This window comes from Podarcis cretensis (assembly GCF_951804945.1).
Source record: "Podarcis cretensis genome assembly, chromosome: 12".
Taxonomy (NCBI): domain Eukaryota; kingdom Metazoa; phylum Chordata; class Lepidosauria; order Squamata; family Lacertidae; genus Podarcis; species Podarcis cretensis.
Window position 1 is genome coordinate 51,562,567 of NC_137181.1, and position 144,179 is coordinate 51,706,745.

A 144,179-nucleotide genomic window follows, 5' to 3' on the forward strand; every position below is an offset into this window, starting at 1 on the left:
ATAGTCATGGCGGGGCCATTTTGTTGATGTTATTTTTTGGTGTTTTTATATCCCAAGCCGCCCTCTGATTGTAGAAATAAATAACAAAAAAGGGTTTTCTTATTTTGAAGGGAGGTCAAAGACCAGACAGAAAAAGGACGGAACAGCAGAACAGACACCAGGCAGACGAGGCAGCCATGAGGTCCCTCAAAAGCGGGCATTTCTGAGGAAAACCGACCCTTGTAACAACAACCAAGGGACACATAACATGGGTCCCTTTCGGGATTATTTGACGTTCGAGCTCGTCCTTCCGCAAAATGAAGCAATCCGCCCCCAAGCGGAGTATGAACGACAGAAGCGCCAACAGCGCATGCGCGCGGAAAGCAGGCCCTGGGAAAAATGGGGTGGAGCCAGGAAAGTAAGTCTAAAAGGCTCCTGGGCGGAGCTAAGAGCGGGGGGGGGGGGAGACTCGTTTTGGGGGGGCGGCGGTCGTGGGCGGGGCCTAGCCGCGTGACGATGACGCAGCCGGGCGTGAGGAGACCATAGAGACTCGGAACTTTTGCGCGGAGGCCGGAAGTGAGTTGGGAGTGCGGGCTCGGCGCTGAAGCCGCTGAGTTAGGGCCGAGGAAGTGAGGAGCCGACCGGCGGGGGCGGCGAAGATGGCGTCGTTCGTTACCGTGCAGCTGAAGAAGGCCTCGGAGGTGGACTTGGCCAAGCCGCTGTGCAAGTTCATCCAGCAGACCTACCCCGGCGGGGAGTCTCAGGCCGAGCACGTCCGCGCCGCCGAGGAGCTCCACAAGCTGCGCAAGAGCGCGCTCGGGCGCGCGCTCGACAAGCACGAGAGCTCGCTCGAGACCCTCCTGAGGTGAGCGGGCGGGGGAGGGGAGCGCGCGCGTTGGCGGCGGCCGTTGGCGTCCGTTGGCGGGGGAGGAGGGGGGGGGAGAGGACAGGTGAGGTGACGGCGAGAGTGACGCTGCGCTCCGGCCGCGCCCTCAACCGGCCAGCCGGAGCCGTCGGGCCTCTGCTCCAGGCGGAGGCGCCGGGCGGGGAAGCCGCGGACTCGCAAACGTCCCGAGCGCTTCGTTTTTCTCAGACACGGTACCAAAAAAAAAAAAAAGTTGCTGCCGCCGGTTCAAAGTTAACAAGACAACCTCTCGGCGCAGGGTTTGCACTCCTCCCCACCCGCCGTCTGAGAATGTGCTTTTAAACGAATTTAAACCGATACTCTTCCTCGTACTTTACCTTCCGCTCTCTTACACAACCCAGAGAGGGAGGCGCCTTCTCCTTCCTTCTCTTCGCCTTCGGTTTATTATTATTATTACTACTATTATCATCGTACAACTCCCGAGATCTTGCTCCTTTAAAGTAGTTTTTATTCGGGAGTGGCTGCTCCGAAATAGGTGCCGCTCCGCGTCTGTGCTTGTCATCGATAACCCCCCCCCACATGCTCTGTTCTTGCTTTGCTCCTTCTCAGAGCCTTCCTCTTCCCAAAGTGCATCGTTTCGGACAGAGGGCAAACGCGTCAACAAGGGGATCCGATGCAAGTTTCCTTGGAAATGAATCGCTGTGTCCAGGGGGAGCTTATCCTCCAGCAAATGTATTCAGAAAATGGAGCCCAAGGCTTTCCATAAAGGGCGTGGGGGGGGGCAAGCATCTGTCTTTTCTCATGGACTCCGGTGCCCTTTCGGTTGGGCCTGGATTATATGGGGATCTGTTAACTTTTCGGCAGGGAACAAAACGATTACAGGTGGGAAATGTGTAGGGAGAAGAAGGTGAAGCATTGAAGGTGAGAGGAATGCTGTCGGTGGTAAAGCAGGAACTTCCAGTTGTCGTACAGAAGTTTATACTGCGGGAGAAATTGATCTCAAAGGTCCTGCACAAAGCAGCAGATTTAGGTGTGTCCCTACTGCCCAGACTTTGACATAGGGTAACACAGCCTGGCATATGAAACTCTGGACTGCTGTTAACAATGCCCTGTTTTGTAAACGCTACAGTAAAGCCATATTTTCCCATTTCCTGCTGCTTGGCATTCTGAATTTGAATGCTGCACAGTATGAGTGAAATAATGCAGATTAATTATGCTCCATTTTGCAAACAGGGCGGCAACCTAAGAGAAGTCCTTTTAAACTTTTTTGATAGTCACTTCATTCTCTAGGTAGGAGAACCTGTTTTTCTGCTTTATGATTTTTTTATAAATGGGCCAAGAACTCCAGCTGTCCCAATTCCCATAAGATAATTTTAAAAGGATATTTTCAGAATGAAAGAAGAGTTTATAAATGATAATACCATTAAAAATTAGGGTGGATTGACTTACATAAAGTTTCCCATTTTGAAACTTCATATAGTTTTTGAGCAAGCATGTATTCTAAATGGTTGCTCTTAACAATTCAAACACTTTGTTTAGCAATATTCTCCCCTCCCCCCCCCGGCCATCCCTTAATACGCATGAGGGGGGTCAGGAGAACCCCCAGAACAGCACCTGGAGAGAGTAGAAGGGGAATTGTTCCACTAGGTAAGCAGAAATGCTTGTGATCGCCTTAGTGCTATGTTGAATTCCTCTCCTAGACTTTAGCTACCTAGTAGTCTGTCAAACTGAGCTCGCAGAGGTGTTTTTTGGTATGGTGTTGAATAATCCCAGGATTTTGGTTTTTGGTGATTTCAACATTTACACTGAGATCACCCTGGGTAGACAATCTTTAGATATCTGTGTCATGATGTTCATCAGCAACCCAACATATGAAACAGGACCTGATCCCCCCTCATCCCACCCTCGAGGCGAGCATCGGGTTCATGGTTGACTGGATGGGATAACGGTTACCCCGTTGCCATAGTCTGACCTGGGAAGATTTGGGCTGATGGGAGCCCTTATTATCAGAACAGGGAACTGGTATTGACTGGATGGGTCCAGGAAGTAGCTAATGCCTTGCTTCAGGAAGTGGTGCTACCAGCTACATTGAACATGCCTGGATCCAGAAGATGAACTTCGTTGCAAACATCCCCCCCTGCTCCTTGAACAAAGTGACTGCAACTTCAAGGGTGCTTCTAGGAAGCTTATTTCACTACATTTCAAACTGGCCTAATTGCCTGGTTTTAGCACCAAAACTGCTTTAGTCACTCTTAGTGTTGGGGGAGAGACAGAAGGAGTACTGTCAGCCATGAGGGGGCTGGAGACTCAATTTTTCTGTGGTTTGGCTTCAGCATACGGGGCCAAATTCAAAGAGTGGCAGTGAGGAGGTGCATTTGTTTACTTGCCCTATGACCATTCTGTATGGGGTCCTATGCTCTTCTGACTTGTGTATGAAGCCATCAGGAGTAGGCACCTGGAGAGTTGCAGCAAAGTGCCACCAATAATTGAGCAACACTAAGCTGTGTTTCTTGCATAATCTACATTTGGTGAATGCGCTGTGCCTTTTTTTAGTGCATGGATGTAGTAATGGCTTTAATTGAAACCAATAAGCTGAAAATGAATCCTGACAAGTCAGAAATTCTGTGGCATGGTATTATTCAAATATGGGAAATGGGAAGATACTCTATTCTTAATGGGGTGCACTCCCTCTAAAGGGCAAGGTATGTAGATTGGACTTTCTGACTCTGTTTCTGTGCACTCTGTCACTTGAGGCCCAAGTAGTCTTGATGATATGGATTGTCTTTCTCCACGTCCAGCTGGTTCACCAGCACCAGCTGTTGCTAGACAGGGGTTGCCTGGCTATGTCTCTGTCACCTGATGCCTAAATGATAGCAATGAGGTCTCTAGGGGAAGTGCCACCACAGGAAACAAAAAAATCCAGCCACAGTACTGTTGGTGGTGGTGTCACCCAGAAAAAATCCTCAGTGGGTGGGTTGAGACAGTTAGCCATTACAAGAAATATCTGGGTCCTAAGCTGTTTAGGGCTTCAAATGTCATGACCAGCAATTTTACTTTAATTAGGAGTTGGTGGAGTTGTTTCAATACAGGCAAGCTGTGATCTGTTCGGATGATCCCTGTTAGCAATGTTGCCACACTGTTCTGGACAAGCTGCAGTTTCCAAGCAGTCCTGAAAGACAGCTGCACATAAAATGCATTTCAGTGGCCCAGCCTGAAAGTTTTCAGGGTGTGAATAACTGGCTAGGCACATACAAACTTGTTTTCCAGAAGTAACTCTGGAAAATGCTCTTTTTTTGTTATTAATTGGGAAAAGAAACTGCCTAGGTAAAAAATAAAGCAAAGGTTTTCCTGTTTTAAAATAAACAAAAAAGTGAGCACATGATTTAAAAAAAAATATAGTACTGCTTTATTTCAAATGCTTGATTTGAAACTAATGCTGCTGTAAAATAAAAATTCATAAAAAGAAGAGCCATAGTCCACAACCTGTTGCTCATTCACTAAGTAATTTAAGTGTTTTTAGTGGTTATAGTAAAAGCATTTTTACCTAAATAAGGATCAATATATTGATATAATGTTGCTAAAATTGCAATCTGTAAACGTCTGCAGAATGCAAACTGGTTATCTCTGAAGTGTTCACATCTAACTTGGATCATGTATGATCTAGTTGAAATTCTGGCATTGTTGTTTTCTTGGTATGTTTATAGTCACTTTATGACTTTTTATAAAGCAAACATCCCTGTTAATCTTATGCATATTTACTTATTTATTTCAGATACTATGATCAGCTGTGTTCCATAGAGCCAAAATTTCCATTTTCTGAGAATCAGGTAATGCATTATGTCTTGTTAAACATTGTTTTGATAGGCATTGAAATGCACCAAGAGTGGCATGAAACTGAGTGGATGGCAGTTTCTGTTCGTGTGTATGAGTCTGAAGTCTTATCCTTGAAGAACAATAGCAACCATTTTATAGCTGTTGTATGTGTGGAAAGAGGGACCGATGCTTTGAAGCAAACTGGCTTCACAAGCGATTTGCATGTGTATACTTAATTGACTCCCATTAAAATTAACGACAGTTCAAATAATTTTACTGTGTTCAACATGCTTGTAGTTATTAATTTGGAGTGGAGGCTGCAAGTCCAGATGCGCATTTGCTTGATAGAAGAGATTGACAAAGATTGCTGTGAATGTGTTCAGAGCCCCCATTTTCATCAAACCATTGCTGTTTTCCTGACAATTTGTTCTGCATTTTGCTTAATAATGTAATTCTTACTTTGAGCTTAAAAACTTTTGTCTGCATTTTGGCATGTATATTTCTGCTTAGATTTTCTTGGAAAGCCTGCATCAATTTAACCCCCCCCCCAAAAAACAAAACAAAACAAAACAAAACCTGGTAGCCTCCATGAATTGTTGGACTTCAGTTCTTATCATCCCTGACCATTGGCTTTGCTGGATGGGGTTGAGGAGCCTTGGAGTCCAGCAAGATATGTAGGGCAAGAGGATGCGGAAGACTGATCCATATCTTTCTTAAAACTGGAAATTAACTTTCTGTTCTCATACTTACAGATCTGTGTAACCTTTACTTGGAAAGATGCTTTTGACAAAGGGTCGCTCTTTGGAGGATCTGTCAAACTTGGTAAGCTTCTCTTATGAAAATGAAATCTGAGTTAAATTGTATAGTATTGAAAACAAAATAAAAAAATTCCTTCCAGTAGCACCTTAAAGACCAACTAAATTAGTTCTTGGTATGAACTTTCGTGTGCATGCACACTTCTTCAGATACAGAAGAAGTGTGCATGCACACGAAAGCTCATACCAAGAACTAACTTAGTTGGTCTTTAAGGTGCTACTGGAAGGAATTTTTTTATTTTGTTTTGACTATGGCAGACCAACACGGCTACCTATCTGTAACTGTATAGTATTGAGATACAGAAAAATAAGTGAAATTTGTACAGCCTTTCAATTCATGTTTTCAGTCATCTTTTTAAAAGATCAATATTTCAAAGAAGCCATATATTTATATTTACCAGCTGGCTGAGTGCAAGCAGGGGATTCCTGAAAATGTAATTCTATACAGTGGTGCCCCGCAAGACGAACGCCTCGCAAGATGGGAAACCCGCTAGACGAAAGGGTTTTCCGTTTTGGAGGCGCTTCGCAAAACGAATTTCCCTATGGGCTTGCTTCGCAAGACGAAAATGTCTTGCGAGTTCCTGCGGGTTTTTTCCCCTTTCCCCCCCCTTTTCCTAAGCCGCTAAGCCGCTTATCAGCTGATCCGCTGATAAGCCGCTTAACAGCTGATCGCTAAAAGCCGCTAAACCGCTAATAGCGCTAATCCGCTAAGCTGTCAATGGGCTTGCTTCGCAAGACGAAAAAACCGCTATACGAAGAGCCTCACGGAACGGATTAATTTCGTCTTGCGAGGCACCACTGTACACAGAATGCAGGCATATGTTCTCTAGCTCAAGGTTGAGGTAGGTTTTTTTTTAAAAAAAAATGTGCTTTAAGGCATTTTTTTAATTAATTAGAATATTTATACTTGCAAAACACATACTTTCCATGCATATTTTCTTTCAGCTTTGGCAAGTTTGGGCTATGAGAAGACTTGTGTGTTGTTCAATTGTGGAGCATTGGCTAGCCAGATAGCAGCAGAACAGAATCTTGACAGTGATGAAGGGTTGAAAGCTGCTGCTAAACATTATCAGGTATTTCTTTTTCTCTCTAACATACGATTGAAATTGCTATTAGTTGTCTTGAAATTTGGCCATGTATGATTGATTCTATGTTCAAAAAGCTACACCTTGGTTGTGGGACAATGACCGTTCATTGTTGGACAAGGTGGTGAGAAACATGCAATGGGTTTATTCACTTTGAAACACAGTTGTAACTTCGTTAAGTTGTAGCTTTGCCTAATAAGAATAAGAATAAGAATAATTTATTTATAACCCACCCATCTGGCTGGGTTTCCCCAGCCGCTCTGGGTGGCTTCCAACAGAACACTAAAATACAATAACCTATTAAACATTAAAAGCTTCCCTAAACAGGGCTGCCTTCAGATGTCTTCTAAAAGTCTGGTAGTTGTTTTTTTCTTTGACATCTGGTGGATATATAAATTGGATGCCCTAGAGCAGTGTTTCCCAACCTTGGGTCTCCAGCTGCTTTTGGACTACAACTCCCATCATCCCTAGCTAGCAGTACCAGTGGTCAGGGATGGTGGGTAATGTAGTCCGAAAACAGCTAGAGACCAAAGGTTGGGAAACACTGCCCTAGGGCATCATGCTACATTTCAAATTTATTCTGGTTCAGTTAGGGAACCAGTAGTCTGACTTAAAAGGGGGCAAATCCTATGAAAAGCATAGTTGGAACTGCATGTGTTCACTTTTCTTTGGAATGTGAGAGGCTGCTGGGTAGCAAAGCCTACCTCACCCCCCATTCTGTTTTTGAAAACTGAGGAAGCATATGAAACAGCTAACTGTATCATGGCAACTGTCTACACCATCTGTCTGATACCCTTCAGGTTTTTTTATTATTATTATAACTCCTGTCAGCCCCAGCCAGCATGATGAGTGGTCAGGAATGATGGGAGTTGTAGTCCAAAACATCTGGGGGGCACCAGGTTGGGGAAGGTTAGTCTACATACCGTATTTTTCGCCCTATAGGATGCACTTTTCCCCCTCCAAAAATGAAGGGGAAATGTGTGTGCGTCCTATGGAGCGAATGCAGGCTTTCCCGGGCTTCCTGCAGCTCTGCGCCACCCTCCGGATCGCGCAGAGCTGCCTGCGCTCCCGGGCTTCCTGCAGCTCTGCGCCACCCTCCGGAGCCCGGTGCCAAGCCGCGCGGGGCTCCGGAGGGTGGCGCAGAGCTGCCTGCATTCCGAAGCCTGGTGCGTGCTGAAGAGCGCGCCCGGGCTTCGCGCACCTCTCCGCAAGCCTGGGGAGACCGGCGCGGCTCCCTAGGCTTGCGGATAGCAGGCTGTTCTGGGGGCTGGGGTCGGGGGAAGCTCGGGCTTCCCCCGCGCCTGCCCCGTGCCTGGGGGGGGGGAATAATTTTTTTTCTTTATTCCCCCCCCCCCCAAAAAAAAAAATTAGGTGCGTCCTATGGGGCGAAAAATACGGTACTTCAAAAGGTCTGAGCTACTGAGGGACGCACTTTTTCCCCTCCAAAAATGAAGGGGAAATGTGTGTGAGTCCTATGGGGCGAATGCAGGCTTTCGCTGAAGCCTGGAGAGCGAGAGGCGTCGGTACGCACCGACGTCTCTCGCTCTCCAAGCTCCAGGAAGCTATCCGCAAGCCTTACTCCCCCCGGGCGCGCATGGCTTGCGGGTGGCAGCCGGCAGCGCGGAGCACGGGGCGCCCTTTGGAGGACGCCCCGTGCTCTGCGCTGGTGTCGGCAAGCCTTGCGCACGGGGGGGCGCGTGGGGCGCCCTGAAACAGAGGGCTCCCCATGCTGTGGACAGTAGCCTGCCGCCCGACACGCGGGGCGCCCTGAAGCAGAGCGCCCCTCGCGCCAGGCAGACATCGGCCAGCCCCACAAGCTCGGGGGACAGCGGGGAGGCGCAGCACCGCCATCCCACTGTTCCCCGACCTGGTTTTGGGGGGGAAATAAAGGAAAAATTTTTTTCCTTTATTTCCCCCCCAAAAAAGTAGGTGCGTCCTATGGGACGGAGCGTCCTATGGGATGAAAAATACGGTACATAGGCCTTAACTCTGAGATCATTGAAGGAATTTGGAAAGACATCAGTTGACACCCTCACTGTTTGCACAGATGGGAGTACTGTCAGCTTTTTTCAGTTGTCCTGAAAAGAAACAACAAACAACATTCTTGGATATCGACACCGACATCACAGTGATTTAAATAATTATACTTTTATAGATTTCCCTTTCATAGCAATTTAAAATAGACCGGAATACAGTTTTCTAATACAAAGGAGGTATATTTTACAGACTTAGAAAAAAAATTGACTTTTGAGCTCTCAATGTTTAAGCAGCATTGCCTCTCTGTCTTGCTGCAACCTCAGAATTGTTGGTGTTAGCATCACTCGGTCTAGCTCAAAAATCTGAGTTCTACTAAATACAAAACCAGCAGAAACCTAAATTTGCAATATGTTTGTTCATCATGACATCAAACATGTGTCTTTAATAGAATATCATTTTCTCTCAAGTTTGCTAGTGGTGCCTTCCAGCACATTAAAGATACTGTCCTTTCGTCATTAAGTCGAGAACCTACAGTGGACATCTCCCCAGATACAGTTGGAACACTAAGCCTAATCATGCTGGCTCAGGCTCAAGAAGTCTTTTTTCTAAAAGCTACCAGAGGTATGTAATGGTCTACTTGTAATTTTTACATTTCAGTTTTTTGTTTTGCTACGGTAGGAACTACGACAATTAGCATTGCTCCTAATTTCAATGAAAAGCTTTTCAGTGTGATCAGCTGAGCAGTCTCAACAAACCTAGATCTGGCTCATGAGAAGACCTTCCCCAGAGTTTGGAGAGGATGTCTCCTTCGGGCTCTGGGGAGGGTCTCATTGCAAGCCTGGAAGTGGCGCTTTGTTGAGGCTCTTCAGGTTTCTTCTCCCTAATTCCGGATTTCTGGGGCTACATGTAAATTGAATGTATGTAAATAGGGGTTGCCTGTTGTCAGGGAACTGACATCAGAGCGAAAAGCGGAGTCAGGGCTCCAGAGCGATGCCGGAGAGGGAACCAGTCTGGGGGAAGGAATTCAGTGTGACACCAATAGAGAGGAGCTGGAGGAATCGGTGTCAGGGCTCCAAGACCCTTCAACCGAAACCAGCGGAGAGAGCGCTGGCACGCCCTTGCCATCCCCTTACTTGCGCAGACGCGTTCCGCGCAGGGAACATAGGCGGAGACTTGGGGTCAAGCAGCTTTTATGCTGGAAGAGATTCAAGAAACGCCCACTGGCAGATTCTGCAAGTGACTAACAGGTCACGGAGGGCGAGCTCTAACCCTGAACATGTTTGAGCAAACCACCTAATCGAAGTGGAGGCAGTTTACGCACGAGTAACCACACAATACCATTACACCTGTATATTCCGCTGTGTCCTCTACATGCACATTCTGCAACCTCATCTGCCACCACAGCTAAGGAGCAGCTAATGAGACACTGTCTTTTATTAATTTACCCTTAGTAATGTAGAAAATTGATTGGGCCACTTGATAAATTTATTTCATATTTTGCTCTATTTCTATATGCATTTATATCCCATCTTTAAAAAAATATTACAATGCAGCAAGCAAAATAGTATGAGCAATAAAATCTATTAGTAATATGCTGCTGGTTACAAACAAGCACAGAAACTGTTTGCTCTGGAGCTGGTCTGTTTTTTATTATGATCATGTATTTCTGAAAGTTTAATAAGATTATTGTGGGCTAGTAGATTGCCAGAGTATTGACATTTGATTTATAAGTTTGCATAGAAAATGTGGGGAGCAGTAGTTGTGGGGGGAAGCATGGATCATCATATGCATTTTAGAAGTGCATCAACCATTTGGATTATTTTCAAAGCAGATTTGAAGATGCTATAATATAACTTTCACACAACAGCCTAGTTAATAAACCTAAACATTAGGAAGAACTTCCTGACAGTAAGAGCTGTTCGACAGTGGAATTTGCTGCCAAGGAGTGTGGTGGAGTCTCCTTCTTTGGAGGTCTTTAAGCAGAGGCTTGACAACCATATGTCAGGAGTGCTCTGATGGTGTTTCCTGCTTGGCAGGGGGTTGGAGTCGATGGCCCTTGTGGTCTCTTCCAACTCTATGATTCTATTCTATGATTCTATAATACTTGGATTTAAAAAGTGTTGTTCAAAACAAGACATGATTAGAGCTTGCAAACCCTGGTAAGGCTCTTCTACCAAGTTTACGTTGTAGATGTGGAATATGATGTCTGATAACTGGACTTCCCTTTGGAAATCTATTACTTGATTTATACATTTCTTAGAAATATTATATTCTATTAATTCAAAGAGATTTGAATGAAATTCTTTAAAAGGCAGTAAGTTCCTAAAGCTAAACAATGTGGCTGCTTTAGTGTACATAAAATATTCAGAACTTTTAACACAGATCACACTTTTCCACTGGATTTTAATATGGTCTTACTCTTGTAAGTTGTACATGCAAAAAGTACTGCCTTGCTACTGCTTTGCAAACTGTCATATGTTTTAATGCCATCTATATTTTGTTTTAGATAAAATGAAAGATGCCATCATTGCTAAACTTGCAAATCAAGCTGCTGACTATTACGGCGACGCTTTCAAACAGTGTCAGTACAAGGATACATTACCCAAGGTTAGTAACTTCCTAGTGAAGGCGGCTTATGAAGAAAGGAAAATTTAGGAATCGTAACTAAATTTTGAAGAACCCCACATGAAGCCAATGAATACTTGCTAATTGTTATAGATTTAGGAAAGCACATCGATTCATTCCAACTTGTTGCTTCAACATTATGTCCTTCAGTTAGACAATCTGGTTTATTTATTTAAATTTATATACTGCTTGATTGTAAAAAAACCCAAACCTGTAAAAAATTGTTTTACAAAAATTTTATTTGGGATGTTTCTCTGACTCTCCCCCTCTACCTGGGAATGTGGTTTCAATTCTTTACTAAAAATTAATTCAAACTAACATACTTCGTAATGGAACTTATGCTTCGGTCTTTACTGTACCATTCTCTTTCACAACCAAAAAACTGATCTTGAGATAGGCTTGGTGGCAGTATGCGTGTGCTGTTGCTTGATTTCATGGCTTTCAGAAACAGGTAATAAAAGCAAAAATGTTATTTCAAACTTCCTCCTTTTCAAGATGTACGTTAGCTGTTCTTGTGTATCAGTTATTTGGATGCAGTCTCAACTCTAGAGTTGGTGTAAGGGCCTGTGTAAGTTAGTAATATGGTGCTTTTGTTAGGAGACATTGCTGCTGGCTTGGCTATTAATACTTAAATTTTCAGAGGGGCTATGTTTTCAGGTTCAACAGCCCTCCTTTTCCTTGATATAGTTGCTGCTTGAGTTCATGTGTCAACACTTTTTAAATTAATTTAGTAAAAGGGCTGGGTGTTGCTTTTCCACTAGATTTGCCCCTTTGCTTCATGCTCAGCACAGCTACTGAGAGTGAGCTAGGAAAGGCAGGAGGAGCTGATAACAGGATGGACCTTGGAATATGTGCACTGGTATGCAGTTCAGTAATTATGACTCATTCATTTTATGCCAACTTACACCTTGTTTACATGTGCAACACATATAGCTTATTCTGCGTCAAACCTTAAACCTGGTTGCAGGTGGAGATCATTTTTAAAGACTGTGTATGTTTCATAGGAAAGCAACAGGTTTTTAAAACGTTACTGCATTCTACTACCACATTTTGTTGTGTGTGTAGACCAGACATAAAGCTTTTTGTAGACCAGACATAAAGCTTTCTTTGGAAGAGTGTTTTAAAGTTTGAATTCCTGTTGCACAAGCACTTTCAGTGAGGCTGGAAATAGAGGATGAGGTAACCTCTTACGTAATCATTGACAGGGAAGTAATTAGAAGCTGCTTCAGCAGTTGGATCCATTTTGCTATGTTAGTCAAGTTTACACATACTGTCTCTTCCACATCGTCATATCCAGCAACTTCAAGATGAATTCTTCCCATGTGAATTGGCAGATCACAGGGATTCTCAAGAACCACACAATCACAGTAGTTCCTCCTTGAAGAATCATGCTCAGTGGATCTCTACCTCTTTCTGTGCAGTTATGTATTTAATATTCAGTAAGAACTTAAGCCTGCCAATGGCCCATTTAGTCCAGCATCCTGTTTTCCTGGTGGCCAACCACATGTTTGTGGGAAGCCTGAAAGCTGCACTCTCCTCGTGTGATTCCTAGGACAGTAACTGCATTCAGAGACCTCAGACCATGGAGTTAGAACATAGACATTGTGGCTAGTAGCCATCAATAGTTTTATTCTCCATGAATTTGTCTAATCCTTTTTTTGAAGCCACCCAAGTTGGTGGCCGTCATAACCTCTTGTGGTAGCAAATTCTGGAGTTCTCCATGCAGTATGTGAAGAAATTCTTTCTTTTGTCTGTCCCGTATTTTCCAACATTATTTCAACATTACTTCAAGTTCTAGTGTTATGAGTGAGGGATAAAACTATTTCTCTATTCACTCTTGCCACACCTTGTATAATTTTATACACCTCTTTCACATCTCATTTTGCCTTTTCTCTAAGCTGAAAAGCTCCAAATAATAAAAAAACAGTTGCCATGCAGAGAAATAAAGCTGTACATAGATGCATATGTGGACTGACCCACATAACTCTGAACCTTGTAACTGGCAAAAAATGGCTCTACATTGCTCCTTTGTGTGATCTTATACTAGCTTCCGTACATATAGTTGGAACTATGTGGAATAGCTGGTTGGCATCCCAGCTGTACTTCCTCATTCTTATTTGAGTTGTTAATCTTTGTTAAATAAGATTACTAAGCTTGGGTTCAGTTAGCTGAACTGAACTCCTAAGCAAATTTAAAATGTGACCAATTTATATTTATTTTTATACAGAGCTGTGCTCATACTTCCACCAAACTTCATCCATGTAATGTTACATGGGTGGGTGTCCATGGCTTCTCATGTCTTAACCTTTCTAAACCATTAATTGGGTGACTCTAATGTCCTGTTCTTCTTCCTCTTTCCTCCTGCATCCCATGTTGTCTGTGATGGTTTATGTGGTTGGACTTTCCCCTGGTCAGTATTTTTATTTCCAGGAGGTGTTTCCTGTTCTGGCAGCAAAACACTGCATAATGCAGGCCAATGCTGAATACCACCAGTCTATCCTAGCAAAGCAACAGAAGAAATTCGGCGAAGAAATCGCAAGATTGCAAGTGAGTAATGTCATTTCCTTTTTAGAATGCTGTAATTGGTTCTAGCTCTAGAAAGATTTAAGTATATGTGTGTGTGGGGGGGGGGTTTCCTGAAGACTTTTTAAAATCATCTTGCATCTGATTTCAACCTCAACTAGGAGGCTGAAGTCCAAGCCTGCAACAGTGTTAACTAATGTACAGTGGTACCTCGGGTTACATACACTTCAGTTTACATACGCTTCAGGTTACAGACTCCACTAACCCAGAAATAGTACCTCGGGTTAAGAACTTTGTTTCAGGATGAGAACAGAAATCGTGCTCTAGCGGCGCGGCGGCAGCAGGAGGCGCCATTAGCCAAAGTGGTGCTTCAGGTTAAGAACAGTTTCAGGTTAAGAACGGACCTCTGGAACGAATTAAGTACTTAACCCGAGGTACCACTGTATTCCATTTTGACAGTAAAAAATTAAATGGATGATAATTCTATAGGATGAAGCAGAGTTTCTCAAACTGTGTTCCGCAGAAGCAATCCAAGGGATTGTAAAAAAAAGTTGTGAGATTCATTGAGCTGCAGCTACACATATTAAATGTACCACTTGAGCAATTGTCCTGGAAATCATTTCCCCTTGCCATGCTTTCCAGGGGTCGAATCAGTAGTGGTAGGCAGAGCAGCATTGCTTGCCTGGCTTTCCAATGTTAATATGCTATTGCCAGTTACCAAAGGCCAGCTGCCTCCAACCTCCCAATCTCAGTATCCAGCAGCAACTTGTGGTGTTGGGAAGCTAGGTAAGCAATGCTGCTCTGCCCACGACAACCCACACACACCACGGGAATCCTTTCCCCTCCCATTAGCACATTCTATTGAACTGCAGTCTGATGGCAAGAATTAAATATGCTGCTTCTTTAACATAGTAAGAACTGTCTCAGATAAGAGCCAAAGACTTGAAGGTTGACAGACAAAGCAAAACCTTCTCCCTTCCAAGGAGGTGAGATCCACAGCAAAAATAAACATTTTAAGATGGAAGTGGCTTTCATTACTCCTAGCGGCTTCCACAATGACATTGAAACAAGGATAATAACAATAAGGTCCCAGGGTGGTGTACAACGTTAAGAACTCATTTTATGGAGCGTAATAAAAACATAGCACAAAGCATAATAGTAAAATCATCATCATAACTATCTCCCCTGCACCACACCTTTAACATGCCATAGATTATTTAATGGCCAAAGGCCTTTGTAAAAAAGGAATGGTTTTTTCCTGGTGCCTAAAGCCATGCAATAATGGCACCAGGTGAGCCTCTCTGGGGGGAGCATTCTTCAAATGGGAGCCACTACATTGTCACCCACCGAACCTCTTAGGGAAGGGGGACATGGATGACAAGGGGGACATGGATGACAAGAGCAGAGTCTGGGTCAGTTTGTATGGGGAGTGGTATTGAGGTTCTGAGCTTTGTAAGGCTTTATAGGTCAACACCAGCACTTTGAATTGGGCCCGGAAACTAATTGGCAGCCAGTGCTTTCAGGCCAGGATTGGTGTTATATGCTTAATGTGAATAAGCATGTGTGTGTATATACAGACACGTTTCTGTTTATAATTCCAAGCTTTTTGTCCTTTCATATTTCCTCTTCCTCCTGTTCTAGGAAAAGGTGGATTCTGCTGGTTTTTTTGCAGCAAATGTATTGCCACTAAAAAGGCACCTGAGCACTATAAGAGTAACGTGTTCTGGACATACTATGGTTTATTCATTTTTATTGGGTTTATTTTTTATTGCTGGGTGTTCGTTAGGGACTTTGACCTAGCTTGAAACAGAAGTGTATCTTTTGGGAATCAGTTTAGATATTTAACTCTACTGGCATTGAAAGTTTCAATCCCATATTCACTTACATGAGAGTAAGTCCCATGAAATATAACAGGGCTTACTGAGTAGGCATGTACAGTATTGCACTGTAAAAGAGGATATCTGAACATTATGTTAGAAAGCATTGGAGTAGAAACTAAAGATTTGGTTCTGTAAATTCCGGGCAAACACCTTGCAAACTCTTTCGGATGTGTATGTTACCTTTATAGTCATGATTGTGTCTATATTAAATATTGCAGTTGTATGTAGAAACCAAGTGTTAACTTGTAACTTTATTTTTAATTTAGCATGCTGCCGATCTAGTAAAAACAGTGGCATCTCGCTATGATGAATATATAAATGTAAAAGACTTGTCTGATAAAATCAGCCGTGCACTTACAGCTGCTAAGAAGGACAATGACTTCATCTATCATGACAGGATACCTGATCTTAAAGATCTAGAGCCTATTGGAAAAGCCAGTCTTGTGAAAGCCACTCCAGTTGTTGTCCCCTTGAGTCAGAAATTTACTGGTAAGCAGGCTTTTTATTGCAGTCTACCATTTAACATACATTACAGACAACAGTACCTTTCTAATTTTTGGACTTAGGTTTTGGACTTACCACCTTTTCACTAAATGTTCAAGGGGGTGTATTTTATTGCTAAACTCTCAGTGCTATTGTGAGATGTATTGGTAATCTTTCCATTTTGAAGATGGACAAACTGCTTCTGAAAGAGTTTAGTTTGCCTATCACTGAGCAGTTGCTTATTTATTCACCTGCACCCCACCTTTTTCCCTGATGGGACTCAAGGTAACTTACACATAAAAATGCAAACTGCTAAAAACATAGAAAAAAACAATAATTAAAACAATTAAGCATTGTTAGAAGTAAAACTATATACATATATTAAATCTATTAAATCCGTACAGATAATTTAAATTAAAACATTATGGCACAAGCCCTTTCATTAAAAGTTCATTTGCTAAAGCCTTTTAGAAGAAAACTGTTTTGAGGTGTTCTCATGTTAAGCATTGATACTTTGCCTGTGTTAAAATTTTGGTTGAAAGACTTCCCTTTCCAGAAGGCAATGGAGAGCGTGTGCTGGTGGTTTGATCTTTCCAGATAAGTACCCTGGGGAGGTAGAGGTATAAGCATTGGGGTTTTTTGGTCATCATAGTAATACTGCTCATTTTATAGATTTGTTTGAGAAGATGGTTCCCCTGGCAGTGCAGCAAGCGCTCACTCTCTACAACCAAAGAAAGGCAGACTTGGTTAACAGATCAATAGCCCAGATGAGGGAGGCCACCAATCTGGCAAATGGGTGAGTTGATGATTCTGATGTCTGACTTGGTAAAACATTCCGTTTGTTTGGCATGCCAAAGAGATACTGTTGAATAAAACAGAAGTTCAGCATTATTAAAGGTACGTTTTCATGTCATTTAAATTTATATGTTGCCAAAATTGTGTTTGGCATTAGAAGACACTCATAAAAAAAGAAGTCTTCATTAGCAGTGACACCATCAAGTATTTTGTGTGTGGCAGAAAGCACACTGGACAATTTGACTTTTACTTCAACGATACTTGGTACAGGCAGCCCCCCCCCCCGCCCATTTATGCGTGTTCAACCTGGAAGTGACCCGGAAATGTCATAAAGACTTCACTGAAACATCCCAAAAGGGTGAGGTGGGCATTTGCAGGCTTTTTCAGTGGGTTTCCATTATATTATATGCAATTTCACCTACAAGAGCGGTGCTTTGGAACGTAACCTCTGTGTCAGTTGGGGGCTGCCTGTAATTTTACTTTTTGCTACAGCAAACAGAATGGTACAAGAGAAGACAGTATATTCTTATACGTTGTTAAACGGGAATGTTAACTTCCAACAAACTGTCAGTCAAGTGTCTTTAAAAGCTGGTTGATGTCAATTGAAGGGTCAAATTGTCCTTCCCAGAGTGCTGGCTTCCCTCAATCTCCCCGCTGCCATAGAAGATGTTTCTGGGGATAGTGTTCCTCAGTCCATTTTGCAGAAGTCTAAGTCTGTGATTGAACAGGGAGGCGTCCAAACTATTGATCAGTTGATGAAAGATCTTCCGGAACTGTTACAGAGAAATAGAGAGATTCTGGATGAGGTAAGCCTACAATAATATCAATAGTCTACACTGTTAGCACATCAACTTACATTTTACCATATTGTGGTAGTGGCAAAACCTGAGCTGATAAATTCTCACACTTTCTTTGTTTATTTACAAGAAACTAGATCACCATATGTTTTAAAAATATATTCCATTTGATTGGATTCCAAGATTTCAGCCTATGTATATGCATATTTCCTTTCCCAATAAAGGGACGTGGGTGGTGCTGTGGTCTAAACCACAGAGCCTAGGCCTTGCAGATCAGAAGGTTGGCGGTTTGAATCCCCATGACGGGGTGAGCTCCCGTTGCTCGGTCCCTGCTCCTGCCAACCTAGCATTCAAAAGCACGTCAAAGTGCAAGTAGATAAATAGGTACTGCTCTGGCGGGAAGGTAAATGGAGTTTCCGTGCACTGCTCTGGTTCGCCAGAAGCGGTTTAGTCATGCTGGCCACATGACCCGGAAGCTGTCTGCGGACAAACGCCAGCTCCCTCGGCCAATAAAGTGAGATGAGCACTGCAACCTCAGAGTCGTCTGAGGGTCCCCTGTCAGGGGTCCCTTTACCTTTATATGTATATTATGTGTGTGTGTAAATATATGCATCGGGTGTTTATAGGGGATAGGTTTTCAAAGCAAAACTGGATTTGTTTCATTCTAAAGACATTGGATGATACCCAGTTCTGGCAGTCTGCTTGCACAACAACTGTTCTGCTAACTAGGAACCTCATTTTAGCACAGAATGACAGCCAGATCCAGTGGATGTTGTCCGCTTGTGAAAGAGAGTGCACAGCGACTAACACAACTGCTGCTATCATAATTCTTGGTAACGGTTATGCCTGTGCACTATTGTTTGCTCAACGAATGCTGCAGCTTTCAAAACCTCTTGCACAAGCACTGTTGAATTTTGCCCACTTGGTTAAATCCAGACTAAGTTGAAATTGGATGCCAGTCAAATAATTGGGAAATTTAATTATGATACAGGTGAAGCCTATATTCAGCACTCTTTGCATGGATTCAGCCTTTTTATGGTTTGAAGTTATTTAATTAAAATATTTTAAAACGATTTTAGTCCCTAAGGATATTGGATGAAGAAGAAACAACAGATAATGAGCTAAAGAACAAGTTCAAGGAACGTTGGCAAAGAACACCATCAAATGACCTTTATAAGCCTTTAAGAGCAGGTAATATTTGTTCTTCATAACCTGGTACTGAGTTGCTGAAATATATTGGCATGAAGCTGAATTCTGTGTTGAGATTTATCCCAAAAGGGATTGGATTGATAAGGAAAGACATCAGAGGAAGCAGAGTAAGAGCACCATTTATTGGACTCTGAACAGCAGGTGGCCTCTTCTAAGTTCTTCTCTGGTCTGGTTACCTAGGTTTAGCACACCAGTGGCAAAAAGTGGTTGTACTACATATATAATTCAATATAATTCAGAATAGTAAGATTTTCAAATAATAGGATGAAATGCATCATATTTGCTTACTCTTTGGGGAAAGGTGCAGAATGGAGATAGGAGAGCAACTTAATTCTATACTTCAGAATTCATTATGCTGAAGAACCTTAACTTGATTCATTACGGACCCCTTCAACTATTTTAAAGTTTTACTCATTGTCTCACATTGTCTGCAGCATGTGTGCTTTAATTATTGAGACTGGTTTTATTTTATTTTTTGCTGCTTTTATTTCTTGTATTTTCCTGTATTGCAACTTGAAATCTGTGGAATTCAGATCGTAATATGATAAAGTATGATAAAAATAGCAATAAAAATAGTTAAAAATCATACAGCATCTAGCATAATACATTGCAGTTGTTACAAGAGAAAAATCATTACGGGTAGATCCAGACAATCTGCAGAATCGAGTGGTTCATGGGGGTGGGGGTGAGTTTGAGAATCATACCTGTTTTTATAAGTTGTGCGCTGAATTATTTTTACTTTAGTGTTTTACTGTTTTGGAGCTAGCCCTGCGATCATGTGATGAAGGGTGGACTAAAAGTTATCTTTATAAGTGGGTTTCAATCAATGGAATTGTTTGAATTCACACAAACACCAATTTACTAAATTATTTGTAACAGACTAAGTTTTTAAACTAGTAATTGTACAATATTTTGTGTATTGATAAAAGAGGCATGCTTGAGCATCGAATGAACCTTTTTATTTTTTATTTTTTATTTTTTTGTAGAGGGAGCCAATTACAGCAATATCTTGGATAAAGCTGTGCAAGCTGACAAACAGGTTAAGGAACGTTACCAATCGCATCGTGATACAATTTCACTATTATGTAAACCAGAAGCAGAACTGAATGCAGCAATTCCGTCAGCAAATCCAGCAAAAACTATGCAGGGAAGCGAGGTAAGAGATTTAGAAATTGCATATAAAGTTTCTTAACGATTCAGTTCTTGATTGATAATGTTCTGCCTTACCAGTTGTTTGAGAGACTACTTAAAACAGGCTTCTTCAACCTCGGCCCTCCAGATGTTTTGAGACTACAATTCCCAGCATCCCTGACCACTGGTCCTGCTAGCTAGGGATCATGGGAGTTGTAGGCTAAAAACATCTGGAGGGCCGAGGTTGAGGAAGCCTGACTCAAAACTTAGGGTGAAGGGTTGTAAAAATCTTCCTTAGATATTACAGGAGCACTGTTCATGTGTTGCTTTCATGGGTTCATCTCACAATGCTGCTGTAATGATCAGAAGTTTATCAACAGGCTAGTCAGGGCCAGTTGCTCAAGTACTTAGCATCTGAGCATTGTTTCTGATCCTGAATGAGCATTGGTTACATGGAAAAGATGTGTTTGTTTGGCCTCAGTCATACTGTGTTGCATCTTTAGACATTAAAATGAGGTGAACCATTGGAAAAACACTGCTAAAGATAATGCAACACAACCTTCTAAGAATTACTTATAGAATAATTCTACCTGGTTAAAGCAGTGGGAGAGATGTGACAATAGAGCCCACCTTATCAGCTTTGATGAGAGACCAACTGGTGCTTGCATTTGCTTGTTTTCCTCTTCCCTCCCCACCATTTCTTCCATGTGCTCCGTGTTTTTGTTTTTTACTTTGTAAGCCTGCAAGCAGGGACTGTTACCTTTAAGACTTAGGAACAAAAACTTAATCATCTATTAGGAAGAACTTCATATGAAAGGCAAAATTAATGGGACACAGGAGACTGGGTTTTTTTGTGTTGTGCTTTTTACATTAAAAAGTTCTGCAAGGCCTTCCCAGATTACCTGAGTGTCATGGCATGGAATGGAGAATGGCCTATCCTGTTTGCCGTCCCCACCCAATCCATCTGATATAAATTTATAGGTTCTTGTGAGCAGCTCATCATCATGATCCACTTTGTAATTAAAAGCAAAAATCTGAAAACTTCACGGCCAGATCTTCCATATGCCATTTCAGTTTGCCCCAGATTGGTTAAGTCTGTGTTCTGTGATGCAACAAACGTGTCACTGAGTTGGCCTCTGTAAGGCCCAGCCTTGCTAAGCTAATTTTTTAAACGTACAGCCTTGATGATGCAGTAGTGGGAGAAAATAAGTACCGTATTTTTCGTCCTATAGGGTGCACCGGCCTATAGGACGCACCTCGGGTTTTTGTTTTGTTTTTTGGGGGGGAAATGAATAAAAAAAAATTATTTCCCCCCCAGCCGCAGCCGCCGCCCCAAGCCTTACGTACACCTGCCCGAAGCACGGGGCACCCTCCGGAGGGCTCCCCGTGCTTCGGGCTGCAGACTGCCGCCACAAGTCTCGCGCGCCCGGCGGGACCTCCCGCCGGGCGTGCAAGGCTTGCGGACACTCGCCGGGGCTTCAGGCTGCTGCCCGCAAGCCTTGTGAGCCTGTGGGAACTCCCACCGGGCTTGCAAGGCTTGCGGATAGCTTGCCGAAGCCTGGAGAGTGAGAGGGGTCGGTGTGCACCGATGCCTCTCGCTCTCCAGGCTTCAGCAAAAGCCTGCAATCGCCCCATAAGGACGCACACACATTTCCCCTTCATTTTTGGAGGGGAAAAAGTGCGTCCTATGGGGCGAAAAATACGGTATTTCAAAAACAACTGCTAGTTCTAACTCTTCTCTTTCGGACACTGAGATCCAGCGCCGAGGGCCTTCTGGCGGTTCCCTCATTGCGAGAAGTGAGGCTACAGGGAACCAGACAGAGGGCCTTCTCGGTAGTGGCGCCCGCCCTGTGGAACGCCCTTCCATCAGATGTCAAAGAGATAAAGAACTACCTGACATTCAGAAGACATCTTAAGGCAGCCCTGTTCAGGGAAGTTTTTAATATGTAATGCTGTACTGTTTTTAACACTGATTGGGAGCCGCCCAGAGTGGCTGGGGAAACTCAGCCAGATGGGCGGGGTATAAATAATAAATTATTATTATTATAGTGGAAAATAAGACTTAAGAAGTGCCTCAAAGTACCAACAGTTAATTGCACTTTGCTTTCTAGGTGGTGAATGTCCTAAAATCCTTGCTAGCTAATCTGGAAGAAGTGAAAAAGCAGAGAGAGCAATTAGAGAATGATCTGAAGGCAATAAACTTTGACATGACAACAAAATTCCTAACAGCCCTAGCACAGGATGGTACTTTAAATGAAGAAGCCATTTCTGTCACTGAGCTGGATCGCATTTATGGTAGTCTCACCCACAAAGTACAGGAGACCCTGAAAAAACAGGAGGAGCTGCTCAACAACATTCAGGTAGTCTTACTTTCTTTGTGATACATTTTAAGGGCCAGCTTGGCACAGTTGGTACCTGGGGGGCAGGGTGCTGGTAGTCATTGATTTCACTATGCTTATATTAATTCAAACTTGCAGCCGCAAATATTTTCTTCTAGTAGATAAATGTATTTATCTTAGTTGAGATAAATGCCTGTGAAATAGTATGTACTTTGTGAAACCCTCTTAAAATGCTTTCTTTTTTCTCATGGTAGAATTCACATCAGGAATTTTCTAAGATGAAGCAATCAAATAATGAATCCAATTTAAGAGAAGAAGTTCTAAAGAATTTAGCTGTTGCTAATGACAATTTTGTGGAACTTGTAGCCAACCTGAGAGAAGGCACAAAGGTATTGTAAGGTCCATCACCACAAAAAGCAATACCACAGGTTTTATTTTCTTCTTTTCCCTGGTCTGATTGATTAGTGAGTTTCAACAGGTGCAGCGTAAAGCATTGCAGAAGCCCACTTGAATAAATGTATATACTATATTCTAGAGAGAACGCAGGTCTTGAATTATAAAAGTTGAAAATGGGGTGACATTTCATGTACTTAATGCTACTTTGATGGGATGGGATGAAATGCCACAAATTTCAGAGCAAGTATTTATTACCTATAATGACAATAAGCAATAAAACTGAAAGGGAGAAATTCTAAACGAAATACAAACAAAAAATTGGAAGTTTGGGAAATGGCATCCCTTTGAGTTATACAGAACCAATAAAGAAGGATTCTTAATATGCTCCTCTCATTGCAGCCTTGAGTCTCCTTTGAAGTTAACCCCTGTAGCACCTCTTTTTAGCAGAGAAATGGGAAGATAGGGAACGAGAAGGAAGAAAGAAAAACTAAAAAAGAGAATGGAAGGCCCTGGCAGCGTGTTTATGTTGGGGGTGTATTGTTTTTTGTTTTAAACTGAATAACGTTTGTTTATTCATTTATTGCACTTTTTATCCCACCTATCTCGCCAAGGAGCTGGAGATGGCTTGCATAGTTTTCATTTAATCTCCACAACAACAACCCTGTAGGGTAGGTTAGGCCCAAGGTCACCCAGTGAGCTTCATGGCTGAGTGGAGATTTGAATCCTGGTCTCCCAGGTACTAGTGGGGGTGTATTGTAATCAAAACATTCTAAAATTGCAAATGGCACAAGGGAGGCAACAGAGGAAAGAGGTTGGGCTAACAGGAACAGTATATAATTTGTTGCAGTGATACTGAGGCTTAGCGCAGTAGATACAGTATACATTCCCTTTGTATACAAGGTACATTATGTGTCCAGTCGTTGATGTTGAGTGGACAGCAAATTTTTTAAGCTCTTAAAACCAGAGCCTTTGTTCCATCTGAAACACATGCATCTTATTTAGGGCTCTTTGGACCAGAATGCAATGTAGTACGAAGTGAAGAAATGTCAAATCAGGGTCATGAGAATTGTCAGTTGACATATATGGTCTTCACACTGTCTCTTAAGCACCTGCAGACTGTTTGCATATAATTCCTTGGTATGCAGTTCCACATTTGCTTTTCCTAGTGGCGATGCTGGAAATAGCAGTGGACTAAAATGTTTCCTTGTCATCAGTTTTCTCACTTCTTGGAAATAAGACTTATGTCAATATCCAGCGCTTTGTTTTTAAAATGCTTCTTGCTGGTGAGTAGTTACTGTTTTCTTCCTTCCTAGTTTTACAATGAATTGACTGAAATCCTTCTGAAGTTCCAAAACAAATGCACTGACATTGTGTTTGCACGCAAAACGGAGAGAGATGAACTTCTGAAGTAAGCTTGCTCCACCTTCAAATATTAGATTATATTTCATCTTAATGGTTTTCTTAACTACCTTTGAGGGAAGAGTTCCTTCCAGTCAGGGGGACTTGAGATCAGAGGTGACTCTTCAAATGATAAATATCCATTTATTGTAAATGCTTGGTAGTAATCTCTGAGAAAATTACAGGAAATGCTTAAGTCATACTGCAGTAACTTATTTATGTGTGTCAAGACGTTGGCCAATTAGTAAGGGCTAAATATGTATATATTATGCATAGAGCCAGCTATATTCCTCTATTCTGGTGGTGCCCCAACTTAAAAATTGCCCATGGTCTTGGCAGATCACTTAATGTTTTTTTCTGCCTTTTGTAGTTTATGTCATGTGTTTAATGCTATGTGGTTTTTAATAGGATTGCTACTTCTGTTTTTAAAGCCCTGTGTTTTATTGTATTTCATAGAATTCAAAACGTAATACAATGTAAGAAAGAACAGGAGTTGTTAAAATGAAATTAATACAGACATTTATTGCGATGGGTGCTTCAGTTCTCATCTTTAGCCGCAAATCCAGATATGCTGTGGCTCACCAGAATGAAGCTCACAGACCACAGTTTGGGGATCCCTGCTCTATTTCTTACAAACATGTCTCTTGGCATTCTGCAGTTTTTGAACTTTTTTGTCTACATACTTTAGGCAGCAAATTTCACGTGTGTGGATCCAGAGAAGTACATACAGAGTTTTTCTTACATTCTAGAGCTGCTGTGGTCCCTTTACAGCCTATTTCAGCTGTTCTTCAGGGTCACGGACGAACACATCCCTTGCATGACCAAATTGGGCACTTTTGACAAGCTATAGTGTCTGAAGTTTGGAGCATGGTTTTCTTTGCAATAGAAACAACATTTTTGCTTCTTTCAAATGCCATTTGATCTGAAAAGGCCGTATTTAATTCTGCTAAGCTTTGGTGAGATTAAGCTCAACCTAATTGCAGAGGTAATTTGACCAGTTTTATAATAGCTTGGTAGCTTTCTCTGCAAAGACCCTGTGTAGGTGTGTATCGAATATTAATTCTATGTTAGGTGGGGAAATATTGCAGCAATCTATTATGTTTCAAATCTTATGAAAAACATTTTCCTTTTAAGAGATTTGCAGCAAAGTATTGCTAGAGAACCCAGTGCGCCTTCTTTTCCTTCTGTGCCTGCATACCAAACTGGGGGAAACAAACCTCCAGCATCTTCGACTCCAACTCCAGCTCCCAGAACCAGCGTGGTAAGTAAAGGAACCATTTAAACAAATGTATAGTGTTATTTTCCTTCATAGCTGTTTCTTGAATGAGAAACCACCTGTTCCGTGGTGGCTGCCGTTGCAGGTGGGCATCATTTCTATTTGCTTATTTAAATATATACAATACCACTTACCATTACAGATCTTGAAGTGGTTTATTAAGATAGAAACGATTAAAAAAATAAATAAATACATGAACACAGTTTCAATAAAAATAGTGCCCTAGTTATCCGCAATACTATAAGGCGGTTGGATTAATGTTACTAGTCAGGGAAAACCCAAGTCAGCAAATAAGTTTTTCGTAAAGCATTTCAGTGGTGGAGCATTTCGGAATGTAGGTGCCACTGTGGAGAAGGCCTGCTTTTGTGTTGTCCCAGGTTCTGTGGTTACATAGTACCCTCTTTGTCTGGCCCTTGGACCTCTTAACTAGACTGCTCCCCTTTGTCCCAGGCCACACCTGGCAGTGACCCAGCTTCATGTCCCCAGTATTTATGCCTGACTGGAATCACTACTACTATTATTAATACAGTGGTACCTCGGGTTAAGTACTTAATTCGTTCCGGAGGTCCGTGCTTAACCTGAAACTGTTCTTAACCTGAAGCACCACTTTAGCTAATTGGGCCTCCTGCTGCTGTCGCGCTGCCGGAGCACGATTTCTGTTCTCATCCTGAAGCAAAGTTCTTAACCTGAAGCACTATTTCTGGGTTAGCGGAGTCTGTAACCTGAAGCATATGTAACCTGAAGTGCATGTAACCCGAGGTACCACTGTAATTGAATTTCTATATCACCCTTTACACAGAGGTCTCAGGGCGGTTCACAGAATAAAATCAAAATATAAAACCACAAAATACACAATCAAAATAAAAACAACAACCCAGTAACAGCCCACCCCCCAAAAAACACATTTTAAAAGGGCATAGGATCCTCACAACATTTAAAGTAAGACAATTAACAAACCTGGACAGGAGCCACTCATTGGAAAGACCGTGATCTCAGAAATGTCTGCGGCAATATTTATTGGCAACCAAATTGGCCGGGTGTGGAATGTGTCCTTAACCTCTGTTAGAGGATGGAGAGAATGGGTGGGTGTATAAGGGACTATTGGAACTAGCACAAAGGTAACATTTATATTAACTGGTAAAGGTAATATTTGTATCCGCACTGGCAGGTGGCCCCCAGAAGGTTATATGGCCCTTGGGATTAAAATATAGGGAATAGGTAGCATGGCCCTGGGTTGTTCAGAGCTTAGACTTGAAGCCTTGTTTCTTGGCTCATGTTTCCTATTGATTTTCAGAGCCTATTCTGTTTAGTGCCACACACAGATGATAGCATTGTAGTTTATGTCTATGCAGCACACACCTAACTCCACTTTTCTTATTTAGGCCAGTAAACCACAGCCCCCAGCACGCCCTCCCCCGCCAGTGATTTCTTCGGCAAATGCACTCTCTACTCCTGTACAAGCAGCCATTGGCACAGCACCTTCTCCGGCTGGCTCTACGGCTAGCACAGCACCTTCACAGGCTCAGGGGCCGCCTTATCCGACATATCCAGGATACCCTGGGTAAGTTTGCAAAGAAAAGAAAAAAGAAGGAGCTTAAGCACCACTTGAGAGATTAGATTGCTCTTAATTATTCAGCAATAGTCTTCTTCTTCTTCTTCTTTGACCATCAGTCATAGCCAAGTAAAGATTGTCTTCCAAAAATGTCTTAACAGTGAGTCTGTAAGTGACTGTGGAGGCCAGTTCTGGATCCACATGTCCTTCCACAGTGGGGACATAGGTTTCCGGGTGGGAGCTGGTTATGGTGAAGGTTTGCCAAGCGTGCTTTCCTCTTAGCACGTTTCTCCCTTTTGTCCTGAGTTCGAGTGTCTTCAAAGCCCATGACATCTTTGGTAAAGGCTGTTCTCCAACTGGAGCACTCGCAGGCCAGTGTTTCCCAGTTGTCAGTTTTTATACTCCATTTTTTTAGATTTGCCTTGAGAGAGTCTTTAAACCTCTTTTATTGACCACCAGCATTTTTAAGTTTGGAATAGAGCAGTTGCTTTGGAAGACGTTAATCAGGCATCCGAACAAGATGACCAGTCCAACGAAGTTGATGTTGAAGAATCATTGCTTTGACACTGGTGATCTTTGCTTCTTCCTGTACACTGGCATTAGTTTGCCTGTCTTCCCAAGTGATGTGTAACAATTTTTTGGAGACACTGTTGATGGAATCTTTCAAGGAGTTGCAGATGGCGTTTACAAGCGGTCCATATTTCATAAGCAATGGTAGCACCAAGTTAAAGCTCTTGCCAGTGGAAGTTATTGTGGCAGGAGGATGTCACAATTGGATCTCCCCTAGATTATTAAGACCCTATTAAGGATTCCAAAATTCTGGAAAGTTGTTTCTTTAGCAGAAGGTTTGATGGGCTGTGGAGGGGGAGATCCTTCAGAAGGCCAACTGGAGAGGTTTATGTGCTCTGCGGTATTGTAACTGTACATCCTGCCACTTTTTGTTTTCACAGATACTGCCAGATGCCTATGCCAATGGGCTACAATCCTTACATGTATGGCCAGTTCAATCTGCCATACAATCCTGCGGCTATGTACCAAAATCCTGGACAAGCACCGTATCCAGGACCACAGCAGCCTGGATATCCTTACCCACAACACCCTCCACAACAGCCTGGATATCCTTATCCACAGCAATAACATATCTGCAAAGAAGCACTGCTTGTTATAACTAAGAGAAACTTGCAATAAGCATACTAAACCTTTAGTTCCAGTTAGTGTACCTCGCTGTATTGAAAACGCTCCGTAACTTTTCTCTGGTTAGATTCTCAAACATTCTGTGCTCCCGATTGGATTCTGACTGTATTAAACCTCTTAAAGGATCAGCAGGCTGCATCTGTAGTATGTGAACAGAATTAGATCACAGCAAACGGTGTGAACTACACTTAAACCAAAATTCTTTATTAAAAAAAAAGTAATTTCCTATAAATAGTATTTGGGGTGATTGAGATGAAAAGCAAAAGGAATTGCACTGGGTGAGATTTAGTCCACAAGACTAAATGCGGTTTCCTTCTATATTTTGCTGGTTTGTATTTTGGGTATCAGTTTAGCTCACAATCAAGACATTGTAAATCTTAAGTACAACATAATATTGCATAGAGATGGTTTAGAAATGTTTAACAGTAGATATTTCTTACTACCCTATAACTGGTGTTATGTTTCTGAAGTTTGGGTGCACTCTTTGGCGTTGGTTTTTGAAGCCGAGGTTTCTGCTAAACACTCAAGGATGGAGATAGGTTGTATTTAAGTTCCTGTAATATACAAATGATTCCATAGATCAATATTATGTTACCCCAGAATGAGCAAGAAAAATAAATAAATCTGCATATTTTTATTGAATCTTTCAGAAGACGCTTTCAAGTTGTAAGATGTTCATCAGTGATGATTTGCAAAAAAATGTTGCTAAATTGCTATTCATGACTGGCTGAGAAGTAAAACACTTGACGTTTATTTTGATATCTTGCTCCTGGTTTATCTAAGTTGTGTCGACCTGCTTGAACTGCTATGAATCTAGTAGCACTGCCTTCAGTCTCTTCACAATACCACATTTTCCCAGTCCATGCAGACATAGAAGGATAATCCCACACAAGAATAATCTAGGTTCACATGTTAAACATAGGTATCACATATCTGAAATAATAGTTAAAAATCAAGATTTTTGTTTTTAAGCATGTGGTTGAATCTAGGTGACTTGGAGTAGTTTAAGCACAGATGTTTGCTGTAGTTTCATTTTAAAATTTGGATGGATTCTGTCCCATGAAAGTCAATCCTAGAGTTAATATCCTGTACCTCTAATGGTGCCTTTGATGCTAGAAATGTATGCATGGCCAGTGGCAAATATTGTTGGACAAGACAGAAACTTGCCAAACTTGAAAAGCACACAAAATCTTAAACAAGTTAAGACTTGAATTTTCTATCATACATGGGTGAATTAATGCAGGTTATGTGACAGTATTTCACAGCTAAAAATATAGCTTATATCCAAACCAGTCATTCTCAGAGCAGACCCACTGAAATCTGTAGACTAAAGTTACTTAAGACCACTAATACCAGTGGTTCTTCCTGTGTATGATTTAGCAAACCTTGACTACACCTTGTTGTTTAATTGCAGTGAAAACATATTTAGTAGTAGAAGCTGAAAGACCCTTCCCAGGTTAAAAACAAAAGCCCACCTGACATCACAGCGATTCTTGGATTTGTGGCGTACATTCAAATATTTAGAAACTAGGCAAATAACAGGTGTAGAGATTGAATATTGTCCATACCCTATATGAAAAGGCAAACTACTTTTCAGAATGCTAAAGCTTTATGTTGCCATAACATGGGTAGTAGGCTTTTGAAAATAAAATTATCCACTAGAGGGCAGTCTCTCACCATCAAGTAGAGAAAATTTCCATGTTATTGACGCATAATTGTTAAACTGTTAAATACAGAGCAAGGTATCAACTATTAAATAAACTTGCTCTATCACAGTTCCTAGGGCAGTTTTCATATAAAAAAATAAAATGGGGATTACACAATAAAAATCAGTCCTTGGGAGGGGGTCGCAAAGATGGGGTGTTCTTGGTAGGTGTGCCTATCTCTGAACCTCCCTTCCTTTTACCAAGGTGAGGAGGGGGTGCAGAAAGAAAGGGAGACCTAAAGGGCTCTGGAAGCCCATCCTGATTCCTTGGCAGGTTCGTTTGGGAAAAAACCACCAAGTTGTTTAGACCTTCAAAGGTTAAGCACTGTTACTTAGATGCTCAAAACAAATCAAGAGGCAGTGTAGCTGCATTTAAAATTTGTGCAGTATGTTTCCTATGACCAGTTCCAGACAGCAATCCAGCTGCAGTATTCTGAACAGTGCTAAAGAGAGTGAAAAACTTTGCAAAAGTCCACTTTAGGGAAATAAAATTAAAGGATAATGTTAACATAATAAAGAGAATGTAAATGGTACCTTGTTTGCTTTAAATGACCGATAGATTCCTGGAAGGTTTCCCAAACTACTTATGGAAGAAGAGGACTGCAGACAACTAATGGCTTTGTCCTTTAGGAACAAGGTAGGTCTTGGTTGTACGAAGTATAGTTGGACAGTTCCTAGCAAGTACAGTTGTACCTTGGTTTTTAAACGCCTTGGGAGCCGGACAATTTGGCTCCTGAATGATCGAAAACCGGAAGTGATTGTTCCGGTTTTCAAACGTTCTTTGGAACCCGAACGTCTGACGCAGCTTCTGTGGCTTCCGATTGGCTGCAGGAGTTTCCTTGGTTCCCGAACATTTTGGAAGTCGACTTCCAAGGTACCACTATATTGCGTTTTGGCCCAGAGGCCAAAAAGATGAGTTCGTGGGCATTGTTATGGCATTCAGCCTTGTAGATGGGAATTTGGCATTGCACCAGTGCTATGAATTTTTATTTATTTTGACTGATGCGGATGGCTGGAGGAGTCTGAATAACTTAAAATTGGTATGCTAATCTACAGGTGGAGTGGTTTTGGGTGGTACAGTTTTCCTTGGGAGTGCTACCATTTTATAATACAAGAGAAATTCCACGTGAGTGCTGTCACAAGGTGAAAAACCCGTACTGAATATTTTCTTTGCAAACTTCTTTCATAGCAAATACAGTGGTGCCCCGCAAGACGAATGCCTCGCAAGACGAAAAACCCGCTGGACGAAAGGGTTTTCTGTTTTGGAGGTGCTTCGCAAAACGAATTTCCTATGGGCTTGCTTCGCAAGATGAAAATGTCTTGCGAGTTTTTCCGACTTCCCCCCCTTCCCCCCTTTTTCTAAGCCGCTAAGCCGCTTATCTGCTTATCCGATAAGCCGCTAAAAGCCGCTTATCTGCTTATCCGATAAGCCGCTAAAAGCCGCTAATGGCGCTAATCCGCTAAGCCGTCAATGGGCTTGCTTCGCAAGACGAAAAAACCGCTAGACGAAGAGAATTGCGGAACGGATTCTTTTTGTCTTGCGAGGCACCACTGTAGCTCAAAGATGCTTTTGCCATATCACTAGCAGCTTGATGTTGACTCGCACCGGATATGTGCAGTTCTGGTGCATGTATAGAGAGGAGAAAAAACTACAGATCAAAGGAAGAGGAAAACCATTTAGTTCACCCACTTACACTTGGTAGGATTTAAGATCTATCTAAGAGAGGGATAGCTGACATGGTGGCATGACCAATGCCTCGGCGGCTGAGGGTACATTCTAGTCCAACCATATGCCAGCCGTTATATTTTCTTGTGATATCTTATTGCTATAATACCCTAGGAAAACATGATGCCAGGACCTCAAGTGCTAGCAGCACTCACACAAAAAAAATAAGTAGCTGGCAATCAAGTATTCTATACAGTGGTTCCTCTGGTTAAGTACTTAATTTGTTCCGGAGGTCCGTTCTTAACCTGAAACTGTTCTTAACCTGAAGCACCACTTCAGCTAATGGGGCCTCCTGCTGCCGCCACGCTGCCGGAGCACGATTTCTGTTCTCCTCCTGAAGCAAAGTTCTTAACCCGAGGTACTATTTCTGGCGGAGTCTGTAACCTGAAGTGTATGTAACCCGAGGTACCACTGTATTAGCAAGAAGAACACTGATATTTATCTCCAGTTAGTCAATTACTCCCAATACTTGCATAGTCCTATTTTTACTGCTTGCATATTTCAGGGCTCAAATTTCAAATTGTTCAACTTTTTATCTTTCTATTCATATTTAGTTGATTCTACTACACAAGTGACATGTAGGTCAGAATATATTTGGCAAGAAAATAGCTAAATGGCTCAGAGCCATGTTCTGCAACCCACAAAATAAGCTTTGGGGAAACTGCAAGAAATGAGTGTGACATTATCTTGAAACATGACCATCTATAGCGCAGATTCAGAGCGAGGATCAGTGTTTGAGGGCTCTGCTTCTTGAGAGAGTTCCATGCAAATGCAAATGTTAAGCCTTGCATTTGTTATGGGCGTTTGATCAATAGGGGCAAGGGCAAACAGATTCATCAACAACATGCAGTGAGCCACCAGGAACTATAGAGATGGTCCTGATTTGTTCAGCTGGTGCCGTCCTGCCACATCTGAGCAGAGGAAGTGGCAGAATGAATGGTGGGTTTGGTGTTGGTTTTTTTTTTGTATTTTGTTTTCCCCCCAATAGGCTTTTGCAGAACATTCTGCTGCAAATGTGTTGAAAGTGTCAGCAGTGACAAGGAATGTGCGAAATGAGAGAGGCAGCTTTTACTAAGCAGTAAGTGAACCATCCACAAAAGGGTCAAAAGCAAAGGAGGAGAAGGAGGAGGATGTTTGTGAGAGAGAAAGAAGACAGCAATTGGAACGTAAGAGTGGATGATTTCACACAAGAGAAAGGGTGTAAAAAGATGTACGAAAAAGGTGGGTTTTTTTAAAGGAGAAAAAAAACCCATGTTAAAGAGCTAAGGTTGGGGAAATCTTGACAGGTTTCTTTAAAAAAAATTGTATCGTCTGTTCAATACTCCCTTCTTGCCTTCACCTACCTTGTGCAAATCGCTAACAGGAAATTAGTGTACAGTGGTACCTCAGGTTAAGTATTTAATTCGTTCTGGAGGTCCGTTCTTAACCTGAAACTGTTCTTAACCTGAAGCACCACTTTAGCTAATGGGGCCTCCTGCTGCTGCGCCACCGGAGCATGATTTCTGTTCTCATCCTGAAGCAAAGTTCTTAACCTGAAGCACTATTTCTGGGTTAGCGGAGTCTGTAACCTGAAGCGTATGTAACCTGAAGTGTATGTAACCCGAGGTACCACTGTATTCCTATTACAATTTCAAACATTTACACTTTCCACGCTAATTTAGAAAAGGAAAGGGGTGTGTATGGGTGGGAAAGTTACTAATTTGCCTCCTGTGATGGACTGCAACTGGAGTGGCATGAAGCATGAAGCATGTGCATTTCCCTTCTCTCTCGAATGGAAGAAAGGGGAAATCAGAAAATTCAGCAACCGATGAAGAGGTTTGTTCTTAACCGCCTAAGGGAAAGTAGTTGGTGGGCAGGAAAACACAATATAAGCTGTGTATTTGCAATACATTGAGTTTTTACTTACTGCTGTCATTAGGTGCTGGGGAAGGGACTGTTCTCATACAGTTTGGCCCATAGATCTGTGCGATGTGGGGATTTTTCACAACAGTGGTGGATGCTTCAGCAGCGCTGGCTCCATGCAGTTCAATGACCCGAATGTCACAACTCCACAGGAGCTGTGTGTCCCCAAAAACATATCGAGGGGAATCGCCATGTAGAAGTCTGATACAGGGACAAAGGTCCCAAATTAGTAAGAAGTTTTTACTTTCTTGGGCTTCATGATCACTGCAGGTGGTGACAGCAGTCACAAAATTAAAAGATGCCTGCTTCTTGGGAGAAAAGCAATGGCAAACCTAGACAGCATTTTAAAAAGCACAGACATCACCTTACCGACAAAGGTCCATATAGTTTAAGCTATGGTTTTCCCAGTAGTGATGTATGCAAGTGAGAGCCGGACCATAAAGAAGGCTGATTGCCAAAGAATTGATGCTTTTGAATTATGATGCTGGAGGAGACTCTTGAGAGTCCCATGGACTGCAAGAAGTCCAAACCTATCCATTCTGAAGGAAATCAGCCCTGAGTGCTCACTGGAAGGACAGATCCTGAAGCTGAGACTCCAATACTTTGGCCACATCGTGAGAAGAGAAGACTCCCTAGAAAATACCCTGATGTTGAGAAAAATTGAGGGCACAAGGAGAAGGAGATGACAGAGGATGAGATGGTTGGACAGTGTTCTCGAAGCTACGAACATGAGTTTGACCAACCTGCAGGAGGCAGTAGAAGACCGGAGTGCCTGGCGTGCTCTAATCTATGGGGTCACGAAGAGTCGGACACAACTAAACAACAGATAATGCTAAGAGGTATTCTCACTAGGTAAATGCAGGTCACATTCGCACCAAGCTTTTAAAACACTATGGTAGTACTTTAAACAGGCATCACTACCCCCAATAACTCTGGGAGCTAGATTTTTTCCAAGAGTGTTGAGAGTTGTTAGTTGGGCCCCCCTCTCCCTGATCCACAATTCTCAGAGTTCCCTGTGTACCTCTTTGATGGGAATGGGGACCTCCTTGACAATCTATACTTCCCAGGATTTTTTTATTTTTTTTGGGGGGGGGAGAAAACATGAGGGCCACAGTTTTCCAACCTCTGCTATACACAATGGGCAGCAGGCATGTTTAGCTCTAGTTAATGCATGAAGGGGTTAAGACCATAGAGTAAGCAGTACTGGCAGACATAACTAGGTCAACAACCCCTCACTTGGGGGAGTTTGGGAAGGGTTCCCAAAGCCTTTCCTTATTGTCTTCCAGCAGAAGGGATGTCAGAGCTTAGACCGCATGGTTTTCTCAAGCCATCTTTGTGTTTCTGTACAAATAATTTAGAAACTCTTACCTTTAAAAAACTAAGTTAAAATGCCTGTCTTTTCTTGCTGCTGTGTAGAACAGCATATGAATGTGACCTTTGAAGAGAGTTTGTTAGTAAACCATTTTAAGCTTTAAAAGGGGGGGGGGCAGGCAGTATGCCCCACTGAACATGGCTAGCCTCTCCTTAGAAGTAAAAATCCCTAGGATGGCTCTGCAAATCTGCGCCTTAAAGTGGCACAAGGTAAAGGGTCCCCTGACCATTAGGTTCAGTTGTGGCCGACTCTGGGGTTGCGGCGCTCATCTCGCTTTATTGGCCAAGGGAGCCGGCGTACAGCTTCCGGGTCATGAGTAAGCTGCTTCTGGCGAAACAGAGCAGCGCACGGAAACACCGTTTACCTTCCCGCCGGAGCGGTACCTATTTATCTACTTGCACTTTGACGTGCTTTCGATCTGCTAGGTTGGCAGGAGCAGGGACCGAGCAACGGGAGCTCACCCCATCGCGGGGATTCGAACCGCCGACCTTCTAATCAGACTCTGCTGCAATAACAGGCCACGCCTCTGGTATTTCATTTACATGGACTGTCGGATCCTGTGTTTATATGGACTGCTCATTTGCGCACTTGTGTTCACTCTCACATCCCACACTTGTTAAGCGATTTCAGCTTGGACATTTGATTTGCTAATATAGATCTTTTTTAAAAAAACAAAAACGAAAGGTCAACTTTGGGGAGCTTATCCTGCCTCCACCATTCGCTTTTCTTCTCATCGCCAAAGGGAATAGGATTGCTTCTTCTCTGTGCCAGACAAACGCTAGATGTCAGCAGAGGGAAATAAACCAGCTGCTTCTCCAAAATCTTTTTCTGTTGTGTTGTGCTGCTCTTGAATTCCCTCTATCCCAAATGCATCATTGGTATGGGTGGAAAATTATGAACGACACTGGCGAGGGTCAAAATGAAAGGATGCAGGCGTAAGAAAACCAAAGTACAGTGGTACCTTGGTTTTAGAACACCTTAGTATATGAACAACTTGGAAATAGAATGCTGCAAAGCCAGAAGTAGGTGTTCCGGTTTGTGAACTTTGCCTTGGAAGCTGAACATATTCCGCTTCCTGTTTAGTGTGTCCTGTTTGTAAATTGAGTCCCCCAGTGCTAATCAGAGGCTTCCTGTTGAGTCTGTTGGCTGTTGAATCCCAAGCACCCACACAACAGAGAGGTGATATTTGGAGCTTTTGTTTTTGCTATTTTATTTTTTTTTTGCATTTTTTGTGTGTGGCTTTTTCATTATTTTTTTTTTTTACTGTGACTTGTTCTTTGTTTTATGGGACTGACTTGTGACTTTGGCTTGTGACTTCATTTTTGTGACTTGTTTTTGTGACTGTGTGGAACCCAGTCCAGCAACTGGTTGATTGTGTGACTGCAGAAATGGATAAAAGCCCCCCATCCAAACAATGACTATCATCAGTGCACGTAAGAAAAAAAAAATTATTTTTTATCATCTACAATACTGCGTTATTTATATTACAGTATAGTACATTGATTATTGCTTTCATTTTATGGATCAATGGTCTCGTTAGATAGTAAAATTCATATTAAAATGCTGTCTTAGGGGTTGTTTTTAAAAGTCTGGAACAGATTAATCCATTTTGCATTACTTTCTATGGGAAAGCACACCTTGGTTTTAGAACGCTTTGGTTTTGGAACAGACTTCTGGAACGGATTGAGTTTGGGAACCAAGGTACCACTGTATAGAGAAGCTATAAAAGGAGATGGTTTGGAATTCACGGGGAAAACCTGGGTGTTACCTGTGAATCTATACAATACACTTGCATGATACAAGGCATTTGTCACTTACCTCCCCCAGCTGCATAAAATAGGGTGTGTGTTGGGGGGGTCAGTTTCACTGAAATTAATGAGAAGTGTTACAAAAGCACAGGTGCTCTTGAAGAATGATCCGCAGGATTCCAAATGATAATAATGCTTTCTTCCAAAGAGCTCAGAATGCTTCCCCCTTTCCCATTTGAACCTCACAACATCCCTGGGAAGCAGGCTAGGCTGAGAGAGAGAGATCACCCAGCAAACCTCATCACTTTAGTGGAGGTATGAACGTTGCTCTCTCTGGTTTGAGTCCAACACTCTACCTAAGTTGGTCCCCTGATGTTGAAAGCACTGGAGTCCTACCAGGAAAAAGCGGGGCAGCCCTCCTTACGTTTCAAATCCCCAATATAATATTGGATAATGAGAAGGTGCAATAGGCAGAATTGGGGAAAGGGTTGTAGCTCAATGATACAGCTCCATATAAGACAGATCCCTGTCTTTCTGTGTATCAGAAACGTCTAATTTTAGCTTGCTTGTTTGCCGAAGTTCCTCTGAAGTGGAAATTAATCAGCCAACACAGATATGGGGAACCTGCATGTTTGTCCAATGATGCGCTATTTTTGGCCTGTAGTTGTTGTCCATATCAAGTTTTTGTGTGCGTGCGAAATCCTTGACATTTGCAGATGCACATTTAAAACCATATTTTAAACCATATTTCCCTAGCATGGGCGTTAATGACAGGACAGTAAACATGGATTTTGAAAGCTCTTGTGGTCGCTAAGAGACTTCAGTACTGGAAGGATAAACACCCACTGCCTATCACACAATGGTCTGAGGACCACCCTGCTCTGGCGACATTAAGTTTTATAGATATCTGTTTTGTGTGGATACCTCTTGGGAAATATGAGGGCTTATAACAACCTATATGTTTAATTTAATATGAATGTACTGATGGTTCTTATATCCTTAATGTGGGCTGATGGTTGTGGTTATTCAAGACTGGGAGCCCTTAATGAAATCTGTGAAGCCCCTTCTCCTGATCTTCTCCTCTGCTTTTTTCTCATTTAGGTCTTTTTGTTGTCTTCTGATGCAATAACTAAATGGGCCAGCACAAAAAGGTAAGGGAGCCAGGCACTTTTTCTCCCTTCCCCAGGCACTGGAGGGCAGAATCTGCTGTGTCCACTCCTTTGAGACACCTTCCTTGCGCTTACGTGACATTTTATTGGTTTGTCATGAAGTCAGCACTGCAGAGACTGAGACAATCCTGGTATGTCCAGGAACCAAAAACAAACAAGATGTCTGCAATCCAATTGTTGTTCACTGCCGCCTTTAAACTTAAGCAACTGAAGACGTGAAGCTTCTCCCCACTCTTCATTTCCATTCAAGGAAAAGCTTCACCTTCATTTCTTCATGCAAAGCTGCTGCTAAAAAGCGCAGGAGCAGGGTCAGTAAAAAAAGTAGAGAAGAGTTGGCAACCCTATTTCTGCTGCCACAAACATGCTTCAAGTTGCAAATGCAGCCTCTGTATCTCAGTATCTCAGGAAATAGTATGAAACCTTTCTTGTGTATGTTTTGAGCCCACTCACACCCCAGTTCCCTCAAACAAGCTGTGGCAGGGGTGAAATTCAGTTCTAAATGTGTTTACTTGTAAGCCCCACACAGGTCAAATGGGACTTTGAAATTAGTGTGCATGGGAGCACAGCCTTATAGCTACCAAGACATTTGCTGGTACATTATTGTTGCACACTCCTCTTGGTAACAGCCATTGGGTCAGTTCTGCCAGCCCCGCTCTTTCCCCATATTCCATTGGCAGTGCATGTATTTGGGGAGGGGGCACACACTAATGTAGAACAGAATGTCCATCTTTTCGTCTGAGGAATGTTGGAGGGTATTGTGAGATGTGAAGCTCATAGCGGTCAAGTAGAAGCAGAAGGAAGTCAACAATATAAAACACATTAAGAGATTCAACTCATGCTAAAGGCTACAAAATACAAGCAATACTAATATAGGTTTGAATCATATCAAATAGTACCTATAAGGTGATAGGTACCGAGATTTGTTTAAGTTTAAGTTATCATGTTGGTATAGTGTTCTTGATTATTGTCTTTTCTTTTTGCTAAAAAATAATATGCATGGATGTTATGGATGCAATAAGTTAGGTACAGATTTCAACATGAACAGGAAGCATTCAAGCTATTTTGGAAGTAATAAACAAGGCTTTAGAAAAGGAAACCATCTCTCCTTGTTGTCAACATTCAGACTAGACCCGCTTAAAATAATGGACACAACCAACTGAGGACTATTAATTTCAATGACTCTACTCTGAGTAGAACTTAGTTGAACACAATCCAAGACTTCAGACTAATGCCTAAAGGTTTAGAATATGTCTGATGTTTTAAAGTTTTGTATAAGGAAAAAATAGTTTTTCGATAACATGTTTAATATGTCTTAATGATCTGATTACCAACTCAAATTATATTAAAAGTATTTTTAATATATTAAAAATATTTTAAGTATACAGGTATGTATCCCATCCTGGAAAATATTTAATAAAATGAAGAAGAAGCTGTCTGAACCCATAAAAGTGTGTGAGAGAAGATGAAGAAAAGTGTTACCAGCCCACAAGAGGTCCCTCTTTTTCATCTGTAAAATGGATAATATGGAGAATATATAAAATAAGCTATAGCTAAAAAGAGCCTTCCAAAGCAACAAAAATGTATTTTCAATTTGCATATAATCAGGATTCTGCACTTCAGAAAAATCTTACATTTTATTTCATAAACATAGGCATCTGCTGCTAATTAAAGCTGCAGCATATAATTACACCCTTTCTTATTAGTAGATATGGAGTCTGACAGTTGCTTAGATACAAAATAAGCAACTACAGATTGTCTCCTGCACTTTAAAAAGCACAGGGAGTTTGAACAACAGGATTTTAAAGTTCTGTATTATCTTCAGTAAATGTGCCTTGGGGAGGGGAAGGATGTTAATCTCATTGGTGGTATGTAATTTTAGAAGTCATGGCATTAAGTTACCGCCTCCTCTGTCTACCCCACAAAATACCCTTGCAAAGAGAGATAAGTGATCATTGTCCTCTAGAGAAGCACTAAACAAGAGAAAGAGCATTGCATGGTATCCTCCCTCTGTTGTGTGGGCAGGTAATCCCTCCCCTACCTGGCCTGGTCTCCTTGGCAACAGTTCCCTCAGGTGGGATTGGACAATTGACTGAGGTAGGCGGAGACCTCTAGGTATCCCACCTGAGGGAGGCAAAGCCAAGCCTATGCTGTTGGAGCCGCTTCAGATCTAGGGGCTGTGCGCGTCCACGCAAAGGGCGCCCCCCGTTTTAAGCGAGGAGCGGTCATTGTATAAGTAGTCAATGTTTTTCCAGGACCAAATGTCCTCACATTCTTATAGATCCTATAATACCACATTCCTCCTTGCTTTTGAAACCAAACACACACAACTTCACTTTTACCTAAACAAAGAGTGCCATGAAACAGTAGAGGTTAAAACTGGGTGTGATCCAGCAAAATTGCCTGCACTTATGTTTCAGTCAAGTAAATTGAATTCAAACTTGAGGATAAATACCGAGCTCCTTCAGTTTCAATGCAAGTTTGGAGTGTTGCAACTTTTGCTGGATCGTACAGATTGGCTCAAATCGCACAAGGGCACATGAGGAAACAGCCTTTTGTGTGCCTAGCTGATGTGTTTCTGTTTATGTATTCCCATCAAGTTGAAGTCCCTTAACCTACACCTAAAACTTAACGAGGAAGATGCTGGGCAGACCTGACTAGGGAAGACGTTTCATAAAGCTTCCAAAGGCATGATCTGAAGGTCCATGGTGCATCAGTCCTGATGAAGCTAGGAAGGTCTGACTATGGTCATTGCATGGACGAGAAACCATTTAGGAACTTCCCAGCATGGCAGCTTCAGCTGCATGATGCAAGAAACCATGTATGTTGCGTGACGCCTAACGACATAATGGTTTGCCCACAACTATGGCTGGTTTGGACCCATAATGTTCAGGCCAACCATGCAGCTGGAAAGGGCATTACTTTCAGAAGGGGCAGGGCCGGCCCTATGATGAGGCAGAATGAGGCATCTGCCTCAGGTGACAGATGCTGAGATGCAGGGACTTGCCAGAGCTGTGAGTGTTCCCTGCCCTGTGCCCCTTCACTAGCCCAATGCCCTCAAGTACAGTGGAACACACTTTTTTTCACCAGTACTGGAGTAGAATTCAACTACCAGTCCCATCAGCTTCCATATGTGTCATGGTGAAGGGCACCATCTTGCCCATTGCCTCAGGCAGCAAAATGTCCTGAGCCTGGTGGAGCCGATTGTCCCAAGAGAAGAACTCTTAATTTTCGCAATCTAATAGCTTTTGGTTCCCCACTTCTTGTCTTATCAAGATGACATGTAACTGCATCATCACGACAGTGCAGCTGCTTGTGGGCGATGGGCATTGCGTGTAATTAAGGAAGCATGTTGCTTTTGCCCAATGCAAGCCATCTCACCCCACTAATAAACTTTTCCCTTTCCCTCATTCGGTTAATAAGCTTTTGCTTTCCTCGCTCACAGGAGTCTGAAATTCAGCTGCGACACCTCCGAGCACAGAGCCCTTGTTATTAAACTGCAGGGGATGCAATCAGAGAAGTTAATGCCTTGGTAATTCTCCTGATCCATGCTGTTATCTTCCAAAATCTTTTGAGAGGATGCTACCTGCCCGAGGAGCACTGTGTGCCGTGCTTATTCCACCTCGCAAAGCACCTTTGAGACTTGGAATGTTTAGGTATAACTCTATTATTATGTATTTCGAGATGAGTTAAAGAGGAGCCATTCGCGCTTTGTGAAAGAATCAGGAAAGGGAAACTTGGAAAGGATCAGTTTTGTGTTCTGCACCAGCTGCACACAGATGAGCTTGGCATGGACAGTAGGGGACGCTGTCTGAGCATCTTCCTCTATCTCTTGAAAAAAAAGAAAAAAATGGTAGGAGAATAATGTCTTTCTCTCCTTCAGCTGGAGAAGCTAAGGAAAGCCTTCCTTCCTAGGCTGGATATGTCCGTTTAAGCAAAACAAAGGACAATGTTTTAGGAAGACGCCAAAGACAAAAGGCAAGGAGAGGAATGATTTAATATGTCCTCTTGCTAGAACAGATTTTGGAAGCTCTTCCTGTGGAATTCAACTGAATGTTCACATGTCAACTGCGGCACGTAAGGTGATTAGATATAATTTTTGTCAATCAGTTTGACACATCTCTCTCTCTCCCCCCCCCCACCTTCCCGCGACAAGGAATGAAAAGCTGGTGCGTGAGCTGCTCAGCAAGGCAGTTGAGCGCCGTGAAGTGAATCATAAGTAAACGTGGGATCAGGGTAGAAGTTGCTGCAGCACCTCACATCTTTGTGGCTCCAGAACATGGGCCAGGGTGCAGGAACAGCAGCTGTGCAGAGGTGGAAGTGAGTTAACAATGGCCGCAGCTATTTTATTTAGGGTGCTTATCTCCTGCTGTATAACCCTGAGAGGCTTACAAAAAATTCTCACAATAAAAATTATAATCCCAGCGACTGGATTGCTCAAGTGGTGCTTCTTGCCTTCATGTTTGCTCGCTGCGGGACGACGACGACTGAGGAGGAGGCGGAGCTGGCCCCACAGCATTAAGCTGCTAAACACGCCCCCCGGAGACACCTGGCTGGCTGCCTCCGGTGGGCGTGGGCACCAGCCAGGTGAGGAGGGGCGGGGGCTACGGCCCCCGGCCAGGAGGTGGAGCTCGGGCTCCCGCCCACAACCACTCCCCTCTCTTCCAGGGAGGAGAGTCTTTACCAGGCAACAGCTCCTGCTGAGCTGAGGTCCTCTGGAACAAGGCAGTGGGGCTGTTCCTGGTCACAGCTCACAGAGTCTGCTGTGGCAAAGGACAAGGATCCAGGTGCAGGACGTCCTGATCACTGGCCAATACCACCGTCATCAACCTACAGGGATAATGTTGACATGAGCAACAGGACTCATAGGCCCAACATGACGCCAGTTCTGTGACCTGTGTGCATTGTAGGGATGCAAACTTCTGAGTTGGGTCGGGTCGCTGAAGTGATACCCCAAGATTACATATGGGGTACATATACCCACTGGGAAACCGGGACCCCAGCCCCAATTTTTTCTGCTGTGGACCTGGCAGCCCAGTAATTCCAGCACAATTTAGATTGTGTGGCATGCCTTAAGCTCTTTCTCCAGCTCCCAGTAGAAGCTTACCTTCTGTTTGTGCGACTGGTCTGGAGAACATTCAAAGGATTTCAAAATCTCAATTACTGAGGGTCCCCAGATGAGCCTTCCTACTGTTTTAACTCTCAAAGAGGCATTGCATTGCCGAAAAGGGAGACTCCTGTGACAGACTGGGACCCTTTTAAGGCTGCCTCAAACCTGCAGAACAGTGGGGAATAAGACTCTCTCACAAAAGTTACTTATTTACTGAACCAAAGAGTGTGTGTGTGTGGGGGGGGAAGAAGCCACTCTAGGGGTTGAGGATCTAGACTTCGGGTGGGGAACATTTTTTCTTTTAGGGCTGTTTTCTCTCGGGGTAGTTTGACAGGAGTGTGTAAGGCCGGAGCAAACAGTGGGTTGAGGCAAAGCAAAAAATGAACGGATCCTCTCTTGCTGCCTCAGCCTTTGCTACGTTGTCCCCTCCGTTGCACCCAGATGAAATAAGGCTGAGGGTTGCAGTTTGCACCATTTTTATGCACCACTGTCTAAATACCAGGAGTCATTCAAATGTTTTAGATATGCCATCATCATCCTCATCCTCATCATCATGTACTTCTGCGTTGAGGCCCTGAAAAAATGGCACCTGGCTTAAATTCTTCTCAGACTGACGCTGTGGAGGATGCTAACTGGAATGTGTGAAATACAACACCCTAGGTTGGATCTAGACCAGTGTTTCCTAAGCCGCTAAGCCGCTAATGGGCTTGCTTCGCAAGACGAAAAAACCGCAAGACGAAGAGACTCGCGGAACGGATTAATTATGTCTTGCAAGGCACCACTGTAACTGCAGGGAAGTTAGTCCAGATCAGTGTCTCCCAAACTTGGTTCTCCAGCCGTTTTTGAGACTACAATTCCCATCATCCCTGACCACTGGTCCTGCTAGCTAGGGGTGATGGGAGTTGTAGTCTAAAAACGGCTGGATACCCAAGTTTGGGAGACACTGATCTGGACTAACTTTCCTGCAGTTACAGTGGTGCCTCGCAAGACATAATTAATCCGTTCCGCGAGTCTCTTCGTCTTGCGGTCTTTTCGTCTTGCGAAGCAAGCCCATTAGCGGCTTAGCGGCTATTAACGGCTTAGCGGCTTTAAGAAAAAGGAAACAAACTCGCAAGAACTCGCAAGACGTTTCGTCTTGCAAAGCAAGCCCATAGGGAAATTCGTTTTGCGAAGCACCTCAAAAAACGGAAAACTCTTTCGTCTAGCGAGTTTTTCGTCTTGCGAGTTTTTCGTCTTGCGGGGCAACACTGTAGTTCCTATTGAAATAATAGAAATTAAGCCATGACTAACTTGTCCCATAAATCTCAGTGGGTCCTAACTTCAGCTAACTGGATCCAATGAATGGGTTGCAAATTCTCAGGATCGTTGGTTCTGTGTAGGAGCAAGCTGAACATGCTTCATCTGAAAGCTTCTTCCACGATTGAGAAATAACAGGATTTGAACTAGTTCTGGCTATGAGTCGATTTAGTATACGACTGGCAGAGTCTACCCATTCATTAATCTTTCCAGCAGCACTGAAAGTTAACTTTTGCTTTGTTCAGAAAAAAATCTAGGTCTCGGAAACGTCCTGCATAGCTTCCACAGAATTGGACCACACAATTGTCATAATAGGAATGAGCTATAAATAGGGACGCTCAATCTTGAGCATTAACTACTAGGCATCCCTCCATGGTACATTAACAGAATCTTATATTTTTAAGGCTGCAAACCTACCCACAGAGCTTCTTGGTATGCACGCATACGATGGGTCCATAAGACTGATTTTGTATAGTAGCTACAGCTTTGCCAATGTGGTGCCTGCAGCAAGCCAGTACAGTGGTGCCTCGCAAGACGAAATTAATCCGTTCCGTGAGGCTCTTGGTATAGCGTTTTTTTCATCTTGCAAAGCAAGCCCATTGACAGCTTAGCGGATTAGCGCTATTAGCGGCTTTTAGCGGATCAGCTGATAAGCGGCTTAGGGCTTAGGAAAAGGGGGGGGGGGAAAGGGAAAAAACCCCGCAGGAACTCGCAAGACATTTTCGTCTTGCGAAGCAAGCCCATAGGGAAATTCGTTTTGCGAAGCGCCTCCAAAACGGAAAACCCTTTCGTCTAGCGGGTTTTCCGTCTTGCGAGGCATTCGTCTTGCGGGGCACCACTGTACTCCTATAATACCCTTTTCTGTGAAAGGCTATCAAAAGTAAAAATCCATCCAAAAATCCACAATGCCTGAGAGATGTGTTTGCTCTACGTGCTCAGTTCCTGTCTGCATTGGCTCAGACTCTCCTACACTGAACATACACCCTTAAACATGCCAATATGTCATTGTATGCCAGGTTTGAACACCCTCACTCCCTTCCTTTCTGGACAGAGCAGAGGTATAAAGAGCTTCTATCCATGATCGAGGTGGGGCTGATTCAGTTGCCCCCCCAATCAATAGAGGCAGCTTCAGGGCCGGATTTAGGTTTGATGAGGCCCTAAGCTACTGAAGGTAATGGGGCCCTTTATACGCCCAGCTGTCCTTTGTCAACAACAAATTGTTGCTGTTTTATGTGTTGAATATATGCTATTTGGTAATTTATGGACCTAATAGGTATCTAAAGCCATTTGCACATAACAAAATATGCATTTTATCAAAGTAATTGATATAGAAATGAGCAATATTTTAGGGAGCAGGCAAGCAGGCGGGGCCCATTACTTACATCATAGGAGTCTACACAAAACACTTGCTGTATGTAGATTTTTTTTTTTAATCTTATATGTTGGAAATGTACATCCAGTTTTCCCCCCATATTTTTTTGGGGGCCCCCAAGAGAGTGGGGCCCTAAGCTATAGCTTGTTTAGCTTATACGTAAATCTGGCACTGCTGAGGCAGCTGATGCCCAGACCATTTTGGGTTGCTGTTCTCCTCCCTGCCTCTAATATGGCAGCCGTTTTGTGTTAAGCCATACACACAGAGCAGAAATCCTGAGATGATGGCTCACCTACACATGGAATGTATTCCTTGATGCTGTGGCCATTAAAGAGGTAAAACTGCACCAAGGGGAGATGCACATATGCAGAGCAACATGTATTGAAATGTCAGCATCTCATATTTTAGTGTGAGTTGAGACAAACTTGCAAAAAGGTCCACTGCTCCTGTACACAACACAGTGCTTTTTTCTAGGGAGTATGCAGGGGTACACATACCCCTAAACATTTTGTGAATCTAAGTTTGGCCTCATTGAGGGGCAGTATTTCAATATGAGCAGGAAAATGAGAGTACAGTGGTACCTCGGGTTACGGACGCTTCAGGTTACAGACGCTTCAGGTTACAGACTCCAGTAACCCAGAAATAGTACCTCGGGTTAAGAACTTTGCTTCAGGATGAGAATAGAAATTGTGCTCCAGCGGCGCGGCGGCAGCGGAAGGCCTCATTAGCTAAAGTGGTACCTCAGGTTAAGAACAGTTTCAGGTTAAGAACGGAACTCCAGAATGAGGTAAGTTCTTAACCCGAGGTAAACTTTTTTAAAAAATAAAAAAGCACTGTTACAACCCATATTGGAGGTAAAGGGATCTTTGCGAGATTCTAGAGAATCATCTTGAAGCCGTAACGCTAAATGTCAGTACATGTACAGATATTTTCTCTCTCAGAGACTACAGATATGCAATTGATCATGTAGTACTGGAAATAATGGGAGTTTTGTCAATCTGTTGCAGAAGATACAGGATTAAAGGAAATTATGTATGTTGGTACCTACACAGTGAAACACACAGAGGTAACATCCACACTGCATATTTAAAACACATGCTTCAAAGAAACCTGGGAACTGTGGTTTGCTAAGGATTCCAGACATTGCAGGTCTGTGAGGGGTAAACTACAGTTTCCAGGAGTATTATTATCTTGTGTGTGTGTGTGTGCTTTACATGTATGGTGTGGATGTGATCACAATCTCTTGTCACATAATTTTTAAATAAAATAGTAGACTTGGGTGTGGCCCCTTACCCCAGGGGCAGACCCTCCAGGTGTCCCTATTTTCCAGGGACAGTCCTGGATTTACAGAAGTTGTCCCGGTTTCTGATTTGATCCTGCAATATCCTGCTTTTCCTTAGAACATCCCTATTTTCATTGGAGAAATCTGACCTCCCTGAACCATCTCAAGGCAGTCCTGTAGAGGGAAGCTTTAAAACGTTTAATGCTCTGTTAGGTTTTTATATATGTTGGAAGCTACTAGAGCAGCTGGGGCTACCCAGTGAAATGATAGTGGAATAGGATGTTCCTATTTTAATTGGAGAAATGTTGGAGGGTATGCAGAGGTGAGGGGATAAATCTTGTGTGACACTTGTTTTAGGAAAAGGGGAAAAAACTAGAATCCTTGTTTTCTATAGCTGTATGTTAAATATGCAGAGCTACTTACTCAGGATCATCCAAAAGATAAGGCGTCTAATCCTGAGTGTGTACTTTTCTCTTGGTGGATCAGATTTCTTTTTATTTATTAGGGTTATATCCTGCCCTTTCTCCCAAAGGAGCCCAGGCCAGCAAACAACAAGCAACAGAACCATAAAAACATCTTAAAAGCTATTCCAATACATATGCTGGCCAATACAGACCACAGTTTTAAAACTAGGTGCCAAGTTAACACCAGAGATAAAAAGGTAAAGGGTAAAGGGACTCCTGACCGTTAAGTCCAGTCATGGACGACTCTGGGGTTGCAGTGCTCAACTCACTTTACTGGCCGAGGGAGCTGGTGTTTGTTCACAGACAGCTTCTGGGTCATGTGGCCAGCATGACTAAGCTGCTTCTGGTGAACCAGAGCAGCGCACGGAAATGCTATTCACCTTCCCACCGGAGTGGTACCTATTTATCTACTTGCACTTTGACGTGCTTTCGAATTGCTAGGTTGGCAGGAGCAGAGACTGAGCAACAGGAGCTCACTTGTAATGGTTGTAAGGGGTTACTTGTGCGTATGTTGCCTTCAGTTTTGGTTAGGTTGCCTGGACAACCGTGCCTTGGCTGACAGCCCACACTCCGTGGCCGGTCAGTCACTTGCAGAATCCGTCAGTGGGCGTTTCTTGAACCTCTTCCAGCATAAGAGCTGTTTGACACCAAGTCTCCTCCTACTTTCCCTGCGCGGAACTCGTCTGCGCAAGTAAGGGGAAGGCAGAGGCGTGTCCGCGCTCTCCCCACTGGTCTCGGGTGAAGGGTCTTGGAGACCTCTCTCCGAATCCTCCATCTCCCTCCCTTCTGTACCGGTGTTACGCTGAATTCCTTCCCCCCTGCTGGTCCCCTCTCCTGCATCGCTTTGGAGCCTTGCCTCCTCCTCTCGCTCCGATGTCAGTTCCCTGACATCACTCCATCGCGGGGATTCGAACCACCAACCTTCGGGTCTGCAAGCCCTAGGCTCTGTGGTTTAACTCACAGAGCCACCCACGTCCCACACCAGAGATGGTGCCTGTCTAATATTCAAAGTGAGTGAACTCCAAAGGTCACGTGGCGCAACACTTAAGTCTAGATCAACATGAGACCCACTAGATCAAAATCCACTTAGTACATTCTTTGCAAGAATCCTAGAAACCAGCAAGCATTTAATTGGTCTACTAGAAATTAAGTTATGGATTAGCCATCAACAGACTACATGATCTTGACCTCCTGCCTATTTCGGCAGTTCAGATTGTGCAGGCAAGCATCATTATGCAGCAACTCAGAGAGGATAATAAATGTTAGGTTAAAGATGCATTTAGCACAGTGAAGACTCTTTGTGCAGAGGTATTCAGCAAATATGAACCTCGGTGATGGAACACTTTGGACAGATACCTAAACCACCCAGAGATTTCTGCTCAGATATTTTCACAGCTCTGGCAGCCCTAAACGAGGTATTCTAAATTTAGAGATACTTAACTGACCTTGCAAGCCCCTCAACGAGGAGCTATTCAGCCTACAGGAATTGCAAGAAGCATTTAAAGCCCTTCTGCAACTGGAGCAGTTCTGCTGACAAATATCGCAGTTGCCATAAATGGTGTCCCTAAGTGAATACCCGCATAGACTGCGTGTTCAAGCTTCTTTGAAATTCAAAATCTATCAGTAGGTGGATGTAAGCACGGATGAAGGTGATTATTAAGCACATGCTCCAATTTCTTTTGTACTTCTCTGTTAAATGTAACTATTAGGCCAGGATATTTCAGCTACTTGTTTCTATCTGCTGGTCTGCAACAGGAATTAGGAATTTGGGACCATCTAGATATTACTGAACTACAGCCCCCATCATCCATGGTCATGCTGCCTGAAGCTGATGGGATCTGTAGTCCAGGAACCTCTGGAGGGCCATGAGTTTCTCTTCCCTGGTCTATAAACATTCCAGACTGCATTCACTGCACTAGCTGACTCTCCAGGTCTCCCTGTTTTCCAGGGACAGTCCTAGATTTACAGAAGCCATCCCTGTTTCTGATTTGATCCAAGAATGTCCTGCTTTTCCTTAGAACGTCCCTATTTTCATTGGAGAAATGTTGGAGGCTATGGAGTTATGCAACCCTCAAGCCAAGGAGATAAGTAACTATACAACCTTTAGAAGACATCTGAAAGCAGCCCTGTATAGGGAAGTTTTAAAATGTTTAATGTTTTATTAAACCCAGTCAGATGGGCAGGGTATAAATATAAATATAAATATAAATATAAATATAAATATAAATATAAATATAAATATAAATATAAGAATAAGAATAAGAAATACTTCCCTATTTTCATCAGAGAAATATTGCCAGGAATGCACTAAGCAGACCTTTGCTTATGACAAGTAGGTGGGGCTTAAGCTTGCTGCATTAGAAACAGAAGTTTGCTAGAGTCTTGCTGCTACGACTGCTTCTGTATCTATTTTTGAAAAGGCATCTGAGTTCGATTCGCAGGTGTTTGTGTCCCTTCTAAGGCATGTTGCAGTTCACCTGATAGGTTGTGTGGATTCGGGTTGGCCTGGCCAACGAGTCATTCCACATCATTACCGTATTTTTTGCTCTATAAGATGCACCAGACCACAAGACACACCTAGTTTTTGGAGGAGGAAAACAAGAAAAAAAATATTCTGAATCTCAGAAGCCAGAACAGCAAGAGGGATTGCTGCGCAGTGAAAACAGCAATCCCTCTTGCTGTTCTGGCTTCTGTGATAGCTGTGCAGCCTGCATTCGCTCCATAAGACGCACACACATTTCCCCTTACTTTTTAGGAGGGAAAAAGTGAGTCTTATAGAGCAAAAAATATGGTAACTGGCTAACTCGCAAAGGCACAGGCTTGTGCAAATAGAGCATAGACCTAGCTGGGAAATATTTTATACCTTTTCAAAGGTTAGACCTGATGGCTGGCTTGAGGATTAGCCAAATTAATCCATCCAGGGGCAGTATAGCCCTACTATATGAGCACATGAATTGCCCCAGATTTTGGAGTTTCAGACAGGGTTTTGATCTTCCAGCCAGACCAAGGGGATCATGCATGAATAGTGCTGCCCCGGATTTGCATTTACCGTCTATCTCTCTAGAGTGAAACTTTAAAGAAGCAAAAGCAATCCACCTCCTACTGTACAGCTGCATTTATTTTCTGCCATGTGCCTTTCTGCCTCCAGCCCCTTTAATATCCCCAGAACACCGCAGGTCATTCACTTCGTGTCTGCTGCTAGTTGAAAGAAAAGGTGAGGATGTTGCATGCGTGCACCCTACAAAGGATTTTGCTCTGAGCTTTCGAATGCGAATTGCTGTCTGGTGTGTGCGCATTGCACACACGCAAGGAAAATAAATAGAGTTGGGAGCTCTGGGTGTTAAATCCACAGCTGGGGGTTTGGCCTCCCAAGTCTCCACATATGTTTCCAGTTACGATAAGCATGTGCTGAGATACCATTAACTATCTGGTAGACAAACACACGCACACATGCTAATAGTCTTCTTGCTGTTTGTGGAGCTCTCGGTGGAGTTACACTTCATAAACACCTTTGCAAAACAACAACAACAACAACAACGACAAAGGCCATTGATGCCATCTGAAATAAATTAGGTAAGGCTGCAATGTACCTTTCTTCTTCATCAGCTGTTCAGGCACCAGCTCAGAGGAAATTTGGAAGAACTCCTGGGGCAGGGAGGAAGGGAAAACACATGTCACTTCTATTACGGCAATTGTAAGGAATTGTTTGAGACTCTCAGCTCGGCAGCCTCTTGGGAGCCTTATCTCTATGAACAGAACAAATGTATCATCCCGAGATAATGAAGAAAGTGGTGCTTCTGGTCACTTGTGTGTCAGGTGTTTGGGGGGAAATTTCAGCTTGACACTGACATAGCCAATTATTCCCAAAGAATGATGAATTTGGGGTGTCTCCGAACCGTCACTAGAATTGGCAGGAGAAACGACTTCTCCTTTCTCCTCGGTGATTAATGGTCTATGGATCAGGATGGGTTATTTGTTTTTGTCGAGTGACTGCTTTACAAGTACTCGGAGCACCCTATTTTAGATTAGATCATATCATTTAGGTTTCTTTATTTCATCAGTCTGATAAGCTGCAGCCACCTTCTGTATGCCGGCATGTTCTCTTGCCGCTTCTGACACCAAGGTGTACAAAATTAGGCAAGGCAGCTTGCAGATAAGTGGAGAACAGGGCAGGGGGAGAAGATCACCTGTGGCCAAGTGGATTGGCTGTCCTTCAGTTTATGAGCTCAGAGACAAATGCATGCAGGTAAAATAAACAGGCATGCACTCATTTTTCTGGCTTGGAGCTCCAAAGTTTGCTGTCATTGGCTGTAATGAATGGATCTTCAGGAGCACTTTCAGCCTGCAACATTTCTAGAGCTGTCAAGACAAGACAAGCCTGGGTGGAGCACTCATAAATTGGTCTAACGGTGATGGAAGCGAAGATCCGAGGAAAAGCAACCAAGCAGATATGCTTGGCTGAAAAGGAAAGCAATGAATTTGTAATCAGGATTGCGTGTGCCGCTCCCATGCTTAAACATTCTAATTTCTGCAAAGTCCACTAACTGGTCTTTGGGAAATGAAACTTTTTCATCTTGTCTCTCAAAGTACCGTATCTTGGATGTCTCCAATGTTTTCATTAGATCTTGATGGTTTCTTTGGCATCTGTTTTCCGCAATAGGTTTTTGCGGCATTGCTATGAGATCATGTTTTGCTCACTTCCAGCTGTTACCTGTGGTCCTCAGGTGAACTCCGTGGATGTCCAGCTGCCAAATTGGAATGTGATTTACGAATGGCATCATAATACAGCACATTCTTAGTGCACGTATCATATGCTGAATTTTCAAAAGTGATTCTCTTAGATGTGGGTAGCTGCAGCCCAATGGGAATTAAAAGCCTCGCTCAACTGCCGATTAGCATTTGTGCTAGGGATGTGAACATCTCTAGATGTTTTTTCTTAGATCCCTAAATTGCTAGATACAGACATTTATTGCTTTGTTTAGCTTTTTAAGAAGAAATCCTCTCTCCCCCCCCCCCCGCCTCTTAATTTCTGATGCCCTGTAGGTATGTGATGAGGGAGTTTTGTTGCTATGGTGATGGATGCTGCAGGGAAAAAAATGCTAGATGAAAATAATGTGCTCAAACAGAGAGATTCAGACAAGTTTATAAAATTCGACCCTTTGGTGTCTAGGAATAGTGTTGCTTCACGTGTCAAAGAGCAGATCTCTTTGGAGACCATGTGTGCTTGTTGCCACACATGTGAAGAGAAATACGAATGCATATTCTGCTGTGACTTCACAGTTTGGGAAGCTCATCATAAAAAGGTTAGGAAGGAGTTAATTTTCTGCAAAACAATATGGCTTATGTACAAAGGCAGCAGAGGCTGCAACCTTAACCTGGCTCCCCTATGCTGTTTTATAGGAGGTCACAGCACAGTGTGGGGTAAAGGTAAGGTAAAAAAGGTAAGGGACCCCTGGATGGTTAAGTCCAGTCAAAGGCGACTTTGAGGTGCGGTGCTCATCTTGCTTTTCAAGCCAAGGGAGCCGGCGTTTGTCCACAGACAGCTTTCTGGGTCATGTGGCCAGCATGACTAAACTGCTACTGGCGCAATGGAACACCGTGATAGAAACCAGAGTGCATGGAAACAGTGGCGTAGCGTGGGGGGTGCAGGGGGGGCCGGCCGCACCGGGCGCAACATCTGGGGTTAGGGCAAATCCACGGGTTAGGGGGCGCAAATCCACGGGTTAGGGGGCGCAAATTACTTGCCTTGCCCCGGGTGCTGACAACCCACGCTACGCCACTGCATGGAAACACCAGTTTACCAGTTTGAATCCAACAGTTTGAATCCAACATGGCAGGCATGGAGGAGATGGGACCCTCCTGGAGTGTAATGCTAGATTTCCCCCCTCCCCAGGCTCACATTGTAAATACAGTCATACCTCGGGTTACAGACGCTTCAGGTTGTGCGTTTTCGGGTTACGGATGCGCCGAAACCCTGAAGTACCGGAACGGGTTACTTTTGGGTTTTGGCGCTTGTGCATGCGCAGAAGCACCAAATCTCAACTCGCACGTGCACAGACGTGGCACTGCAGGTTGCGGACGCTGTGGGTTGCGAATGTGCCTCCCACACGGATCACGTTCGCAACCCGAGCGTTCACTCTCTCTCTCTGTGTGTGTGTGTAAATAAACCATATACCATTGGTTTTCAGCCAGTGTGCTGCGACACCCTGGGGTGACTTGAGAAATGTTCAGGGAAGCCCTGGCAGGCTGTCCTTTCATTAATTTCCAGTCCATATCTTCCTGCATTACCTCTCTCTCTCTCTTTCTTTTTTAATAATATTTTTTAGTAGTTTTCAGTTACAATCCAACAACAGCCTCATTATAACAATACCAATTCACAATACAATTATTAATACCAATCGCTCAAATACAGAACTATGTAATTTAGATAAAGTTCCCCCCCACATGCTAGAATTGATGGTTTGATTCACACCTTCCAAACCAACACATGAACTAAAACATAGCTGTCCTTTGAAATCTGCACTTTCCCAAATTAAGTGATGCAGCTCTCCAGCCAAAACATGATTACAGGTGAGAGACAGAGAGAATATATTCAGGGATAGCATACATATAGAATGCATATATTTCCCCTCTCTCTTTCTCTCTGAGGAACATTCAGGGGATCCTGCAGCTTTAACTTGCATCTTTCCGAAATAAAGCAGAGGTTAAAAAAAGTGGGGAAATGCTTTTGCATGACTGTTTATCTTCTTAAAAATCTCCCTCTTCCCGCACAAAAATCCTCCCCAGCTTCAGCAACTAACAGTCCCTTAGTTTACACAGAAGACTTGAGAAATGCACAAAAATTGTAAAGTTGCTTGATGGTCTGTGTGCCTGGATATGTGTGTGTGTACTCTATAAAGACTCCTGCCAACCTAGCAGTTCAAAAGCATGTCAAGCGCAAGTAGATAAATAGGTACCACTCCAGCGGGAAGGTAAATGGCGTTTCCATGCGCTGCTCTGGTTCGCCAGAAGCGGCTTAGTCATGCTGGCCACATGATCTGGAAGCTGTACACTGGCTCCTTTTGCCAATAAAGCGAGATGAGCGCCACAACCCCAGAGTCGGCCACGACTGGACCTAACGCTCAGGGGTCTCTTTACCTTTTTACTCTATAAGGCGGGATTTGAAAATAATCCTGAAAGTGAGCATTGGCTTCTGTGTTTCTCTCTCCTTCTATCCTCAACATCCCCCTCCTCTTCTCTACCTCTCCCCACTAAGGTAAATCCTATCCTCTTTAACAGCCACCCAGCTTTATGGAGACAGGGAGAATTTGCAAAAAGGACAATGCCTGCACATGTATCCTCTGCTGTGTGTTTCTCAATTTCCTTCCCCGACATAACAAAATATTTCCGCTTCTGATCTTAATCTCGTTTTGACCTCTCCATCTTCCCTCCCACCCTGTGCGCACTGATTTCGGTAAAGGCAGGCGGCAACTGTTATGCTGAGTGCATCAGCTTTGCTCCGTGGAGTAGCAGCATTACTTGGGTTCCTGTTGACACATGCGCTTCCACTTATACACGCACCAAAAATAGTGCCAAGGGCGGGCGGAACGCGGAACAGGAAAATCCTGGACTAGAGTGGTTTCCAAAGGGGAGCCACAGAAAGAATGTGATTGGTCAGGGAGCTGCAGACTCAAAAAGGTTGAAAACCACTGCCTGAATGGCCCATTATCCTGGCTATCACCTCATCAGGAAGCTTTGTTGTTGTTTAGTCATTTAGTCGTGTCCGACTCTTTGTGACCCCTTGGACCAGAGCACACCAGGCACTCCTGTCTTCCACTGCCTCCCGCAGTTTGGTCAAACTCATGCTGGTAGCTTCGTGAACATTATCCAACTATCTCGTCCTCTGTCGTCCCCTTCTCCTTGGGCCCTCCATCTTTCCCAACATCAGGGTCTTTTCCAGGGAGTCTTCTCTTCTCATGACGTGGCTGAAGTTTGAAAACCACTGCCTGAATGGCCCATTACCCTGGCTATCACCTCATCAGGAAGCTAGTTTGCCAATATTTTAACATTTGCTGGATCCAGGAGTTGTAAGGTTTTCTGTATACAGCCTAATCCCTCCTCAACAAACTCATAACAATACAGTGGTACCTTGAGTTAAGTACTTAATTCGTTCTGGAGGTCCGTTCTTAACCTGAAACTGTTCTTAACCTGAAGCACCACTTTAGCTAATAGGGCCTCCTGCTGCTCCCGCGCTGCCGGAGCACAATTTCTGTTCTCATCTTGAAGCAAAGTTCTTAACCTGAAGCACTATTTCTGGGTTAGCGGTGTCTGTAACCTGAAGCGTATGTAACCCGAGGTACCACTGTATATACGTCACACACAAACAGACATACACTTTTATCACAGACAACAAGTACCATAAGTCCTGTAGTTCTTTATGGGAGATTGAATAAGACTTTTTATGAGAATCATTTATATAGGGGTAAATTCCAGTGATGTAAATGATCTGGCTCACTATGTGTTATTTTGCAAGTTATGTTAAGCTCAGAGGGAAACTTGGTTCAATCAACTTTAGTTGTCTTTGGATAAACCTGTTTCTATGTTCAACGGATAAGAAGATGATCAGAAATATATCACTAAAGCCATTCTTAAGTTTGAATGCCAGGCAACAAGAGTAAGAATGACCGCTCCCTGCTTAAAACGGGGGGCGCCCTTTGCGTGGACGCGTGCAGCCCTGGATCTGGAGTGGCCCCATCAGCATAGGCTTTGCCTTCCCTCAGGTGGGATACCTGGAGGTCCCCGCCTACCCCAGTGAGTTGTCCATTCCCACCTGGGGGAAGCATTGCCAGGGAAACCAGGCCAGGTAGGGGGAGGGATTACCTGCCCACACAATAGAGGGTGGATCTTACCTGGTAATCCTCACTTGGCTCCAGAGCTTCTCCCGCCCTACCCACCCTCAGTTAATGTCTTCTTTTGCAGGTTAACTTTTCTTCACAGGTTTTGCAGGTTAACCTGTCTCCACAGGTATGCAGGCGCTGCTACGATAAGGTCGCTGTTAAAGGGCCGGAAAGGAATTTCCCTGCATTGGCAGGTTTCGCCTTTCCCATAGCAAAACGTCACAACTTTGGCGGTATCATGCCTTGGGCGGAATCCTTTAGTCCATCTTCCTTTTTGCGGCGGCGATACCAGGGTTCCCCGTTAAAGGGGTTTTTGAAGGGAGGCTTTGGCCGTATGCCGAAAGGTTGTCATTGCTCTCCCCTGCGGTGGCGTAACGGGGGCGGCTATCTCTGCTTGAACATATGTTCTCCAGAGCCGGCCCATCCCCCCCCACACACTGGATAACCCTGATGCTCCCTAGGTCCCCGGCTGGGGACTGGGGAGGGAGAACGCCCAATGCCTGAGCCAAAGTCTACCCACATTTGAAATTTAATAAAGTTGTGGCCAATTTAATCCCATAGCACGTTGTCTAGAGTCGTTATTCCACATGACAGGGGGGGGGACCACTCGGGATCTGGGGACTCCGCCTGTCCACGCAAAATGTTTTATTGACTGTACAAATGATCAGCCTTTTTAAATATGGTTTTATTTGTTTTTACTGAAATTTTGGGTGTAAACATAGTTTATAGTTTTTGGCGCTTGTTTTTTTATGTTGATTTTGTTTTGGAAATTGCAATGGTCAGGGGAGGGAGTGGGGAGCTTGTCAATAAAACATTGTTTTCTCTGTGTAGATAATATTTCTCTTTCGCCCTGAAGGACCTCGAGGAAAAGAAAAATGGTCCATATCTTCCTTCTGGAGGAATATAAAGGAGGCTTTGTACAAGAAAGATGAAGGACCCCTTTTAGACTGGAATGCATTGCTTGTGAATTGAGTAAGACAGAAATAAATGGAATATTGTAAATAGACAGTGGAGAAGAGGCACTTTAAAAACTGAACATACATTCTAATCAATGCAGGTTTTTTCATTTCCACTACAGATACTAGGAACTCAGGGGCTGATTTAAGTGTCACTTGTGAAAATAGTTATGGTTTGTACAGCTTCTGTACAAAGTGGGAGGGATCTAGGTGCGTGACCAGAAAGTGAGTGGCAGAATTATTGTCGAGGAGATTTGAAACACTGTTATCTGTGAGCTGGTGGCGGCTAGCTTAGAAATGAATAGGGATTTACAGGGATTTTTCTCCCCCCTCACAGTACTTACAGACTAGTGTGGTCTCTTGATATGTGGTCTGTGGCAGGCATTTTGCCACCTTTATCGAGCTAGGGGAACTGGCACCTCCTTTTTTTAAACACCTCCCCCCAGTCCTTGTATCTCAGCCCTGTATGGCTGTGCCTAAGGAACAGACAACCATCAGGGTGCTCTCAAGATGTTACTGAACTGCAACTCTGATAGGTTCCAGAAAGCACAACTGGTGGTCAGGGGTGATTATGGTTTGATGACAATTGGAGATCACTCCATTGGGCACCCCTGATATTGAGTGTCAATAATGGTCAGCTGCCAGCTGTTGCAAATGATTCAGCATTTGCTGGGCTAGATTAGGGGGTATGCAGGCAGAGGGCCTTCTTGGTAGTGGCACCCACCCTATGGAACGCCCTCCCATCAGATGTCAAGGAAATAAACAACTATCTGACTTTCAGAAGACATCTGAAAGCGGCCCTGTTTAGGGAAGTTTTTAATCTTTGATGTTTTACCGTGTTTTAAATACAGTGGTACCTCAGGTTAAGTACTTAGAGGTCCGTTCTTAACCTGAAACTATTCTTAACCTGAAGCACCACTTTAGCTAATGGGGCCTCCCACTGCTGCTGCGCCGCCGGAGCACGATTTCTGTTCTCATCCTGAAGCAAAATTCTTAACCTGAGGTAATATTTCTGTGTTAGTGGAGTCTGTAACCTGAAGCGTATATAACCTGAAGCGTATGTAACCCGAGGTACCACTGTGTTCTGCTAGGAGCTGCCCAGAGTGGCTGGGGAAACCCAGTCAGATGGGCGGGGTATAAATAATAAACTATTATTATAATATTATTATGATGTACTCTTCCCACTTGTGATTCTTACACATGCCACCTTTTACAGTGGAGACAGCACGTGCCTCTTTCGCTGCTGAGGAAGAGTTAACATTTATCTGGCTCCTGATACGCGTAGTTTGAGACTTCAAAGCAAAGGAAATAATTTGCTTTATGTTTCCAACTGGCTTTAATCTCACTAGGCCCACTAGAAAAACAACAGGGAAATGGAAGCGTAGCGTGATCGACAGTTTATATACTTGCTTGCTTGCTCTGAAGCGCATTGACCAACCTAGAGATGGTGAAGTCTAAATTGACTTTTCAACACTGATGAACAGTAAGGGGGTAATGGGAGGAAATATTACGTCTTAATTGTCATTCTCGGCTGGGATCAGCAAATCTGATTCATCCTTGGGCTATTACTGTTTACTAAGTCTCGAGGCCCCACTGTAATTATTTTCTTAATCCCAGAGCACATTGTCTGTGACAAAGAGAAAAATCATGCCGTAGCCAAGGGATCTCATTGCTCTCCCTGCCACTCATGTGCTCACCAACTTCATTGTTGACTGTCCAATCATCAGCCTGCGTGGCTGTGGCTGTATCATTATTTCCGGGGGTTTCGAAGCTGCTTCTAAGGTTGAATTACAGTTTGATAACAATCACTTTAGAATGCTCAACTTCTCTTTTCTACACACCACCTCTATGATTGTGGGAATCACTGCAATGACTTATGCTGCAAAGTAAGCGTAGAAATTTGAGGTAGATTTACCTATCTGCTAATTCTTCCCAAACTCTAGGTTAGGTGAAAACTCTCTCTCTCTCTCTGTATATTTCACAGAGGCTATTGACTTACCTAATTCAGTGTTCTTTTTCGGTTTTGTGGTCTGTTGTGCCTGCCTGAGGCCTCGCAAACCCTTGCTCCAAAGAAAGTTGGGTGGATCTAGGTTTGAGAGTTAGAAGCCACTTTGTGAGGGCAACAGGCCCTTTGCACAGGGCACACATTCTTGACAAACAGACACACCAACAACTACTGGCAAAGAGGAACAAAGACTCAGAGTATTGTGGAAACTGTAGTATGGCACAACAGAGAGATGGGACAGTCCTATGTCATAACTGAATCCATCATGTGGGTCTGTTAATATGCCTGTCACTGACTGCAGTGAAGACTTCACCTATGACAGATACACATCTGGGGAAGCCTTGGTAGATAAGGACGACGAGAGCATCCTTCAAGAGATAAATGGCCAACATCTGAGAGTATTCTTTCTGGTCCAAGCAAGGAGGAGGGGGGGGGGCACTGGAGAAGAGATGGAGGAGAAATACAGACAAAGAAACTGGGATGTTTTAGAGACCAAGGAGAGAGCTTTACGAGGGCAGGAGGAGAAGGCATGGCGTGGCGTGGTGTGGGAAGGTGAGCCATGAAAATTTGGGCCACCTCAGTGAGGACACTGAAGAGGAAAGAGGAAGAGTAACAGGGCAACACTGAATTGAATTATTGGGGCAGGGAAATGTGAAATTGAATGTGAACAGGACTCTCTCTTCAAGACATTCCAAAAGAAACTCATAAATAAACTGAAGGATACTACCCTGAATAATAGTGACTGGGGTAAAACCACTAAAGTACTTACTTACTATTCCACAATTAATAGAGACAAAGGAACAAGTGTTTGCAACTCTTTAATTGTGTACCATGTAAAGCTCACTTCCAGAACATCTCCCATCTTAATTTGTGCTGTGCTGTTTGAAATGCTAATGAAGCTGGAATTCTCAAAGGTCATATTTGGAATATACTAGTGCTTTCCTTTTCATTCTTTTTTGTTCAGTTTCAAAACAATTAAAATGAGGTTTAGTTCCTAATTTGGCTAACAATGTTAGCTCTTCCGTTAATTAGCCCAAGTGTAAGAATGTCTCCTTGCTCTGGCCATTTGCTGAATGAGAAGGCACTTTATTTCCATTTAAACTATTCCTCTGTGCTTTTTTCTTTTTTCCAAAAAAGGATGTCTTTTCTCTATTGATTGCGCAAAATAACTGGGGGGGGGGAATTATTATAAAAAATATATAAAAGGAGAGAGGAAAAGTGCACATTTAGCAAATCCCTGCACTGCATACTTTACGGAGTCATTTATCATCCTTGGAAAGGTTGGAGTCTTCACAAATATTAGAGAAAAAGGCCGGTAATTGCTGTGTGCAACTAATTGACAGATTTGTGTCGTTAAAGGGAGAGAATTTCTATGCCACCATCAGTGTTGACACTCTGAGGATGCTCTATAAAATCCGTGCTCATGAGATATAATTTTGGGGTGGGGGTGGGGAAATGGAATCACCTTCCTGCATTCATAGCAAATGTGATGCTAGCACTTTTTCATTAGAGAGGGGACAGGTATGGAACTTAAATGCAAACCAACATCTTCAAAGTGTGTCATCGGCACAAACACGGAGTGTAGGACTTGGTGTGCAACGGAGCCCTGCTTTCAACTTGTCCATGCAATCCAAGTCCCAGGGGATCATTGGAAAGGACTGGATAACGATTTTGTCAATCGCCGGTAAAAATAAGCAGGATCTAAATCTAAGTATTATTTCTGCAACAAAATGTTTGTTGCAAAATAAACACAAAATAAACGGGACTCGTAGGGGGAATTAAAAGGGCATATGGAGTGTTCCAGAATATTTTATTCAACTTGCGAACATTTCTCTTTGCAAGATAGATGAATGCACAAAGTATCTACTGTTGAGCAAAGCTCTGCTACGTCGAAGGTGAGCTTCTCTGAATGGGTTGGGAAGGTCGTCTGGTGTTCTATTCCACAAGCTAATTTTGGATTTTCATTAGTATGCTGTGCTAATCATGTTTAATGAATCCAAGTCCAAATTGCATTATGGGTTATTGTCTACGGATAGGCTGGAGACACGGCACATTAACACAGCAGAACAAAAGGCACAGGCAACGAACGCTAGACAAACATACGGCTCTTATTAGTTATGGACCTATCCTTTTTACAGTATGTCAGGCTTAGGGATTTGAAAAGTAAACAAATATAAATCATCGGGGAGCAAAGCTGTTCCAGAAGTACATTAGAGGAGCATAGCGCATGAAGCTGTGGCTTCTGTGGGGGATTTAGTCCAAATTTTACCCTCATCCTCATTGTGGTGTCCACTCAAGTGGGTTAATAAAATACGTGTAACAATGGATTAAGTTTATAGCAGGCTTTTAGAAAGCGCTACTCCCCAGTATATTTATCATATGAATTTCTCCTTCCTCTGCCCTAGTCTAGTTGGAGCTTCAAAGACTTTTAAGGCTGCTCAAAGGATTTCTGAATCCAACACTCTCTGAATAGAAGCACCAGAGCCAAACTTTGTGCAGAACTATTTTCCAAATATTAAAGGGTTTGGGGAGCGAAACCACTTCCCGAGACAGAACAAACTTCGCAACATCTTTGGATAAATTGTCCCATTACCCTTCTGCCTTATAGTTAGGAAACCTTTAACACCAGTCACCCAAATCAGATGCCCCCTGTATTCACCCGATTGCCTTAGGATGTGTTTGTTGGAATTCCTGCTCTGTGATTGCAGTCATGGGATTGTTGTCTATCACATGACAGTGTATGCTTTGACTCCACAGAGTGGGAAGTGACGGAGACAGGATGTTTGTGTTACTGTGTTCCGTGAAGTGGGACTATTGTCCTTTGTTCTTTTTCTCTTTGCTGTCTGATGCTAGAGAGAGAGGGAGCCATGTTGCAGTGCTCTGTGTGTGTTTGTATGTAAATAAAGTAGATTAGCAAAAATGCTGAGTTGCTGAGGTCTGTCACACAAACTGCGAAGACTCTGCAGATCCCTAAGTGTGCCAATGTCTGTTGGCATTGGTCGCTGTGATGTTCAGGCTGAAGAAAGCTTTTGAAGCTCCCGAACGAACGACCAGGAGGAAGAGAACATGCCAGTGGGGAATGTGTCTTTACCAGGGTCCTATTCGAGTGTAGGATGAGCTCCTGACAGTGCTCACCCATAAACCTCCCTGAATAACACTCCCAGATGCAGGGTTTCAAGGTCAGTTGATGGATGCCAACTGCATTTTCAGGAGGGATCAGCTGCTCTCTGGAGTTTGTGGTTGGGAATTTCTGCTTGCGGCTGAACGAAGTTGGTGTTGAAGAATCATTTCTTTGACACTGGTGATCTTTGCTTCTTCCAGTACACTGGCATTAGTTCGCCTGTCTTCCCAAGCGATATGTAAAATTTTTGGGAGACACCGTTGATGGAATCTTTCAGGGAGTTGGAGACGGTGTTTATAAGTGGTCCATGTTTCACAAGCATATAGTAAGGTTGGTATTACAATAGCTTTGCAAACAAGCATTTTGGTTTCCCTGCAAATGTCCTGGTCCTCAGACACTCTGCACTTCCATTGGGAAAAAGCTGCACTCGCAGAGCTCAGGCGATGCTGGATTTTGGCATCAATGCCGGCCCTTGTGGAAAGATATGTAACTGCCCAGGTTGGAGAAGTGATTGACATTTTCCAATGTTACACCATTGAGTTGGATTTGTGGCGCTGCAGAGGGGTTGTTTTGTGCTTGTTGGTGCAGCATTTTGGTTTTTTGGATGTTGAGCAATAGGCCAAGCTTTTTGTAAGCTTCTGCAAAGATTTTTAGGATGGTTTGGAGGTCATCCTCTGAGTGTGCACACACTATGTTGCCATCAGCATTCTGAAGCTCTATGTGCATCTTGCTATACAGTACATAATTGGTCTAATGACTGGTCTGCATCAGCAGACTCATAAATCACAAGGAATCCACCATTATGCTAAAATCATCCGTTCAGGCCTCTTCTGGAAGAAAACAACTTTGCCGGCAATTAGTCTGTGTGTGTTGTTTGGGATGCCGCATAATAAGTATTGAGCTTATACGATGCTAGTGATTTACGTACCACCAAGTCACCAAAACTAAGCTTGGCTGTAGCACATCATCAATCTTTTCTCAATAGTTCAACAAAAGAATCCATTTTCTTTTGATAAAAGCCCCATTGGTCTTGTGATCTATAAATCATCCTTTCAAAAGAAACCCTTTGAAATATCAATTCAAGGTATTCTCACAGACTATCATTTTATAGCATTTCCTAGTGATGGAAGATAATGCTGGTGCCTATCAAAAAGGAAAATGCTGCCCATTTTTCACTGAATTTTCACAACTTTAGCAGGAGCTCTCAAGAGTCTCTAATATTACCCTCCCCGTTCTTCTGTAGCTTGTGAATTGAGTTAGAAAGCTTGTGTCAAAAAGGCACATTTTTAATATGAGGGAAAGAGTGGCGGTTAAAAACAGATTAGATTATAAAGGAGGGCTTGATTTTTTCTTCTACCACTACTGCCAATTTCTAAAATCCAGTGCCTTCCATATGAACCACGCACCAGTTTGTTTGTTGAAAGACTAAGTTATTTAATATGACCAAAAGCACTGTGACACCTTAGAGACTAACTGGTTTATTTGCTATGAGCTTTTGTAAGCCATAGTGTACTTCATTCAATGCACAAAGCAAGTTTACTTTAAAAATAAAAGTAAAAATGATAACCCCACGTTTTGTTTTGCAAACTTGGATATTAAATCTTAACTCCATTTTGATAGTAGAAGATGAGGAGTTGAGCTTTGAGATGGCCATGTGTCTGTGATGCTGCAAAATGACCCTGATCTCACACTGGAACCAGCCAAGGCCCCCAGAGTTCTTGAAACAAGAGGCTGCGCTTGAAGCCATAGATAGCGGGAAAAAAAAAAAAGAAATCTTAGGAGTTAGAGAGAGGTTGCAGACCTAGACTTCCACAAACTCTGAGAGTTTGCTAACCTGGCAAGCGAGTAAAAGAAAGGAATGCAAGACTGCCTAGAGTGTGGCAAGTCATTTCACGGTCTGATAAACCAAACATAGTAAGCTTCATGAAAGGGGACACTATGGTGCAGGATGCGTCTCTAAACATATGCTAAAACTGGTTCTCCAAGAAGACCTCTATCAGGGACATGGAAAATGCGAACCTGGGAACCATCGGTTGATACAGCCGGTAGTACCATAGACTGCCGCCATTGCCTTGGGAGAGCTCTGTGCTGACACTGCTGTGCTCCCGGTGTCATTGTATGGGAAGTTAGAGGTGGCAAAATTTCAGGGCCCCCAGAAGATATGAAAAGGTTCAGGGCAATCAGCGCTCAATATGTTTCAGATTCTTGTAGATAGCAAAGATGAGTGAAAGAACTCAAATTCAAAAGAAATTGGTCTGGATGGAGAAAAAAAAAAACCAACCTTTGCAAACTTCAGTCGCATGGCACTTTATGAACTGCAAGAGCTTTGTCAGTTTTATGAGAAGATAACGAACTGGACTTCACATGCTGTCATATTCACATTCAAGCAACTAAACTTGGCACATTGCGAAATGGTCAGTCACCATTTGAAGAGGTGGCTGGCTGTTCTTTCGTTTTTCAGTGAGAAAGAAGCGTTGCCAAGAGACAGAATGCCACCCCCCCTTTCAAAAAGTTACATCTGCAAAATTCAGTTTTCCTAATGAAATTACAGATGTGATCACTCAGCAGAGAAACGTGCGTCCTTCTGCTTCGTAGATCGACCGTGAGCTCATTAAAAACAAAATCACACCGATAATGGAAATCTTTGTTAATCCTATATAGATTTGGCCACACCATATACTTACATTGCATTCTGAATGGCAGCTTGCTTTTCCTGTTGAAAAATGGATTCTGGAAACATGTGACCAGCCTTCTAGATGGTATTGATTCATGTGATTTTTAGATATTATTTCACTTACGTATTGAGGTTGGATTAAACATTATGTTAGGTATGCTAGAGTTGGGTGTGTGGGAATCAAAATGGAGGTCAGTGTTGCATTGTATGTTGCAACTGGACTCTGGCTTTCTCTGCAGCTCAGAATATGGTTCCTGTTTCCTATCCACATGATAAAGAAATAATACTGTAGCTATGCTACCTGTTGTAAGAAATTTAATAGTTTACTCCACATCTGCCAACTCTATCGCTTCTGTAGACTAAGGGGCTTATTTACAGGAAGGGAAAATGTTTCCTGTATGGCTACTAAACATGATGCTCCATTCTACCTCCACTCCTGAAGACAGTATGCTTCTGAATACCTGGTCCTGGAAACTGAAGGAGGGGAGATTCCCGTCTAGGTGATTCCCACAAACATCTGGTTGGCCACTGTGTGAGAACAGTCTATGGACTAGATTAGCCCGATTCAGCAAGGCTTCTCCTATGTTCTTTCTGCTGTAAAATTGTTTGCCTAATGTTTTCTTTATGGTTGTATTAGTCATACTCAGAGGAAACCCATTGGAATTAATAGACACAAATAATTCAGGATCATTATTTCAGCAGGTCTACTCTGCATAGAATTTAGCTGGACACAAAATTTAGTCTCAGAAACAGTGGGTATAATGTATCTACGCCCGTTTCCAGGAACATTTCAATAGGTATCCTCTGGTTGCTTCCTGATTGATTTATGATGACACAATACATCGCAGAAATCAGTCCACAGATCCTAGTCTGTTATTTAACATCTTTTTTAAAAAATAATAAGCTGCAAAGTGGATTTCTATTTGATTTTACAGAAACTGGATCAAAGCCACATTTATTTTCATGAAGCATTCCCAAAAGTTGAAAGCTATATGACAGCCTCTTTGGTTATTTAAATGATGGAAAGGTATCGTTAGTGAGCATGAGACACTTCTATGCCTTTTTATAGAACAACATTGGGAAGATGAGACAGAAAGGAAGGTATTAGGTCTGGCAATGGAGGCAGACCATTGCATACCCTCCAAGTGTCCCAATTTCCTAGGGACATTTATATTATCAAGAATATATAATTAAACAGCATTCAAAAAATAAAGGAAAAACAATATTAAAAATTTAACATACCCACACACCCAAAAAATGAAATACAAATTTGGGTTGTTTCATTCACAACCCCTGGGAATTATTATTATTATTGGTGTTGGAGGGTAGTAATATTTTTGCAAACATTTGCTTTATTTATAAATATCCTTGAGGTCTTATTATATTCTCACTTGAAGCTGAAATGTTCTTAAAAATTCTACATAGTAGTATATTTCACAAGGGGCATTTGAACATTGTCATCATTATTTATATACAGTATAAAGTAAGCTTTTCAACATAGCTGAAAATGAATCTTTATTTTTTTTTCTCCCCTAGTATACCTTTATTTTTGAGCCCGCCCCCGCAATAGTTCCTGACCTGATTTGACTATACCACAAATTGTTATTTAACCCCTCTAAATATTTCCGTTTACTTACAGTAACCATCTCGGCAGCTGACACTAAATATCGAATTGATTCTTTGTCCAGTTAATCCTCATTTGGTCTCCTTTCCACAGTAATGCTATAATAATAATAATAATAATAATAATAATAATAATAATAATAATTTATTTATTATTTATACCCGGCCCATCTGGCTGGGTTTCCCAGCCACTCTGGGCGGCTCCCAACAGAATATTAAAAACACAATAATAAAACATCAAACATTAAAAACTTCCCTAAACAGGGTTGCTAATGAAGGGATTGCTATGAATCCCTAACTTAATTTCTAGGAATACCATCTTGGTATTCAACCTGCATGGGGTGGAACCCTGGACTTTAAAAGCCTACTGGTCCCCCCCCCCCAATCTTTTCATTTTCTTCTCAGTGATAGTCACCTTAGGGCTAGTGATGCAGTGATGCAGGGACTGTTGTGGTGTAGTGGTTAAGAGCTGTAGTCTCATAATCTGGTGAACCAGGTTCGCGTCTCCGCTCCTCCACATGCAGCTGCTGAGTGACCTTGGTCCAGTCACACTTCTCTGAAGTCTCTCAGCCCCACTCACCTCACAGAGTGTTCGTTGTGGGGGATTGTTAGCCACTTTGAGATTCCTTAGGGTAGTGATAAAGCAGGATATCAAATCCAAACTCTTCTTCTTCTACTATCTTGTCCCATAGTCCAGGTGAGCCTATCAGTGTGTATGTACCTGCTGATACCTGATATGACAGTGGCCTTGGGGTGGCAAGGAGGGAGTCAGGTGCCACAGATGCAGGACAGACCAGCCCTGGAAGTAACACTCAGCCTCCTTGGGTGGTTCTGCTGTTAAGTTTGGACCACAACAGGATAGTTTTCCCTGTTTGGGGCTTTGTAAGTGGGATTGGCCAGGGGCTGGAGATGGATGTGTGAGTGACTCATGGTCTGGCCTGAATCCAGGGTCTGAGGTGTTAAGTACAGTAACTGTAAACACATGTAGGCATTTCTTTGTGTTTAAATTTGATCGGTTAGTAACTGAATTCTAGAGAGTTCTCCAGCAGTTCTCATGCGATTGGCTCACGTTGGTCACATGGGAAGTATCTAGTGAAGGAGAGACTCCATTTTATGTGAAGCAAGATGACTGTGTTTTAGAATCCACTGTGAACACTGCTAAGTTGAATAGTGTTGGGATGCTTCTTCTCTGCTTGAAAGAAAGAGAGCAAAGCTGCAAGAGAGGGTAAAAGTGGAAATCTCTCATGGCCTAATTCTAATATGAGATACAGAAGGCTGAGTGCTGAGCTCTGGAAAGGGAGGAAAATACAGTTGTTTGGAAGTTAGAAGAAGAGACAGTAAGCCCATGCGTGGAGAAGCGTGTGACTGTAAATATTACGTTTTAATTTGTCCATAAATTTAAGTTTCTGCAAGCAAAGCTTTTGAATGTTAAAATCTGGACATTGGTTTAATTTCCAAAGAAGGGTGTCAGTCTTAGCTACAATTTCAACATAAAGTGAAGAATTTATATTTATGACTCACCCTTCCCCAGCAGGTCCTAGGGTGGGTTAAAACAATTTAAAAATTTAGAATTAAAACAGACTACAGTTGCAGGAATAGGGTGGGTCCAGAAAACACGCAAGTTGGGTGTCAAAGGTCAGGTCAGAGAAGTGGGTCTCCTCATCTAAAGGCCATGTGTGTTCAGCTCTCAGGGATGGGATGTATCACTTCAGCCCCTGCAATTGGCAGGTCATATGATGACCCCTGAGCCTAGGGCTTGCCGATCAGAAGGTCAGCAGCTCGAATCCCCGCTACGGGGTGGGCTCCCATTGTTCGGTCCCAGTTCCTGCCCACCTAGCAGTTCAAAAGCACACCAAAGTGCAAGTAGATAAATAGGTACCGCTCCAGTGGGAAGATAAACAGCATTTCCATGCGCTGCTCTGGTTCGCCAGAAGCGGCTTAGTCATGCTGGCCACATGACCCAGAATTTGTCTACGGACAAATGCCAGCTCCCTCGGCCTATAGAGTGAGATGAGTGCACAACCCCAGAGTTGTCCACGACTGGACCTAATGGTCAGGGGTACTTTTACCTTTACCTTTATGATGATTCTAGATTGACTGGGTCTCGTGTAGTATGATGATCCTGCCCCTCTGCTTTTGCCTATTCAGCAAAGTACAGGCTTTGCCCATGGACCTCAAGGTGTCAGGGACTGAACTCAGGTATGGCTGCCCAGGACTCCAGTGCCCTGAAAGAATTCTTCTTCACACACAATTGTGTATCTTCAAAATGAAGTATAGTTATACAGTGAGGCTTGCAGCACTTCCCATTCTCCACCTCATCCATTTATTAGGGCAGCAACAAGTGATCAGTCAATTAAAAAACCTTCTGCTCAAAACTATTATATTATTAATGTCTGTATCACCCTTCATCTAAGGATCACTGGGTGGTTTTTACAAATTCGATACCTGCTTATTTGGTTGCACGCCTATGTCCAGTTATGTGTGAGGAGACATGTTTAGGTGTCAGGATGCTGTCAGCGGCTCCCGGCTGGTCGCCCAGGAATGCATAAAGACAAGGAAAAGTTTCTTACTGTCCTTTTTTATTTCAATCTTTACAGAGAGAGGTTACAGAACTCAGCCTCTTGGATAATGGCATTGTCCTGAGTGAATCTCCACTCCCCGTCTCTCCCACTTCCTCATTCATCACTTCTATGGGTGCTGCTACGTGCCCTCTGTCTTTGAGCTCTTTGCTCTCCTACTTTTAAGGCTTGCCGGGTTCTCCGAGATGGAGGGTCTGGAATGCTTTCAAATGACAACGTGTCAGCCGGGTGTTGCTCTGGCTCTCCTGCAATTTCCCAACTTCCCCCCTCATCTGCCTCTGTGCTGTGACCTCCCGCAAACCCCTGTTACAAATTTTACTGTCTTCCCCTTCCTCCTCCCTGGAAAGGTCTGGGTGGGGAGCCGGTCTCCACCATTCCTCCTCTGCCGAGTCCCTGACATCAGGATTACATTAATTGAACGGTAAATGGGCTAAAATCATGTCACAGGCTAAGGGTCTTGCATTCTTTCTGTCCTGACTGCAACATGCATACCTCGCCCACCCAGCCCTGCCATGAAAACACAGTAAAATTCCAACATTTGAATCAGTGGCTACATCGAGAGCAAAATGTTTTGCATGAAATTGTCTGTGGGGTTGAGTTTTCCACATCCACAGAAAGCATTGCGGTTTGAGTTCAGTGGCCTGAATACTGCAATGTGCAGACAGAGCAAGAACCAGGATAAATTGTCTTAATAAACTGTTCTTTTACTTGATGGAACAACCATAATAAGCTTGTGACTTGTCAATGCTGTAGCAGACAGGTCAATAATCTGCTTCCTAATTCACTCAGAATTATATTAGATCACTCCAAAGAAAGCATCTTATTATAGTTAATCTTCAACATTCATCTTTAATCTCCCACTTTCATTAAAATCAGATGATGGCCTCTCCATCTCACATAGAAGAGAAGCATATTTTTAGATTTATGCCGGATAAAACTAAATCTCACCATTCTCCTGTGACGAAGGCAAGGGATACAAAGGGCTCTGCGAGGTGGAATATAATGATTTATCAGAATGTGATGGCGCAGCTTCCAACTTACTTTGCAGTGCATCGTGATGTGTTTTTTATATAAGAAAATCAGGCAGAGCTGCACTGAAGAGTGAGCTACATCTGCCTTTCTGCAGTGTGTGTGAAGAGTTGTGTGCTTTGATGATGCCAGAGTCTGCTCTCCGTAATGCCCTCTTGGTGCCGTTTCTGACTATGCAATTTCATTTTAACATTTTTTTGCGAATTCCAAATACGCTTATTCAGAAGTTAGTCCTATCAAGTGCAAAGGTATTTGCTTACTGGTAAGTATACTTATGACTGCATGTCTGTGCAGTCAGATTTCTTATTTATTTGATTTGATGCTTGCCAAGCAGATCTCTAAGGGGAGAAAAACCCACTTTGTAAATAGATTATATTTATGTGGTTTGTTTGAGTTGTTCATGAACGAAATGAAGATTTGCATAGAAATCTGCTTCTTCATGTTGCTGCTGCTGCTGGGGAAACCTTCCTTTATCTGGTCCTTGGGATTTTCCCCAGGCCAGCCACCTCCTCGGAACAGAGTTTGCCCCCCAGCTTTTCTCCTAGTCTCTTTGAGTGCTTTTGCTTGGCTGAACTGTGATAGTACCTTCTGCCTGCCTGGATAGAGGTGTGTGTGCTGGAGAAATTTAAAAAGGGGTTCCTCGACTCCAGGTATCTCTCCCAGAAACCCAAAATACAGTGGTTACATACCACTCGGGTTACATACGCTTCAGGTTACATATGCTTCAGGTTACAGACTCCGCTAACCCAGAAATAGTGCTTCAGGTTAAGAACTTTGCTTCAGGATGAGAACAGAAATCGTGCTCCAGTGGTGCAGCGGCAGCAGGAGGCCCCATTACCTAAAGTGGTGCTTCAGGTTAAGAACGGACCTCCGGAACGAATTAAGTATTTAACCCGAGGTGACGCAGGTGGCGCTGTGGGTTAAAGCCTCAGCACCTAGGACTTGCCGATCGAAAGGTCGGTGGTTCGAATCCCTGCGGCGGGGTGCGCTCCCGCTGCTCGGTCCCAGCGCCTGCCAACCTAGCAGTTCGAAAGCACCTCCGGGTGCAAGTAGATAAATAGGGACCGCTTACCAGCGGGAAGGTAAACGGCATTTCCATGTGCGGCTCTGGCTCGCCAGAGCAGCGATGTCACGCTGGCCACGTGACCCGGAAGTGTCTCCGGACAGCGCTGGCCCCTGGCCTCTTAAGTGAGATGGGCGCACAACCCCAGAGTCTGTCAAGACTGGCCCGTACGGGCAGGGGTACCTTTACCTTACCACTGTAAAAGGATGCAGGCTCCAAGTGAAAAGACAGGCCTTTATTGAAATACAAATGTTCATAGAGACAGCCTCAAAAATGAGGAGGCTTTAAAGACCCACATCCAAAGAAACGCTTTGTATACACTTCCAGATTACACATGTGATTTCTGTTCACCTATCAAAGGGTCGCAGCAATCTTAATAGTTGCAACCCAATGTCACCATCCTGAACCAATCAAAATCACTTAGTTCTTCAGATCAGCCTGCATCAAATCGTGATTACATATAATCATTTTTCAGTGTCTTTCCTTATTAAGACATTGACTAATTTTCCTATTCATTAAATATCTCCAAATATCATTTTTTTTCATCTATCTACAAAACTGACTCGGAAGCTGAGCAGTGCAGCGCCGGTAAGAGCGGGTGGCGGGGGTCGCCGTGGGCCGGATAAACGAGTCCCTCAGGCCTTATCCGGCCCGTGGCCCTTAGTTTTGGGACCCCTGGAGTAGACTGTGGCTCTTGAGACCTGCTTTGTGGTCTTACTGTAGGCATCTGCTTGGCCACTGTGAGAAAGAGGAAGCTGGACAAAATAAGCCTTTGCTCTGACCAAACAGGGCTATTCTTGTGTTCTTATCTACACACCTTGCCACCATACAAATCTCAGCAGATGTCTCAGGCAGCACTTAATAAGAAGCACCCCTTTTCAAGAGACAAAGTTAAGAAATTCTTGAAGTTGCTTTGTTCTTCAGTTCTTCCTTTTCTTCACACAGCGTGATGGGGAAAATGTTAAATTAGCTGATTTTTATTTTTATTTTTTAAAGCTCACTAAGTCATGGCAATCCACTGTTTTGAAGACATGCCAAATGTAATTAAACCAAGCTTGGATGCTTTCATATCTAGCCAGAGCAAGTTTATATGGCTGTTGTTCCGAACTTCTTTTTATTGAAGAAGTTCTTGTTGAGAAATAACTGTAATAACCAGGGTGTCAACTCAGCTGGCTCACTAATATTATCCAGTAAGTACCAAAACTACAAGGTCAGGGCCCAAATCAAATCACCGTCCAGGGAGGCAGATGTTGACATATCATTATTAAAAACCCCACTCTGAGGAAGTCATTTCAGTGTTTTGCTATGAGTCAGCAAGCGGCCATCAACCTTCAGCGGCTTGACAGCCCACACTTCTAGAACTTTCTAGAGCTGATTTATGACTGCTATGAAAGGAAACCTGCTCTGCACTTATTGTCATCTGGGAAGGGCATAACGGACTGTTAACTTTCCTCTGCTAAAACATAGGTTGCGTTCGGGAAGAAAGGTTGATTTCAAAGGTAACATGTTCTGGCATAAGATGATGTTGAGAATAAAAACCTCCTCTAAGGTAACATCAAGCAATAGCGTTAATAAAACAACTTCACTTCTTCAATACAGCTTTTATTTAACTATCTATCTATTACAGCCAATGCAACTATGGTTTTGAAACTTTCGACCTTCGTGGAACTCTTTGTACGCTGACATCTACTGAAGAATCCCTGCACAATTGCATCCACTGGATGGGGGAATTTTGTAGTATTCACACACTGCTTTTGTTGTTGTGTTGTTTAGTCGTTTAGTCGTGTCCGACTCTTCGTGCCCCCATGGACCAGAGCACACCAGGCACTCCTGTCTTAGCCTCCGTCTTGCCATATGTGAACTGAGATTTTACCCTACAACCAGTGTCATAGCATTGTAAATCACCTCCAACCAGGGGTAGGGGAGATACTTGCTCCCATTCAGGCTACTTCTCCTGCTATTTAATTTCTGTGGAACTCTTTGGTCCAAGTTTCACATAAACAAATTGAAACTGCTGCTATTTAATTTCTGTGGAACTCTTTGGTCCAAGTTTCACATAAACAAATTGAAACTTAGCCTACCTGGCTTGGGCAGGTCTGAGCATATTAACAGTCCCTTTTTATTTGCAGAAATTCCATCTTATGGATGTAAAATCTTGGGCTTAGTGAGGACTCCCAAAAGGAAATCTCAACCAAAATTTGCAATATTATTTACAGTTTTTAAAATAATATTGAAATCACAGTGAAATCCCATGAAGCCCTTCTAAGCTCAGTGGGACATACTCTCTACTAAAGGAGTGGCCCAGCTCCCCCCCCATTGGCCATCTCTTGGGGGCCACATGCTAACACTGGGAGAGGCCAAAGTCAGCCCAGAGCAGGACCAGAGCTGCTTCCCCCTCTTAAGAATCTCAGCGGAGGAAGACAGAGAGATGGCAAGTGGTGGTAGGGATCTTAAGAGAGAGAGAGAGAACAAATATGCTGTTTCCTTCCATGCCACCTGCATTAAATGAGGCTTGTAGCTCTGGCATCACAGGTTGCCAACCTCTGCTCCAGTACATAGGTTTAGGATTGCAGCCTATTCTGATGTCTTCTTTTTTATTTTGAAAAAAGTCAGAGACGGGGCACAATCCACCCCATCAATGTGCAGCTTTGTGCATGAAAAGATCTCAGAAAAGATCTTTTTAAACTTCCATCCCTCTTCTCAGCCCTGCACACTGGGCTGGAGGTGGGCACGGACTCTGGTTTCTGCCACTCAAGGTGGGCACCTCTCCTTGCCTCACCAGTGGGCTAGACCAATACAAAAACATACAGGCTGCGTACACACCATATGTTTAAAGTGCATGATCATGTCAGGAGTTCAGCCTACTCTCAAGTAGGACCCTGGCAGAGACACATGCCTGACTGGCATGTTCCCTCCCTCCTGGTCGATCGTTTGGGAGCTTCATAAGCTTTCTTCAGCATGAACATCACAGCGACTGATGCCAACAGACACTGGCACACTTAGGGCAGTGTTTCCCAACCGGTGTTCCGCGGCACACTAGTGTGCCGCGAGACGTTGCCTGGTGTGCCGTGGGAGGGAGGCGGGCGAGTCGGGCGGCGAGAGGCCTTAGGCGCCCTGCAGAAAGGCGTCCTCTTTGTGGGTGGGTTCTCCCCCCTCCCTTAGCGCATCGTATTTAGTTGGGGATTCTGGAGAGGGGGCGGGGGCGCGCTGGCCCCGAGCGGAACAGACGCGCCGTCGTCCCCACCTCCCTCTCCTCAGTAGCTCCGAGCCGACTGACTGAGGGTGGGACGCGGCCAGCGGTGTCCTCTCTCTCTCTCTCTCCGCCTCCCAGCACCGCTTTTCCCGAGGCGGGCGCGCGCCTAAGGCTGAATGGGAGCAGCCTGGAGGCTTGGCGGCCTCTCAGCGGCTCCTGACGGGCGTCCCCGAGGCGGGAGGTGCTGAGCAGGGGCTCTGCGAGAGGGCACGAGGGATGCGTGGTGGTGCCTGTGCGCGCGTGACTTAAGAGGGCGACCTGCTGCCTCTCCTCTCTCTCCCCTCCCTCCCCTCATGGGCACGGAGTCCCCGGCACAGCTTGGCACTACTACAGCTACAGCTGCTGCTGCTCCTGCTTGGATGAAGGTGGCTGCTTCTTCCTAATGCCCAGCCTCTGAGGGACTGCAGTCTCCCGCCCTCTTTTTTTTTTTTTTTGGCGGGATGCTGAGGTAAAGGATCCCCTTGCGTGCGGGCAGGCATCTCTTTGGGCAGGGCGCGTGTGGAGGCTTAAGGTGGGGAGTGTGGAGGGGTTGCCGCTTGCGAGGGGAGGGTTCATATTGTATTGGGCTGCGGTGTGGGCGACACGGCTCTCCAATGGCCAGCCCGCGGAGGAACATTGAGTTGGAGCATTTTGAGGAGAGGGACAAAAGGCGCACTGAATAAAGTATTTTATAATTTTTCATATTTCTGTTTACTTACTATTTCATAATAAAGTAATTATAAAATGCTTTCTTTGTGTTTATTTGATTCCTATTAAAGAGAGTTACTTTATATATAGTCAATATAGGCACAGAGTTAATTTTTTAAACATTTTCTAATGGTGGTGTGCCTCGAGATTTTTTTCATGAAACAAGTGTGCCTTTGCCCAAAAAAGGTTGGGAAACACTGACTTAGGGATCTGCAGAGTTTGTACAATTCGCGTGACAGACCTCAGCAACTCAGCATTTTGGCTAATCTATTTTACATATAAACACACATGGAGCACTGCAACATGGCTCCCTCTCTCTCTAGCATCAGACAGCAAAGAGAAAAGGAACAAAGGACAATAGTCCCACTTCACGGAACACAGTAACACAAACATCCTGTCTCTGTCACTTCCCACTCTGTGGAGTCAAAACATACACCGTCATGTGATAGACAACAATCCCATGACTGCAGTCATGGAGCAGGAATTCTAACAGATCAGTCATGAGTCCATTTGTGTTACTAATCTGTGCTTTAAAATAAAATAAGTACAGAAATTTGCATTTAAATACACATACTACTTTAAACCATCATGGCTTCCTTCAAAGATTCCTGGGGACTGCAGTTAGTTAAGGATGCTGAGAGTTGTTTGGCTACCCCTGTTTCCCTTGGAGTAGTTTCGCAGCCAGGGAACTCTGGGAATGGTATAATAGGAGAAACTTGCACTAAATGCTGACAAATTTGTATACATCCTTAAAATAAAGTTCACAAACTGGGGGGGGGGGGGAGAAGTGCATGAGAATCCTGGGAACTGTCCCTTACCCCTCACAGAGCTACAATTCCCAGCACTGCTAACAGGCAACAGCACCCAGAATTCTTTGGGGGAAGTTATGCGTGTTTAAATAGGCTTTAAAAGTATGCTGTGTATGCAGCCAAATACCCATCCCACAGGTTTTTTTTCTTGTTTGTGCAATTATTCCTCAAGGTCTCTGCTCCTCCTGATGTCACAGCACCATCCTTAATCAGCGAGGATGCAACCTCCTTCAGCAAACTCACATTTGGCTTTTGAAAGTTCCTGTTGCTTAATCACACAAATCCACAGCTGTTCTCGAGAGCGTCAAGGTCTGGAGGGGAAGCAGCGAGGCCTCCGTCCCATCCCTTGATGCCGACTCCATGCTTTTAATTGCCATCTGGGAAGGTGTTACTGAAAAATTGTTTCTTATTCAAAAATTGGTGTGTCCCCCCCTTCTTCTTCAAAATGAAAAAACATAATATGCTGGCAAGTGCCAGAGCAGTAGGCGGGAAGCTGCGAAAATGTGGGGGTGAAGGAAAGCTTTTTGCAGCTGCGCTGCCTCTACTACCTTTGATTCTGAACAGCCCTTGAACTAGCAGTACTCTTTAGGCAGCGGTTTGCCCTGCCCAAGTAACTTTGTAACATAGAGGAGATCAAGAAATCGTTTTGTAAAGCAGAGGAGACAAAGCGGAATAACAAAGAGCCCTCTAGGCTGGCACCATAAAGATTTTTATTTTTTAAAAAAAGATTGCACCATCAGCTTTACTGTGGCACCTGTGGTTCAGAAACGAAGCAATGTTTCAGAAATTCCCGATCCGAATCTTGCCTCTGCCATGTATCTGCTCAGCTACCAATGCACAGGATGATGGCGGTAATCCTATTTTTCAGTCAGGATTTACAAGAAGATAAGGATGATGAAGCCTAACTCTTCTGAAGCACTGCTTGAAATGCTAAATATTACCATGGGCTAAATGAATAAATAGAAGTGGGGATTTCTAAATGTGTCCCTTCCGTGTATGGGTTACCTGAGTCTGGTTTTTAACTGGGAATGTGATCCAGTCTCAGCTTGACCTCTCACCAGCGATAGTAACATTGGGCTGCATCATGAGACTCCCATAGCCTACTTTTGCAGTGCACGCACCCCTGGTCCACTTTAATAGGTATTACAGTGAGCTACACCAAAGGGTGGGACGCGGGTGGCGCTGTGGGTAAAAGCCTTAGTGCCTAGGCCTTGCCGATCGAAAGCTCAGCAGTTCGAATCCCCGCGGCGGGGTGCTCTCCCGTCGCTCGGTCCCAGCGCCTGCCAACCTAGCAGTTCGAAAGCACCACCGGGTGCAAGTAGATAAATAGGGACTGCTTACTAGCAGGAAGGTAAACGGCGTTCCGTGTACTGCGCTGGCTCGCCAGATGCAGCTTGTCACGCTGGCCACGTGACCCGGAAGTGTCTCCGGACAGCGCTGGCTCCCGGCCTCTAGAGTGAGATGAGCGCACAACCCTAGAGTCTGTCAAGACTGACCCGTACGGGCAGGGGTACCTTTACACCAAAGGGTTGTCGTATTCTCCTCTTGGCCCATACTGAAACATGGGGATGAAGGCAATTATTTTCTTCGCTGCTGCCTTTTGGGATTTTTTTGGGGGTGTGGGGGCGTTGACATGCCGTTGCCCAGTGCCAGCTGCATCAAAACCTTGGCTTTCCCCATGGGCAGCTCTCACTTCAATCCCAGGGAATTTTAAAATAGCTTCTCAGCTGAGCCAGGAAAGGATCTGTCCAGATAATGAGATCATTCCCTCCGTTATGGAGGGACAGGAGGAAGGGTAAGTGAAACGGACCAAAGAACAACAAAAAAAGGCAAAAGTTAGAACTGTCCACCTTTAACCCTCCTCCTCGCTCGCTGCTCCTTGCCTTTTCCCTCAGCCAGCCTCTCCTGCCAGCCGATGGGGTGGCATTTTGAAGTGACACAGGTTGCCACAGCCATGCCCTCTTTGTGCCAGTCATTTTCCACCAGCGCTCCCTTCCCATAGCTTCTCTTTTCCAACTCACAACTTGCCAGTGGCTCTTTGGGGGTTTCCCTACTGTCTAGGGTTGAGTTTGGTTTTCCTATTAAGTTTGGTTTGGTTTTCCTATTAGAAAAAAATAAATTGCTTCTGCAAATCTTCACATTCCCCCAACCCTACTGATACCTTCCTCTTATGTGTTGGCCACATACCAATCAGCACATACCTTTGAACTTTAGAAATAGAGAGAATTATGCTATGACCAGATAACACAAGCCCATTGAGTCTGCTTTGTACTCCTGCTTAGAGTATGCTTGAGGCAGCTGTCCCATTGCTCCCGCCATCATGCTAGTGGTTATGGTTGTCCAGGAAGTTATTTCATCTCATAGTATACGCTTGAGACAGTTCACAGTTTGCCCTCTTTCTGCAAGATTGGCCCTTTATAAATTCTCAGCATCAATGCAAGATTCAGCATCGTAAAGGTGAAAGTTACAACGCTCAGTATTTGTTGCAGGCATTAGCCCAAAGATTCCTGTAACGACATCTCTATATAAGTGATAACCATGTTAGAAGTATCTGATGGTGACAAAATTTTCAGAATCAAAGGTATGGAGATAATTAGGACTCTGGTTAATCATTCTTCATTCCCCCCCCTTCAATGAAATGAGATTCACACAGATTAATTACTACCTGCTATAAATAAACTCTGAGAATGGCAATCTGCATAGCAGAGGCAGAGGGTAACTGTCATTTAATATATCACAGCTTTTCATGCACCTGTTCTCTCTATGCTGTTACCATGGAAACCCCACTTTTATAAGAGAAGCCCTGGATAATTAGCATGGATCGAGGTCTATATCAATCAGAATAATTTGGAGGAATACAAGGAACCCAAAGGAGCAGGCAAAAACTACTTTGTCTCAGTGAGAAGATATCAGATCACTGCTGTGTAGTAAATCGCAGGAGAGCAGGAGGCCAAGAGGTCTGGTGGTAACAGACTTAATACAAAACCCCCCTCCCCTGATTAAAAATAAAAAATAAAAATCATAAAATAACCTTCCTTTGAAAATAGCAAGGCAGGATGGGAAACCATTTTGGGGTCAAATATCACATCGTTGGGGGCTGTATTTGAGTAGAGGGTGGAGCCAGACCTAATCATCACTCGACACACAATCACACAAGGCTATTTCCTATGGAAACAGAGGCATATCTTGAATTCTTAGTAACACCACTTAAGTTTCACCGATCATTTTCTTTACTTTCTTTTTACAAATTTTATAAAAATGCTGCTCAACACCTTATATCTTTCCTGATTGTGCAGAAGGCAAAAACAAAACCCTCCAGTAATTCCAACAGAATAATGCAGCAATACAACTTCCTTCCCTGATCACTGGCTATCCTTGCTGGGACCAATGACAACGTCTGGAAGGCCAAAGGTTCCCAATCCCTGATTTAAAGCAAACTTCAAAATGCAGTTGCATCCAGAATTCATGCAGTTGCAAAATTCATGGAATGCTTTTTGTATATTTGCAAGAACCAGAACTCTGTTGAGATTTTTCCTCCTCTGTTTTGAAGCTGATGGAAACTATGGATCTCCTCCCCCCGCAAATGTACATAAACACACACACACACAATGTTGAATACAAATTATTTTACAGCATTGGATAAATCTATTCCCCCTTCCCCCACCAAGTTCATGGAGCCTTTGAAAATTCAGTGCAATAAAAACATACAAGCAACATAACACAACAAACAAAAACGCCCTGCACGCCAAGTTTTGTCAAACCCTCCAAGTGTCCCTATTTTCCAGGGGCATCCCTGATTTAGAGAAGCCATCCCGGTTTCTGATTTTATCCTGGAATGTCCCACTTTTCCTTAGTATGTCCCTGTTTTCATTGGAGAAATGTTCGAGGGTATGGAGTTATCTGACCCCGGAGCCGTTTGAAGGCAATCCTGTACAGGGAAGTTTTTTTAAAAAAATAATGTTTAATGTTTTATTATGCTTTTATATTTGTTGGAAGCTGTCCAGAGTAGCTGAGGCAACCCAGTAAGATGTTTGGGGTATAATAGTAAAATTATCATTATGGAATGGGACGTCCTTATTTTCATCGGAGTGTCAGGAGTGTGTTCAGGAGCCAGGTCCTGTGACCAGAAGGGCTTCGCAGGACTGGGGCTTTCCTAAGTTTGTGCTGAAGAGGCAAGGCGCAGCCGCACAGGTGAGGTCGATTGGTAACTCACAGCACCTGGTGGCAAGAGCTGGGAAGGGATATAAGGTCAGCATTTCCCTTTGGCTCTTTGCCACAGCAGAACGCTTCTTGCCTTGCTGCGTTTGGCTTCTTGACTCCTTGCATCTTGATTCTTGGACCCTTGGCTTCTTGACTCCTTGCTTCCTGACCCTCGGACCCTTGATTCTTGACTCCTGGCTCTCTGACCCTCGGACATTCCTGACTCCTGGCTTCTGGACTCCCATTCCTGCTCCCACCCCACTGTCTTGCCTCTGGTCCTGATGTCCTCAACCTCCCGTAAGCCAGACCATGACACAGAGAAATGTTGGAGGGTCTGTTTTGTCTGTATGTGTTTATGTACATTTTCCTGGGGAGGGAGTCCAGAGCTTTCATCAGATTCTCAAAGGCGTTTGTGAGCCTTCCCTTTCCCAAATCACAGATCTAATTTTAAAGAGAATAAGAGCTCAAGACACATTGTTATATTAGTTTCCACAATGCACATTTCCACATGAACAGGGTTAGGCTTCCCATTAGACAGAGTGAGGAAGCCGTCTCTGACAGTGGATGCTGAGGGGCAGCAAAGTGCTAGAGGAATGGTGGCAAGATGTTGGAGGAGGAAGGCCATGCATGCCATGTAGCCTTGACTTTCACCCTCTAAGCCAAGGGTCAACAACCTTTTGAGTGAGCCCCTTCTGGTCACTTCTCTCCCTGTCCCCCCAGATCAGCACACTCCCTCCCAAGAAACAAACAAGACAGACAGACAGACAGACAGACAGACAGACAGACACTTCACTTTATCAAAGAATCCAGGTATGCAGCATGCCCTCCAACATTTCTCCAATGAAAACAGACATCCCATTCCATACCCTCTAGCATTTCTCTGATGAAAATTGGGATGCCCAAAGGAAAAGCAGGACACTCCAGGACAGCTTCTGAAAATCCAGGCTGGTCTTTGGAAAATAGGGATGCTTGTGGTGTCAATCTGAACTTGGGAAAAGCACATAAAGTTCAAAGAGGAATCAGGGGGGAAATGTCACTCTTCCAACTTGCTCCTCCAACTCTATACTTTGCAAGGGCGGCTCAGAGGTTTCATGGGTGCCAAGGTAAGATCTGAAGGGCAACAGTGTACCCGTGGGCACCATGTTGGCAATCTTTGCTCTAAGCTAAGCCTGCTGCCCTGGGTTATAGTGGAAGGTGCTGTTTTGACACCAGTGTGGAAGTGAGACTGAATTGCCATTCCAGCTGTCTTCTGTGGATGTCATGAAGAAGAACTATGTTGTCCTTTACTCTGAGCAGTAAAATGTTTTCGGCTGGCTCTGCATATAGCGTGACTTTTTGTGAAATGGAAATGCAATCGCTAGTCGCTTTCCATGCCATCTACCTCCCTGAGATCTTCGTATTAAGGGCGGAATATAAATTTAATTAATAATAATAGTAATCTGAAAGGAATTCAATTTTTTTTGCCTCCTTTCAGTTCAGTTTTAGACATAACTGTCATCTATGCATTCATGGTTTTTTTTGACATATAAGCAGAAAACAAACACTGTCTCTCTTTGTTGCACCCTGAAAAATGACCAGAGACACTTTTACACATTGCATAGAGAGAAAAAACAGAGCCTATAGGATACATGGGTTTGCTTGCATTTGCACTTTTCTTTTCAGATGGCTACTTAAAACATCTTCGTTGCATCCCTAAAAATATGGTTTGCCAATTTCTTTCTGAGAAACGGAAGACATATTATTTTCCCCTGGTGCTAGTGAATAAAACCAAGAGCCAGGTTTAGCATAGTATTGCATCCTTTGGGTGAGGAGGTGGGAAGAAACAGTTCTATAGCCTGAGGAATGAATGGCCTGGAGGTATTTGAGTGACCTATCCTATTATGAGCGAAAGCAGCTTGTGGAGAAGGAAAAGGAAGCTTAAGCCAGTGAAAATACACAATAATAGGTTTAACTGCATCACTGCTACCGGATAATTCCTTAGGCGAAATGTTTGTAACTGCGGTGTTCACAGCCAATCGAATCCAGAAATCTTGCAAGGGATTGAAAGGTTATCTAAATCCGGCTGACTGTTCCGAAGGCAAGGCCATTCAGCACAGATCAGCCTACGCAGGCCAGACTATAGCTCGTCTCAGCTGTTGCCAAGGGACTGGAGCCCAAGAAAAGAATGGTTACCAGGGAATACCTTTAAATCCACCTCTAGTCTCCCAGGATCCTGGGGGACATGGGTGAATATTCCTTCTTTGCATCAAATACGACACATAGACAGCATAAGCAAAAGCCAGCCGCTGATATTTCCAAAGGAGGGTGCATGTGTGAGAGAGCAAGACACACACACACACACACACACACACACACACTGCTCTTAAAAACATGTATCTTTGATTGAAGCATTCTTTTGTGGAGCTGCAAAGGGTGCAGGGAACATGCCAAGACAATGAAAGGGACATCTGTGTGGATTCAGGAGGCAGAGGTGCGGCCAGGTAAGCAGTTCTGAAACTTCATAATTGTACAATTTACCTGGAAAAAACCCTTGGCTTATTTTAGATGCGTCCAGGAGTGAGCTTAACCGATCTTGAAACACATCTCACAACTCAACATGGCAGTCATGTCAGAAGCTGCCATTCTTTCCTGCCAAATGTCTTCTCTGATGACGCTGACACTGTTGGGGCGCATTGTCAATAAAGCAGTGCACACCTGCTCACAGTAAGCCTCTTATCGGAGCCATGGTAATTATGCACCCCATGTTCACTTATAAAGTCAACGTTTCTCCACTCTCCTCAACGTAGTTAGGAAAAGTTCATGGTCTTAAAAGGAAAACCCCAAACTCCACTTTAGCACAACATATGAAGGTGATCATTCTTCATACACCAACTGGTAGCACTCAGCAAAACATACATGATTATGTTTTTATATTCTGTTGGAAGCCACCCAGAGTGGCTGGGAAAACCCAGCCAGATGGGCAACTTATAAATAATAAGAATAATAAAATTACTACTACTACTACTACTACTGTTTATTGATTCTCTGTCTTGCCTTTCCTCCCCAATGAGCTTCAGGTGGCAAAGAGATAAGCAAATTAAATACAAAAAACCAAAGCATTTTAAAACAGTTTAAAACATTCTAAAAACAATTATAAATTAAGAACATCTAAAAGCAGCTGCAGTTAAAAACATTTTTTCCATCCAGTTCTTCCAAACATTCTTCAATTTCAGGGTTGCCAGCAATACCCAAAATACAAAAACAGAAAACGACAAAAACAAAATAGAGTTACATCTTGTAATTACTAACAGAAGGTAATATGTTTAGGTAAGCATATTTGTAAGATCTATTGGCAACTTGGAGACGTTCCGTATACTTCATCATAATATCACAGTTTGTAATTAGTCTCTTTTCTACAATCTGAGGCAAAGCTTTGATAGATGTTGCTGCATATGTCCCTAATTTGTATGTGAGATAAAATCATGCCACACAATTTACAAATCAAGTACTTAAGCTCTGTTTTGGCTGATGGATTCGTTTTTCAAACGCCCAACGTGAAATATTGTTCTGCTTAATATCTTGCTATATCACTGCAAGCAGTGAAAGACCGATGTCCAGCAACCCATAGATTAAGGGCCACTGCTTTATTCGTAATAAATCTAAACACAAACATTGATGGACAATTAAAGCAAGATAAAAGGATCCTAAAATAGAGATTTTCCAAGGGTGCACAGCACTTAAAGACCTGGAACTTATCTTGTCATCTTGCTAGATTAACAATATTTCCCCCTACTAGTTCCAGGGCACATAATGCTTTATGGCACTGTTATGTATCCTCTGCTGCTGCTTCTTCTGATTCTTTTGCACCCGATCGAAATATGGCCATGGTAACTGTTCCCAGTCTCCACTGTCAAGTTTCCAGTTCTGTAACAAAATAGTCCTTGGCTAGATATTTTAGTGCAGGTGCACTTGATACTCAGTAGCAGGCAATGCAGGAACTGTACCTTAGAAAGCAGAGTAGATCAATACCTGATAGTTACAAAACTGTGTCACCGAGGAGGTCAGCAAGCAGAGCACGTGTACACTTGCCCCTTGACATTAGTCTCTGGGAAAACGGAGGAACATCCTTTTGGACTGCCAAAGGAACATCAGGATGTGTATACAGTAAGTAGTAAGAGAGTTCAACCAGATCAATGTTGAAGACAACCACATTTCTTTAATAGAAACACAGGGAGTTGCCTTACTTTGAATCAGAGCATCGATCCATCTAACTCAGTATTGTCTACACAGACCGGCAGGGCCTCTCCAGGGTCTCAAATCTAGCCTTGCCTGTCAATTCTTGCGAATGAACCTGGGATTTTCTGAATGCAAGCCATGTGCTACCACTGAGCTAGAGACTGTCCCCAAATGACAGCGATGATGTGGAATAAGGGGTACTTTATATTTTAATAACTTTTGTTGTTGTTGCTTTTTTTTCAGCCAGAACTCACCAGAACACAGTTCCAGCACCTCTCAGGTGGGCACCATTGTCATTCTAAGAGAACAAGGAAGGTCTTCATGGTGAGTTCCAGCACCTTTTCCCCCTAGAGAGTCAGTGTGGTGTAGTGGTTAAGAGCAGTAGACTCATAATCTGGTGAACCGGGTTTGCTTCCCCGCTCCTCCACATGCAGCTGCTGGGTGACCTTGGGCCAGTCACACTTCTCTGAAGTCTCTCAGCCCCACTCACCTCACAGAGTGTTTGTTGTGGGGGAGGAAGGGAAAGGAGAATGTTAGCCGCTTTGAGACTCCCAAGGGTAGTGATAAAGTGGGATATCAAATCCAAACTCTTCTCTTCTCCTAGAAAAATAGCACTGTCTACACTGTTGCCCACCCTTCTCTGGCTTGCTGCCACCACATCCAAAAGCAGTCCACAAGGCTTTCGTGCCAAAGAATGATAAGAAGCATATGCATCAGCTAAGAAGCATAAGAGGAGCAGGCGGTGATGTCATGTGTGTGTGATGTCATACACATGTGCCGAGTGCTGTGAGTACCGGCTTCTCCAGTTGCTGCTTTTGAGGGAAGAGGCCCCAGCTCCTGCCATTGTTGTGACACACCCCACTCCCTACAGGCCGTGTGTGCTGTGCATGCCGCAAGTTGCGTGCCACACGCACAACATCAGGAAGAGCCAGGGCCTCTTTCCCAGGCAGCTGCAGTGGCAGGAGGAGAAGTCAGGCGTGGAAGCTGTGGCTCCATGCTTGGCCTCCTCTGTCCCCTGAACATTGGGGGTGGGCTAGGGGGCGGGGTGGCTCTGCTGCAGCCAAATAAATATTTGCCCCCCCCGGAAAAGTCCCCCGACATGGTGCCCTGATAGGAAGTGTACTTTAAGGCTCCCTGTTGCTCCTTCGCAGCTGTGTCTGTGCCATATATGATGCCATGCGTGATACTGAATTATTTGAGTAGGTTTGAACAATTTGGGGTAATTAAAATGTTAAAAGTTAAATAAACCTTATGGATGGAGGAGTGTTAAATGCATATAAAATTGTACATATGTTTGATTTGAATATGTTATTATTGATTATGTATACCCAATGTAAGGGACGCGGGTGGCGCTGTGGGTTAAACCACAGAGCCTAGGACTTGCCGATCAGAAGGTCAGCGGTTCGAATCCCCGCAATGGGGTGAGCTCCCGTTGCTCAGTCCCTGCTCCTGTCAACCTAGCAGTTCGAAAGCATGTCAAAGTGCAAGTAGTTAAATAGGTACTGCTCCGGCAGGAAGGTAAACGGCGTTTCCGTGCGCTGCTCTGGTTCGCCAGAAGCGGCTTCGTCATGCTGGCCACATGACCCGGAAGCTGTACGCCGGCTCCCTCAGCCAATAAAGTGAGATGAGCACCGCAACCCCAGAGTCGGTCACGACTGGACCTAATGGTCAGGGGTCCCTTTACCTTTACCTTTATACCCAATGTATCAGCTGCCTGGGGGGCTTCACTGTTTGTGTTTTGGTTGTTGGTAAAAATAAAAATAAAAATCTTTTTTTAAAAAAAATGATGCCATGTGTGCGACAGGCTCCCAGAGTTTGGAGAAAATGGCTTTATAGACCAAACTGGGATCCATGCCAGGCCTAATGCCCTACCCTGGCTTTAGAGAGCTTCTGATAAAGTAGATCTCCAACAGTCAACATGTTACCCTCCAGATATCCCTGACCATTTGTTATTCCTGCTGTGGCTCATGGGAGTTGGAGTCCATCAACATACGGAGAACACCAGCTGTCCCTGAGGGACGCAATACTGGGTTAAATGCACCAATAATTTGACTTGGTCTAAGGCAGCCTCATACCTTCCTGTACCACTTGCTGTTTAGGAGTACTTTTAATAGCGCCCCTTACATCCTGGAGCTGGCACCTTCTCTATGGTTTGGCAGTGTGTGTGTAATGGTGCCATCATTTCATTTCATTTCACTTTTGTGTACTGCCTTCCTCTATTACTACATGCAAGGTGGTTTATGAGCTAAAGAAACAACAAAATTGACAGCAAAGATCATACACCTAATAACAATCCAATGCAATACAAGTAATGATAAAAACATAACTTTAAAATAAACACATCAAATAAAGCAATATTCAACGATCCATTAGAATATAACAGTAAACAGTAAAATTAAACATCGGCAAACAATAATTAAACAGCTCACACTTAACAATTACAATTAAGAGTTACTAAACTATAATCAATCAAAGTAACGGCCAGTCAAATGTACAAAATACCACAAAGCACACAAAACCATGCAAAAGGATCAAACTGTGAGAAACAAAGACACACAAGTTATAATTTATTTATTTAAAAAATATCCCTCTTCTCTCTTCTCAGAAGTCATAGTCAGGGAAAGGCTCCCACAGCTGGAGGGTGGGCCAAGGCAGATGGAAAAAGCCATTGCGTGATGGTCAGCAAAGTTTCTCTCCCCTCACAGTTCTTCATCTGAATACATCTTTCTTATGAAGACAAAGGCCTTGGGAGCGGACATCTGGGACCCTACTCTGCAGAAAGAACTGGAAAGCCCCAAAGCACAGAAGGGCTGGTTTATTACATTGGGAAATAAGTGAAGTAATACACTCCTCTGAAAACCATTAGATTCAGAGTCCAAAACTGGACTGCTGTGTGCATGTGTGATTGCCTTGAGGCACATGATCTTGTTATATCTCCAGCTACTGAGGGAGGGAGTAGAATAAAGACCAGGACAACCTGAGTGTATCTTAAAGACAACTTCATTGAAAGGGCACAGACCTGCACGACATGTTGGGTCACTGCATGACATGTTGCTACCAAGATCTATGCTCCATCATGATGCATCATGTAAAATGTAGGCTTCTTCTTTGGCGATCACTCATAGACAAGTAAGATTGTCTTCTAAAAACATGGTCTTAACAGTGAGCCCGTAAGTGACTGTGGAGGCCAATTTTGGATCCACACGTCCTTCTACAGTGGGGACATAGGTTTCCGAGCAGGAGCTGATCACGGTGAGGGTTTGCCAAGCATGCCTTCCTCTTAGCACGTTTCTCCCTTTCGTCCTGAGTTCGGGTGTCTTCAAAGCCCATGACACCTTTGGTAAAGTCTGTTCTCCAAATGGAGCGCTCGCAGGCCAGTGTTTCCCAGTTGTCGGTGTTTATACTAGATTTATTTAGATTTGCCTTGAGAGAGTCTTTAAACCTCTTTTGTTGACCACCAGCATGACGCTTTCCATTTTGAAGTTCAGAATACAGTAGTTGCTTTGGAAGACGATAATCAAGTATATGCACAACATGGCCAGTCCAACGAAGTTGATGTTGAAGTTTAATACTTAGTTTAATTGACTGTTCCTCAGCTAAGTGTTGGCATTTGCATGCGTGTGCTTGTGCAAGAGAGACTTTGTTAGACCCCAATTAAAACTCAGCCAGGATCCTGAACCACCCCTCAAGCTCCAAATATACTTACACTAAAGACAGCTGAAGATATGGTTTAAACTACCCCAGAACCACAGGAATCATTGTCAGTTTAGAGATAACTCGTAAGTTCATCAAAAGCAGTTTTGTCTGTTGACATCATCAAAAGGGCTTTTGTTTGGAACAAGGTAAGCAGGACAAGAAGAAAATTATGCATTTTGTATTGCGGGAGAATCTGTGAGCATTACCGAGATTCCTCAGTTTATGTAGATTTAGCAATTAAGCAAATAAGTATCACTTTGATTTCATAATTACCTCTTGGAAATATCATTCCCATTCCAGGTGTTTTCTGTAACAACAGGAAAATTAGTTTCAATTAAGCAGGAGAAAATACAAGCCGAGTAAGAGTCTTCAAGAAATAAACCCCAACATTCATTTCTTGGAGGGTACTTGATTTAGATAATTAAATATCTGCCATGTGATTGGACCTTTTGGTGGAAAAGTGCACTTTAGAATGACATTTAAGATTAAAATGTCTAGAGGCAAATATTGAAAATGTTAAAAGGGAAAAGATAGACTTTACTAAGCAGACTTCTACTAAGACAGGCTTTAGTAATTTTCTTAAGACTTTTTTGTTGGAATATGTTTGTAATGTTGGAAAAGATAATACACTTTTATGTTTGATTCTCCCAAATGAAGTGTGCCCATCCCTTATTTCATTTCATTTCATTTCATTTCATTTCATTTTCTTATACTCTTTAACCTAGAAGTTCCCAAAGTGGTACACAACATTTAATTAAAATAAAACATGCACAGGATTAAAAAAAGAAAGCATTCCAGTAAAATACATGTCCAAACATAGAGACCCCTGTAATGAAAGAACAGGAATTCAGTAGCAAGGACTGCAGTTCTTTCTTCAACTCAATCACCCCAATAAACCCATTGAAAAGGTTGTGTCTTAAGTTGCTGCTGTCACACTGTTGGTGCAGAGGACAATCCTAAATCTGATGGGAGGGTGTTTCACATCCGAGCTGCTCTAAGACTGAAAGATCTGTCTTCCATGTTGTTGAAAAGTGACCCACACATCCCTTGCAGATCTTAAGACATGGCATAGCAGACCCTCCAAGTGTCCCTGTTTTCCAGGGACAGTCCCGGTTTTACAGAAGCCGTCCCGGTTTCTGATTTGATCCCGGAATGTCCCACTTTTCTTTAGGCTGTCCCTATTTTCATCGCAGAAATGTTGGAGGGTGTGGTAGGACATCCATATTTATATCAGAGAAATTGGACAGTATGGAGTTACATGACCCCAGAGCCCAGGAGATAAGTAACTATACAACCTTTAGAAGACATCTGAAGGCAGCCCTGTATAGAGGAGTTTTTTAAAATGTTTAATCTTTTATTATGTTTTTATATATGCTGGAAGTTGCCCAGAGTGACTGGGGAAACCCAGTCAAATGGGTGGGATATAAATAATAACATTATTATTATTATTATTATTAAATAGGCCTCCCCTATTTTCATCAGAGAAAGGTTGGATGGTATGGCATAGGCAGTGGATAATGGCAGAGAGGCACCTTCAAGTACAGCCCCCCCCCCAGTTATGTACTGAGTTGAATAGTATCCAAAATGCAGCGGTCTGATTGGTCCTAGAACAATAGGATCCAGAATGCAGCAGTCTGATTGGTCCACAGGAGCCACCCAATCCAGCTCCAGGTGGAAGTGAATCCGCAACCTGATTGGCCTACAGGTGAATCCCGAAATTAGCCAATCATGTGGGGCCCATTGTGTAAATAATGTATATAAGGCAGACATTCTGGGGGAACTTCCATTCCTCCTCACCACTATGAACTAAATAAAGAGCATGAAATCCACTCCTGACTCTGAGTATATTTCATTGGCGACGAAGGTGGGATCCTGCTGAGCTGACCGCCACACGCAGCACCACCACCTTCCGCACTGCTGCCTTGCACCATGTATCCAGGCTTCAGCTCCGGGCCCCAAGGAACTCAGAATGGCAACCGTTCAACCCAGCATCAGGAGACTGGGAAGTGTACGCCTCCCGTTTCACCTTCCTCCTAGAAACCAAAGGGGTCACCAATGAAGGAGACGCCAAAAAGAGGACGATATTCTTCAGTGTCTGCGGTGAGGAGACGTTCGAAATCTCCTGGGCTCTCCTTGCTCCTGAGTGGCCTACTGGAGAATCCCAGAATTAGCCAATCACGTGGGGCCCATTGTGTAAATAATGTATATAAAGCAGACAGTTCTGAGGGAAATTCCATTCCTCCTCACCACTATAAGCTGAAGAAAGAGCATGAAATCCACTCTTGATTCCGAGTATATTTCACCCCCCAATCCCTGCTGACCCATGCACGGGATTCCAGGGATCTTTGGAGAATTTAGACATGGAGGAGGCTGTCGTAGCTTTAAGAAATATGATTTATACCTTCAGTTTGCATGGAGAGAGTACAGATCTTGCAGCATGGTCATGTCAAGAGGGGCTGGTTCCCCACAACAGTGCAGAACTGGAGTCATAGAATCATAGAATCATAGAGTTGGAAGAGACCACAAGGGCCATCGAGTCCAACCCCCTGCCAAGCAGGAAACACCATCAGAGCACTCCTGACATATGGTTGTCAAGCCTCTGCTTAAAGACCTCCAAAGAAGGAGACTCCACCACACTCCTTGGCAGCAAATTCCACTGTCGAACAGCTCTTACTGTCAGGAAGTTCTTCCTAATGTTTAGGTGGAATCTTCTTTCTTGTAGTTTGGAGCCATTGCTCCGTGTCCGCTTCTCTGGAGCAGCAGAAAACAACCTTTCTCCCTCCTCTATGTGACATCCTTTTATATATTTGAACAAGGCATCTCTCCCAGCCTACCTTCAGCCAGCCTGCCCAAGACATATCTGGCCTTTTTTGATGTCAAGGGCCCGGAGCGCTTCCTGTGACATCACACTCAGCTACCCTGGCAACCTTCCCAATCTCCAGTCTCTCATCACACTTCAGAGGATGGGGGAAGGACTTGCATTGCGAATGGCTCTTGATGGCCCTGTATGCTTTCTTCACGGCCTTGAGCTTAGCCAGGGCATTTTGCATAGACTAGCCCAGGATTTCCTCTGCAGCTTGTATATCCACTGTCGAACAGCTCTTACTGTCAGGAAGTTCTTCCTAATGTTTAGGTGGAATCTTCTTTCTTGTAGTTTGGAACCATTGCTCCGTGTCCGCTTCTCTGGAGCAGCAGAAAACAACCTTTCTCCCTCCTCTATGTGACATCCTTTTATATATTTGAACATGGCTATCATATCACCCCTTTTCCTGCCTGAGGTGTCGGGGGGAAATGAAGCACAACTCTGTGGGGATGGCAGCGCATCCATTTATATCACCCTTTCCCATAGGTCTGGCTGTAGCTCAGTGGTTGAGCATCTGTGTTGTAGGCAGAAGCTCCCAAGTTCAATTCCTCGCAGCCGCAGGTAAAACTGAGGATGTCTCATGCCTTAGTAGCATACGTGTATGCTACTACAAATGGTGCTGGAGGAGACTCTTGAGAGTCCCATGGACTGCAAGAAGATCAAACCTATTCATTCTTAAGGAAATCAGGACAGATCCTGAAGCTGAGGCTCCAATACTTTGGCCACCTCATAAGAAGAGAAGACTCCCTGGAAAAGACCCTGATGTTGGGAAAGATGGAGGGCACAAGAAGGGGACGACAGAGGACAAGATGGTTGGATAGTGTTCTCGAAGCTACCAGCATGAGTTTGACCAAACTGTGGGAGGCAGTGGAAGACAGGAGTGCCTGGTGTGCTCTGGTCCATGGGGTCACGAAGAGTCGGACACAACTAAACAACTAAACAACAACAACAACAACAACGCTACTACGGCCGCTCAGGTGTTGCTCGCCCAGAGATGGAAGGAAGAGACAACCTTGACTAAAGAGGACTGGCAAATCAAGATGATGGACTAGGCCGAAATGGCAAAGTTAACTGGGAAGCTCAGGGACCAAGATGACAATAAATTTAAACAAGAATGGGAAATGTTTATAATGTATATACAAAAATATTGTAAACAGGTCAAAACATTAGCTGGATTCTAAATACACTTGTAACGAAATAGAAAGTATGGATAATTTAGGAAGGTGAAATAATTGGAGAAATATTGATATGCAGTTAAAATAGAATTAAGAGGACTCATGGATGGGATGGGGGTGGAGTCAATAAGATTCAGGGTAATCTCAATATGTGGAATTGTAAGATTTTTTGATGTAACTTTATTTTTTCTTGTGTTATTTTCTTCTTTTCTTTGTATTTTCTTTTTGGAAATTCTATTATTATTATTATTATTATTATTATTATTATTATTATTATTGATTGTCTCATGCCTGAAATCCTGGAAAGCCACTGCTTTTTTCCTTTCTTTCCTTTTTGCATCACAGACCCCTTTGTAAATCGGGTGAAAGCTATGACTGCCATCCCAGAAAAATGTACATAAACAAATGCACACACAATTCTATATACAATTTACTTTATTACATTGGAAAAATCTGTTTGTGTGTGTGTGAGTGCCTAGTTCATAGACTCCCTAAAGCCCATCTATGGACCACAGCTTAAGAACTCCTGAGCTAGATGATCCCAAGGAAGTAGTAACTCAATACAGTGGTAAATGGGTTAAGAACTTAATTCGTTCTGGAGGTCCATTCTTAACCTGAAACTGTTCTTAACCTGAAGCACCACTTTAGCTAATGGGGCCTCCCGCTGCCGCCGCCGCACAATTTCTGTTTTCATCCTGAAGCAAAGTTCTTAACCCGAGGTACTATTTCTGGGTTAGCGTCTGTAACCCGAGGTACGAAGACAGCTTCCTATGGTCCTGTGAGGGAAGGAACTCTAGTGCAGAAAGGCTCTGTAGGAAACGCCCAATTATGTTCTATCTCCTCTCTTGGAGGCAGTCTGCCTTTGAATACCAGCTGCCAGGAATCACAAGCGAGGAAAGTGCTGCTCTGTGGTCCTGTTTGGCTCAGATGCTCTTCAAAGGTTTCCAGTTGGCCACTGTGAGAACAGGATACAAGGCGGGCCTAGGGCCTCTGACGGCCACGAGTTATCTCTTATGTTCTTATCACAAAGGAGGACAGAAGCTGAAGACAGAGACTCTGCTAAAGTAGGAAGAGGTTTCGAAGGAAGAGATGTTTATGGGTCAATAATTAGGATGTGCTCTGACTACTCTGAATTCTCCTAAAACACCCGAGCTTATATATTCACATAATGCCAATTCATGCGATTTGAACATTTCTCCCCATATAATTCTTTCTTTGTGAGGGACAAAAGGCTATTTTTGTTAAAAACCTGATACTCGACAACCTCTCTTTCTCCTGCGCTGATGGAGACAAATCATAATGCCTTGTTATTTGTGATATTTCCATGGCGACAAACTAGTGCCCAAAGCATTGGACTGTGACTTCAATGAGGGATTAAGGAGTCATTCAATGCTAATTAAAATATGCCCATGGTCAACCAGAATGAAAGGTACTCATATAAAAAGACAATTAATTTTAGTGAACATTTATATTTGTTTGTTCGTATTTGCATAACTGAAAAGCTTTCATTTCAATGGGATTTTTAATTGTGTCAGATCTGATGAATTAGGCTAAAGCTTACAAGCCTTAGAAAACATCTTAGTGAAAAAGCAATAGGCTAATAGCATATTATGAGGCAATAAGGACAATGGCTATAGCATACGTATTCCTAATACGATGCATATACTTTTATAAGCAGTTTCCATTTGTTCAGTGAGACTATGGGCTGTCCATACCGGAGTTTACTGTGTGTTTGCAGCTGTCTGCATTCCCATTTAATTCATGTGGTCCTCAAAGAACACAAATATTGACACTTCTGTAAATCTGGGTATATCTGATACAGGGATAATCCAAAAAACTGGGAAAATTGGGCCCCAAATCATTCCACTTGGGGTCACAGAAGATTTCTTTTAGTGTTTGGGTGTGGAAGGATCAATGGTCACTTTCTGTTACACCTCTTTCCATGTCCAATACTTTCTCAATGCTTCCATTTATTTTCTAGTTGAGCTTATAACTATTTCCTGTGCACTTCCAAATGCATACCCTCCAACATTTCTCTGAAGAAAATAGAGATGTCCCATTCCATAATGATCATTTTATTATTTATACCCCACGCACCTTACTGGGTTGCCACTCTGGGCAGCTTCCAACATATATAAAAACAGAATAAAACATCAAACATTTTTTAAAAACCCTCCCTGTTATGTACTGTAGTTCTCACCCTGGGCCAGCAGGGGGATACTGTAGATAGTTATGCAAATAAGGGATCGAAAGTGGCATTCAGTGATTGGATAGTTTTAGAAAGTTGTTACAGTAACGTTGTACTGGAGCTCTATATAAGCAGGCTGACTGAACCCTGGCTTGTGAATAAACAAGAGCTGTTTGAAGAATCGCTGTGTCGTCTGATATGTTCACCCACAACTTAACACTCCCTATACAGGATTGCCTTCAGACAGCTTGGGGTTCGGATAACTCCATACCCTCCAAGGAATCTGGAATCACACAATAAAGACAGCAAATGGAAAGTATCTGAGTGAACTAAGTGAACAGAAATGTTTTTAATTGCCAACAGAAACACATCACTGAGGGTTCCTGCTGGATTTCTGAGGGGAGACTATACAGGCGCCACTGAACATAATGTTGTTCTCCTGTTTGATGACAGATGGATCAGAGCAGGCTTTGGCACCACTAGGCCTGTGCACACACACAGAATACATTGAAAAAAAATCACATGTCTTTCTCAAAGAATCCTGGGAACTGTGGTTTGTTAAGGGTGCTTGGAGCAGCAGCTCTATGGGAGTAAACTACAATTCCCAGGATTCTTTGGGGGGGGACTGTAGTTGAAATGTATGGTGTGTATACAGCCTAGGACAGGATCCTCTGGAGTCATGGGCCAGTTCATATGGGGGAAGGCTTTCTCTCCCATAACTGGCATTAGACTTCCTAAGATGCTCAGGGAGAGAGAGAGAAGTAAAGGAGGAAAAGAGACAGAGGCATAGCTGTCAACCTTCCCTTATTTGGCGGGAAATTCCCTTATTCCAGTGCCGTTTCCCGCTGCTATCCCGGATTGTTAGATATCCCGTAAATTCCCCAGATTTCAAAGGAAGCAGCTCCTCTCCCTCCCTGCTGGCCAGGGAGGCTCCTCAGCTGCGTTGCTTGGCTGCGTTGCTCACCAATAAGAAGTCTGAGAACGACTGGAGGGTGGAGCTTGCACGCCTTGTGCCAATCAAATTGGCCGCGTTTCCTGGGGACACACCATTGCTTCAGCGCTTCCCAGCAGTGTGGTGGCTTCCTTGCTGCTGTATCCCTTTGCTGGGTCGCTGCGCTGTGGGAACCACCGCTTGAGGCTTCGTTTGGCTGCTGGCTGGGCTTTCGACCTTTGGCTTGGAGGGGCTCAGAACTTACCTGTGCTCGGAATCGGATGGATACATCGACAGCCCACTCACCTTTGCCAGGGATAAGATCTGTTTGGAGCGGGAGCACATGGGGGAAAGAGAAAGAGCGGTTGGTTGAGTACAATGGCAGGCGGCGATCTCGTGGGGGGGCGCTTTTGGATTTGTTTTGGAGGCTCCTTCAATTGACTGTTATGGGGGAAAGGAAAGGAGCTGGTTAACTAAAATGGCAGGCGGCGATCTCATGGCGGGGGGGGGGGGGGGAAGGCTGCCACCGCCTCGTGTGTGTTTGTGGTTAGTTAATGCAAGCTGAGGGGTTTTTTGAACACTGGACACTGTTTTGTTGCATGTGCTGCTGCAAAGCCAGCCCGGGGAGCCATCTCAAGTTGAGGCTGCATAGGCCATGTGATTCAGATTCTATTCAGTTGACCCTCTGGTTACAAAGCTGAATTGTAGACTGTCCCTGGGACAGGTGAGGCTGCTGATCCCTTAATTTGGCTACTGATCCCTTATTTGCGAGGCTTGTTGTTGTTTAGTTGTTTAGTCGTGTCCGACTCTTCGTGACCCCATGGACCAGAGCACGCCAGGCACTTCTGTCTTCCACTGCCTCCTGCAGTTTGGTCAAACTCATGCTGGTAGCTTTGAGAACACTATCCAACCATCTCGTCCTCTGTCGTCCCCTTCTCCTTGTGCCCTCCATCTTTCCCAACATCAGGGTCTTTTCCAGGGAGTCTTCTCTTCTTATGAGGTGGCCAAAGTATTGGAGTCTCAGCTTCAGGATCTGTCCTTCCAGTGAGCACTCTGGGCTGATTTCCTTACTGATCCCTTATTTTCAAATCTGAAAGTTGACAGCTATGGACAGGGGACAGGAGTTTATAACAAGCAAACATTCTAGTGTTTCAAATTTTAGCCAGTGTTTCAAATTTTAGCTAGTGTGTCTTCCGGGTAGGAACAAGCTACAAAAATGGGCTTTGAAAAGGAAGAGTTTTGTATCCCCTGCCCCTCATGGTTTGATGAAACCATGCTGATTCTCGGAGCGAACGACGGCAACAAACCAGCCAGAATTAATAGATGCACATAGGCTCTGCGCAGATGCCACGGTTCCTCCACATTCGCATGCTTACCGTTTCTGCTATTGATTTGCTGATCCAAATGAGTATTTTGAAACTCTGTGGGAGTTTTCCAATTAGTTAAGAGGCAATTCTTGTCACCCTGCTGCAACGCTAACAGCTATAGCTCAGAGAACACGCCGAGGACTTCTTAGCGGAACAACCTAGTTTAATCAAGGCCGGCCCCCTTCAGAGCAGCCTCATCTGTGGGACATTTTCTCTTAATATGCAATGCTTCCTTTATTAGAAGTGTAGAATAATAGACCACCGCAGCCAGCTAACAGCAGTGACAGAGCTTTGCAGGTCGACAAGGTGGTTTGTGGGGAAGATGCATGAGCTTGCCTGCCGTAGGCTGCTTCTCAAATTAAGGAGCAGGGGCTGAGCACAGGCAGTTCAGCGCCTTGCTCCCATCAAAGCCTGAGTGACCCCTTTTCAAAAGAGAACAAAGTGTCTCCGCAGAATGTGACAGCCACCAGAGGAACGCTGCAGCTGTTGCAGCAAAGGCGGCCTCTTGGAATCTGACAACCTGCTAATATACATAATCTAAGGAAAGCTGCATGCCGCATGCTGCACCCTGAAACAATCCCCCTTTTCCCTCTAGGTGCGGCAATGTGCCTTGAGTGTGTGTGTGTGTATTCAAAGCCAGGTTCCAAGATTCTGTCACATCCCTACTTGTAGCATGACAAGGAAATGCAATGCAGAATTAGGCTGCGTGGGTGAGGAGGCAGAACTATGCAGAAAGAGACAGGATCAATTCTATCAATGCATCTTCAGGCACTTGCCAGTGCCACATGACCCAGCAAGAAGGTCCAAGGTATTGAAACTTGCCTGCCAGCAGTGGCTCCTCCTCCTGGGTGCTGGTAGAGAAGATGGCAGAAAGACTGATAATAATGCCAGGTAGAGCCGATGGGTCACTATATTTTTGTCTTCATCCTCCTCTGCAAGTGATTCTAGGAAGGCAACTCTGCGATGGCGTACACACTGCGCTTTTAAAGCACCTTTGAAGCACAGCATTCCCCCCAGAGAATTCTGGGCACCGTAGTTTGTTAAGGGTTGCTAGGGATTCCCTGTGAGGGGCAAACTACAGCACCCAGAATTCTTTGAGGGAAAGACTGTGCCTCAACTGTGTTTGATAGTGTGTGTGTGCAGCCTGAGATGAAGGAGGAGGGAGCTGACCAGAAGTGCCACCCCCTGAGCTCACTGTAAGAAGGAAGTCAAGTGTGGGTCAGCTGAGGTTAGTGGGGCAGTGCCCCATTTGCCCCAAAGGACCAGCCTCTTCTGTTGCCCTCCTCAGTCCACTTGCTCCCCTGGAAGATTGAGTTTTGGAAGCCACAATCCAACAGGTGGCCACCATGTTGTTCTCCCCCACAATGCACTGGATGTCCTGTTAGTCTGGTGCATTTGGGGGGGGGGGCAGAACTGTGCCTGCAAGGATACTGGCTCTCAGAAGCATTGCTGTGCCTTTTAGTTTTTTTAAAAAAATAGAAGACCTGCTGCCCTGCAAGGGGAGCCTTCCTGCAAATCTGAAGCAGACCCTCACCTCACACGATTGGGTCCCCTGAAGGCACTTTGCTGAGGCCTTCTTAAACTTGAAGATGACCCTGTTCTTAAAGACTCTCATTAACTTCAATGGGACAAAGTATAAACGAGCAGCAACAGTTGAGAGTTGTGAGGAAACTCAACCTGTCCCTTGCCTCGCTTGCAGCAGACTCCAGTGTAGCACTGAGGCAAAGATAAGACTGGGAGACTTAAGCACATGCTAACTCAGGAGTCAGCAACCTTTTTCAGCCATGGGCCGCTCCACCATCCCTCAGACCATGTGTTGGGCTGGACTATATTTTGAAGGAAAAAAAATGAATGAATTCCTATGCCCCACAAATAACCCAGAGATGCATTTTAAATAAAAGCGCACATTCTACTCATGTAAAAACACGTTGATTCCCAGACCATCTGCGGGCTGGATTGAGAAAGCAATTGGGCCAGATCCTACCCCTGTGCTAACTGGTCAGATCTAGGCTCAGTTTGAAGGATCTCAAGTAAATGATTGGTAAGCATGACTGCCAGAGATTTTTGGAGAGTCACTGCAGTTCTCAATGCACCGTAAGAAGTAAAAGGTAAAGGTAAAGGTACCCCTGCCCGTACGGGCCAGTCTTGACAGACTCTGGGGTTGTGCGCCCATCTCACTTAAGAGGCCAGGGGCCAGCGCTGTCCGGAGACACTTCCGGGTCACGTGGCCAGCGTGACATCGCTGCTCTGGCGAGCCAGAGCCGCACACGGAAACGCCGTTTACCTTCCCGCTGGTAAGCGGTCCCTATTTATCTACTTGCACCCGGAGGTGCTTTCGAACTGCTAGGTTGGCAGGCGCTGGGACCGAGCAGCGGGAGCGCACCCCGCCGCAGGGATTCGAACCGCCGACCTTTCGATCGGCAAGCCCTAGGCGCTGAGGCTTTAACCCACAGCGCCACCTGCGTCCCTACACCGTAAGAAGTGGACTGACATTATTAGGCAGCTTTGCATGTTCTTATAATAATACTTTCTGTGTCATCTCCACCTGTCAAGGTGAAAAAGAGAGAGGAAGAAACCCTCCATAAATGAAATTTATGCCAGGCCCAACAGTTTTACTGGGTGGTGGTGGGGGGAAATTCCTTCATTGTGAGCATGTTTCTAGGAGCAATTCTTAAATGCCAGGGATGCTAAAGTCAGTCCTATGTGAGTCTTCTTCTTCTTCTTCTTCTTCTCCGGGACACGACTGCTGCTGCTGCTGCTGCTTGCGTGAGTGTTGGGAGGACCGCTCCCTCTCCTGCCAACTCCATCCGGCCTAGGGGGCGGGGCCTGCACTCACTGCCACAGCATAAGAGGCCTGAGTAGCTACCGGCAGCAATGGACAAAATGGTTTTAAATGTTTTAATCGCTTTTAATTTGCAGCACTTTAAATGGTGGTTGTTGTTTTTTATAATATTATATTATTTCATTATTTTATTTTTGCTTGGGGTGGGATAAGCACTGAGTCAGCACTATTGTTCCTTGTTTTGCTTTGCTTTGTTTTGTTCTGTTTTGTTTTATTATTATTGTTATTCTGTTAAATTATTATTTAGTTTGTATTTTGCCTTTTAAGGGGGAGGGTCATGGCTGCCTGGGAGTGGGCCTCAGCCAATAGATTGGGTGGGGCAGGTTCCACAGGGGGAGATGTATTGGGACACCCGATCTCGGTGATCACGGGCAGGAGGAGGAGTTATGCTAAGACCAGACCATGTCATTACCGAGGAGGCAGGTTTAGTCGTTGTTTGAGGACTATCCCTGCCTCCAGGTCTGGTCCTGACCGGAAGGATACAGTAATCAGCAAGGGAAACCCACATGACCTGAAAGTGTTGCTGTGCAATGCCAGGTCAATGATGAATAAAACCACTGCCATCCACGACCTGATTGTGGATGGAGGATTTGACCTGGCATGTGTGACAGAGACCTGGTTGGATGAGGCAGATGGGCCTGTCCTTGCCGCTGCTTGCCCACCAGGTTTCTCTTACGCACAGCAACCCAGGTCATGTGGGCGGGGAGGGGGGGTTGCAGCGATTTTTAGGAAGTCATTAGTCTGCACCAGGCGTCCTATTGGGAAGACCCAGTTTTCTGAGTGCATGTTCTGGAAGTTGGGCAATAGGGGCAGTACAGGATTCCTACTGGTGTACCGACCTCCCCGCTGCACCAAGGATTCCCTGCCCGAGCTGCTTCAGGTCGTGGCGGATATACTCCTGGAGACACCTAGCTTGGTTGTCCTGGGGGATTTTAACATCCATGCCGACACGACCTTACAAGGGGCAGCTCGGGACTTCGTGGAAAGCATGGCCTCCATGGGGCTGTCCCTGAATAAGTCTGGCCCAACTCATAGCCACGGACATGCCTTAGACTTGGTGTTTACCTCTACGGATGTTGGTGATCTGACATTAACTAAAAGCGAAACAAAAGAAGTGCCATGGTCAGATCACTTCCTGGTGCAACTGGACTTCTCCGCAACCCTTCCCCTCCGCAGGGAGGTGGGACCGATTCGGATGGTCCGCCCCCGCCACTTAATGGATCCAATTGGCTTCCAGAGAGTGGTAGGGGATGCTTTATCCCAAGTTGATGGCCTTTCAGCTGATTCCCTGGTGGCACGCTGGAATGCGGAGTTAACCAGGGCTATTGACTGTCTGGCTCCGAAGCGCCCTCTCCGATTGCATGGAGCCCGGACAGCCCCGTGGTTCTCCCCGGAGCTGAGGGTGATGAAACAATCGTTGAGACGGCTAGAGCGCCGGTGGCGGAAAACTCATTCTGAATCAGACCGGACACGGGTTAGAGCTCAACGTCGAGCCTACCAAGTGGCAATGGCGACGGCGAAGAGGGCCTTCTTCGCCGCCTCCATTGCATCTGCAGAAAACAGCAGCAGGAGACTTTTTCAGGTGGTTCGCAGTTTATCGGAACCACCTGTACCACCGGGGCCTGGTAGGGACCCCAAGATCTCCTGCAATGCTTTTGCAAAGTTTTTTGCAGATAAAATCGCTCAGATTCAGAAGGAAGTAGACTCCACAGTGGGAGCAGGGCCAGGGCGGGAGAGTGCTAGAGTTCTGTCTGGTCCTGTTATATGGGATCAATTCCAATCTGTTACCTCCGAGGATGTGGACAGGCTGCTTGGACGAGTGAAACCGACCACCTGTCTTCTTGATCCTTGCCCATCCTGGCTGATAAAAGCGAGCCGGGAAGGGCTGGGCGATGGGCTTTGCGGGGTGGTGAATGCTTCCCTCTGTGAGGGAGCCTTCCCAGACCCGCTGAAAGAGGCGGTCATTAAACCGCTTCTTAAAAAAACATCTTTAGACCCGGCCAATTTGGCCAACTATCGCCCAGTCTCAAATCTTCCATTCTTGGGCAAGGTGATTGAGCGGGTGGTTGCTGAACAACTCCAAGCACGCCTGGAGGAAACGGACCATTTGGATCCCTTCCAATCGGGATTCAGGCCTCACCATGGGACTGAAACTGCCTTGGTCGCGCTGGTTGATGATCTCCGGCGGGCTAGGGACAAAGGTGAGAGCTGTTTCCTAGTTCTGCTGGATCTCTCAGCGGCCTTTGACACCATCGACCATAACATCCTTCTGGACCGCCTAGAGGGGCTGGGAGCTGGGGGCACTGTTATACAGTGGTTCCGCTCCTTCCTCCTGGGCCGTGTTCAGAAAGTGGTGGTGGGGGATGAGTGTTCAGACCCTTGGGCCCTCACTTGTGGGGTACCTCAGGGTTCCGTCCTCTCCCCCATGCTTTTTAACATCTATATGAAGCCGCTGGGAGAGATCATCAGGGGGTTTGGACTGGGTGTTCATCAGTATGCAGATGACACCCAGCTCTACCTCTCCTTTAAATCAGAACCAGTGAAGGCGGTGAAGGTCCTGTGTGAGTGCCTGGAGGCGGTTGGAGGTTGGATGGCGGCTAACAGATTGAGGTTGAATCCTGACAAGACAGAAGTACTGTTTTTGGGGGACAGGAGGCGGGCAGGTGTGGAGGATTCCCTGGTCCTGAATGGGGTAACTGTGCCCCTGAAGGACCAGGTGCGCAGCCTGGGAGTCATTTTGGACTCACAGCTGTCCATGGAGGCGCAGGTTAACTCTGTGTCCAGGGCAGCTGTCTACCAGCTCCACCTGGTACGCAGGCTAAGACCCTACCTTCCCGCGGACTGTCTCGCCAGAGTGGTGCATGCTCTGGTTATCTCACGCTTGGACTACTGCAACGCGCTCTACGTGGGGCTACCTTTGAAGGTGACCCGGAAACTGCAATTAATCCAGAATGCGGCAGCTAGACTGGTGACTGGGAGTGGCCGCCGGGACCACATAACACCGGTTCTGAGAGATCTGCACTGGCTCCCAGTACGTTTCCGAGCACGATTCAAAGTGTTGGTGCTGACCTTTAAAGCCCTAAACGGCCTCGGTCCTGTATACCTGAAGGAGCATCTCCACCCCCATCGTTCAGCCCGGACACTGAGATCCAGCGCCGAGGGCCTTCTGGCGGTTCCCTCATTGCGAGAAGTGAGGCTACAGGGAACCAGGCAGAGGGCCTTCTCGGTAGTGGCGCCCGACCTGTGGAACGCCCTCCCATCAGATGTCAAAGAGATAAAGAATTACCTGTCATTCAGAAGACATCTTAAGGCAGCCCTGTTCAGGGAAGTTTTTAATATGTAATGCTGTATTGTTTTTAACACTGATTGGGAGCCGCCCAGAGTGGCTGGGGAAACTCAGCCAGATGGGCGGGGTATAAATAATAAATTATTCTTCTTCTTCTTCTTCTTCTTCTTCTTCTTCTTCTTCTTCTTCTTCTTCTCCTTCTCCTTCTCCTTCTCCTTCTCCTTCTCCTTCTGCTTTTCTATTGTGCTGTTCTGTTTTTGTAGCTGTTCCCCCCCCCCATCTGACATGGATAACCACCTGCAGCTTTGTGGCTTTTGCTAAAATGTTCTATCTGTGCATTTCTCCATTTTGGGCAGGGTGGGGAATGTATCCTACTTTGCTGAATACAGTCCTCTGTTTGACAGGAAAGCCAGAGAAAAGTTTGCCATTTGAAGGGCTCTCTAAAAGTCTGGTTCTAAAAGATAAAGAAGGCAAAGAGAGGGCAGGAGGGGCCTTGAAGCTGTCAGTCCACAGTTAGCTATTTCCTGCTGTGGTGAGATATCTATTTCTACTTAAAGTATGGAAACCATTTCTTTATTATTATTATTTTTAAAAATATTGACTTGTCTTAAAGTTACATACAAACTAACTAACACATAACTATGTAGACAATAACAAAACCATACACGGGGCAAATTCAGTATGCAAAGCAAATCTCAGATATGCAGTTCCATAGAGCAAAGTGTATATAACCCAACCACAATGAGGAGTGAGTCATGGGAGGAGTGATTATATGACTCTCCCCATTGATATAAAATTTGCATCTGTTCATGTAAATCAACCCATGCAATTTTTATGTAGATCTGCATCCCCTTTGGTGTTCCTTTTCAGTGATGCATTTGCGGTGCAAACGTGGCCACACTATGCCTTGAAGTCATGGGTGAAAGCCTTCTTGACCAATCACATGGGAATTGGTCTCCTTCTGAGTTCTTAAGAGTCTCTGGGTTTCTGTTTTCAATCCTACTTATGCACCACCTGATTGATTACACATGGTCTTTAGCCCTCTTCCGTCTGGGAAGCAGGGGGACTAGTGAAGGCTGTTCTGTAATTAACCTTTCACCTAAGTAAGAATTATTTCTTTGTGATTAGTTCCCTGGACATACTTCTAAAGCTGACCTGCAGCACCCAGCTATATGACACACAAGGAATTAGTCTGGTACGTCTATGCAAGGCTGAGTAAAATGTTTTCAGCCCTCCAGCCACTGATCCTAGGGGAAAGGTGCCCATACTTGCCAGATGAGCGCATGAGGGTTATCTTAACAACAGCCTCCCTGATTTCATAACAACAGATTTCCTCCCACAATTCTCCCTAATTGGCATGTTAAAACAGTAAAATCACAAAATCATACAAAGTCATCCAAATACATTGATAATCCAAACACATCCAATATATAATAGACTAGATAACCACCACTGAATAAATCAGGCAACTTTAGATTTAGCTTTAAAGATCTCGGCTAAGTACCCCGAAGCAATCTTGGTCATTTCGGGAATGACCGCTCCCCGCTTAAAACGGGGGGCGCCCTTTGCGTGGACGCGTGCAGCCCTGGATCTGGAGTGGCCCCATCAGCATAGGCTTTGCCTTCCGTCAGGTGGGATACCTGGAGGTCCCCGCCTACCCCAGTGAGTTGTCCAATCCCACCTGGGGGAAGCGTTGCCAGGGAAACCAGGCCAGGTAGGGGGAGGGATTACCTGCCCACACAATAGAGGGTGGATCTTACCTGGTAATCCTCACTTGGCTCCAGAGCTTCTCCCACCCTACCCACCCTCAGTTAATGTCTTCTTTTGCAGGTTAACTTTTCTTCATAGGTTTTGCAGGTTAACCTTTCTCCACAGGTATGCGGGCGCTGCTACGATAAGGTCGCTGTTAAAGGGCCGGAAAGGAATTTCCCTGCATTGGCAGGTTTCGCCTTTCCCATAGCAAAACGTCACAACTTTGGCGGTATCAGGCCTTGGGCGGAATCCTTTAGTCCATCTTCCTCTTTGCGGCGGCGATACCAGGGTTCCCCGTTAAAGGGGTTTCTGAAGGGAGGCTTTGGCCGTACGCCGAAAGGTCATCATTGCTCTCCCCTGCGGCGGCGGCGTAATGGGGGCGGCTATCTCTGCTTGAACATATGTTCTCCAGAGCCAGCCCATCCCCCCCCACACTGGATAACCCTGTAGCTCCCTAGGTCCCCGGCTGGGGACTGGGGAGGGAGAACGCCCAATGCCTGAGCCAAGGTCTACCCACATTTGAAATTTAATAAAGTTGTGGCCAATTTAATCCCATAGCACGTTGTCTAGAGTCGTTATTCCACATGACGGGGGGGAGGGACCACTCGGGATCTGGGGACTCCGCCTGTCCACGCAATATCATCCCTCAACAAATATTGGATTACAGACTCTTCGTAAATCAATAGTTTGAGCTGTAAGGGAGTCACTAGGAGATCTCTGCAATGGGTGTCGAGAAGAGGGCAGCCCAAAATTATGTGATGTATTGTATCTGGTGTTTTCCTATTACAGGAACAGAATCTGTTCTGGAAGGGGATTTTTTTAAAAAACCTTCCAAACATTACAGATGAGGGGAATGCATTTAGATGAGCTAGCATAAAAGATCTGCATTTCCTCCCCTTGAGGATGCCGCCCTGTGTGATGTACTGGACACTACAGAGCCAAGTGAATTGCACCAAAGTTGTGAAGGCACAGGTTGTGTACGTACACTTCTGAATTTCCCATTGCTGCTTCTGAGCTTAAAAATCTAACAAATCTACAGTATCTCATTCCTTGGTTTTGCAATTTTGCTCTGAACAGAGCCATAAGTTAGCACGGAACTGTAGAAATTGCCATTACTGTCTAATGTGCAATTCCCTCTGCTTAGCCCTGTTTCCCACCCCCTCCTTGTTCTGTAAGTTTTTAATTGCCTAATGTTGTGCTGTATGACATAAAGAGCAGGTGTTCAGCAGCCGCGTAGCAATAAAAAAAGAAGCGAGGGTGGCGAGAAGAATCTAGGTTATCTTTTGACTAAGACATCTCCTTTGGTGTTTGGAAGGTTCGGGAGATAAATGAAGAGCAGAGTTCACCTAGCAGTTTTGCAGGTAGTGCTGCAGGCTATTAAAAAGCCTAGGCAATGAATAAGGACGTGCAAATGATACTGATCAGGTAAACATCACATAACTTGGCATCTCTGGCCAATTAGGGAAACCTCTGAAAGTTGTCACTTGCTGTGCGGAGGTGAAGATGGCCGATGTTTTTGAAAGCATGATTGACTTTCACAGGGAACTGATGTCAAAAATATATTTAAATGTTCAGACTCTTAACTCTGAGAGGCGTCCATGTATTTACAAGAACTTTTTTTCTGCAGACTGAGGGGAAAAAAACCTCAGAAGAAAATGTGGATAGTTTCAGGATTACGGGCTGGTTCACCCAGAGCCCAGTTGTATAAATAATCTATGTGCCCTCTTCCAAAGCTTATATAAATCTCTAAGTGAACTAGAACTTTTGCGCATAAATGTCTATGCTAATAGGCCCTATGACACAAACTGCCCATTGCAAAATTTGCTGGTACTTTGACACACTAGCCCACAGGTACCAACAAGCTGCCTCCGCTTCCCATGGCACTCAAAAAAGGACTCAGGAAATATCTCCCCCCCCCCCCAAAAAAAATATCAAAAAGCATGAGAGACTGTTCACTCTTCCTGCTCATTTCTGTCTTGCATTGACCCAGCCTCTCCTACAATGTACATATCCCCTTAAACATGCCCACATTTCACTGGATGCGAGGCTGGACACCCACCCTCCCATACCCTCCAACATTTCTCCAATGAAAATAGGGATGTCTCCATTCCATAATGATAATTTTACTATTTATACCCCACACATATCACTGGGTTGCCACAGCCACTCTGGGCGGCTTCCAACATATATAAAGACATATTAAGCATTAAAAAAACCCTTCGCTATACAGAATTGCCTTCAGATGGCTCAGGGGTTGGATAACTCCATATCCTCCAACATTCCTCCAATGCAAATAGGGGCATTCTAAGGAAAATTTGGATACTCCAGGGACAAATCAGAAACTGGGATGGCTTCTCTAAATCAGACACTTGAAGAGTCTTGAATGGAGCAATATATTTTTTCTTTTGATCCCTCAGATTTTCACAAAACCAGAAGAAGAGTTTGAATTTGATACCCTGCTTTATTACTACCCTAAGGAGTCTCAAAGCGGCTAACAATCCCCCACAACAAACACTCTGTGAGGTGAGTGAGGCTGAGAGACTTCAGAGAAGTGTGACTGGCCCAAGGTCACTCAGCAGCTGCATGTGGAGGAGCGGAGACGTGAACCCAGTTCACCAGATTACAAGTCTACCACTCTTAACCACTACACCACACTGGCTCTCAAAACTGCACAAGCAAACCACATTAGAAATTTCAACACTAGAATCTGAAAGGTGTTTGCTGAGAATTTACAATTGCTTTCATTTCCCTTCCAGCATGCTAGTAAGAATGGGTCTTACATTCAACCATGTATAGATGTGTGTGTGTGTTTCTTTTGATCCCTCAGATTTTCACAAAACCAAAACAACAACAACAAAACTAAAAAAAAAACTGCACAAGCAAATCTACCATGGCCCGTTTGTGTGCTTTTGCAGGCTTCTTGGGTGAGTCCAATTTTATTTTATTTTTTAAGAAATGCACATAGCTATCTGCAGAAAGGCAGAAGTTGCTCCAAATACACGTGCAGGTGTGGTCTACTCTGGTTTAAGAAGAAAATGGATTAACAGCTAAATAACACTCAAATAACGCTACCTGGGACCGCTGATGGGGGTGGGCATGCCTGCACCATTTTGTGGTCCGGTGTCCATTTCTGCTTTTTCTAAGATGCGGCAGCCATTTTGTGTTATGCCATGCTCCCAAAGCAGCCATTTTGTGACTGGCATCCACCCCCAATTTCTCAAAATTTAAAATGTGCCCACTGGCCCCCCCAAAGGTTGGCAACCCCTGCATAAAACCAGGGCACCCATTCATTATGTATGCAAATGAATGCAAGGAGAATGGAGACTGGGATAGGCCCTAATGCTCTTTCCTACATAACCTGACCACTTTTCTACACACAATCCTCCTCAGTTTTTGCAAGTATATGGACCATGTGTAGAATGCATTTTCAGATGTATTTGTATCGGTTGCTGTGCAAATCAGGACCTGAATGTATGGAGGAAAGGGGGAAAAGAAAATACTGTCCTCCTCTACATAATCATTTGTACTCTTAAAGTGTGCCTACACAGGGCTCCTGGCTTTTCTTACTCATGAACTCAGCACATCAGAGACTATTTAAACATGAACTCTGAGACATGATGGGAACAAGCCTTTACCAAATAAAGGAAGAACATGTCCCACTGTAGTCCATTATTTCAGTTTTCAAATAATGCAACATGGTTAGAAACTGGGCCAAATCAATACAGCTGTATCTGTTTCTCTGCAGGGAAAGACTGAAATCTAAACCTGTGTTTAGCAAAACTTAAATCTTTTTGCACTTCCAAGGCTGTGCTCTGTTTTATGAGATTTGAAGGGGCAGCATAGTTCACCTGCCCTAGAAATATTCAGAGTTAAGGTTCATGCCCAGTGGAATTTGAGGTCACAGAAACCTTCAGGAACTTGATATTGTTGGAAATACATTCTTGTGATTGATACTATATTTATGGTGCAGCATCCCTGCTCCCCTCCTTTAAGCAGAGCTTTTGAAATATTCTGTTTCATCAGGATCTTCTTCCAGTATCACATTCAGTTATTGGATCAAACTGCCATTAATAGCGGAGTGAAGACTTTCATAGCTGTACTTGTGGAGCAAGAAAAAAAAACCCAAAACATTTTAAGTAGGCCCATTAGCCCCAAATTTTGGAGAAACCCATAATTTAGTGAATATATTGGGGTGTAGCTGTACATAACTAACTGCAAAATTTGGAGAGGATTCACTCAAATCTCTGTTGGGTTAGTCTAGGTCCAGAGCCAAGCCAGAGACCACTGATGACACCATCAATGAGACCATTATCTAGAGACCTTTGGGCCTCGTGTCTGCTGCATGCTGAGATATCCCCAGCAGTAAACCACTCAAGGAGAAGTGGACAAGATCTAATTCAGGCATAGGCAAACTCGGTCCTCCAGATGTTTTGGGACTACAACTCACATCATCCCTGACCACTGGTGCTGTTAGCTAGGGATGATGGGAGTTGTAGTCCCAAAACATCTGGAGGGCCGAGTTTGCCTATGCCTGATCTAATTCATGCACAGTAGGCTTGAGACCATCGGATACTCCATTGGAAGACTCAGACTTTTCTACCACTCTGCACCTTTAGTGAGCCTATGTCAGGGACTGGGCTTAAGAGGAATGGTTGAGACCACCGTCCTATCCTGACGCTCCCAGGGAAGAGGAAGACAGTATAGATTTGCAACAGGGGTTTGAGGGAGGTGGCAGCTCAGAGGCAGATGAGGGGGAAAGTTGGGAAAGTGGGAGAGCCAGAGCAACAACAGGCTGACATGTTGTCATTCGGAAGCATTCCAGACCCTCCATCTCCCAAAACCTGGCGAGCCTTGAAAGTAGGAGAGCAAAGAGCTCAAAGACAGAGGGCACGTAGGAGCACCCATAGAAGTGACGGATGAGGAAGTGGGAAAGAGGGGTGTGTGTGTGGAGATTCACTCAGGACAACGCCATTATCCAAGAGGCTGGGTTCTATAGCCTCTCTGTAAAGTTTGAAATAAAAAAGGACAGTAAGAAACTTTTCCTTGTCTGCATCCTGACAACCTATGAGGACAGTAGGGGGACAGTCCTCCTTGGTGCTTGTGGACCATGACCAATACAAATACCTTTAATCGCCTATTAATACAGATGATATGATTTTCACATGACCAGGCCTATCCTTCTTAATACCAGTAGCTGGAAGCCACAGGAGGGGAGAAGACTCTTGTGCTTAGATCCTGCTTGTGGCGTAGCGTGGGTTGTCAGCACCCGGGGCAAGGGAAGTAATTTGCGCCCCCCTAACCCGGGGCAAGGCAAGTAATTTGCGCCCCTAACCCCTAACCTGCCGCCGCTGCCAGCTTCTTCTTGCTGCTGCCTAGGCTGGTCGGGTGTGGTTCTCTCCCGCGCTCAGCGCTGCGCTGGGCGGCCGCTGCACTGTCCCTCCCCCAGATAGTCCCTCCCTCGCTCTCTCTCCGCTCTGCACCGCAACGCACGCCTGGCACCCTCCCCCTCCACAGTGGGCGGCGACCCGGCAGCTCGGATCGGATTTGCACAGCCAGCACTGCAGTGAGAGAGAGTGAGTGAGCCAGGTAGGGGCAGAGAGCTGCGAGTGTGAGCGCCCCCCCCAAATGTTGCGCCCGGTGCGGCTGGCCCCCCTGCACCTCCCACGCTACGCCACTGCCCACAGGTTGGCCAATTTGAGAACAGGTTGCTGGACTAGATGGGCCATCGGCCGGATCCAGCGAGGCAATGCTTACGTTCTTAAATTTGCATCTCTGGTAAAGAAGGAACCTCACAAGATTTCCAATATCTATCAACCAACATTCTTGCTTTGACTATCGAATTCACAAAAGGTCTCCTATAACATTCTATTAAACTGAAAAATCCTTTTCCAAGGTTCACTTCGGTCTCATAATTCATTGGAGAGCTTTTACTAAAGCATACAAAAGTGGTTTAATAAGCCATATACTGAGTAAAGGTCAATTTTAGATATATTGGTTCTAGTCCACTCTAGTTCTGATCAGCCAGTTGTGTGCAACACTTAGCAGCTCTGAATGAGACTTTGTCGCCATAATTAAAGAGGTTTCCATAGGGCTTGGAACAGTACTGTGAAAGAGCCACACATCCCAATTTGTAGCCACATTTTCTCAACCATATTCATGTAGCCCTCTTCCGTACAGACATCTCTCTCACTGGATTGGGGCAAATGACCTCAATCAGATATGCGGCTTGTAGGTTACAACTTTTCGCACTCCAATTTCGCTACTGATTAATTGTTAATTCCTCTTCAGTGCATTATAATCACACTTCTCCAGGTAGCCAATTTCTTTTTTTATTCTTAACCTTGGTTAGGCAAACTAAGGCCCGGGGACCGGATCCGGCGCAATCACCTTCTAAATCTGGCTTACAGAAGACTGTCCAGGAATCAGTGCGATTTTACATGAGTAGAATGTGTCCTTCTATTTAAAATGCACCTCTGGGTTATTTGTGAGGCATAGGAATCAAGGTCTGAGGGACAGTGGACCGGCCCCCTGCTGAAAAAGTTTGCTGACTCCTGTCTTAACAAACAAATGAATAAATCAACCAACTAACCAAGGTATGTACAGTGGTACCTCAGGTTACATACACTTCAGGTTACAGACTCCGCTAACCCAGAAATAGTGCTTCAGGTTAAGAACTTTGCTTCAGGATGAGAACAGAAATCGTGCTCCGGCGACACGACGGCAGCAGGAGGCCCCATTAGCTAAAGTGGTGCTTCAGGTTAAGAACAGTTTCAGGTTAAGAACGGACCTCCGGAACGAATTAAGTACTTAACCTGAGGTACCACTGTACAAGCTACAACTAGCTGTTTATGGTGGTCTGCCGAGTGCTTTTGCCATCTCTATACTGACTTTTTGCCGTCTTAGGCAGCAGCAAAAGCAGGGATTTTATTCTGAGGGGCTGTCACACATGGCCAGTGGGCTATCTTTGGCTATGTGGGTCACCAGTTGTGAAGACCTGATCTGGACACACAATACTATTAAGGATGAGGGTGTGTCCAGTGAACATATAGGGAAGGTTGGGAAATTTATTTTACTTGTTTTTTTATATGCAGATTTTTAAACTGCTTCACAACCAAAAGTTACCAAATTGGTGTACAATAGTATTGAATACAATACACCTTAAAATACAAAAGATTACAGGCTTGGTAAAGTAAAGGCAATAAAAACATTGCTGCTATTGAATCTGCCTCACCAAATCGTTAAAGTCCTTCTCTTTCAGATGCCTGTTTTCTTTCCACTGGACCTATGTCTATTACCTGCAGATATATTAGAGCCACTATGCTAAATTGAGAAATCTCTTGGATAATTGAGGCAATGCCTTTCAACTGACTGAAATCCGCAGCTGATGAATAGATTGTCATAGATATGGTACAAACGTTTCCAAAATTGTTAGAGACCCCTGAGGAGTCTGCTTGAAACTCCTGATTCTCCTAGAGATGCCACTTTCAAATATTATTTCACCCATCCTTTGTAGGTGGGGATTTTTTTGGGGGTGTACAATGCCTTCTGATCCCCCCCAAACAAACTGATGGCTGTGCTTGCTTCGGCAGCACATATACTAAAATTGGAACGATACAGAGAAGATTAGCATGGCCCCTGAATAAAAGGTTTTAACTTCACAGCATGCAGTACACTTAAAGAAAATGTTATGAAAATGATGTATAGGTGGTATTTAACACCAGTTAAACTGGCCAAAATGTATAGGGGGGCAAAAGAATGTTGGAAATGTAAGGAAAAGGAAGGTACTTTTTACTATATGTGGTGGACATGTAAAGAGGTAAAAGCTTTCTGGGAAATGATATATAATGAGTTAAAGAAAATGTTTAAAAAACCTTTGTTAAAAAAAAACCCTGAAGCTTTTTTATTAGGTATAGTGAGTAGAGAGATACCGAGACAAGATAAAAAATTGTTCTTATATGCAACAACTGCAGCAAGAATTTTGTTAGCCCAAAGATGGAAACAACAAAAGAAGAGTGGCAGATTAAAATGATGGACTTTGCAGAACTGGCGAAACTGACGGGAAAAATCGGGAACCAGCGAGACCAAGCATTCCAAAAGGAGTGGAATAAATTTATATTATATTTGAAAGACAACTGTAAGCAATTAACATCATTAGCAGGGTTATCTGAAGATCTGTAAGGTGATTTTATCTGTAAGATTTTATCGGGGGGCCAAAGGGCCCTCGACTCCTAGAGTTGGCTCCTATGCAAAAGAGTATGTTAACTTACATAACAGGCTATGCAAAAGTTTACAGAAAATTTTATATGAACACCAGGGATTAAATAAATGGCACATATTTTTGTTTCATAAGGGGGAAAAGATGTTAAGGATACAGTGATCGAGGGGGTACCAAAAGATGCAAACAAAATGGTTTGCAATATAAGTAAGAAGTAAAAAAATGTAAAGTGCAGAGCCTGTTTTCTAAAATAATAATAATAACCATCAGTTTTGATCCTGTATTACCACAACACTAATACAAAAAACAGCTTTAGAAACAGAATAAGAACACATTACCATGCAACCATAGTCAAGTCTTATGGGAAAATTGGTGCTGAGAACAATACGCATAACTCTCTTGCTGAAGTCAATGAGATTGAGTCCTTAACTTCGTAAAATATTTACCGCATAACAGACTTCCCTTTTTTTTTTGGAAATTTATAAAAAATTCTAGATAAACATGCAAATAAGCTTTCTGAATGTTAAGTTTACAAAACAACTTTTAAGAGAGGAAGATATTCCTAGAAAGGAATACTGTGATCACCAATAGTCAGCATGGATTTCTGAAAAATAAGTCGTGTCAGACTAACCTGATCTCGTTTTTTGACAGAATTACAAGCCTGGTAGATGAAGGGAACGCAGTGGATGTAGCCTACCTTGATTTCAGCAAGGCATTTGACAAGGTGCCCCATGATATTCTTGTAAAGAAGCTGGTAAAATGCGGTCTTGACTATGCTACCACTCAGTGGATTTGTAACTGGCTGACTGACCGAACCCAAAGGGTGCTCATCAATGGTTCCTCTTCATCCTGGAGAAGAGTGACTAGTGGGGTGCCACAGGGTTCTGTCTTGGGCCCGGTCTTATTCAACATCTTTATCAACGACTTGGATGATGGACTCAAGGGCATCCTGATCAAATTTGCAGATGACACCAAACTGGGAGGGGTGGCTAACACCCCAGAGGACAGGATCACACTTCAAAACGACCTTGACAGATTAGAGAACTGGGCCAAAACAAACAAGATGAATTTTAATAGGGAGAAATGTAAAGTATTGCACTTGGGCACAAAAAATGAGAGGCACAAATACAAGATGGGTGACACCTGGCTTGAGAGCAGTACATGTGAAAAGGATCTAGGAGTCTTGGTTGACCACAAACTTGACATGAGCCAACAGTGTGACGCGGCAGCTAAAAAAGCCAATGCAATTCTGGGCTGCATCAATAGGAGTATTGCATCTAGATCAAGGGACGTAATAGTGCCACCGTATTCTGCTCTGGTCAGACCTCACCTGGAGTACTGTGTCCAGTTCTGGGCACCACAGTTCAAGAAGGACACTGACAAACTGGAACGTGTCCAGAGGAGGGCAACCAAAATGGTCAAAGGCCTGGAAACGATGCCTTATGAAGAACGGCTAAGGGAGCTGGGCATGTTTAGCCTGGAGAAGAGGAGGTTAAGGGGTGATATGATAGCCATGTTCAAATATATAAAAGGATGTCACATAGAGGAGGGAGAAAGGTTGTTTTCTGCTGCTCCAGAGAAGCGGACACGGAGCAATGGTTCCAAACTACAAGAAAAAAGATTCCACCTAAACATTAGGAAGAACTTCCTGACAGTAAGAGCTGTTCGACAGTGGAATTTGCTGCCAAGGTGTGTGGTGGAGTCTCCTTCTTTGGAGGTCTTTAAGCAGAGGCTTGACAACCATATGTCAGGAGTGCTCTGATGGTGTTTCCTGCTTGGCAGGGGGTTGGACTCGATGGCCCTTGTGGTCTCTTCCAACTCTATGATTCTATGATTCTATGATTCTAAGATATGCACAACAGCTTAAAAAATCATATTTTAGGACTGATGCAGCTTTTTTTCTTTCTTTCTAGAATTAAAGTAATGAAAAAGTTTATCATAATTAAGGTTACCCGTCTTTTTCAATTCCAAAACAAATATTCTAAAGTTATCTTTTAAATTCCCCCCTATTTATTATGCTCAGGGGAATACCATGGTTTGCAGAAGTGGGAAAAAAAGTTTTAAGAACAGTTACTGGGTCAATTCCACCCTCCCAACATATTCCACTAAGGACTGAGCATGCTTAGTAGCAATGAAATACAGAGTGGCATTTGGGAAGGAAAAACAGAATGTACATGTCTGGGGTGTGGGGATAGGAGTGATTTTTTAAAGGCAGTGTTTCTCAAACTTCTTTTTCCTCTGGGCCACACTTTCAGAATAAACATTAGCTCGCATCGCACCATTTTTTATTATTATCGATAATAAATACTTTGGAAAACCAAAAGAAGCAACTCCTAGCAGTGCTTGATTCGTAACACAGAACACAACTACTTTATAATATGCCCGGAAAGTATTAAACAATGCAGTTACATAAGAACACGAATAATTCCCAGAATATAATGTGGATCATCCTGCCACATTTGCCATCCTCTGCCTCACCGGAACGGATAGCATGAAAACTGAGCAGGAAAAGTCCTTTTAGGAAGGAGGATACACTGCAATACTTTGTTGCACCTTGTTTTTTGTTTGTGTGTTTTGTTTGTGTGTGTGTCCAACATTCTCTGTCTGCTTCAGGCATCTGACAAAGTAGGTTTTTACATACAAAATCTCATGGGAGGTAAATGTGTTATTCTGCGAGGTGCCATGATACCCTTTGTTATCGTGCCTCATAAAGAGCGATAGGAACAATGGGAAAGTAAATAGGCTTTAAAAAACACTTTTCATTTGCTGCACTTAAATACAAAGCGATGGAATCAATTTGGCCTCATAACCGAAACATCCATCTTCCTGATGAGTACATACAACAAATGGAGATTTGCTGAGGTGAAATTTAATTGCGCTAAATGCATATACATGCGCAGCAAAATCAAGCCCAGCATCAGCTCCTTTTCTTTCAGGTGCCGGGGGGAAATAGCAGAAGGGTGGGTGTCTGGGCAATTTGTTAAATATTGCTACATTAAATATGTGCTAGCTTCAAATGAGGATGGAGGGGTGGCTGAGGAAGAGGCTGGGATGCAAAGCAGGTGGCATTTCACTGGGCATTTTTTGCAGGGAAAGGGCAACATGAAAGGACCAGGAGAAAGGGGAAAAAAGAACGGCCCGTGAGGTTATCTATCCACAGTTATGTTTGTTGTTGTTTAGTCGTTTAGTCGTGTCCGACTCTTCGTGACCCTATGGACCAGAGCACGCCAGGCACTTCTGTCTTCCACTGTCTCCCGCAGTTTGGTCAGACTTATGTTTGTAGCTTTGAGAACACTGTCCAGCCATCTCACCCTCTGTCGTCCCCTTCTCCTTGTGCCCTCCATCTTTCCCAACATCAGGGTCTTTTCCAGGGAGTCTTCTCTTCTCATGAGGTGGCCAAAGTATTGGTGCCTCAGCTTCAGGATCTGTCCTTCCAGTGAGCACTCAGGGCTGATTTCCTTCAGAATGGATGCGTTTGATCTTCTTGCAGTCCATGGGACTCTCAAGAGTCTCCTCCAGCAACAGTTATGTTTATTATACTTTAATTATTTCGCTGTAAGCTGTTTTGCGGGCTTTTGTTGGAACTGCAGTAATAGATGCAATAAATGGCAATTGGGATTTAAACAGGATACAACTTCATTGATTACAGATGTCAGGAGGTTTTGGTGCAGGCATTGGGTATGTATCGTGACTCAACCAACTCAATAAATTATTATTATTATTATTATTATTATTATTATTATTATTATTATTATTAATTGGCAGGGTTAACCAAAGTTAAGGATCACCCTATGACATACAGTGGTACCTCAGGTTACATACGCTTCAGGTTACATACGTTTCAGGTTACAGACTTCGCTAACCCAGAAATATTACCTCGGGTTAAGAACTTTGCTTCAGGATGAGAACAGAAATTGGGTTCCGGCAGCGTGGCGGCAGCGGGAGGCCCATTAGCTAAAGTGGTGCTTCAAGTTAAGAACAGTTTCAGGTTAAGAACAGACCTCCGGAACGAATTAAGTACTTAACCCGAGGTACCACTGTATATCAGATTGGGACACCCCGCCCCCCAAGATCACCATTTTTGTGGGTATTATGGCCCATCAGCAACTGTCTGGACATAAGCACCCGACCCCCAGGATCCATTTAAGGAGATGACCTGATCCCTCAGAGAGGAGGGGAGGCTCACCCACATCCGATTAGACTGAGAATTCAACCCAATGCCTTAGCGCCATTAAGTTGCTATGAGGTAGGCAAAACCCTCCGACTGGCCCAGTCAGTCTGAAGGCGAATTCCTCTCTGGCCCCAAATATGGCAACCAAAGCAGCACGGTCCTCCACAGGGCTTACCCTCGGGCAGCCCACCAGCATAAATAGTAGGGGTGGGTGGGTAGGGGAATCTGGTGACAACTGAGGTTGAGGCCTCAAAGTGGCTGGCTCTAATAATAATAATAATAATAATAATAATAATATTTTTATACCCCACCCTCCCCAGCCAAGACCGGGCTCAGGACAGCTAGATCCAGAGAGTGGATGAGAGTGAAGAAGTTTCCCCTCTGGCCTACTCATAAATGGTGCCTCCTGGCTTGCCCATGTTTGGATGCAGCCAGGGGTGAGCCCCAGTACTCAGCGTCCACCCCTGGCTGTCGGAAGGCTACTCTGAACTGCTACTGGACCACAGCTTCCGCTCCCCACCGGCTGGCGGTAGGCAGTCTTTACTGACCTTGTGGTACACAACTGTAGCTGGAAGGGTTGCATTCACTGTTTTATGTTTTGTGAACCTGCTTTGAGGGTTGTTGTTGTTGTTAACAATCCCAAGGTGTATAAACTCAATGAAATGAATAAATTCTAATGCAAGCAAGCGAACAACCACGCAGAAAGGTTTTCAACCTCCATTTGGCCTTCCATTAACCCTTGTGAGAGCAAAGCCCTTTTTGACTGTGTCAGGGACTGGGCAGAGGAGGAATGGTGGAGACCGCCTCCCTTCCAGGGAGGAGGAGGAGGAAGACAGTATAGATTCACAACAGGGGTTTGAGGGAAGTGGCAGCTCAGAGGCAGATGAGGGGGAAAGTTGGGAAATCATGGGAGAGCCAGAGCAACACCTGGCTGACATGTTGTCATTCGGAAGCATTCCAGACCCTCCATCTCCCAGAACCCAGCAAGCTTTAAAAGTAGGAGAGCAAAGAGCTCAAAGATAGAGGGCACGTAGGAGCACCCATGGAAGTGATGAATGAGGAAGTGGGAGGGACGGTGTGTGTGTGTGGAGATTCACTTGGGACAACACCATTATCCCAGAGGCTGGGTTCTATAGCCTCTCTCTGTAAAGATTGAAATAAAAAAGGACTGTGATAAACTTTTCCTTGCTTCCTGGGCAACCAGCTGACAGCCGCTGACAGCACCCTGACACTCTATCCCTGCCAGTAAACTAATTAAAAACCACCTGTGCTTCTTAATAATAGGATTCTGCACCTTGATTTTGCACACAACACTTTCTTTGCACCCAGTACTTTTGCACTAGGCACTCAAGGACATCATCCCTCTGAGTTTAGGTTCCCTGATCAGCTTTGCCCCATTAGTCTGCCCTATCTGCTCTGTGGAGGGAAACTGATCCCACCTTCTGTCACTTGACAAAGCCACCATGTGCTTTGGAAACCAACCCTTCCCTCCTGCCTCCCTTCGAGAAGCTGAATCTTTAAATCTTCTCTCTGAAGGATCATGTTGTTCAAACTGCCTGGTCTCTGTGGGATACTGCAGGATGGGTTTATATATATATATATATATATATATATATATATATATATATATATCCAACTCCAGATAAATGAGCACTGGACTGCAACTTGTGAGTTGTAAACTTGACAATGGACTTAATGCCTTGACAAGAAACTCATTAGGTGGCTTTAGGTGAGCCACTATTTCTCAGTTTCAAGCTCACCTCTGCAAAATGAGGATGGAAAGAATACTGTCATATACCTTAGAAGATTGCTGCAAGGATGACTGAGATAATGTATGTGATGTGCTTTGAAATATTTGAAACGGGCCATTTAAATGCTAATTATGAGGTGCAAACGGCCACGGCAGGCCTCAGAGTCTTCTAAAAGCAATATATTATCTTCACTCTGCCATGTCTAACAAACCACACAATGTGCTGTCAGTGGAGGGAGACAGGATTTTCATTTCTCCTCAGCAAGTGTGGGCCCATGATGCAAGCCACAGGTATTGGTATGAATGCAAGGATAACAGAACCATAGGCTCCCCTAACCTTTTCACGCAGTGAATCACAATTAAAAGTAATTGCTTTTATCTCTATGGCAAAACACACCTCTGTTGACAAACCCAACCAATATCTAGGAGAGCGTAGTAATAAGACAGAGAGATGGAGCACCTGGAGAGTGAAATAGTAAAAGATGCCTACTATGCATTCAAATGATTTTCTCTGATAAATAAATGAAGCTGTTTTCTGACTGTGAGGCATTGAAAAGAGAAGAACACACAATATACCAGGTGGGAGGGTGGAAAGAGATATAGAAATATGATCTAATGGGGGGGGCACCTATGAAAATAGCTACCAACAACATTGACTGATGTGAGAAACAGCAACAGTTAAGATTAAAATAGGTTTTCTCATCTGCAAAATACTGGCATTAATTATAGAAATACTGCATTTTTAAACACACACACACGCACGTTATACTTTAGTCCTCAGTCCTGAAGGGCACCCAAGACCAAATATATTTAAACTGCTGTGAATTATTTAGCGATGAAACATGATCTGGAGCTTAATTTGTGTGTACTGCAGTGGGGCGAGTAAATCTCCTGTCATTAACAAGCCAAAATTGAGTTGTTATAATTTTCCTGGTAGCATTGCCTATGAAATGCAGTCAGATGGTGAACACTGAAGGCACTTGAATGATCAGATTAATTGTTCAACTCCTGAATGGAGGTTCCACTGGACTTTGCCCGAAGCAACATCATAAAGCAAAACCAGACGGTCCAGCTTGCTCTGCGACATTACTGAGAGAAGCCAAAATAGTTGCAGTAAATGTTTCTTAAGGAGTTTTGGTGCATGTATACCTAGGTCCCGGATAAAATATTAATGCAGGTTGTTAGTCAAGCTATGTTGTGGTTAATAATAATAATAATAATAATAATAATAATAATAATTTATTCTTTATACCCCACCCATCTGGCTGGGTTTGAACATCAAACATTAAAAACTTCCCTAAACAGGGCTGCCTTCAGGTGTCTTCTAAAAGTCAGATAGTTGTTGATTCCTTGGCATCTGAAGGGAGGGCGTTCCACAGAGTGGATGCCACCACCAAGAAGGCCCTCTGCCTGGTTCCCTGTAACCTCACTTCTCTCAGAGAGGGAACCATCAGAAGGCCCTTGGAGCTGGACGTGTCTGGCCTGGACGATGGGGATGGAGACGCTCCTTCAGGTATACTGGGCCGAGGCCGTTTAGGGCTTTAAAGGACAGCACCAACACCTTGAATTGTGCTCAGAAACGTACTGGGAGCCAATGTAGGTCTTTCAGGACTGGTGTTATATTACCTGTCTGTGGCCATCAGTAGTCATTTGTTGGCGAGTCTAAGTGTAGGGAAGACCCTCTCCATGCTGTTGGCAATTTCATCAAGACTTGGGAGTGGAGGTTGCAGAGGATATGATTTAAAGCAGATGTGGCTAATCTTTGGCCCTGTTGGGAAACTGTATATGTGCAGCCACTCACACAGTTAAGGTTTGGCAGACAGCCAGAAGGCAATCTGAAGGAGTAAGTCTGCCTGGTGATAACAGAGGCATGGAGACCGCTCCCTGATTGGTCAAGCACTCTCAAGGGAGTGATAATAATGGAATGTGTTAGTTCGAGGTTCAGAGATCTGTGTGTCAGTCAGTGTAGGAGTTGTGGGTCGTGTAAGAGAGAGCAAGCTAAAGATCCGTGTTCTGTTCCTGTAAATAGTCCACTGTATATAATAAACACCTAACTACAAGTTCCTGGTTCCTGCTTCGTCTATCCTGTCTGCAGCCAAGTTGCCAACTGGTTCTGTGGATTCTGTGTGTACTCTGCTAGGTCTGGCTAAGATCCTGCAACTCTTCAGCAAGCTGTGAAACACCAAATAGGTTCTGCCAATAGGCCCTCCAGATAATGCTGGGTTCCCCTTCTATTCAGCCCTTGCCAACATGACCAGGAGTTGATGATGAGAAGTTCCCTGTCCCTGGTATATGGTGAGTCAGCATATCCTTTGTGCTGACTTATTTTTCCAGTTTGCACCTGATAATAAATATTTAGGTGATTGATGAACAGTGACTATAAATAGGACTGCATCCAACAGACAAGGAGTGATGCAACATTTCAGAGGAGGACACTTTAAAAGGGCAGCTGAGAGCCCTCAACGTTAGTGCCAAGAAACTTTCCTCCCCCGATGTCATGCCAATCACAGATTTCCACTAAAAGGGTAATGCTGAGGTAGAAACTCAGAGCACTTTGCCATCCTCACAGATGGAGCAATTTGGCATCTTGTAAATGGGCATCTTATTCTTGCTTATTCCCCAATTCCCAGATTTTCTTTCCTACAAGAATAAAGAGAGAGAGAGAGAGAGAGAGAGAGAGAGAGAGAGAGAATATTTGACTGTATCTGGAGAAGGCAGAATAAGTCATCAGTCTATTGTGGCCAGAGCTCAAATGGTTAGAAAATAAAGGAAAGGTTTCCTATAAAGCTTAAGGAGCTATTAAAATATATATACATCAAGGAATTCAGTCCACCCCATTCCCTGTGCTTTCATGTCTTTCATGTTGCTCTGCTGTGCATTCTCAACCAGCTGCTCTCTCTCCTCGCAATGCCAGCTGCATCGCAGTTGGGATGCCTGATGCCACCTACAGAAGTAGTTTGGCAGCTGGTTAAACATTAGAGTAGACAAATAGAGATCTCCTAAGTGACTGGCATTCTCTTACCCGAGCCATCTAAGCAAATAGAAATAGTAAATAGATTATCAAACAGAAGGTCATCACAATGATTAGCAGAAATCCATTTGGCCAACATACAGATTTTAATATTAGAAAAAAAAGGGGAGGGGGAGGGAATCAAATCCATATGATGTTGTACACCTGATATCCTTTGCTGTCCACACTGCCAACACTCATCTTGGAATTCGTAGCTCTTATTTGAACGGATCTTTTACATGTTTTTTTTTTTTTAAAAAAACATGTATCAGGAACGACAAACAAATTGTTCTCTTTATCAGATTAAATTCTGTTTCTTTGATCTGTCTAAGCTTGAGCATTGGCATTCTTTCTTCTGCCTTTAGTACTTGCATGTGGATTTCTCACGCCCCTCCAATGATGCTCAGGTCTGTTTTTCTAAATAGGTGGAAATAGTCAATAGTAAAATTGTGATGATGACAACGGAATAGGACACCTCTATTTTCATCAGAGAAATGTTGGAGTGTTTTCTTCATTTATTCTTAACAGCTTGATATCCCTTTTTGGTCCTAGATAATTTTCATGTCTATATGAAACAATGGCATCATTTATTTTATTGTGATGGACAATTCCTTGTGCTTTTGCGAATGAGTATTGGTGATTTCTAGGCAACAGAAATACCGTATTGGCCTGAATATAAGCCTCACTCCCCCCCCCAATTCTGACCGTGAAAAGTTAAAGTTTGGTTTAAAATTGAGACCTTACAAAAATTGGCTTTTATAATATCGCTGCTGAAACAGCTGAAATGGTAAAACGGACCGGGTGTGAGTGCAGAATTTTAAGGGAGCGGCTTAAATTTGGGTATTCTCTCTCCCCCCCCCCCCTGAATTTTAAAGGTGTGGCTTATATTCGGGCCAATACAGTACATACACTCCAACATTTCTCTGATTAAAATAGAGAAGTCCTATTCCAAAACATTAATAATAATAATTTTATTATTTATACTCCATCCATCTGACTGGATTTCCTCAGCCACTCTGGGCAGCTTCCAACATATATAAAAACATAATAAAACATTAAAAATTTAAGAAACTTCCTTATACAGGGCTGCCTTCAAATGTCTTCTAAAGGTTGCATAGTTACTCATCTCCTTGGCTTGGTGTGTGTGTGTCACATAACTCCATACCCGCCAACATTTCTCGGATGAAAATAGGGACGTCCTAAGGAAAATCGGGACATTCCAGGATCAAATAAGAAACCAGGATGGCTTCTGTAAATCCGGGACTCTCCCTGGAAAATGGGGACACTTGGAGGGTCTGGAAATAATGAATGAAATGCTCCCTATACTCCCCCCCTTCATCCATTCTATCTTGCTGCACCAAGGGAATTTTATTTCATTTAACACCAATCTGTCCATCCATCCATCTGTCTCCCTCTCTCCCATTTTAAAATACCATTTGCTTCTTACCTTTCCAGTAGCAGTGCTCTTCTATAGTTACTGATGGTTTCGGCCTGGTTTTATTCATCTTCACCTAGCACCCGCACAATCTTTTAGTATTCCTTCCCCATTTCTCTTCTCTTCATCTTTATTACATTTCAGGCCTTTAGGTAGGGATCACAGTGAGTTTTTGTCCATTGTGCAAGTGCTTTGTACATGTTAAATGCTCTGGAAATAATAAATGAAGATGATGAAATAATATAAGAAAAGCACTAGTGTTTTATTTCATTTTTTTGCAACCTCGAAACTGCCCTCCCTAAGAAAGAAAAGGCAAAGTTACTTCCAACTTGACAGAACTGCATTGCACTTGATAAACTTCAATTATCCCCAAAGAAACATTAAACCATTGACATTATCCACTGGTAGCAGATGTTCAGGACCATATACTCAGCAGATACACTGGTGCTGAATTTTTAAAAAGAAAAGGCAGGAAAAAAATATCTTGAATCTTAGACGTCACTGCTTTTAGCACTACATTCTAGCACCCAAGCATCTGCAGAAAACTATTCACAGACAAGTGTTTCAGACAATATATCCTAATTGGTGAACATTCCCATTTACTTATTGCAGTGTTTGACAGAATATCTGGCCCAGAGATAACATCGGAAGAGCTACTTCAACTACAAGTCCAGCTTGCATTCTGCAATGATAAAGTTTATCTCTTCATTTAAAAAATGTGTACACATTGCTTGTGACATTTGCAAGCGAAATGACTTTTGAGTGTGGGAGATACTTTCTTTTCAATAAAGATTAGGGCAAATTAGAGCAAAACTTGTCCTTTATAGCTGTGAAGTATTATTTCATTTTTATTTATTTTTTTAAAGCTGGGAAATCACTTGTTGTCATGTGGTAGATCACAATTCTAACATACCTTGGCAGGACGTGGGGGACCAGTGGAGCATAATGGTTCTGGAAGTTGAAGTGGGACAGTTAAGTAGTAGAGACAGAATTCTGTGGGTGGAAAAACCCATCTTAAAAAAAGCAGAACCCACCCAGCAAGGATAAAATCAGTATCATCTTTTGGGAAAAGACTGAGGAAGGTTCATCAAGCCTTGATCGTGCCTGGAGCTTTTGTTCCATGCATACAGCTTTCTCCCCCCCCCCACCCGCGATGTGGCGTTTGCCCGTTCCTTTGAAAATGTCTGTACAGGGGGAGAGAAAGAGTTAATAGGTAGGCTCTGCCTCCGGTTTTTCTGTTGGTCTACCTGTTTATAAAAAGGCTTAGCCCGAGGGTTGGTTAGTTAGTTGGTTGGCTGGGAAAAGAGCAGTTGGGAAAGCTGTTGGCAGACAGTTGGAAATAGAGAGACAGTTAGTGCAGTTGGTTCTTGTGTGAGGGGAGGTAGACGAGTTAGAGACAGAATAAAAGAAGACTAAGAGGGTAAAGGGTAACAGTGTTTTGAATGCATTTAAAGTTTATTTGTGTTTGCAGTAAGGTCCGTATAGTTAAAGCTATGGTTTTCCCAGTAGTGATGTATGGAAGTGAGAGCTGGACCATAAAGAAGGCTGATCGCCGAAGAATTGATGCTTTTGAATTATGGTGCTGGAGGAGACTCTTGAGAGTCCCATGGACTGCAAGAAGATCAAACCTCTCCATTCTGAAGGAAATCAGCCCTGAGTGCTCACTGGAAGGACAGATTGTGAAGCTGAGGCTCCAGTACTTTGGCCACCTCATGAGAAGAGAAGACTCCCTGGAGAAGACCCTGATGTTGGGAAAGATGGAGGGCACAAGGAGAAGGGGGCGACAGAGGACGAGATGGTTGGATAGTGTTTTCGAGGTTACCAGCATGAGTCTGACCAAGCTGCGGGGGGCAGTGGAGGACAGGAGGGCCTGGCGTTCTCTGGTCCATGGGGTCACGAAGAGTCGGACACGACTAAACGACTAAACAACAACAACAACACACTCTTCTTTGTTAACGTAAGAACCTGAGTGAGACTAAGTGATTTACCAGGGAGGACCTGGTTGGTGGCAGCGAATTAGTGGTGTATGGGTCAATAGTCCATGAGACGACCAGGGGCTCCATACGAATGCCACACCTCCCTCAAATGAGAGAGGGAGAAAGAGACTTGGAGCCAGTTGCAGTGCAGAGAAGACCTGAGGAGGAGTTTCCCTTTCTTACCAACTATTAGTTTTTCCCTTTGAAAAAACACTTTGCACAATCTTCTGCATTAACCAATCAACATGAAAGATCACATCTCTGTGCCCAGCTGCATGGAAATGGTACGTTTGAGAGTAAAAAGTTAGTTTGATGGCCTCTTTCAAATGTGTGGCAAGAAGAACCACTCTTTATTTGTAAAATGACTGATTTAAAATAAATAATGATTTCTAGTTATATACATTTCAATAATTTTACAATCATCCTAACATTTCAAAAGTCGACTTCCTTCCTCCTCTTTCTGCAGTTCCTTAAATTTATTTTTTACATTTCCTGCATATTCTAACTTAACTTATTCTTTTATTCACTTACTATATATATATGTTTTTATGAAACTGCAGGTTATTACAATAATCCTGCCAATGTCCTTATCTGTTTACAGTTTGTAAATATTCAACAAACCATTTCCATTCTTTTATAAAAAAGTTTGTTATCTTGATTTCTTATTCGTCTGGTAAGTTTCACTATTTCTGCATATTCCATATTTTTTTGTATCCATTCTTTTTCATCGGGACTTCTTTCCATTTTGGGGCAAATAACATTCTTGCTGCTGTAGTCCCATACATGAATAAATTTGAAGATGTCTGACTGTCTGAGACTCTGAGCCTCAGCTGCATCTTTGTACCAAAATAAACAGTTTAAAGTTCTTTCATAAGAAGCGGTGACTGTTTTTGGTGCAAGCCAGAGAACACCTCTTCACCTATTACAACAATATATTTCTCTATGCTTGCTTTAACGAGGCCAGCCTATACCTATCTACTCAGAAGTAAGCCCCACTGAAATTCAACGGGACTTGCTCCCATATAAATGTGTTGGGATTGCAGCCCCAGTTAGGGCTTATCTGCTTCCAACTGTCAACTGGGTTTTCTCAGGATCGATGTTTGCTCCAATTTAGCACTAGAGAGTGGGTTTTCTGGGAGAAAGCGGTGGGCCAAAGCGAAACCACTCGGCCCCATGCTTTCTAGCCACAGGACAAAGGGAAGTGTAAACAAGCCCTTAATATTTCAATTGGACAAGAACACATAACAATTAATCTGTATTTCATTAATTCATTCATTCACTGATTTTTTTTAAAAAAATAATATTTATTAAGATTTCAGAGAAAATACAAAAATGTAAAAAGAAAAGGGAAAAAAGAGAAAAAAGAGACAAAAAGATACAAAATACAGAAGAATAAAAATAGTTAAAAACAAATCAGTCATTCCATATCCTATCTTTCATTTGCTTATTTCCCTGACTTCCTCACACCTCCCTTTTTTGTATCCTAATTCAATCATTGTTTCAGCAAATCCTTTCCATTTTTGCTTTTACTTTTTGTATTCTAGCTTGATTAGTTATTTCACTGACCAATTAATTAACTCTACAAATCCTTTCCATCTTTCACCATATTCTGTTATTGACTTTATTTAACCTTATCTTACCATAAAATACCTTAAAACTTAAAAACTTAATGCTTATTTATACATAACTCCTTATATCATTTCTACTAAAGCCAGACAATTTCATTCCAACATTTTCCCTAATATTCATTAATTTTACACTAGTTCCCAAAATAAAAGTTTTTCTTTATAGACTCTTCCAGTTTTCATCCAACGTCCCTTCTTCCTGGTCTCGGGTTATGTCAGTCCTTACTGTCCATTCCATCTAGTCCATCAACCTGGTAGTCTTATGTCCGAGGCTCTTAAATCTCTTCCATGCCCCTTCTGCAGATCTTCTTCTTTTTGTTTATATTTGCACTTTTCCTTGTCTTTTGTTGGTCTCTTTCTTAATTTATTTCCTTTCTCATTGAGGAGTAGGTCTCTGGGGGATTTCCGCCCATAGCTATCTCCATCTCCCCTCATCAGACCAACCCATTCATTCACTGAATTTATATGCCTCCCTATACCTGGAGGTCTCAGGGCGGTTTACAGAAAATATCACAATATATAAAATCAAAATAAGAACAGTGGGGAGACATTCTACAGATGGGGAGCCACTGCAGAGAAGGCCTGTTCTTGTGTTGCCACCCTCTGGACCTCTCAAGGAGGAGGCACATGAAGAAGGGCCTCCAGATGGGTTCATATGGAAAGAGGTGGTCCTTGAGGTATTGCGGACCTGAGCCGTTATCAGGACATTAAATGTTACCTATGCCCCCATCACACTGGCTGAGATATGGGAGTTGTTTCCCGATAGAGCCATTCCATAGTGCCATTTTCCATAGTGGGGAGTGTGTGTTAACAACCACATGGGTGGGGCACATAAAATGAGCTTTTCCCACCTGATTTGCACGCTGCCAGAAAGTAGAGACATTTAATTGCATCCTGCCAACATGGCCTCTTTCTCTGATGGAAAGAGAATCAAAGCTCTGATAATAGCAGGTCTGTTTCTTTCTTCCCTCCCTGCTTTAGTACTTTCCCTAAGGACAGGAGTTTGATTCAGTTGACATTGTAATTCCTCTAACAGTTTTAAGTTGAGTTTTCCTCCCTTCTGTGTCCTGAAAGCGGAACGCTCTGCTTCACAGCAGCCAATAGTTTCACTCTGCCGGAGAGAGGAAAACCAAGATTATTATTATTATTTTTGTTGTAAGTCCTACAAAGTTCTTAAGAAAATTTCACAGAAAGGATGTTGTTTAGAGATCAGTGATGTGGAGATGGAATTTAAATATTAAGAGGCAAGAATTTGCCTTCTGGTGAAAGATGATATTTGCATAATAGCAAGAAGGGCTCCTTTGTTGGAAACAAAATTGCTGACTGGAATCTGCAATTCAGGTGCCTCGATGATCTTCAACCTCATTTGGCAATGGGAAATATGCTAATTTGGGTGGCTGGTTGTCCATCATAGACTGAATACTCAATAGGAACAAAACTGAGAGAATGTACAAACAGTACAGCAAAAGTAGACACTGAGCAAAAATTCCTCTTCATACAGGTTCAATAACAATTGCTTTTAATGGAGCTCAACCAGTTTACACCATCTGAAGAGCTGACCCAGAACATGAGTAAACAAGCTTAGTCTGTCTGAATATTTCAAAACTGCTTACCTCACAGAAAAATCCTACTGAGGTAAGGATGTGAAAATCCATTATAAAAATGCAGTGTTTTGCCCTCTTTCTACCTTGGTAATAATTGTAAATTTAATGCTATCTGCTAATATGTTTTTGCCTTAGGATACTCTGTGGCACAGTCAGGCAAACCATTTGAGTTCGCAAAAGAAGAATGAATATGTTTTACACAAACGTTGTCCGCTTCGTTCTGAAACTCACTGGGCAGCAACGGGTAAATCACTCTCTTCCAGCCAAACCTACCTCAGAGGGGAGTTTGGGGGCTAAAATACCAGTTGTTTTGAGGGAGGGCATAGAAGTTCATGAATCCTCAGGAGATAATGTGCTGCTTGGTAGTGACCTCAAGGCTTGGCTGCTACAAAGAGGTCCTGTCTTTGTTCAGAAGTCAATTGTTTCTGAGAAATGAAACAATATCTGAAGCTGTTATGGGAAGAGCAACAATGGACTGTTGGTATGAAGTTAAGCATTTCAATATCCCCCTTCTCATGAACACCCCACTGCACATAAAAATGATCATGCCAGGGGAAAGAGGTCTAGCCTATTATTTTCATAAATGAAATCCCCACTCCTGCGGCCTGAAGATGTACAGTGCATTGACAGCTAAGAATGGAGGGAAGAAGAGAAGAGTTTGAATTTGATATCCCGCTTTATCACTACCCTAAGAAGTCTCAAAGCAGCTAACATTCTCCTTTCCCTTCCTCCCCCACAACACTCTGTGAGGTGAGTGGGGCTGAGAGACTTCAGAGAAGTGTGACTGGCCCAAGGTCACCCAGCAGCTGCAGGTGGAGGAGCGGGGAAGTGAACCCGGTTCACCAGATTACGAGTCTACCGCTCTTAACCACTACACCACGCTGGCAGGGAGAGACCTGCAGTATTAGACCAAAGGCCTATTTAATTCATTATCCTGTTTACACGAACTAAGGAAAACCAGAAGCAGGAGATGGGATGGTGGCATTCAGAAGCAAGCAGCCTTTGATCCTGGAGGTCACAGGGCAGCCAAAAAGGTCACCCCTGCTATCCTGGGCTCTTGGCAACAGCATTGCTGCCGGGGGGGGGTGAGGGGGCAAGACAGTGGAGATCTTGGTTAAACCCTACTGGGTTTGGACTGCAACCTTAGTTTAATAAAGGATAGTTCATGGTATCATAACATTGTAGAGTTGGAAGGGACCCCAAGCATCATCAAGTTCAGGAATCTCAACTGAAGCATCCATGACAGAGGATCATCCAGCCTCTGCTCACAACCATCCAAGGAAGGAGTCCACAACCTCCAAAGGGAAACCATTCGACTGACAGACAGAAAGTGCTTCCTGAGGTTTAGTCAGAATCTCCTTTCTTGGAACTTGAATCCATCAGTTTGGGTCCTACCCTCTGGAGCAGGAGAAAACAAGCTTGCTCCATCTTCAACATGACAGCCCTTTAGATATTTGAAGATGCCTCTCATATCTCCTCTCAGTCTCCTCTTTTCCAGCCAAAACATAACCAGCTCCTTCAAGTGCTCCTCATAAGGTTTGGTTTCCAGACCCTTGGTCATCTTGGTTGCTGCATGAATTCTGTTCGCTCAGAAATGGAGGTCTCAAGTAGCATTTAATATCAATGAACAGATGGATAAATTTGGGGTTTGGTTTTTTTGGGGCTTTAATATTGAATTCAGTGTTTTCTGAAATCCAAAGAAATGGGACAAAGACAAACTAACTTTAATGCGCACCGGACCCTGTTGTTTTTTTAATACAGTGGTACCTCGGGTTACAGACCTTCAGGTTACATACACTTCAGGTTACAGACTCTGCTAACCCAGAAATAGTACCTCAGGTTAAGAACTTTGCTTCAGGATGGGATCAGAAATTGTTCAGCGGTGGTGTGGCAGCAGCAGGAGGCCCCATTAGCTAAAGTGGTGCTTCAGGTTAAGAACAGTTTCAGGTTAAGAACAGACCTCCAGAACGAATTAAGTACATAACCAGAGGTACCACTGTACTGTCAAAAGGATGTTTGCCTCCCTAAGGTAAAGTACAATTTTTGAGGGATTTTAAAAGGTCTTGAATTTGCATGTTTCTTTCTTTTCTGCTTCTACTACTCTATGTCAAAATTAGGGATATATGAGGAGATGGTAGCAATAATGTTTCTGGCTTTGTGCTCACCCTCAAACAACTTGGAAACAATCTCTGCTGTGGGCAGGAGGAAAAGGTGATGACATTGATGATGTATCTGAAATGGATTTTCCTCTCCCAAAAAACCATTGGGAACAATCAGGAGAAATGTGGTGGTGATGATTCTAAAGCAATGCCAACAGCAACAAATAATAGCCTCCCAAACCACCAGCCCTCGTGAGCCACTGGTTCTTGGTTCCACCAACTGCAGTTGCACAGTGTCACTTGTTAAGTGTGGAAGAAAGAAAACCAGAAGAAACTCAGTTGACTGCTGTTCCATCGGTGTAAGTTCGTCACAGTCGGGAGCACGCTCCAAATGTGATATTTGCGCACACACGATTTACCACTGCCTGTTTGTTAAAGTTTATTCTGGGCTTCAGATCTGTTTGTAAGTGATTTCCTGTGACCTTCCTTCAGTTGTTCATGGATCCTCCCTGGGCTTTACTGATGGTGGCGTAAAAAAAAGCAAGGGGAAAAAAAGCAGCAGTGTGAACGGGAAAGGGAATTTGATTCACAATGCTAATTGTGCCAATATGTGAAGCCCTTTTTTCCTCCTGTCTTGTTCAAAGTCAGAGGGTTCCTTTTTCAGGGAGGAAGTGGTTCAAAGTGCTGGCTTCCTGTTATGTTGTGTTAAAGGGCTTTTAGCAGAGGAACGGTATCGTTTGTGATGGGAAGATGTTCGGCTTTGATCAGGAGCTTTTGTGCTCTCTGAACACCCTTGTTCTGTTCAGTATGCTGCATGCGCGCCTGTGGGTTGCTTGATCTATGTGCAGCCTATTTTGTTCACTGTCGTTCTTGTCACAGTATTATGCAAAGCTTATTAAAATGCAGAAACTTTCCTCCCCTCACAATTATTTCTCCTATGCAATTCTTATGACCTCTGGCTAAGGCACCTACTGTATATCCCTTACAGAGTAATGAGCTTTTGTTTCTGCCGAGAAATGTTGGTTTAGCCTTCCTCTAGTCTATAAATCTACACGGGTTGCGCCAGTATATCTATGCAGCAATGTTGACTCTCCTGCAGTTTCTTTCGTCCTCAGCTCCTGTTGTGTACATAAATAGAAACCAAACTGAGAGAAGATTAAGAGCAGATGCCCTATCCTGAATAACTGTCATAAGCAGGCTTCAAAATTGATGTATATCTGAATGGAAACCTACTGGTGCACTTAACTTTAACCCCATCCCTCCAAATTAGGAGCTCGGAAATGTATTGAGCCTTCAAATGCCTATGAAGTGCTTTTGCATTGTTACATTACTCTGTCAATACTGCTCCCACTTCATCTCAGAGAGAACAGTGCTGATTGTTAATGAAGATAAAATGGCTGCATTTTCTGACTTGTATAGAGCAGCATTGCTCAGGAGCTAACAGTGCAATGCTAGGCTTACTCACAAGTAAGTCCCGCTGTATGCATAGGATTATGCTGTGAATGTCTTGGTTTTGGATGAAAGAGGTCTGGACTTACAGACTCTTTGGGTGGTTTTGAATGAACTGTTAACTCTTAGCTTCATTCCTCTCTCCCACATCTATGCAATGAGAATAGCTGGAACCTACTTCACAGGACTGTTGTGAAGAAAAAATAGGAAGGTTGTAAAACATTTTAACTAGTGTTCTATAAATAACACTAGTTATTCATAATCATAACCAATATGTTTCTGGGAATTGGGAATTAGGGAAAACTGAGAACATCATGTTCAAAACCTATCTTTGCAAAAAGCAAAAGAAAACACCTGGTTGAATCTGTAAAGAGCAGAACTGCTAACTGCTGGAGGCCTCTATTTTAGAGCTTTTAGATCAAATTTTATTTTTATCTTTCCACCACACAAATGGTGAATTGCCTTCTGTTCTCTTGTTGCAGAAGCCGAGATGGCATCTGTAGAGAGCCGTTATTCTGGATTAGCATGGCTATAGCTAAAAGCCAATTTTGTCTCGGTGCCTGTAAAAAGGAAGGGCATTGGTACTTTTGAAATTTGTCTGCATAGCAATAAGATGCTTTACATTTTTTGTCTATCCCACAACAAACCCAGGAGGCAGATCTTTAGCACGTCCTTTTATAGGTTATAGGTTACTCCAGGTTATCAGCTTTGTAAGATCTTCCTGTGGTAGTGCAATGGGTCAGTTCATCTGTCAAGCCCACCCAGCGATGGTTGTGGGCAAGATTCCTTCATTGTACGTTGTTGGACTAGATGATCCCTGGGGTCCCTTCCAATTATACAATTCTTTGATTCTACAGTATGTGACACTATCAAGGTCTCTGTTGAATCATCCTATACACTTATGGGGGTGGACTTACTCATCTCCAGTGGCACTGACAATTGTCATTTTTACAACCAGAGTTCTCCAACATGGGATCATTATGGGGTATCTTGTGCTTGGGCATTCTGGGAGTAAAAATAGCAGCTGTCAATACCTGGGTCACTGCTAATTTCTTCTGCAGCAAACATATTGCTTGTACTGGTCAATTTCTTCTACAGCAAGCAAATTAAACATTCCCTTAGATTTGCTTTGTTCAGATCTCCTGGGTCCAGCAGCTTCTCCGTAATTATTATTGGATTGACCCACTCTGTACATTCTTCTGTTTTAACTACCACTTTCCCCCCTTCATACAATTAACTTCCTTTTGACCCTCTATCTTTTCTTGGCATCGGAGCCCTCAAAGCCACATGAATTGCACGTTGCACCCTTGGATTCATTTGTATGGATTATTCTCTGCTAAGCATCCTAGTCTGTTTGTAGTCTGTCTCAGTATGTCTGTTCTGTCCTAGATCTGCTTGAGGCTGCTGCAGAAGCTGCATTGAAGCAGCAGCAATTCCTGGGAGAGCAGGGTCATGTCTAGTACAACGGATTCACATCTGATATGGCATAGTCAAGAAAGGCTAGGCGGAATCCTAACAAGTAGGTATGCTCTATCAGGACCCTGGACAGATCACTAACTAGAATTCACTCAAGGAGCGCTGTTTCAGTAGATGTCTTCTGTAGGCTGGTTGTTCTGGACCAGCTGAGAAGCTGTCTATACAGTGGTACCTCGGGTTACATACGCTTCAGGTTACAGACTCCACTAACCCAGAAATAGTACCTCGGGTTAAGAACTTTGCTTCAGGATGAGAACAGAAATCGCGCGGCGGCAGCAGGAGGCCCCATTAGCTAAAGTGGTGTTTCAGGTTAAGAACAGTTTCAGGTTAAGAACGGACCTCCGGAATGAATTAAGTATGTAAGCAGAGGTACCACTGTATTACTTAAAGTTTGGCAGCTTCTGACTCCTCTGGTGTGGGGGCAGTGAGGATCATATTGCGGGGAGCTCTCCAAATCTGAAGAGTTGGGTAAAGCCACATCTTCTGGTCTGGAAGATTATAGAGTGGGGAACATTGGCTCTCTGGATGGTGCCTTCTCCCTCTGAAATGGGTTGGGGATTGAGGCCAGAGAATATGACACTAACATCTACCTTCTGGACCTGCTTTGATTAAACTTATTCTTTATAAGTTTAAATGAGATTAGTCATGGCCCTTAGACCCAGTGTAATGTGTATCAAACTCTGCCACCTTGAATTTCTGTCAGAGCTGCCTCATTTTCATACTTGCAATTCTGATTTCCTTTACCAAACACTTGCTGTATTTTCTCAGAGTATGATAGTACTGCAGTGTTTTTGATTTTTGAAGTGGCTCCATTTGCAATGCTTTGCAAGGCTCTTCTTTTCTTTTTAAAGACATTGCATTAGCTTGTGCTCCTATGTGTCAATTTTCATATTTACTGTTTATGAGAAGAACCATACACCACTCATCATCAAGAGCTGAAGAATTGAGTGAAGAATAAGGAAAGCATGTGAATTTCTGTCTGTTTCTGCCACTATCAACTTGCCTTTGATTTAAGATTTAGTTCATCTTTGCACATTTTGTCAAAATGTTTACATTTGCCACATCTCCCCCTAATTCTTTCTCATAAGCTATAGCTGATGCCATTTCTCCATACCTTATAGCAGGGTGGGATAGATGAACTGTCAATTTTGGTTTCTCTCAGTTTCTAATTTTCCCCAATTTTCACTTTGCCACATCTCTGCATCAGTTTGAAATTTATTTATTATTAAAGAAGTCCTTGTGGAAATTCTTCAGCATTCAACATGTGACTTGGTCTAATATAACATTTTTGCAAGCAACTTCCACTAATACAATCTATTTTTGTATGTTATTTTCACCAATCAATGCATTTTTGTGCACTTTTTTCTGTACACAATTTTTACATCACAAAATTCAGAGAAACTCGCATTTCAAGGGATAGCTACATTTTGGTCGATGTGTTGTTACCGTTGGGCAAAAGGCAGGTAATGAATCTCCAAAATAAAGAAGCAATGGCCATTTTACATGTATAACAGAGACTGGACGGTAGGAAATGGATGGGCCTTGTGACATCCCTACACTCTGTTTCTCTTGCTGCGTGAGAAAAGTAGTGATGATTTGCAAGTTACCGGTAGACCAGTGGAGTTATAATGTGCTCATTATTTAAATCCAGCAAATAATCAGAGTAGGTCTGTCCCAATCACCACCCGATCTCAGACTTGTGTGTTGAAACATCTTGAGCAAAATGTCAAGATTTCAGCTCTGTCCTGTTGCCTGCATGCGAGGTGCCACTGAGTTTGCCATCTGCCTGCATGCGCGCTCTGGTAATTATATCAGAGTTTTGCAAATGCTAGAACAAGAGGAATGTCAAATGTGCTTTTCTTCCCTTTTGAAAGTAATTTCCATTTTCTCAGTTCATTTGGAACTGCATGTCATTATCAGCTGAAAGTGTGAGAGGAATGCACTCATGTACGTGTGTGTGTGTGTGTGTGTGCGCGCGTGCATATACTCACACATTCAGATAAGGAGAGAGGGAGATCTGAAGTCTCAGATTGCCCAAACAGCTGGATGTCTAAAATTAGTACATGAAATCTAGCCCCACACCATCCTGTCAATTCTTTGACCTCCCTATGCCTTTGCTTCCTTGGCCCAAAACCCGAGTTGTCTGTCTTAATTTCCCTGCCTTTCTCCTCCCCTCAAACCTCAATGCCACATGCTCTCTTGTTCCTAGTCTTTGTGTGCAATTTCTCTCTACCCTCTCTCTTTTGGAAGTACAACAGCAGATGCCATTCAACGTGTGACTTAAGGTTTAAGTCCGCTATTAGTATGTCAACTGAGCAAGAGGGTGGTAGCGGAAGTATTGCTTAGCAACCAAGCAGAGTGTCACAATCCTCACTGAGAGAACACATTCTGCGATTGGTTGAGTAGTCCTGAAGGAGCTTTTCCCTGGCACATTTCACCGAAGGTCTCCCTGTTGTGTACAAGGCTTGAACTAAGAGAGATAAAACCATTCCTCCTTAAATTATACATGGTTTTGTTCAGTTTCGTCAGTAAAGCGTTATCAGGACTTTTCTCCCTGGACCCAACTGTGTTATTTAAGTGACTTTGCTAAGACCATTTCTCCTTTATGAACATAGAAAGCTGCCTTATAATGAGTGAGTCCATAGCACAGTACTGACTACACTGATGGGCAACAGCTATCCAGAGATCCATCTGGAGGTGGCTGGAATTGGACCTAGGAGCTTCTACATCAGTATTTAGTAAAGAGGGAGATACCTGGGTGTGGGCGAACCCCTTTCGGCTTCACCAAGGCCTGGGAAGTGGATCACAGCTTGCCTGCCTATTTGGCCAATGGCAGGTGGGCTGTGGTGCTGGCCCCAACCCCTGGGGCAGATCGAACTGAGCCAGGGGGGTGCTGAGTAATTTTCTTTCTCTCTGAAAAGAGAGCAGTAGGCCAAATAAATTTGGGGACCTCTGTTCTACAAGCAAAGTGAGGTGCTTTGCCACTTCCTGCTGTTTCTCTCGTGTAGTACCTTGAGCAGTTGGAGTGGGTGGCGCTGTGGTCTAAACCACTGAGCCTCTTGGGCTTGCTGATCAGAAGGTCAGCGGTTTGAATCCCCATGACGGGGTGAGCTGTAATTGCTCTGTCCCAGCTCCTGCCCACTTAGCAGTTCAAAAACACATCAAAGTGCAAGTAGATAAATAGGTACCGCTCTGGCGGGAAGGTAAACGGCATTTCTGTGCACTCTGGCTTCTGTCATGGTATCCTGTTGCACTAGAAGCAGTTTAGTCCTGTTGGCCACATGACCTGGAAAGATGTCTGTGGACAAATGCTGGCTCCCTCAGCCTGAAAGTGAGATGAGCGCCACAACCACAGTTGACTTAACCTCCTTTACCTTTACCTTTTTACCTTTACCTTGAGCAGAACAGAAGGCAAGAGGCAGAAGGGAGGGGGAGGTGCTGAATTTTGGCCTTGCACAGGGCCAAATTCGAAAAACCAAAGTCTTCCCTGAACATCTGGAGGCTACTTTGGCTACCCCATCCTAGGCTCTTTGCGATCCTCACTCCATCATATCAAGTCTCATCTTTCACTACAGAATCTACAGCAATTGTCATTATTATATGATTGACCATGCTTACGAACAGTCCAAATGTTAATGATTATTCTTCGCCATCGCAGCAGTTCTATCCCTTAGCAGAAAGGAGTTTGCTGACGACAATTATATATGTTTTAAGCCATAACAAGACAGGTATCATCCAGTCCCTTTCAGGTCGATAGAAATTTTGCCGCCAACTCTACATTTTATGTTTGGGAAATTGCTGTGGGGAAGACAGTTATACAGCAGATTCTGGCTTAATTCACTTTAAAGATGTGTGCTCAGCATTCGGAGAAGAAATGGTTCCAAAACAATATAAATGAAAAACTAAAGATGATAAAGGATGGTTGGGTTTTATTCTATTATTAAATACTGCAAGGCGGGGAGGAATTTAAAAGCTTACGGAGCAATCTAAATCCATGGTGCTGCACAAGATTTGGGAGCAGTTGAGATACCCCTATACTTGGCTTCACTTGTGGATGGGCCTCTACTCTGTGCCCTGCAAAAAATGTGGGTGTGCAGAAGATAATGCCTGCAAAAAAACCTGGAATGGCACAAAAAGCACACATTTGAAAAGGAGTGCGCACAAAAATGTGTATGAGTTTTGGAGTTCTGGATTTGATATCCTGCTTTATCACTACCTGAAGGAGTCTCAAAGCGGCTAACATTCTCCTTTCCCTTCTTCCCCCACAACAAGCTGTGAGGTGAGTGGGGCTGAGAGACTTCAGAGAAGTGTGACTAGCCCAAGGTTACCCAGCAGCTGCATGTGGAGGAGCGGGGAAGCGAACCTGTTCCCCAGATTACGAGTCTATCGCTCTTAACCACTACGCCACGCAGGCTCAATGTGAGTGAAAATAATATACAAAAACAATGTAAATATAAAATGTACATATTTTAGGCAAAATCTCATACATAAATGTGTATATTAGCAGAAAGTTGCTTGTACACACATATGAATTTCCTCTTGGACTTTTTATAAGTATTCACAAACCAATGCAGAAATGGGGCAATTTGAACTTAAGAGTGGGAAAATGAGATCCTGAGAGAACCCAGCATCTACAGATTTAACATTTACCAGAGTTGTTGTGAAGATAAAATAGGGGGATGGCAATGCATACCAACTTGAACTTCCTGCCTCAACCAGAGAGGAGGAAGAGTTGCACAAGGGTCAGTGGAAGCTGAAAGATGGCCAAAGCCTTGGCACTGCTGGGCGCCAAGGTGGTATATTATTTTCACTCGCATACATATTTTTGTGCGCACTCTTTTTCAATTGTGTGCTTTTTGTGCACAGCTTTGGTTAGAGAACTGCACCACAAAATTTTGAGAAGTGCAAATTTCCAAAGCTACTTGTTTTCCTATTTGCATATTGGTTTGGGAAATGAGGGCAAGTTAGGTTCACATTATCCAAACGGGTGTCTCCTCCACTCCTATAATCCACCCATTTCACCACATTCCACATGTAACTCACAGGCTAAATGAACTCTTTCTGAAGTTACCACACGTAGGTGAGCTCAAAATTTGAGTTAATTGCTACAAGAAACCTAATTTTGCTTTGCTGATAAACTGAAAGAATCAAATGGTCTGCCCAAAAAACTCACCAAAAGAGTAAGAAGGTGACATTCATCAAAGTATTTACTGTTATCAGCTCAGCTCCATTTAGAGATGGATAGACAGAAAAGATTACCCAACAAAAAATACTTATTGGTAAATACAGCCAATATAATTATAGCCTCTTGCAAGATGATGGCTTTCATCTGCTAAATGGAACATATTTAATTGCATATTAGATCAACCCACTAGGCATTTGTGAGTGGTAGTAAAAGGTTATACTAGTATTTTCCCCTCATTTGGTTTAATAGCTTTAAAATGTTTTTCTTCCTGCTTGAAAGAGAACTCTAAACTGCTGCATACCTGGAGTGAGGTGTTAAACCATCAAGGCTAAAACTCCACACTAAATTCAAATGTACTGAGAAGCCAGAAAACCCAAGTTTTGTAATCTTTCTCCAGCTCTTTTTCTCCTCCTTTAGTTACTTATTTTAAAATAGTTGCCTTTTCCTTCTTTATCTGTCAAGGCCTTGGTTTCCTCCATTAGGGACCAGTCTTTAGTGATGTTCTTTGAGTGACGTTCTCAGTTCTAAGATGGGGCACGCACCAAGCCGTGGGATGAATCATTTCTCTGATAGATGCTGAGAGCTTGCCAAGTTTATTGCTTAGCAACCTCCTCAACATTTCATTTTGTAATGGAAGATTTTATGGAAGGAAAGAGCATAGCCCACGGAATAAGGAGAAGTTGGGTGGGAAAGAGGAGACTGAGAGGAGCTATGATGGCCATCTTCAAATATCTAAGGGGCTGTCACATGGAAGAAGAAGCAAGCTTGTTTTCTCTTGCTCTGGAGGGTAGTACCCAAACCAATGGCTTCAAGTTACAAGAAAGGAGATTCCAGCTAAACAACAGGAAAAACTTTCTGACAGCAAGAGCTTCTGAACAGTGGAACGGTCTCCCTTGGGAGACTCTCCTTCCTTGGAGGTTTTTCAGCAGAGGTTGGGTGGCCATCTGCCTGGAATGCTTTATTTGAAATTCCTATGTTGCAGGGGTTTGGACTAGATGACCCTAGGGACCCTTTCCATACAACTGTATGATTCCATGATTCTAAATATCCAAAGATTCCCTAGGATACAGAGAACCATTGTGCTTAGGACTTACAAATTCTGCTTGGCTACAGTGCCACCCCTCCGCAAGCCCTTGAACTGCAGGGAGGATGTTTGCCACATGGATATATGTGAAATAAAGTCCTTTCGACATGATGGAAATTGGCCCCAAGTCATACACACTTACTGGCAACCCAGCAAAAAGGCTGAAAGGTTGTGGATAGATGTGAGTGGCTGAACTAAATTATGCAGAGTGGTTGCACGTTGCCACCCCGATCACCTTATTATCAACTGGGTAAGAAGGTGATCCAAAAAAAGAACCCCGAGAACTGTAATTAAGGGTACTGGAAATTATAGCATTGGGGGGGGGGATTACAGTTCCCATGTTTGGTTTTTTTGGGGGTGTGTGTGTATGGTGTCTATGCAGCCTGAACATGGACAGGAATACTTGGGAGATGCACCTTCTCCCCTTCACTTTTAATGTGTTCTGTGAACCCATGTAGACACAAGGTGTGCCGGAGGAAGGAGTCCCTATGAATTGCACTTTCCCTCAGTTTCCCTGTCCTAAGTTTTCAGGATTCCCAGTCATGATGTGTTCAGCTGAATGTGGTTAGAAGCTCCCTTCAACTCTTCCTTCTCAATGTTGGAAGTTTGGAAGCTGGAGCAGACATGATTGAAGTCTGCATGTAGGCACCCATTCTATTGTTGCTTGACGCCTATTGGCCAGCATTAAGTGGAGTTAGAGCCAATGGTGGGCCGAACCATCCCCTGATTGGTTGTAAGAAGGCAGGCAGGTGGGTGCTGGCTGAAGGACAGCTGTCCTTAGCTGATAATACAGTGCTCCATCACCAAAATGGACCAGCCTCCATTGACCCCGTGTGAGTGTCTGGATGTGGTTGGAGGATGGATGGTGGCTAACAGATTGAGGTTGAATCCCAACAAGACAGAAGTACTGTTTTTGGGGGACAGGAGGCAGGCAGGTGTGGAGGACTCCCTGGTCCTGAATGGGGTAACCGTGCCCCTGAAGGACTAGGTGCGCAGCCTGGGAGTCATTCTGGACTCACAGCTGCCCATGGAGGCACAGGTCAATTCTGTGTCCAGGGCAGCTGTTTATCAGCTCCATCTGGTACGCAGGCTGAGACCCTACCTGCCCGCAGACTGTCTCGCCAGAGTGGTGCATGCTCTAGTTATCTCTCTCTTGGACTACTGCAATGCTACCTTTGAAGGTGACTTGGAAACTACAACTAATCCAGAATGCGGCAGCTAGACTGGTGACTGGGAGCGGCCGCCAAGACCATATAACACTGGTCTTGAAAGACCTACACTGGCTCCCAGTACGTTTCCAAGCACAATTCAAAGTGTTGGTGCTGACCCTTAAAGCCCTAAATGGCCTCGGCCCAGTATACCTGAAGGAGCGTCTCCACCCCCATCGTTCTGCCCGGACACTGGGGTCCAGTGCTGAGGGCCTTCTGGCAGTTCCCTCGCTGTGAGAAGCCAAGTTACAGGCAAGCAGGCAGAGGGCCTTCTCGGTGGTGGCGCCCGCCCTGTGGAACGCCCTCCCACCAGATGTCAAAGAGAAAACCAACTACCAGACTTTTAGAAGACATCTGAAGGCAGCCCTGTTTAGGGAAGCTTTTAATGTTTAATAGATTATTGTATTTTAATATTCTGTTGGAAGCTGCCCAGAGTGGCTGGGGAAGCCCAGCCAGATGGGCGGGGTATAAATAATAAATAATTATTATTATTATTATTATTATTATTATTATTATTATTATTTAATGTGTTATTTTAATAGAACACATGAAGATGGTTCAACTCTTCAAACAGATCAAATCTTTAGAGATAGATTTAGGACTTCTGAAGTTCACCATACTTAGAAAGGAGATTGTCCCGTAAAACACATGGGCCTTATTTATTAAAGGGATGAACAGCCCATGGCTCTCTCTGAGCTCCTGAATGGATGAGTTGCCCTGGAAATGGAGGTGTAGGTCAACTTGCTTGTGGGCCACATGCTGTCTATGTATTTCAAGACTGGATGCCGTTTTCGATTACGGCAGTACGTGTCTTCTCTCTGTGTGAACAGATAAACAGCAAGAGTTCAGAAGTCAGTGCTTTGAGACTAAATTGCAAAACAATCCATCCCTGTTGCATCAGCAAACAAAAACCCACCCGTGCATTTTGGGAGCTTTTGCAACAAACTTAATTATTATATTTTGTAAGAATAGCAGCAGTGCTATCAACCGAGGTCAAACAGTGATTGTATAAAAGATGTATACAAAGGAGTTTGTTTCTTGGCTTGCATGGTTAGTGCATGTAGAATCGAGCGAGTGTCAGCTGCGACCCAGGAGGGGACTGTCCCTCTGCCTTCCCAAATGGCATTCTTGGTGGGTGCTAGAAAACATATAGAGCTGGAACAATGTGGCGCTGCCAAGTGATTTATGGGAAACAGTAGGTGGGACAATACTTGAGGACATACAGCCTGTTTGAAGGGCAACTTGAATCTCGAGAAGGTATTCAGCCCTGCTGAGTCCCTTTGCGTTACAAAGAATAAAAGGAGAATGTTACACATTGATCCTAAGAAAGGACTGGCAGTATTAAACGCATGAAAAAATTGATTTAAAAACCGCACATTGGCCAAGGTGGGTTAGTACCCTTGTTTTATGCACTCTCACAGCATCTTAGTGAATGAGTGCAATTTTATTTCTTTTCTTTTTTTTGCATTGTACATTATGTTTGGTAAGTGTTTTATGTACTTCAGAAATTTGTGGATGTTTTATTCCTGTTTTGGTCAGATACCTATTTGGGCAGAGAAATTGTCACCTACACAGAAGAATAGGTTGAAAATTATGCCAGTTTCCGGGGGGGCCACTAGGAGCGCATCAGAAGATGGCTGACAATAACATCTCTCCGACCCACACGAGGTAATTAAGAGGCTGTGATGGGAGTAAACAGCCTCCCTGCCCCCCCCAAGCGTGTGGGGGGGGGACTGCCCTTGCCTGCTGTGCCCTATACCACCCCCAAATTTGTGGGGATGGGGGCCCCAGGCCGAAAGCCCTTGTGCGGATCTCGGCGCTCCTGGACGCTGTCTCTGATTTGCTCCTCTAGTTGCAGCAACTTCAAAAGAAACAATTAGGAGGAAGCTAATGCACATATTTCAAGGAAGAAGGGGGAGTAAAGACTGCTAACTGAAGAGATCTCTGATAAACAAGACGGGTCGGAGGAACAAGAATAAATCATGAGAAGACACACCAAGGCTCGGTATGTTCGGCAACGGGACTGGATGGGGGAGGGGAAAAACTTTCCTTTCTTTTCTCTATGTGATTAACCAAGAAACCCCCCCCCCAAGTCACAAGTCAGAAATGCCGTTTAAATGACTTAAGCTGTGGATTTAAGACTGTGTGGAGATAATTTTCTAACCAAAGCATGTTTCAAGAATATCGTGGAAAGCATTAGAGCTTTGGAATGACGCAGCAAAAAATACTGTCGCCATTTTGGCAAGTTCTGTCGGAAGACTTATGTCTGGGAGGAGGAACAGAACTGTTTTTATATTGTGGGTGAGCCTCCTCAGAGGGACTAAAGAGCGACAGATTTGCGAGATTAATGATGGAAAGAGTGCTGTTATTTATGAAAGTGATGATATATGGAAACCATCTTGATATGATGATTGGACGAACGGAAAATTCACACAGGATTATAATTGGTGTTTATCTGCTTAAGGAGATTATCAGAAGAGATCATAAAGAAAAAAAGAAAAATATACGAATAAGACGAGATGTGGAAACAGCAAGATAAGATTGGATAGAATTATGAACATTATTTGGACAGATTTGTGGATATTAACGCAGCAGCAAGAAGATGATCGGAATCCCCCTTCGGAACTTGAAATATGGGTCCCCCCAACAAAAATATAAAATTCGGCTTTGTAATTCGGAATTTATGTGATTTGATTTGATTTGATTGGTCGGTTAATAAAAATTATTTTTAAAAAAGAAAAAAAGAAAGAAAATTATGCCAGTTTCCTGTTTACAGTCTTGTTTTAATAAAGCAAAATATCCAACCAAAATAAACATTCTATGCACGTGGCACCTGAATACACATAGGTACTGCTGTCCCAATAGTTTGCCTTATCCCTTGTCATAAATTCCCCCTTTCTCATTATTAGGTTTCATTTTTAAAATATTTTTTTGACTGATAGTCCAATTCATTTACCATCCTGCAAGGAAGAAGACTGCAGACTCCTATCAGCCATTCTAAACAAGCTAAACTATTTACCATTGCCTCTGCCAATCATACTATAAATCATGGTCTATAGATGCATACATTATCAGTTATGCCTGAAAACTGATGATGGAGATGTAGAAAGAGATTAATACCACTCACTGGTAAATGTGGTCAAGTAATTTCAGAGTGATTGTGTATGTGCCAATTTTATTAAAGTTTCCATATGCTGCACTAACAGAATCAGAATAGGTGTCAATCAAGTCTTACATCAAGAAAAGCTGAATTCTGCAACCTTGTGTGCATTATGTAAATGAAGCACATTATTATATAAGTATATTTTGCATGATTTATTCTGCTTTTTTTGTTTTGCTCACCATAGAAAAAGGCAGAGATATGCAGTGTCCAATGGAAAGCTTGCTCAAACCCACTTTGCTTCTGACCATTGTTTACATAATTTTC

The 144,179-nt window shown here is 43.7% G+C and overlaps 1 protein-coding gene and 4 long non-coding RNA genes across 9 annotated transcripts; 3 read left to right on the forward strand and 2 right to left on the reverse strand.

The window, feature by feature from the left end:
- The first annotated feature begins 521 nt into the window (after positions 1 to 521).
- On the forward strand, positions 522 to 28,891 carry PDCD6IP (programmed cell death 6 interacting protein). Of its 2 annotated transcripts, none has more exons than XM_079947763.1 (18): positions 522 to 844; positions 4,617 to 4,671; positions 5,410 to 5,479; positions 6,418 to 6,545; positions 9,002 to 9,155; positions 11,041 to 11,141; positions 13,575 to 13,706; positions 15,829 to 16,051; positions 16,718 to 16,841; positions 17,469 to 17,646; positions 18,717 to 18,828; positions 19,833 to 20,002; positions 22,089 to 22,337; positions 22,571 to 22,705; positions 24,026 to 24,120; positions 25,245 to 25,371; positions 26,769 to 26,947; positions 27,889 to 28,891. In XM_079947763.1, exons 1-18 carry the CDS (start codon positions 639 to 641, stop codon positions 28,073 to 28,075), a joined length of 2,625 nt encoding a protein of 874 aa, XP_079803889.1. In that variant the 5' UTR covers positions 522 to 638; the 3' UTR covers positions 28,076 to 28,891. The 2 variants fall into 2 exon arrangements, with proteins under 2 accessions (XP_079803889.1, XP_079803890.1); XM_079947764.1 differs by having other exon boundaries at positions 523 to 844; positions 13,590 to 13,706.
- A 20,685-nt stretch (positions 28,892 to 49,576) lies between these two features.
- Positions 49,577 to 67,750, reverse strand: LOC307199770. Of its 3 annotated transcripts, none has more exons than XR_013832179.1 (6): positions 67,252 to 67,750; positions 66,545 to 66,629; positions 65,369 to 65,435; positions 59,107 to 59,283; positions 58,805 to 58,884; positions 49,577 to 50,920 (listed from the first exon to the last, which is right to left on the reverse strand). It is a non-coding gene; the product is annotated as an uncharacterized lncRNA (long non-coding RNA). The 3 variants fall into 3 exon arrangements; XR_013832180.1 differs by having other exon boundaries at positions 49,577 to 52,020; XR_013832178.1 differs by lacking the exon at positions 58,805 to 58,884 and having other exon boundaries at positions 49,577 to 52,020.
- Positions 67,751 to 83,210: 15,460 nt separating this feature from the next.
- Positions 83,211 to 87,251, forward strand: LOC307199773. The gene is made up of 2 exons (XR_013832184.1): positions 83,211 to 85,564; positions 86,971 to 87,251. It is a non-coding gene; the product is annotated as an uncharacterized lncRNA (long non-coding RNA).
- A 33,295-nt stretch (positions 87,252 to 120,546) lies between these two features.
- LOC307199771 lies at positions 120,547 to 124,252 on the reverse strand. 2 transcript variants are annotated; one of them, XR_013832181.1, is made up of 4 exons: positions 123,960 to 124,252; positions 123,059 to 123,256; positions 121,777 to 121,843; positions 120,547 to 121,241 (listed from the first exon to the last, which is right to left on the reverse strand). It is a non-coding gene; the product is annotated as an uncharacterized lncRNA (long non-coding RNA). The 2 variants fall into 2 exon arrangements; XR_013832182.1 differs by having other exon boundaries at positions 124,081 to 124,251.
- A 794-nt stretch (positions 124,253 to 125,046) lies between these two features.
- Positions 125,047 to 128,797, forward strand: LOC307199772. Its single transcript, XR_013832183.1, has 3 exons — positions 125,047 to 125,306; positions 128,149 to 128,282; positions 128,387 to 128,797. It is a non-coding gene; the product is annotated as an uncharacterized lncRNA (long non-coding RNA).
- Positions 128,798 to 144,179: the final 15,382 nt, after the last annotated feature.

Bases quoted from the DNA above. Each gene is read 5' to 3' on its own strand.
- PDCD6IP (XM_079947763.1), top strand. From the start codon at position 639: ATGGCGTCGTTCGTTACCGTGCAGCTGAAGAAGGCCTCGGAGGTGGAC. The intron at 16,842-17,468 runs GTGAGTTGATGA...TGTCCTTCCCAG, and splicing joins GCCACCAATCTGGCAAATGG to AGTGCTGGCTTCCCTCAATC. The intron at 22,706-24,025 runs GTATTGTAAGGT...CTTCCTTCCTAG, and splicing joins ACCTGAGAGAAGGCACAAAG to TTTTACAATGAATTGACTGA.